The sequence below is a fragment of the Phragmites australis genome, chromosome 5 (assembly GCF_958298935.1).
Source record: "Phragmites australis chromosome 5, lpPhrAust1.1, whole genome shotgun sequence".
Taxonomy (NCBI): domain Eukaryota; kingdom Viridiplantae; phylum Streptophyta; class Magnoliopsida; order Poales; family Poaceae; genus Phragmites; species Phragmites australis.
The window spans coordinates 36,610,109-36,740,287 of NC_084925.1; the positions used below are offsets into that span (position 1 = coordinate 36,610,109).

General features: G+C 43.1%; 11 protein-coding genes and 1 pseudogene across 14 annotated transcripts; 6 read left to right on the plus strand and 6 right to left on the minus strand.

The window, feature by feature from the left end:
- The first annotated feature begins 32,983 nt into the window (after positions 1-32,983).
- LOC133918029 (subtilisin-like protease 1) lies at positions 32,984-33,952 on the plus strand. Its single transcript, XM_062361807.1, has one exon. The coding sequence runs from the start codon at positions 32,984-32,986 to the stop codon at positions 33,950-33,952; it is 969 nt and encodes a 322-aa protein (XP_062217791.1).
- Positions 33,953-37,051: 3,099 nt separating this feature from the next.
- LOC133917641 (subtilisin-like protease 4) lies at positions 37,052-39,214 on the plus strand. The gene has a single exon (XM_062361520.1). It carries the CDS (start codon positions 37,067-37,069, stop codon positions 39,212-39,214), a length of 2,148 nt encoding a protein of 715 aa, XP_062217504.1. The 5' UTR covers positions 37,052-37,066.
- Positions 39,215-50,819: 11,605 nt separating this feature from the next.
- On the plus strand, positions 50,820-53,993 carry LOC133919468 (aquaporin PIP1-1). Its single transcript, XM_062363868.1, has 4 exons — positions 50,820-51,258; positions 52,392-52,687; positions 53,082-53,222; positions 53,671-53,993. The coding sequence occupies exons 1-4, from the start codon at positions 50,922-50,924 to the stop codon at positions 53,764-53,766; spliced, it is 870 nt and encodes a 289-aa protein (XP_062219852.1). The 5' UTR covers positions 50,820-50,921; the 3' UTR covers positions 53,767-53,993.
- Positions 53,994-55,130: 1,137 nt separating this feature from the next.
- Positions 55,131-65,547, minus strand: LOC133919466 (mitogen-activated protein kinase kinase kinase YODA-like). 3 transcript variants are annotated; one of them, XM_062363866.1, is made up of 16 exons: positions 64,986-65,547; positions 64,796-64,859; positions 63,718-63,759; positions 63,480-63,521; positions 62,756-63,443; positions 61,919-62,656; positions 60,940-61,027; positions 60,774-60,836; positions 60,336-60,496; positions 60,150-60,225; positions 59,625-59,684; positions 59,394-59,501; positions 57,706-57,939; positions 57,310-57,401; positions 55,943-56,665; positions 55,131-55,498 (listed from the first exon to the last, which is right to left on the minus strand). In XM_062363866.1, the coding sequence occupies exons 5-15, from the start codon at positions 63,298-63,300 to the stop codon at positions 56,149-56,151; spliced, it is 2,682 nt and encodes an 893-aa protein (XP_062219850.1). In that variant the 5' UTR covers positions 63,301-63,443; positions 63,480-63,521; positions 63,718-63,759; positions 64,796-64,859; positions 64,986-65,547; the 3' UTR covers positions 55,131-55,498; positions 55,943-56,148. The 3 variants fall into 3 exon arrangements, with proteins under 3 accessions (XP_062219850.1, XP_062219851.1, XP_062219849.1); XM_062363867.1 differs by lacking the exon at positions 63,718-63,759 and having other exon boundaries at positions 63,505-63,521; XM_062363865.1 differs by lacking the exon at positions 64,796-64,859 and having other exon boundaries at positions 62,756-63,521; positions 64,986-65,546.
- An 8,604-nt stretch (positions 65,548-74,151) lies between these two features.
- LOC133919469 (cytochrome P450 86A2-like) lies at positions 74,152-76,511 on the minus strand. Its single transcript, XM_062363869.1, has one exon. It carries the CDS (start codon positions 76,204-76,206, stop codon positions 74,602-74,604), a length of 1,605 nt encoding a protein of 534 aa, XP_062219853.1. The 5' UTR covers positions 76,207-76,511; the 3' UTR covers positions 74,152-74,601.
- Positions 76,512-83,251: 6,740 nt separating this feature from the next.
- Positions 83,252-84,244, plus strand: LOC133917642 (NDR1/HIN1-like protein 13). The gene has a single exon (XM_062361521.1). It carries the CDS (start codon positions 83,461-83,463, stop codon positions 84,040-84,042), a length of 582 nt encoding a protein of 193 aa, XP_062217505.1. The 5' UTR covers positions 83,252-83,460; the 3' UTR covers positions 84,043-84,244.
- Positions 84,245-85,726: 1,482 nt separating this feature from the next.
- On the plus strand, positions 85,727-89,111 carry LOC133918030 (purine-uracil permease NCS1-like; annotated as a pseudogene).
- A 435-nt stretch (positions 89,112-89,546) lies between these two features.
- LOC133919470 (uncharacterized) lies at positions 89,547-93,819 on the minus strand. 2 transcript variants are annotated; one of them, XM_062363872.1, is made up of 6 exons: positions 93,692-93,819; positions 92,138-92,305; positions 91,294-91,487; positions 90,624-90,708; positions 89,972-90,040; positions 89,547-89,888 (listed from the first exon to the last, which is right to left on the minus strand). In XM_062363872.1, the coding sequence occupies exons 2-6, from the start codon at positions 92,219-92,221 to the stop codon at positions 89,796-89,798; spliced, it is 525 nt and encodes a 174-aa protein (XP_062219856.1). In that variant the 5' UTR covers positions 92,222-92,305; positions 93,692-93,819; the 3' UTR covers positions 89,547-89,795. The 2 variants fall into 2 exon arrangements, with proteins under 2 accessions (XP_062219856.1, XP_062219855.1); XM_062363871.1 differs by lacking the exon at positions 93,692-93,819 and adding an exon at positions 92,942-93,105.
- Positions 93,820-93,914: 95 nt separating this feature from the next.
- On the plus strand, positions 93,915-95,129 carry LOC133919471 (RING-H2 finger protein ATL74-like). Its single transcript, XM_062363873.1, has one exon. The coding sequence runs from the start codon at positions 94,048-94,050 to the stop codon at positions 94,516-94,518; it is 471 nt and encodes a 156-aa protein (XP_062219857.1). The 5' UTR covers positions 93,915-94,047; the 3' UTR covers positions 94,519-95,129.
- Positions 95,130-96,266: 1,137 nt separating this feature from the next.
- On the minus strand, positions 96,267-98,054 carry LOC133917643 (uncharacterized). The gene is made up of 3 exons (XM_062361522.1): positions 97,747-98,054; positions 96,773-96,933; positions 96,267-96,681 (listed from the first exon to the last, which is right to left on the minus strand). The coding sequence occupies exons 2-3, from the start codon at positions 96,876-96,878 to the stop codon at positions 96,539-96,541; spliced, it is 249 nt and encodes an 82-aa protein (XP_062217506.1). The 5' UTR covers positions 96,879-96,933; positions 97,747-98,054; the 3' UTR covers positions 96,267-96,538.
- A 2,335-nt stretch (positions 98,055-100,389) lies between these two features.
- On the minus strand, positions 100,390-101,170 carry LOC133917644 (uncharacterized). The gene has a single exon (XM_062361523.1). The coding sequence runs from the start codon at positions 101,026-101,028 to the stop codon at positions 100,624-100,626; it is 405 nt and encodes a 134-aa protein (XP_062217507.1). The 5' UTR covers positions 101,029-101,170; the 3' UTR covers positions 100,390-100,623.
- An 11,280-nt stretch (positions 101,171-112,450) lies between these two features.
- On the minus strand, positions 112,451-113,254 carry LOC133917646 (uncharacterized). The gene has a single exon (XM_062361524.1). The coding sequence runs from the start codon at positions 113,046-113,048 to the stop codon at positions 112,656-112,658; it is 393 nt and encodes a 130-aa protein (XP_062217508.1). The 5' UTR covers positions 113,049-113,254; the 3' UTR covers positions 112,451-112,655.
- Between the last annotated feature and the right edge of the window lie 16,925 nt (positions 113,255-130,179).

A 130,179-nucleotide genomic window follows, 5' to 3' on the forward strand; every position in this document is an offset into this window, starting at 1 on the left:
GTGGCACCCGCATGGAGGAAGCATGTATTGTGAATAGTGGAACCACAAACACCATCTTAAGAGAAAGATGTATTTTCAGTCTATTAGAAATAGCTCTGGAAAGGTGATGAGTGTCACTGGAAGTGATAAATGCATAGTAGGTTCTGGAAGAGCCACAGTTATATTACCTATGGGAACTACTTTGCATATTGAGGAAGCATTGTTATACCCTGAATCTACAAGAAATCTCTTAAGTTTTAAAGACATTCGCGCTAATGGTTTCCATGTAGAAACTGGTGAAGAAGATGGTAGGGAGTACCTACACATCGTGATAACGAAGTGAGATTACTAGAAAAACTTTCCTTCATGAGTAGTGGCTTGTACTACACTCGTATTAGGGCACTTGAAGTGTTCACTACCTTGAAGATCGTGTTTCGTAGTATAAAATTATTCTTCCTGTGGTATGATAGGTTAGGTCACTCTAGTCTTAGAATGATGAGAAACATAATTACTAACTCACAAGGTCATGACATAAATGTGAAGAATTTTCTAAATCATAAAGATTTTGTATTCATTGCATGTGCTACTGGAAAATTAATAATAAGACCGTCTACCTTGAAGGTACAAGATGAAATCTCTGCATTCCTGGACCGAATCCAAGGTGATATTTGTGGTCCTATTCAGCTGCTTTCTGGTCTGTTTTGGTACTTTATGGTATTAATAGACGCATCCTCAAAGTGATCGCATTTATGTCTATTATCTATCCACAACCACACCTTTGCAAAGTTGATCTCGCAGATCATACAAATCAGGAATAATTTTCTGAATCATCGCATGAAATCTATCAAAATAGACAACGCTGGTGAATTTACTTCTAAAACGTTCAATAATTATTGCACTGGTATGGGAATTAAAGTTGAACATTATGTACCGTATGTCCACACTCAGAATGGACTAGCCGAAACGCTGATAAAGAGAATAAAGTTCATTACTACACATTTGTTGCAGCACTGTAATTTGCCTGCTACATGTTGGGGACACGCAGTCTTACATGCGGCAGCTCTCACTAATTATAGACCATCCTCCTACAACATCCAGTCACCTATGCAACTAATGCAAGGGGTAATTCCGAAGATTTCCCATTTACGCAAATTTGGATGTATGATTTATGTGCCAATATTGCCACCACAATGAACAACTATGAGACCTTTGCGGAAAGTTGGAATATATGTTGGTTATGAGACTGCATCCATAATCCGATATTTAGAACCAACAACTGGAAATTTACATACGGTCCACTTCGCTGATTGCATTTTTGATGAAAATAATTTTTCATCATTAGGGGGAGGAAATATACCCTTGGATGAAAAATATCGGGAAATTATATGGCAGCCTGAAGGAATTGTGGTCCATGATCCTCGCACTAGTGAAGCAAATGGTGAAGTACAGAAAATTATCAATTTGCAGAAATTAGCAAACAATTTGCCTGATCATTTTTGTGATTTGAAGAGCGTGACTAAGTCGCATGTGCCTGCACGCAAAGCACCGGAGAGGGTGAAAGTACCAAAGAAGGTACCCCTCGTTGAAAGGACAATGATGTCGCCTAGAGGGGGGGTGAATAGGCGTTTTTACAAAAATTCAACCATTTCTACCGTTGGCCTAAACTTGCAGCGGAATATAAACTAACGAGTTTTTCACAAGAGAAAAACCTAAATATGCTAGGCTCAACTAGTGCACAATCACCCTAAATAAGTGTGGAAATTACAATCCTAAGGTGACAAAAATTACTCAATTCTAGCAAGAGATATGCAATAAAACTTAAATTGAAAAAGGCTGAAAATACTGTTCATATGCCTGGAATTACTGTTCACCCCGGAGTCTCCGGTGTAGTCCGGATACTCCGGTGTGTACAGGTCCGGAAACTCCGGTAAAGTCCGAATTCTCCGGTTTCTGTACAGAACAGAGCCCGAAACTGAATAAAATTAATGAGTGGAGAGTTCTAGCTCAAACCAAGTGATGTCGTGTGTTCCCGGAGATGATTCCAAGTAGATTCACGAAGAACCTACACTCAAATACACACAAACAAGTAGATCGAGCAATATGCACAAAGATTTGAGCAAGAACATAAAAGTAAAGAAACAAGAGAGGAGACACAAAATTTATTTCCCGAAGTTCGGATTCACCACCGTGAATCCTACGTCTCCGTTGAGGAAGCTCCAACGAGCCGGGTCTCTTTCAACCGCTTTCCTCGATCCACTCTTGATTTCTTTCCTTGCGGAGGCGAAATCAAGCCTTTCACAAACTTCCGCGGCAACCCACAACCTTGGGTGCTCGCCGGCGACACCTAGCCGGCTAGGAGGCTTCACCTCCAAGAGTAACAAACGCTTCGAGAACTTCTTGTCAAGAACTCAAGTGCTCAAGAATGGATTTAGCTCACTTGCACTCAATCTTCCAATCTCTCAACCCAACTCACTTTTCTTCTCAAATCACACACTAAAATAGAGTGGGAGAGGTTCTTTTGGCTCTAAAAATGTGTTCTTTTCGTGCCCTTCCAGCAGCCCCAAAGGATGGGGTGAGTGGGGTATAAATAGCCCACTCCAAAGAACTAGCCGTTACTGTTTTTGACAGAACTGACCGGAGTATCCGGTGAACACCGGAGTATCCGGCCCTAAATCCAAATACGACGTCAGAACGGTCACAGAATGTGTCAGAACTAGCCGTTACGCTCTTTTCTGGACTTTTACCGGAGTATCCGGCCTACACCGGAGTCTCCGGTCGACACTTAACCCAGAAAACACCCCCGGAGACTTCCCGGAGTCTCCGGCCACTCCAGGTACCGGAGTATCCGGACTTCACCGGAGTATCCGGACTTCACCGGAGTCTCCGGCCTTTCCAGGTACCGGAGTATCCGGCCTACACCGGAGTCTCCGGCCACAGCACAGCTGACCTCCGAAAAACGGCGATAACTTTTGATTTCGGAGTCCGATTTCGACGATTTTGGACTCTATGGAAAGCTTATTCAGAGGGCTACACATCCCAACTGAATTCATGACCTAAAACACATAGGATCAAATTAGGAACACTCCAAAACCCATTTTGGACACTTTCGCACTTTCCGCTCCGGACTCTTAACAACAAACTCTCACTTTGGGTTTGGTTGGGAACTCTTGAGCACTGAGACACGACAATTAGCTCACATTGCATCCCTCTTAATAGTGCGGCATACCTATACTCAAATTCAAAGATAAAACTCGTTTGAACCACTTTGAGCTTTTGAAAAACTTTCAAGTACCGCTTCTTTCTTTCAAACCTTGAGGGTTGCCAACTTCCATATATTCTTCACTCCATCTCTTCTTGATTCTTCATATGATTGATGTGAATCATCCATAGCTTCACATGGCCTCGCACGGTCCATCGGCGTAAAGCCTTCACTCGCTCTTCACCACCGCCTTGGTCCTTCGGCGCCAAGCCATTTGCTTGCCCTTCACCACGGATGGTCCATCGCAGCCGAGTCTTGCTTGCCCTTCACCGTCTTGCCATATAAAACCATTTTGTATTCGACATCTTCAAAGAATTCACTTTTTTATATATGGAGTCTACTCTTGTTCTTCACTCTTGGCATATATGATTTCAATTCAACTTATGCCTTTTTATGGATCCTAATCCCAACTCACTCTCAAGCACAAAGTACATGGGTTAGTCCATAAAACTCTATTAACAAGTCATACCTTTAGTTACTTGATCTCCACAAGTAACTTAGCCTTCAAGCTTATTGCTAATCTTATTGAGCTTCTTCTTCTTCTTATGAGCATCACTAAAAGCTCATTTATCTAGATGCATATTTCTCCTCTATGCATCACATCCGAGCATCACCTAGAGCTCATTCATCTTGATGTACTTTCAATCTTCCTATTCACCTAGAGTTCATGCATGTCTCTTCTCCATGCATCACCTATTGAACAACCTACTAACAATCTCAACAACATTGTTAGTCCATATGTATTGTCATTAATTACCAAAACCACACATAGGGGCTAGATGCACTTTCAATCTCCCCCATTTTGGTAATTGATGACAATCTCACTAGATGATTATATTTGACGAAATTTAAAGTTCTAAGTATACATAGAGTCCGAAGATGAATGTATACAAAGAACAAGTTTTGGAAATACCAAATATCATAAAGATATTTGATATTGCCAAAACTAGTTTTACTAGCATCAAACACCACAAAGGTTTTGATGTTAGTTAAAAACCAACATATGTATATAATAAACTCCCCCACAATCTATGCATGTGTGAATGAATTTTGAATATCATTGCATATATTGTCTATCTCAAATTTTGGACGGAGTTTTCTTTATACATATCAAGCAAGCATGACAAAGTATGTATGAAGATGAATATGCTCATGCAAAGCAAAACTTTCACCTCATTTCTCAAAGGCAATCATTCAAATTCTTCCCTAATTGACATCTTCCCCATATAAGCAAATTATTCTCCATATGCAAAGCCCTCTTACAAAATATAACATCTAGTCCAAATTCTCCCCCAATTGACATCAATGCCAAAATGGAATCATCGAAATGAATTTTCCCCCAATTGACATCAAATTGGTAAGAATTAAGGAAGACTTGCTAAAAGAGAAATTTTTTCCAAAAATCATTCGAAGCACATTAGCTCTATCCCACAAAAGGAATCATCGAAAGCTAGTGCAAGACCATGTATATTGTAAACTCCTCATGATATGTGTTTTTTCATAATTTGAGTTAAACCAAATACACTTATCCAATTACGAGCTATGTGAGGAGAACAAGCTACACAATAGGCCAAATGGGTTCAAAGAGATGCCAAAAGAGATTTTAAAAAGGAAATACCAATTAAAACTTCAAAAGATATCAATTAGATACCTACAAGAGATACCAATTGAAAAAGATGCCAATTAAAATTCCAAAGGATATCAATTGAATACCTATAAGAGATATCAATTGAAAATTCAAAGCATACCAATTGAAACAATTGAAAGATATACCAATTCCAATTGAAACTAATTCAATTGAAGGCAAAACTGGCATGAGTCCAAAATAAATATCCAAACACAAATGCAATGGATTATGCTCTAAATTGAACATAGCAAAATTGTTGACAATATAACGAATTTCTCGTTTACCACAAAGTGTCAACATCTCATATGCATATATGTCCAAAAGAGCAATTTAAAGCGGACTACAAACCTCAAGCAAAGGATTTTGCAAATTTCATCAATATTGCATATAGGAGCAACTCAAGCATTTGATATAAAATCTTTTGTATATTTGAAATTGAATAAATCATTAACATGATTATAGAGTTCCCACAAAAATATGCTACTTCAAATTGCTCATATTTGCAATAAAGAGGTTTTAAGCACTTGCAAGAAAAACACATTTTTACAAGATATTTTCATGAGATGATGCAATCTACACAAGATTGAATCTTTGAAATTAAATGCATAAATCAAGAACAATTACTTGGAATGATATTGAATTGCTCACTTTGATATGGTCCTTCTCTTGATTCCAATTGAAATTGAAGGAGATGATCTTCTTTGTAGATACCAATTGAAAGATAAAGACCTTCTTCATGGAAAATCCAATTGAAAGGACAAAATCATCTTCATGAATTTCAATTGAAATGAGCTTCTACTTGAAAGGACCTTCATTATGATTAATTTAAGCATCCAATGCATCTTCATTGTACCTAAAACTCATTCAAGTACAATTTGATCCCCAAACTCATTGGGTCCGAAGAAGTTAGTGAACTCATCATATAGAGCACGCTCTCTCATAGATATGTGCATATTTGTATGGAAATGATAACAATTAAAGTTCATACCAATAGATAGATACCAATTGAAAATATATACCGAATGAAGGTATATACCAATTGAAATCAAATGAAAGCTCTATGCACCTTTTAGACAATAAAAACACTTGAGAGAGGCTTACTCTAAATGTAGAATCAAAGAAAGCAAACATGCTATAGATATTAACATTTAAGTCAAACAAGCATGCTCGTCACTTTCAAGATCCGATGAAGATATAATTTGGACAAAAATAGCATATGAGACTTGAAGATACCAAATGAAAGACAAATATCAAAAAATTGTCCAAATTACATCTAAGATAAAAAGATCAACAAATGATCGCTCTCAAAGTTCAACAAGTGAACTAAGCAAGATTTGAGCATATATTTATCTCAAATATTTATCTCAAGCAAGTATATTGAAAATAATTCAAGCATTGAGATAACAAGCTTCTATGAACTCCAAGACGAAAGTTTCCTTGAAGAAACCAATATTCCTAACATAGGAGTTAAATGAAATCTTTCATAAAGAAGGAAGTCACTTGAAAGCAAGAATTGAAACAAGGATGATCAACAAGGATTACCACTTGTATTATTACCAATTGTAAGAAGACAATGGTATATGAAGATATCACAAGTCGGTAATTGCAACAAGGCATGGATCAACTTTCTTTCAAGAAGCATGAAAGAAGGATTTTAGAAATTAAACACATGCTTCAAACACAATCCTCACAAAGTCAACTATTACAAGAAAACACAAATAAAAATAATAGTTAACACAGTTCTGTTGAACTGACCCGGAGTATCCGGTGAACACCGGAGACTCCGGGTGGCACTCAGTCGCCACACAGAAAAGACTCGGAATCATTGCCGGACTCTCCGAGTTCTCCAGATACCGGAGTATCCGGTGAACACCGGAGACTCCGGTCCTTTTTATCAAAAGAATAAATATTAACCGAGGCTCTCTGGCGGAGTCTTCCTCGGAGACTCCGGCAAAAATATTTTCTCCTACCGGAGTATCCGGTGAACACCGGAGACTCCGGTCTTTTTCAACAAAAATACATGCTTAACCGAGACTCTCTGCCGGAGTCTACCTCGGAGACTCCGGACTAAAAACACCAACTACCGGAGTATCCGGTGAACACCGGAGACTGCGGACAATGAAAGCAATTGTTGATTTGATCCAAATGAGAAATGATTCAAATTAAAAATCTTGAGATTGAAAAGATCACTAGATAAATACCACGAATCTCAAGTTTCAACTTAAACCAAAAGCGGATCAATTTATGGATTCTTGCAAAAATGAGAGCTTTACATGAGCTTGACATACCACATAGATGCTAGATAAACAATAATATCAATTCTAAATGGTATTGCTCAAATGTTCACAAATTATGGGTATTTAAGATGCATAAGCATAATACTCCCCCATAATGTGATAATCCATTAATATCTCCAAAAGTGAGCCAAATAGAATTCAATAAGACGAATAAGATCAAATAAGGCTCCAAAACCACAATCAACACATGAAAGTGCAATACATTCTATATATACTAGTTATATGACTTATACATACTAATTGGTAGGAAAAGCTAGATGCACTAGAAACAAATTCATAGCACACTTAGCAAGCAATCAAGACATGAATGAATATGAAACGAATAAGCATGACAAGATTGCACTAAAGTCTACACATGCTAGGATAAACATAAGCTCTAAACAAGCATAGATACATAACCTATACATTCAAAGAGCTAGAAACTTCCACAAAAAGTGTAGAACAATAAATCTAACACAATGAACAAGAATATGAATTTAAAGCATTGTGATAGAGAGTTACCTTCATAGAGTGACATTGGGTAATAATAAATATAATTCCATGAAACTTGACTCTTTAATCAATTAGATAAATCTTCAAATAATTAGCCAAGTCTCCAATACCCTCTATTTTACCAAGAGACTAAACACAAATTTTACTTGAAGAAATATTAGTCTCAAAGCACAAAATATAGGATGAGCTCCCCATATATATGTGCATCCAAGTACTTGAATTACTTGTAATATGCACTTAGTTCATTCAAGAATCTAGAGGAGTTTACCCTATATTTTGAGTTAAGGCACAAAAGGAATTTACAAAGGAAATACTTGTGCTAAGAATGAACTTACAACCATGAGATCATGTAGATTAAGTTCATCTTTCATAGCCATCACCAAGTATCCATTACCTATATTATTAACAAGATCTTGCTCTACTAGAGAGCCGTTAAAAGCATCATATTACACAAAGTATAAATTTTGCTCAAATTTTACCTAGCCACATTCAAATGCTCACGACCATAAAAAAAAAACGTGAATCTTTGTATCTATGCTAAGCTAAGTGGCTAGATAGTTCAAGTTAGATACTTGTTACCGAGATGTCATTGAAGATAGAAATAAAGCAATAATCCACACTCTTGGTACTTCTTTCTAAATATCATGAGAAAGCCCAATTTGAACGATTCTTGAGATGAGATATTCAATATAGTTCTTCTCAAGTAAGCCAAGTCTTCAATACATCTCCAAGTACCTATTTAGCAAATTAAGTACTTTGTGGTACCCAAACCATGTTGGGTCCTTTAAGGTTAGTCATGAAAGATTTAGGCACCCAAATGGTTTTTGCATTAGCATGAGATGAACTAATCACCTTAGCAACATAAGTACCATTTTTAGCCTTCCTAAGCGATAAATCATTATCAATTGAAGAGTTAGGCTTAGGAATGTTACCAATAGGACAATTTTTACCAATATGTCCCTTGGCCCGGCAAATGTAGCAAATGCGGTGCTTATCCTTGCAAGATGCCTTCTCATCTTGCTTCTTGCTTGCTTCCTTGCCGGTGAGCCTCTTCCTTGATGACATAAGACCTTCATTCTTCATGTAGAGGCATGATGCAATTTCATGTCCCTTCTCATTGCATCCATAACACTTCCTCTTGCTTCTTCTTGTTTTCTTCTTTGGAAGTGTGGTATTGTCATCAACCTTGTTGGAACACATAGAGGCATAGTGTCCCATGCTTGAGCACTTGAAGCACTTGATATGAGCTATCTTCTTATTGGATTTTGCTTCAAGTCCATTATCTTTGTGCTTCTCACTTTTCCCTTTGCTATTAATATTACAAGCAACACTAGGAAAAATATTAGCTTTAGAGCAACAAAGATTAGTAGGCAATTCATCATTGGATATAGAATTGTCATTAAATGAATTGCTAGAACTAGCACATGTTAAATCGATATTATGCAAAGAATGTGTGCTAATGTCCACATGAGGTTTATAGGATTTTACCGTTGTGATAATTACCTCATGAGCTATTTCTAGCATGGCGTGTGAGTCCACAAGATTTTTATGAGAGCACACAAGCTCATCATGACTTTCTTGCAAAGCCACATGCTTGCTAGTAAGCTTTTCAACTTGAGCCTTTAGCTCAATATTTTCTTTCTCCAAAGATGCTACATAAGAATTAGAGTTAGTAGCACAAGCACTATCAATAGGAGAAATAGTGGATTTGTCCTTAGATAAAACATTGCAATTAGGACATGATTTTTCTAAATCCACTAGAGGCATAGCATCTAATTTATCAATCAAAGAAATATGCTTAACTTTAAGATCCCCATAAAGATTAGATAAAGAACTATAGGATTCTTGAAGTTTTTCATATTTCACATTTAAGGTCTTAAGCTCTTCTATTTTCTCAATGAGGAATTCCTCTTGCCTCTCGAGGCTTTCCTCATGGCCTTCTATTATACGCAAGAGCTTGATCATTCTAGGCATATTCTTTTTGCTCAAAAGATCAAATTCAAGCTCATCACTATCACTAGCACTAGAACTAGCATTAGCATTATTAACCTTACTTACCGCTCTCTTTTTACCTTTTGCCATAAGGCATAATGGAGAATCGGTGTAAAGGGATGAGCATCTTGAAGAGGTGGATGCTTCTCCACCTAGGCTTTGTCTCTCATAGACTTCTATTTCCTTCAAAAAGTTAATCTCACAAGTACTAGTGGAAATAGATGCATCGCTATGAGGACCAAGAATTATATCATCATGATAAATAGGAATTTTAGCAATAGATGATATACAAGGTTTAACAACATTACTAGATATGAAAATTTCATTGCAAGTGTTGTTAAAGTCCAAATGAGAGATTGGGCACTCACTTATCACACTCACCATTTCATTACCTTGCTCATTATTAAATGTTGGTGAAGTGGATGACGGAGTGACATCCTCTTGGACAAAAGAGAAAGTCATTTGGTGCTCTTCATGGTGTGATGATGAAGTAGAGCATTCCACAAATGACGTCTTTGGAAGAAGTTGTTCTTCATCACATTTGTGCTTGTCATATCTTTCTTTAAGAGTAGTCCAAATGAGATGAGCGTCCTCAAGCGGCAAGATCGATTCAATAACATCTATGCTCAAATCATCAAATAAGGCATTAGTAGCTTGAGCATTAAGATGTATGCATTTCTCTTCCTCTTCGGGTGATATGAGTTTATCATTAGGAGGAGAAATGCTCACATCTACAACTCGCTCTATTTGAGGACCCATGGCCCTAAAAATATTAAGCATGCGAGTACTCCAATCACAATAATTTGAACCATCTAAAAGGAGTGGCTCTAAGTGCACTAATCCACTAGTCGACATCTTTACTCTCTAGGCGGTAAAGCCCGAAAAGAGAGACTTGGCTCTGATACCAATTGAAAGGACAATGATGACGCCTAGAGGGGGGGTGAATAGGCGTTTTTACAAAAATTCAACCATTTCTACCGTTGGCCTAAACTTGCAGCGGAATATAAACTAACGAGTTTTTCACAAGAGAAAAACCTAAATATGCTAGGCTCAACTAGTGCACAATCACCCTAAATAAGTGTGGAAATTACAATCCTAAGGTGACAAAAATTACTCAATTCTAGCAAGAGATATGCAATAAAACTTAAATTGAAAAATGCTGAAAATACTGTTCATATGCCTGGAATTACTGTTCACCCCGGGGTCTCCGGTGTAGTCCAGATACTCCGGTGTGTACAGGTCCGGAAACTCCGGTAAAGTCCGAATTCTCCGGTTTCTGTACAGAACAGAGCCCGAAACTGAATAAAATTAATGAGTGGAGAGTTCTAGCTCAAACCAAGTGATGTCGTGTGTTCCCGGAGATGATTCCAAGTAGATTCACGAAAAAAAATTCAAGCTTTTCCATGCGAGACAGGTACCTACTTGTCGGATACGGGCTGCGGAAACCGCACGAGCTCGTTTGGTCACGATGTTCCTGATAGGAAACCTGTAATTTTACAACCGAACGTGAATCTGTCTCGATCTTTCAAAGATTCGATTCTATTTCTTAAGAGTTTTTATTACTATATATACGGGGTAGTACCTCTTATTGTAAATACAGATAAATAAAGAATAGACAATTTTTCTCCTACGCTTATGTCTCCTTTTGCAATTGTTCCAGAGAAATCACTGGACTACATCCAGTAGCAGTAGTTTCTGAACACGTTATCAGCACGAAGCTCTGCCGGAGATCAAGCTAGCGAAACGAATCTACCTACGACCGATCTGCACTGCATCGCTATCGACATCAAGCGGACAGGTCTTTGGCCAAGCCTATATGCCGTACGTGGCACGAATCATTCGCAAGAATTGAAAGGTATGATCGATTCAGTATGTATCCTCGCAACTACTGTCTTTTGCATCAAAACAGATCTGAGTCGCATGAACAGTAGCAATAACGCATGAAAAGAGTATGTAGCATGAACATCGTCGCTGTGTAGAATCGATTGTATGAACAAGTAGTGATCGTGTGCACAGTAGCGTCCAATCACAATGATCTGCATGGCGAGATCGGTGGGGCCCGTAGCCGCCGCCGCCACACCGCCGGCCGGCAAACCGGTGATGTCCCCTGCACAAAACCGGCAACATCCAATGCTCGAAGGTCACGGCCACAGATCGGAGAATAGAAAGGAAAAAAAGGAAAAGGGGTACATCGCCGGCATGAAGCCGGCGGCCTTCACGCTACGTCGTGCCCTGTCGTTCGCTCCGACCGCAACCACCATGCTCCAACGATTGATCTGCGCGGATCCAGCGCCCCCCTCGTCACCGTCAGTGCCGCCCGAAGCAGCCACTGCCGGCACCGCCCGAAGCAGCCACCACCGGCACCGCCTGAAGCAGCCATCGCCGCCACGCGCCGCGCCGTTCGCCGCCGGCTCCGCCGCTCCCGCACGAGCGCGTGCCACTGTAGCCCCGTTGAAACACCGCACTGCCAGCCATTAGAGTGTTTGGCGGCTAGTGTTTGGAAACCCTAGCCGCCCCATATATATAGAGCAAGCGGGCGGGCCAGTTGGGCCGGGCCGGCCCAAAGGATAAGCAAGCCGGCCCAATAAGGTGAAAACCAGAAGAAAAGAAAGGCGGAAAATCAGAAATTTTACATTTAGCCCCCATATTTTTTTTAATTGAGTGCAGTCTCTGTCTTTTGCATTTAGGCCTCTAGTTGTTCTAAAAATTATCTAGCAGCCCTGTTTTTGCATATTAGACCATGTGGTTTCTAAAAATTACGCAAATCTTCGAATTTTGCATATAAACCCATGGACTTTGCAGAAAATCCCGAAAATACTTGTTCCTGCATAAAAGTACTCTTAAAATTTGAATTTTGCATATGTTTTAGCCATTATGCAGTATTTATTTCTATGTTATTGTTACTGTTTAAATTGCCTATAATTCGTTTAAATTTTAGTAATATTCACATAATAGCATAGAAAATATAAGAAAAAGAATTGCAGCAATCCAATCTAGCAACTTGATGTAACTTTACTAGTAGTAATACTTGCATCATTTAAATATGTAGATGGCTGGCATCACGAACAAGGAGTTCGCTGAGCTGAGTGCTGATGACCGTAACTATTTCACTTGGGCATCGGATGTTCAGATTGTACTAGGAGCAAAAAGGCTCCGCGCTGCAATTGGCTTGGGAACAAGTAGTACAATTGTTCCCACGGAGGATGAGAATGATCATGCACTTCATTTTCTTCGCCATCACCTCTACTTTGCCCTTCTCCACTGTCATAGAAGATGCTATAAAGAATGAAGTGGAAGAGAAACCCATTGAAGCAGAAGTGGCTGGATATTTCGAAGACTCTATCTAGAATTAGAGTAATTAGCCATTCAATTAGTTGCTGAATTTAGGAGGATTGAATGAATAAATGTAAGCTCTATAAGAGAAATCTTAGCTGCAAACAATATTTTTTTCAATAGTTAATAAAGCATTTAGTCTTGTTGCTACTTCATCGTATGTGAATGAATGTTTTATTTATAGAATATGTGTGGCACCCGCATGGAGGAAGCATGTATTGTGAATAGTGGAACCACAAACACCATCTTAAGAGAAAGATGTATTTTCAGTCTATTAGAAATAGCTCTGGAAAGGTGATGAGTGTCACTGGAAGTGATAAATGCATAGTAGGTTCTGGAAGAGCCACAGTTATATTACCTATGGGAACTACTTTGCATATTGAGGAAGCATTGTTATACCCTGAATCTACAAGAAATCTCTTAAGTTTTAAAGACATTCGCGCTAATGGTTTCCATGTAGAAACTGGTGAAGAAGATGGTAGGGAGTACCTACACATCGTGATAACGAAGTGAGATTACTAGAAAAACTTTCCTTCATGAGTAGTGGCTTGTACTACACTCGTATTAGGGCACTTGAAGTGTTCACTACCTTGAAGATCGTGTTTCGTAGTACAAAATTATTCTTCCTGTGGTATGATAGGTTAGGTCACTCTAGTCTTAGAATGATGAGAAACATAATTACTAACTCACAAGGTCATGACATAAATGTGAAGAATTTTCTAAATCATAAAGATTTTGTATTCATTGCATGTGCTACTGGAAAATTAATAATAAGACCGTCTACCTTGAAGGTACAAGATGAAATCTCTGCATTCCTGGACCGAATCCAAGGTGATATTTGTGGTCCTATTCAGCTGCTTTCTGGTCTGTTTTGGTACTTTATGGTATTAATAGACGCATCCTCAAAGTGATCGCATTTATGTCTATTATCTATCCACAACCACACCTTTGCAAAGTTGATCTCGCAGATCATACAAATCAGGAATAATTTTCTGAATCATCGCATGAAATCTATCAAAATAGACAACGCTGGTGAATTTACTTCTAAAACGTTCAATAATTATTGCACTGGTATGGGAATTAAAGTTGAACATTATGTACCGTATGTCCACACTCAGAATGGACTAGCCGAAACGCTGATAAAGAGAATAAAGTTCATTACTACACATTTGTTGCAGCACTGTAATTTGCCTGCTACATGTTGGGGACACGCAGTCTTACATGCGGCAGCTCTCACTAATTATAGACCATCCTCCTACAACATCCAGTCACCTATGCAACTAATGCAAGGGGTAATTCCGAAGATTTCCCATTTACGCAAATTTGGATGTATGATTTATGTGCCAATATTGCCACCACAATGAACAACTATGAGACCTTTGCGGAAAGTTGGAATATATGTTGGTTATGAGACTGCATCCATAATCCGATATTTAGAACCAACAACTGGAAATTTACATACGGTCCACTTCGCTGATTGCATTTTTGATGAAAATAATTTTTCATCATTAGGGGGAGGAAATATACCCTTGGATGAAAAATATCGGGAAATTATATGGCAGCCTGAAGGAATTGTGGTCCATGATCCTCGCACTAGTGAAGCAAATGGTGAAGTACAGAAAATTATCAATTTGCAGAAATTAGCAAACAATTTGCCTGATCATTTTTGTGATTTGAAGAGCGTGACTAAGTCGCATGTGCCTGCACGCAAAGCACCGGAGAGGGTGAAAGTACCAAAGAAGGTACCCCTCGTTGAAAGGACAATGATGTCGCCTAGAGGGGGGGTGAATAGGCGTTTTTACAAAAATTCAACCATTTCTACCGTTGGCCTAAACTTGCAGCGGAATATAAACTAACGAGTTTTTCACAAGAGAAAAACCTAAATATGCTAGGCTCAACTAGTGCACAATCACCCTAAATAAGTGTGGAAATTACAATCCTAAGGTGACAAAAATTACTCAATTCTAGCAAGAGATATGCAATAAAACTTAAATTGAAAAAGGCTGAAAATACTGTTCATATGCCTGGAATTACTGTTCACCCCGGAGTCTCCGGTGTAGTCCGGATACTCCGGTGTGTACAGGTCCGGAAACTCCGGTAAAGTCCGAATTCTCCGGTTTCTGTACAGAACAGAGCCCGAAACTGAATAAAATTAATGAGTGGAGAGTTCTAGCTCAAACCAAGTGATGTCGTGTGTTCCCGGAGATGATTCCAAGTAGATTCACGAAGAACCTACACTCAAATACACACAAACAAGTAGATCGAGCAATATGCACAAAGATTTGAGCAAGAACATAAAAGTAAAGAAACAAGAGAGGAGACACAAAATTTATTTCCCGAAGTTCGGATTCACCACCGTGAATCCTACGTCTCCGTTGAGGAAGCTCCAACGAGCCGGGTCTCTTTCAACCGCTTTCCTCGATCCACTCTTGATTTCTTTCCTTGCGGAGGCGAAATCAAGCCTTTCACAAACTTCCGCGGCAACCCACAACCTTGGGTGCTCGCCGGCGACACCTAGCCGGCTAGGAGGCTTCACCTCCAAGAGTAACAAACGCTTCGAGAACTTCTTGTCAAGAACTCAAGTGCTCAAGAATGGATTTAGCTCACTTGCACTCAATCTTCCAATCTCTCAACCCAACTCACTTTTCTTCTCAAATCACACACTAAAATAGAGTGGGAGAGGTTCTTTTGGCTCTAAAAATGTGTTCTTTTCGTGCCCTTCCAGCAGCCCCAAAGGATGGGGTGAGTGGGGTATAAATAGCCCACTCCAAAGAACTAGCCGTTACTGTTTTTGACAGAACTGACCGGAGTATCCGGTGAACACCGGAGTATCCGGCCCTAAATCCAAATACGACGTCAGAACGGTCACAGAATGTGTCAGAACTAGCCGTTACGCTCTTTTCTGGACTTTTACCGGAGTATCCGGCCTACACCGGAGTCTCCGGTCGACACTTAACCCAGAAAACACCCCCGGAGACTTCCCGGAGTCTCCGGCCACTCCAGGTACCGGAGTATCCGGACTTCACCGGAGTATCCGGACTTCACCGGAGTCTCCGGCCTTTCCAGGTACCGGAGTATCCGGCCTACACCGGAGTCTCCGGCCACAGCACAGCTGACCTCCGAAAAACGGCGATAACTTTTGATTTCGGAGTCCGATTTCGACGATTTTGGACTCTATGGAAAGCTTATTCAGAGGGCTACACATCCCAACTGAATTCATGACCTAAAACACATAGGATCAAATTAGGAACACTCCAAAACCCATTTTGGACACTTTCGCACTTTCCGCTCCGGACTCTTAACAACAAACTCTCACTTTGGGTTTGGTTGGGAACTCTTGAGCACTGAGACACGACAATTAGCTCACATTGCATCCCTCTTAATAGTGCGGCATACCTATACTCAAATTCAAAGATAAAACTCGTTTGAACCACTTTGAGCTTTTGAAAAACTTTCAAGTACCGCTTCTTTCTTTCAAACCTTGAGGGTTGCCAACTTCCATATATTCTTCACTCCATCTCTTCTTGATTCTTCATATGATTGATGTGAATCATCCATAGCTTCACATGGCCTCGCACGGTCCATCGGCGTAAAGCCTTCACTCGCTCTTCACCACCGCCTTGGTCCTTCGGCGCCAAGCCATTTGCTTGCCCTTCACCACGGATGGTCCATCGCAGCCGAGTCTTGCTTGCCCTTCACCGTCTTGCCATATAAAACCATTTTGTATTCGACATCTTCAAAGAATTCACTTTTTTATATATGGAGTCTACTCTTGTTCTTCACTCTTGGCATATATGATTTCAATTCAACTTATGCCTTTTTATGGATCCTAATCCCAACTCACTCTCAAGCACAAAGTACATGGGTTAGTCCATAAAACTCTATTAACAAGTCATACCTTTAGTTACTTGATCTCCACAAGTAACTTAGCCTTCAAGCTTATTGCTAATCTTATTGAGCTTCTTCTTCTTCTTATGAGCATCACTAAAAGCTCATTTATCTAGATGCATATTTCTCCTCTATGCATCACATCCGAGCATCACCTAGAGCTCATTCATCTTGATGTACTTTCAATCTTCCTATTCACCTAGAGTTCATGCATGTCTCTTCTCCATGCATCACCTATTGAACAACCTACTAACAATCTCAACAACATTGTTAGTCCATATGTATTGTCATTAATTACCAAAACCACACATAGGGGCTAGATGCACTTTCAATCTCCCCCATTTTGGTAATTGATGACAATCTCACTAGATGATTATATTTGACGAAATTTAAAGTTCTAAGTATACATAGAGTCCGAAGATGAATGTATACAAAGAACAAGTTTTGGAAATACCAAATATCATAAAGATATTTGATATTGCCAAAACTAGTTTTACTAGCATCAAACACCACAAAGGTTTTGATGTTAGTTAAAAACCAACATATGTATATAATAAACTCCCCCACAATCTATGCATGTGTGAATGAATTTTGAATATCATTGCATATATTGTCTATCTCAAATTTTGGACGGAGTTTTCTTTATACATATCAAGCAAGCATGACAAAGTATGTATGAAGATGAATATGCTCATGCAAAGCAAAACTTTCACCTCATTTCTCAAAGGCAATCATTCAAATTCTTCCCTAATTGACATCTTCCCCATATAAGCAAATTATTCTCCATATGCAAAGCCCTCTTACAAAATATAACATCTAGTCCAAATTCTCCCCCAATTGACATCAATGCCAAAATGGAATCATCGAAATGAATTTTCCCCCAATTGACATCAAATTGGTAAGAATTAAGGAAGACTTGCTAAAAGAGAAATTTTTTCCAAAAATCATTCGAAGCACATTAGCTCTATCCCACAAAAGGAATCATCGAAAGCTAGTGCAAGACCATGTATATTGTAAACTCCTCATGATATGTGTTTTTTCATAATTTGAGTTAAACCAAATACACTTATCCAATTACGAGCTATGTGAGGAGAACAAGCTACACAATAGGCCAAATGGGTTCAAAGAGATGCCAAAAGAGATTTTAAAAAGGAAATACCAATTAAAACTTCAAAAGATATCAATTAGATACCTACAAGAGATACCAATTGAAAAAGATGCCAATTAAAATTCCAAAGGATATCAATTGAATACCTATAAGAGATATCAATTGAAAATTCAAAGCATACCAATTGAAACAATTGAAAGATATACCAATTCCAATTGAAACTAATTCAATTGAAGGCAAAACTGGCATGAGTCCAAAATAAATATCCAAACACAAATGCAATGGATTATGCTCTAAATTGAACATAGCAAAATTGTTGACAATATAACGAATTTCTCGTTTACCACAAAGTGTCAACATCTCATATGCATATATGTCCAAAAGAGCAATTTAAAGCGGACTACAAACCTCAAGCAAAGGATTTTGCAAATTTCATCAATATTGCATATAGGAGCAACTCAAGCATTTGATATAAAATCTTTTGTATATTTGAAATTGAATAAATCATTAACATGATTATAGAGTTCCCACAAAAATATGCTACTTCAAATTGCTCATATTTGCAATAAAGAGGTTTTAAGCACTTGCAAGAAAAACACATTTTTACAAGATATTTTCATGAGATGATGCAATCTACACAAGATTGAATCTTTGAAATTAAATGCATAAATCAAGAACAATTACTTGGAATGATATTGAATTGCTCACTTTGATATGGTCCTTCTCTTGATTCCAATTGAAATTGAAGGAGATGATCTTCTTTGTAGATACCAATTGAAAGATAAAGACCTTCTTCATGGAAAATCCAATTGAAAGGACAAAATCATCTTCATGAATTTCAATTGAAATGAGCTTCTACTTGAAAGGACCTTCATTATGATTAATTTAAGCATCCAATGCATCTTCATTGTACCTAAAACTCATTCAAGTACAATTTGATCCCCAAACTCATTGGGTCCGAAGAAGTTAGTGAACTCATCATATAGAGCACGCTCTCTCATAGATATGTGCATATTTGTATGGAAATGATAACAATTAAAGTTCATACCAATAGATAGATACCAATTGAAAATATATACCGAATGAAGGTATATACCAATTGAAATCAAATGAAAGCTCTATGCACCTTTTAGACAATAAAAACACTTGAGAGAGGCTTACTCTAAATGTAGAATCAAAGAAAGCAAACATGCTATAGATATTAACATTTAAGTCAAACAAGCATGCTCGTCACTTTCAAGATCCGATGAAGATATAATTTGGACAAAAATAGCATATGAGACTTGAAGATACCAAATGAAAGACAAATATCAAAAAATTGTCCAAATTACATCTAAGATAAAAAGATCAACAAATGATCGCTCTCAAAGTTCAACAAGTGAACTAAGCAAGATTTGAGCATATATTTATCTCAAATATTTATCTCAAGCAAGTATATTGAAAATAATTCAAGCATTGAGATAACAAGCTTCTATGAACTCCAAGACGAAAGTTTCCTTGAAGAAACCAATATTCCTAACATAGGAGTTAAATGAAATCTTTCATAAAGAAGGAAGTCACTTGAAAGCAAGAATTGAAACAAGGATGATCAACAAGGATTACCACTTGTATTATTACCAATTGTAAGAAGACAATGGTATATGAAGATATCACAAGTCGGTAATTGCAACAAGGCATGGATCAACTTTCTTTCAAGAAGCATGAAAGAAGGATTTTAGAAATTAAACACATGCTTCAAACACAATCCTCACAAAGTCAACTATTACAAGAAAACACAAATAAAAATAATAGTTAACACAGTTCTGTTGAACTGACCCGGAGTATCCGGTGAACACCGGAGACTCCGGGTGGCACTCAGTCGCCACACAGAAAAGACTCGGAATCATTGCCGGACTCTCCGAGTTCTCCAGATACCGGAGTATCCGGTGAACACCGGAGACTCCGGTCCTTTTTATCAAAAGAATAAATATTAACCGAGGCTCTCTGGCGGAGTCTTCCTCGGAGACTCCGGCAAAAATATTTTCTCCTACCGGAGTATCCGGTGAACACCGGAGACTCCGGTCTTTTTCAACAAAAATACATGCTTAACCGAGACTCTCTGCCGGAGTCTACCTCGGAGACTCCGGACTAAAAACACCAACTACCGGAGTATCCGGTGAACACCGGAGACTGCGGACAATGAAAGCAATTGTTGATTTGATCCAAATGAGAAATGATTCAAATTAAAAATCTTGAGATTGAAAAGATCACTAGATAAATACCACGAATCTCAAGTTTCAACTTAAACCAAAAGCGGATCAATTTATGGATTCTTGCAAAAATGAGAGCTTTACATGAGCTTGACATACCACATAGATGCTAGATAAACAATAATATCAATTCTAAATGGTATTGCTCAAATGTTCACAAATTATGGGTATTTAAGATGCATAAGCATAATACTCCCCCATAATGTGATAATCCATTAATATCTCCAAAAGTGAGCCAAATAGAATTCAATAAGACGAATAAGATCAAATAAGGCTCCAAAACCACAATCAACACATGAAAGTGCAATACATCCTATACATACTAGTTATATGACTTATACATACTAATTGGTAGGAAAAGCTAGATGCACTAGAAACAAATTCATAGCACACTTAGCAAGCAATCAAGACATGAATGAATATGAAACGAATAAGCATGGCAAGATTGCACTAAAGTCTACACATGCTAGGATAAACATAAGCTCTAAACAAGCATAGATACATAACCTATACATTCAAAGAGCTAGAAACTTCCACAAAAAGTGTAGAACAATAAATCTAACACAATGAACAAGAATATGAATTTAAAGCATTGTGATAGAGAGTTACCTTCATAGAGTGACATTGGGTAATAATAAATATAATTCCATGAAACTTGACTCTTTAATCAATTAGATAAATCTTCAAATAATTAGCCAAGTCTCCAATACCCTCTATTTTACCAAGAGACTAAACACAAATTTTACTTGAAGAAATATTAGTCTCAAAGCACAAAATATAGGATGAGCTCCCCATATATATGTGCATCCAAGTACTTGAATTACTTGTAATATGCACTTAGTTCATTCAAGAATCTAGAGGAGTTTACCCTATATTTTGAGTTAAGGCACAAAAGGAATTTACAAAGGAAATACTTGTGCTAAGAATGAACTTACAACCATGAGATCATGTAGATTAAGTTCATCTTTCATAGCCATCACCAAGTATCCATTACCTATATTATTAACAAGATCTTGCTCTACTAGAGAGCCGTTAAAAGCATCATATTACACAAAGTATAAATTTTGCTCAAATTTTACCTAGCCACATTCAAATGCTCACGACCATAAAAAAAAAACGTGAATCTTTGTATCTATGCTAAGCTAAGTGGCTAGATAGTTCAAGTTAGATACTTGTTACCGATATGTCATTGAAGATAGAAATAAAGCAATAATCCACACTCTTGGTACTTCTTTCTAAATATCATGAGAAAGCCCAATTTGAACGATTCTTGAGATGAGATATTCAATATAGTTCTTCTCAAGTAAGCCAAGTCTTCAATACATCTCCAAGTACCTATTTAGCAAATTAAGTACTTTGTGGTACCCAAACCATGTTGGGTCCTTTAAGGTTAGTCATGAAAGATTTAGGCACCCAAATGGTTTTTGCATTAGCATGAGATGAACTAATCACCTTAGCAACATAAGTACCATTTTTAGCCTTCCTAAGCGATAAATCATTATCAATTGAAGAGTTAGGCTTAGGAATGTTACCAATAGGACAATTTTTACCAATATGTCCCTTGGCCCGGCAAATGTAGCAAATGCGGTGCTTATCCTTGCAAGATGCCTTCTCATCTTGCTTCTTGCTTGCTTCCTTGCCGGTGAGCCTCTTCCTTGATGACATAAGACCTTCATTCTTCATGTAGAGGCATGATGCAATTTCATGTCCCTTCTCATTGCATCCATAACACTTCCTCTTGCTTCTTCTTGTTTTCTTCTTTGGAAGTGTGGTATTGTCATCAACCTTGTTGGAACACATAGAGGCATAGTGTCCCATGCTTGAGCACTTGAAGCACTTGATATGAGCTATCTTCTTATTGGATTTTGCTTCAAGTCCATTATCTTTGTGCTTCTCACTTTTCCCTTTGCTATTAATATTACAAGCAACACTAGGAAAAATATTAGCTTTAGAGCAACAAAGATTAGTAGGCAATTCATCATTGGATATAGAATTGTCATTAAATGAATTGCTAGAACTAGCACATGTTAAATCGATATTATGCAAAGAATGTGTGCTAATGTCCACATGAGGTTTATAGGATTTTACCGTTGTGATAATTACCTCATGAGCTATTTCTAGCATGGCGTGTGAGTCCACAAGATTTTTATGAGAGCACACAAGCTCATCATGACTTTCTTGCAAAGCCACATGCTTGCTAGTAAGCTTTTCAACTTGAGCCTTTAGCTCAATATTTTCTTTCTCCAAAGATGCTACATAAGAATTAGAGTTAGTAGCACAAGCACTATCAATAGGAGAAATAGTGGATTTGTCCTTAGATAAAACATTGCAATTAGGACATGATTTTTCTAAATCCACTAGAGGCATAGCATCTAATTTATCAATCAAAGAAATATGCTTAACTTTAAGATCCCCATAAAGATTAGATAAAGAACTATAGGATTCTTGAAGTTTTTCATATTTCACATTTAAGGTCTTAAGCTCTTCTATTTTCTCAATGAGGAATTCCTCTTGCCTCTCGAGGCTTTCCTCATGGCCTTCTATTATACGCAAGAGCTTGATCATTCTAGGCATATTCTTTTTGCTCAAAAGATCAAATTCAAGCTCATCACTATCACTAGCACTAGAACTAGCATTAGCATTATTAACCTTACTTACCGCTCTCTTTTTACCTTTTGCCATAAGGCATAATGGAGAATCGGTGTAAAGGGATGAGCATCTTGAAGAGGTGGATGCTTCTCCACCTAGGCTTTGTCTCTCATAGACTTCTATTTCCTTCAAAAAGTTAATCTCACAAGTACTAGTGGAAATAGATGCATCGCTATGAGGACCAAGAATTATATCATCATGATAAATAGGAATTTTAGCAATAGATGATATACAAGGTTTAACAACATTACTAGATATGAAAATTTCATTGCAAGTGTTGTTAAAGTCCAAATGAGAGATTGGGCACTCACTTATCACACTCACCATTTCATTACCTTGCTCATTATTAAATGTTGGTGAAGTGGATGACGGAGTGACATCCTCTTGGACAAAAGAGAAAGTCATTTGGTGCTCTTCATGGTGTGATGATGAAGTAGAGCATTCCACAAATGACGTCTTTGGAAGAAGTTGTTCTTCATCACATTTGTGCTTGTCATATCTTTCTTTAAGAGTAGTCCAAATGAGATGAGCGTCCTCAAGCGGCAAGATCGATTCAATAACATCTATGCTCAAATCATCAAATAAGGCATTAGTAGCTTGAGCATTAAGATGTATGCATTTCTCTTCCTCTTCGGGTGATATGAGTTTATCATTAGGAGGAGAAATGCTCACATCTACAACTCGCTCTATTTGAGGACCCATGGCCCTAAAAATATTAAGCATGCGAGTACTCCAATCACAATAATTTGAACCATCTAAAAGGAGTGGCTCTAAGTGCACTAATCCACTAGTCGACATCTTTACTCTCTAGGCGGTAAAGCCCGAAAAGAGAGACTTGGCTCTGATACCAATTGAAAGGACAATGATGACGCCTAGAGGGGGGGTGAATAGGCGTTTTTACAAAAATTCAACCATTTCTACCGTTGGCCTAAACTTGCAGCGGAATATAAACTAACGAGTTTTTCACAAGAGAAAAACCTAAATATGCTAGGCTCAACTAGTGCACAATCACCCTAAATAAGTGTGGAAATTACAATCCTAAGGTGACAAAAATTACTCAATTCTAGCAAGAGATATGCAATAAAACTTAAATTGAAAAAGGCTGAAAATACTGTTCATATGCCTGGAATTACTGTTCACCCCGGGGTCTCCGGTGTAGTCCAGATACTCCGGTGTGTACAGGTCCGGAAACTCCGGTAAAGTCCGAATTCTCCGGTTTCTGTACAGAACAGAGCCCGAAACTGAATAAAATTAATGAGTGGAGAGTTCTAGCTCAAACCAAGTGATGTCGTGTGTTCCCGGAGATGATTCCAAGTAGATTCACGAAAAAAAATTCAAGCTTTTCCATGCGAGACAGGTACCTACTTGTCGGATACGGGCTGCGGAAACCGCACGAGCTCGTTTGGTCACGATGTTCCTGATAGGAAACCTGTAATTTTACAACCGAACGTGAATCTGTCTCGATCTTTCAAAGATTCGATTCTATTTCTTAAGAGTTTTTATTACTATATATACGGGGTAGTACCTCTTATTGTAAATACAGATAAATAAAGAATAGACAATTTTTCTCCTACGCTTATGTCTCCTTTTGCAATTGTTCCAGAGAAATCACTGGACTACATCCAGTAGCAGTAGTTTCTGAACACGTTATCAGCACGAAGCTCTGCCGGAGATCAAGCTAGCGAAACGAATCTACCTACGACCGATCTGCACTGCATCGCTATCGACATCAAGCGGACAGGTCTTTGGCCAAGCCTATATGCCGTACGTGGCACGAATCATTCGCAAGAATTGAAAGGTATGATCGATTCAGTATGTATCCTCGCAACTACTGTCTTTTGCATCAAAACAGATCTGAGTCGCATGAACAGTAGCAATAACGCATGAAAAGAGTATGTAGCATGAACATCGTCGCTGTGTAGAATCGATTGTATGAACAAGTAGTGATCGTGTGCACAGTAGCGTCCAATCACAATGATCTGCATGGCGAGATCGGTGGGGCCCGTAGCCGCCGCCGCCACACCGCCGGCCGGCAAACCGGTGATGTCCCCTGCACAAAACCGGCAACATCCAATGCTCGAAGGTCACGGCCACAGATCGGAGAATAGAAAGGAAAAAAAGGAAAAGGGGTACATCGCCGGCATGAAGCCGGCGGCCTTCACGCTACGTCGTGCCCTGTCGTTCGCTCCGACCGCAACCACCATGCTCCAACGATTGATCTGCGCGGATCCAGCGCCCCCCTCGTCACCGTCAGTGCCGCCCGAAGCAGCCACTGCCGGCACCGCCCGAAGCAGCCACCACCGGCACCGCCTGAAGCAGCCATCGCCGCCACGCGCCGCGCCGTTCGCCGCCGGCTCCGCCGCTCCCGCACGAGCGCGTGCCACTGTAGCCCCGTTGAAACACCGCACTGCCAGCCATTAGAGTGTTTGGCGGCTAGTGTTTGGAAACCCTAGCCGCCCCATATATATAGAGCAAGCGGGCGGGCCAGTTGGGCCGGGCCGGCCCAAAGGATAAGCAAGCCGGCCCAATAAGGTGAAAACCAGAAGAAAAGAAAGGCGGAAAATCAGAAATTTTACATTTAGCCCCCATATTTTTTTTAATTGAGTGCAGTCTCTGTCTTTTGCATTTAGGCCTCTAGTTGTTCTAAAAATTATCTAGCAGCCCTGTTTTTGCATATTAGACCATGTGGTTTCTAAAAATTACGCAAATCTTCGAATTTTGCATATAAACCCATGGACTTTGCAGAAAATCCCGAAAATACTTGTTCCTGCATAAAAGTACTCTTAAAATTTGAATTTTGCATATGTTTTAGCCATTATGCAGTATTTATTTCTATGTTATTGTTACTGTTTAAATTGCCTATAATTCGTTTAAATTTTAGTAATATTCACATAATAGCATAGAAAATATAAGAAAAAGAATTGCAGCAATCCAATCTAGCAACTTGATGTAACTTTACTAGTAGTAATACTTGCATCATTTAAATATGTAGATGGCTGGCATCACGAACAAGGAGTTCGCTGAGCTGAGTGCTGATGACCGTAACTATTTCACTTGGGCATCGGATGTTCAGATTGTACTAGGAGCAAAAAGGCTCCGCGCTGCAATTGGCTTGGGAACAAGTAGTACAATTGTTCCCACGGAGGATGAGAATGATCATGCACTTCATTTTCTTCGCCATCACCTCTACTTTGCCCTTCTCCACTGTCATAGAAGATGCTATAAAGAATGAAGTGGAAGAGAAACCCATTGAAGCAGAAGTGGCTGGATATTTCGAAGACTCTATCTAGAATTAGAGTAATTAGCCATTCAATTAGTTGCTGAATTTAGGAGGATTGAATGAATAAATGTAAGCTCTATAAGAGAAATCTTAGCTGCAAACAATATTTTTTTCAATAGTTAATAAAGCATTTAGTCTTGTTGCTACTTCATCGTATGTGAATGAATGTTTTATTTATAGAATATGTGTGGCACCCGCATGGAGGAAGCATGTATTGTGAATAGTGGAACCACAAACACCATCTTAAGAGAAAGATGTATTTTCAGTCTATTAGAAATAGCTCTGGAAAGGTGATGAGTGTCACTGGAAGTGATAAATGCATAGTAGGTTCTGGAAGAGCCACAGTTATATTACCTATGGGAACTACTTTGCATATTGAGGAAGCATTGTTATACCCTGAATCTACAAGAAATCTCTTAAGTTTTAAAGACATTCGCGCTAATGGTTTCCATGTAGAAACTGGTGAAGAAGATGGTAGGGAGTACCTACACATCGTGATAACGAAGTGAGATTACTAGAAAAACTTTCCTTCATGAGTAGTGGCTTGTACTACACTCGTATTAGGGCACTTGAAGTGTTCACTACCTTGAAGATCGTGTTTCGTAGTACAAAATTATTCTTCCTGTGGTATGATAGGTTAGGTCACTCTAGTCTTAGAATGATGAGAAACATAATTACTAACTCACAAGGTCATGACATAAATGTGAAGAATTTTCTAAATCATAAAGATTTTGTATTCATTGCATGTGCTACTGGAAAATTAATAATAAGACCGTCTACCTTGAAGGTACAAGATGAAATCTCTGCATTCCTGGACCGAATCCAAGGTGATATTTGTGGTCCTATTCAGCTGCTTTCTGGTCTGTTTTGGTACTTTATGGTATTAATAGACGCATCCTCAAAGTGATCGCATTTATGTCTATTATCTATCCACAACCACACCTTTGCAAAGTTGATCTCGCAGATCATACAAATCAGGAATAATTTTCTGAATCATCGCATGAAATCTATCAAAATAGACAACGCTGGTGAATTTACTTCTAAAACGTTCAATAATTATTGCACTGGTATGGGAATTAAAGTTGAACATTATGTACCGTATGTCCACACTCAGAATGGACTAGCCGAAACGCTGATAAAGAGAATAAAGTTCATTACTACACATTTGTTGCAGCACTGTAATTTGCCTGCTACATGTTGGGGACACGCAGTCTTACATGCGGCAGCTCTCACTAATTATAGACCATCCTCCTACAACATCCAGTCACCTATGCAACTAATGCAAGGGGTAATTCCGAAGATTTCCCATTTACGCAAATTTGGATGTATGATTTATGTGCCAATATTGCCACCACAATGAACAACTATGAGACCTTTGCGGAAAGTTGGAATATATGTTGGTTATGAGACTGCATCCATAATCCGATATTTAGAACCAACAACTGGAAATTTACATACGGTCCACTTCGCTGATTGCATTTTTGATGAAAATAATTTTTCATCATTAGGGGGAGGAAATATACCCTTGGATGAAAAATATCGGGAAATTATATGGCAGCCTGAAGGAATTGTGGTCCATGATCCTCGCACTAGTGAAGCAAATGGTGAAGTACAGAAAATTATCAATTTGCAGAAATTAGCAAACAATTTGCCTGATCATTTTTGTGATTTGAAGAGCGTGACTAAGTCGCATGTGCCTGCACGCAAAGCACCGGAGAGGGTGAAAGTACCAAAGAAGGTACCCCTCGTTGAAAGGACAATGATGTCGCCTAGAGGGGGGGTGAATAGGCGTTTTTACAAAAATTCAACCATTTCTACCGTTGGCCTAAACTTGCAGCGGAATATAAACTAACGAGTTTTTCACAAGAGAAAAACCTAAATATGCTAGGCTCAACTAGTGCACAATCACCCTAAATAAGTGTGGAAATTACAATCCTAAGGTGACAAAAATTACTCAATTCTAGCAAGAGATATGCAATAAAACTTAAATTGAAAAAGGCTGAAAATACTGTTCATATGCCTGGAATTACTGTTCACCCCGGAGTCTCCGGTGTAGTCCGGATACTCCGGTGTGTACAGGTCCGGAAACTCCGGTAAAGTCCGAATTCTCCGGTTTCTGTACAGAACAGAGCCCGAAACTGAATAAAATTAATGAGTGGAGAGTTCTAGCTCAAACCAAGTGATGTCGTGTGTTCCCGGAGATGATTCCAAGTAGATTCACGAAGAACCTACACTCAAATACACACAAACAAGTAGATCGAGCAATATGCACAAAGATTTGAGCAAGAACATAAAAGTAAATAAACAAGAGAGGAGACACAAAATTTGTTTCCCGAAGTTCGGATTCACCACCGTGAATCCTACGTCTCCGTTGAGGAAGCTCCAACGAGCCGGGTCTCTTTCAACAGCTTTCCTCGATCCACTCTTGATTTCTTTCCTTGCGGAGGCGAAATCAAGCCTTTCACAAACTTCCAAGGCAACCCACAACCTTGGGTGCTCGCCGGCGACACCTAGCCGGCTAGGAGGCTTCACCTCCAAGAGTAACAAACGCTTCGAGAACTTCTTGTCAAGAACTCAAGTGCTCAAGAATGGATTTAGCTCACTTGCACTCAATCTTCCAATCTCTCAACCCAACTCACTTTTCTTCTCAAATCACACACTAAAATAGAGTGGGAGAGGTTCTTTTGGCTCTAAAAATGTGTTCTTTTCGTGCCCTTCCAGCAGCCCCAAAGGATGGGGTGAGTGGGGTATAAATAGCCCACTCCAAAGAACTAGCCGTTACTGTTTTTGACAGAACTGACCGGAGTATCCGGTGAACACCGGAGTATCCAGCCCTAAATCCAAATACGACGTCAGAACGGTCACAGAATGTGTCAGAACTAGCCGTTACGCTCTTTTCTGGACTTTTACCGGAGTATCCGGCCTACACCGGAGTCTCCGGTCGACACTTAACCCAGAAAACACCCCCGGAGACTTCCCGGAGTCTCCGGCCACTCCAGGTACCGGAGTATCCGGACTTCACCGGAGTCTCCGGCCTTTCCAGGTACCGGAGTATCCGGCCTACACCGGAGTCTCCGGCCACAGCACAGCTGACCTCCGAAAAACGGCGATAACTTTTGATTCCGGAGTCCGATTTCGACGATTTTGGACTCTATGGAAAGCTTATTCAGAGGGCTACACATCCCAACTGAATTCATGACCTAAAACACATAGGATCAAATTAGGAACACTCCAAAACCCATTTTGGACACTTCCGCACTTTCCGCTCCGGACTCTTAACAACAAACTCTCACTTTGGGTTTGGTTGGGAACTCTTGAGCACTGAGACACGACAATTAGCTCACATTGCATCCCTCTTAATAGTGCGGCATACCTATACTCAAATTCAAAGATAAAACTCGTTTGAACCACTTTGAGCTTTTGAAAAACTTTCAAGTACCGCTTCTTTCTTTCAAACCTTGAGGGTTGCCAACTTCCATATATTCTTCACTCCATCTCTTCTTGATTCTTCATATGATTGATGTGAATCATCCATAGCTTCACATGGCCTCGCACGGTCCATCGGCGTAAAGCCTTCACTCGCTCTTCACCACCGCCTTGGTCCTTCGGCGCCAAGCCATTTGCTTGCCCTTCACCACGGATGGTCCATCGCAGCCGAGTCTTGCTTGCCCTTCACCGTCTTGCCATATAAAACCATTTTGTATTCGACATCTTCAAAGAATTCACTTTTTCATATATGGAGTCTACTCTTGTTCTTCACTCTTGGCATATATGATTTCAATTCAACTTATGCCTTTTTATGGATCCTAATCCCAACTCACTCTCAAGCACAAAGTACATGGGTTAGTCCATAAAACTCTATTAACAAGTCATACCTTTAGTTACTTGATCTCCACAAGTAACTTAGCCTTCAAGCTTATTGCTAATCTTATTGAGCTTCTTCTTCTTCTTATGAGCATCACTAAAAGCTCATTTATCTAGATGCATATTTCTCCTCTATGCATCACATCCGAGCATCACCTAGAGCTCATTCATCTTGATGTACTTTCAATCTTCCTATTCACCTAGAATTCATGCATGTCTCTTCTCCATGCATCACCTATTGAACAACCTACTAACAATCTCAACAACATTGTTAGTCCATATGTATTGTCATTAATTACCAAAACCACACATAGGGGCTAGATGCACTTTCACTCGTCTTGTCCTAGGAGCTCCGAAAAATAATAAAAGGACAAGAAATTCGGTTTCTCAAGTTCCAAATAGCCGGAGACGTCCAACGCTGGTAAACTAAAGGACCTTACTCCAATAGTAAGAAATTATGAAGAGCAAGATGAAGAAGCACCTGAAAGTGCAGCCTAATAAACTATATGAATTCAAGGGAATCTTGGAATAGAGCAACTACATTAGTCGACACATACTTCGCAAATAAAATTGCCGCAGTCATAGATCATGACCCTGAACCTGCATCGCTCGTTGAATGTAGAATGAGGTCATATTGGGAAGACTGGCAGAGGGCAATAGCAGCTGAACTGTTATCCCTTAACAAAAGAGAGGTTTTCGGGCCAGTATGCTGCACACCTCCCCACATTAAACCAGTCGGATATAAGTGTGTTTTTGTTCATAAGAGGAATGAAAGGAATGAAATTGTGAGGTACAAAGCACGACTAGTGGCACAAGATTTCACTCAATGACCAGACGTTAATTTTGAAGAAACCTATTCCCCGGTGATGGATGGCATTACCTTTAGATATTTAATCTCAATGGCAATCAACATAAGTTGAAAATGAAATTGATGGATGTTGTGACCACATACCTTTACGGGAGCCTAGATTCGGTCATTTATATGAAGGTACCTGAAGGAATATCATTGCCAAATCAGGATAGAGGAAATAGACACCTTTATAGCGTACAATTGAAGAAGTCACTGTATGGGTTAAAACAGTCAGGTGGAATATGGTACAATTATTTGAGTGAATTTTTTGAAAAACAAGGCTACACAAATAGCACGGATTGTCCCTGTGTATTCATAAGAAGGTCCCAGAATGGATTTTGCATACTATCAGTATATGTAGATGATCTGAATATCATTGGTACAAAGGAAGATATAGAAGAAGCAAGTTATTACTTAAAATCTGAATTTGAAATGAAAGATTTGGGTAGAACCAAATTTTGCTTAGACCTACAGCTAGAGCATGTGGCAGATGGAATCCTTATACATTAGTCAAACTACACTCAGAAGGTGTTAGAGCGGTTTGGTTTTGAAACATCATTTTTTGCTAAAACCCCTATGGTCGAAAGGTCATTGCAACCATATCAAGATTCCTATAGACCTAGAGAAGTGGGGGAGGAAGTATTAGGACCGAAATTCTCATACTTTAGTGTAATAAGTGCACTGATGTATCTGGCTAATTGCACTAGGTCAGACATAGCATTTGCAGTAAATCTACTTGCACGATACAGTGCAGAGCCCACTAAAAAGCATTGGAAGGGTTTGAAGGATATTCTGCACTACTTGCAAGATAGCAAAGATCTAGACCTATTCTACAGAAAGAATCAGAATATAAGTTTGGTTGGATACGCAGATGCTGGGTACCTGTCAGATCCGCATACAGCAAAATCACATACTAGCTATGTTTTCTTATGTGGTGGAACTGCAATATCCTGAAAATCATCGAAGCAAAGTCTTATATCTACTTCGACGAAACACTCGGAAATAATAGCTTTATACGAAGCCGCACGGGAATACGCATGGCTTAGAAGAGTGATCAATCATATCCAGCAATTATGTGGTTTGAATACTACTAACACCCCTACCATTATCTATGAAGATAATGCTGCATGTGTTGCACAAGTGCAATCAGGATATGTGAAAAGCAACTTAATGAAGCATATCAACCCCAAGTTCTTTTATGCTCATGAATTGCATAAAATGAATGAAATAAAGGTAATGCGTATCAAGTCATGTGAAAATCTTGCAGATTTATTCACTAAATCTCTCCCTGCATCTAGTTTTGAAAGATGTGTTCGTGGCATTAGGATGATGAGGTTTACAGAGTTGCACATTTCAAAGGGAGATTTTTCACATAATACTGGTATTAAGAATTAAATCTTAGTCAAGAAGATTAAGTACCCAAAGTTAATCATGAAGATTATATGAAGAATTTTGAGTGGATTGTACTCTTTTTTTCTTAAATGAGTTTTCTTGAAGTTTCCCATATTAAGGTTTTTAATGAGACAATTCGTGTAACCATATCGCGGTCTATGTACTCTTTCTCCTAATTTTTCCTATTGGATTTTTGGGGAGTTTTAATGAGACATGCATTTCGCGAGAAGTGCACAAGGATGAGTGTTAGGAAACCTGGAGTTTCACAACCGAATGTGGATCCGTCTCGATCTCTTGAAAGATTCGATCTCTTATAAGTTTTTAGCACTATGTATACGGGGCAACACCCGTCATTATAAATACAGATGAATAAAGAATATATAGTTTTTCTACTACGCTTATGTCTCCTTTTGCAATTATTCCAAAGAAATCACTAGACTACACCCGATAGCAGCGGTTTCTCAACTGTCCAAAAAATGGTCTAGTCCCGTGGTAACTGCCAACCACGCAGAGCGTTGAAGCAGAGTTTCAGCTAGGTTTCCACTTTCAAGTACAACAGATGAACTGAAGCTGCCTGCCCAACTTCTTGAACTGAACAAACCTACGAGCTCAACTGCTTAGCCATCTTAATTTAGCCCCAATAGTGGCGTGTGTATGTTTGCTCCCTCTGCACACATGCATCTCCATTCCAGCGGCCTTGTGAATTGCATTGTCTCAATCTCAAATGGATCCAACAAAAGTTGCTCTCCTGTTCATGTTCTCTTCTGTGATGCTTGCAGCCTCTGCAATGCGCGAGGCCGACAAGCTCAAAAGATACCATGCCACCGTGCGAGAGCCAGGCGGCATGGAAGCCGCCGGAGAACCAGTTGCCGATACTGCGGGTGAGAAGACGGACATGATCATAACGTCCGGCGAACAGAAGCTGCCACAATTGCAGGGAGTGCGGTACCACGCATTGTGGAACATGAGCAACATGGGTGATGGGTTCATCATCGGGGTCCTCGACGACGGCATCGACGCGGGGCACCCGTCGTTCGGTGACGAGGAGATGCCGCCACCTCCCGCCAAGTCGCGGAGCCGGTGCAAGTACCCCGGCGTGGCGGCGTGCACCAACAAGCTCATTGGCGCAAGGGCGTTCACGCGGCACCAACCTCCCGGCTTGGCGCTGGCGGGCACGCACGGGACGCACGCATCGAGCGTCGCGGCCGGCGCGTTCGTGCACCGTGCAGACGGCGGAGAGCCTGGTGACGTGGTGTCAGGCGCCGCGCCACGCGCGCACCTCATGTTCTACCAGGTGTGCATGGCACAGGGATGCTTGAGGGGCCCGATCATGCACGCCGTCGAGACGGCGCTGGCCGACGGGGTCGACATACTCTCCTTGTCGCTCTGGGACGACGAAGGCCGAGGGTTTGACAAGGACCCGGTCGTCACGGCCATGTTCTCGGCTGTCATGAAGGGTGTATTCGTCTGCGCCACGGCTGGCAACAAGGGCCCGGCGCCGGGGTCAGTCACGAACGACGCCCCCTGGATACTCACAGTCGGTGCAAGCTCACAGAGCTCTCCTCGCTCGACCACCGTCGCGGCGTTCTCCTCGCGAGGCCCGAGCCGAAACAACGGTGGCGTGCTGAAGCCAGACATCGTGGGTCCAGGGGTGGACATCCTCGGGGCGGTGCCACGGTCGACGCACGGATGAAGCTTCGCAACCCTCTCCAGCACGTCCATGTCGGCGCCACACCTCAGCGGGGTCGCGGCTCTGGTAAAGAGCGTGCACCCGACTTGGTCTCCCGCGGCCATCAAGTCAGCGATAATGACGACAGACGACAAGTCGATCACGGACAAGACCGGCACGCCGGTGAGATACTTCGCCATGGGCGCCGGGCTCGTCAACCCGGCCTGGTCTACCACATCTCGCTTGAAGAGTGCATCCCTTACCTGGAAAAACTGTTAGAACTAAGGTAAATCAGGGTTTCTACCGGAAATGTTTTGGGAGTTAAATATTGCTTGTGTGGCATGCTGGCTTAGTGTGGAGATATTTGTCTTAATTCGGTTAAGGATCGAGTTAGTATGAAATCTTACTTAGTCTTCACAGTATAGTCACTCAATCCTGTATGTGGCAGGACTTAATCTAAACCCTACTAGCTAGTTTATTAGTCGTCCGGAGGAAGGAGTGCAACGGAAAATCATAGTGCAGGTGCAAGTAGGTGCAGAATTATTGACCCGGTTGGAGGCCCAGGTACAGGTCAGAAACCCATGGTTAGTTTTCATAGGCGACTAGTGAGATGGTACTATGGCGGGTAATGATTTTATTGAGTCATACTGTCACGACGGTGGTATGTTACTAAACTCAGCTTATGGGTAAAGTGTATCACTCTACAGAGATAAAACTATTTAAATAGATATGTCCACGTTCATAAATGAACTATTGTTTTGTCTCTACAACTAGCAGAGGTTGTGTGTGTTTCCTTAGAGTGTGAGTGGGCAGAGTGTACCCGTTTTTAGAAGGTCCGACAATATGTCATGGTTTGCTATGAACAGAATATCCGACAACATTAAAACTTGGGCCCTGATGACCTTACACCACGACCGAACTCTACTTCATTTAACAATGATGATATATGTTTTCACAAAACCTGCCTTATAAAAATAAACCATTACATGTGTAAACTTGGTATTTCCGTAAAAATTAAATTTATAGTCTTAAACTTGTCAATACCGTATGTATGTATTCGTACCCCTTGATGTAGGGCCATACTGCTGGGATGGTGTCGTGACTTTGATGGCTTGAAGATAAATTAAATAAGAAAAGAGTTGTATCTCTTATTTATTAATTCTATTTGATATGGACTCTTTGATTAAATCTAGATCGTTAGATATTTATAACAATGAGTGGTCTAAATATTTTTTGTTTTTCAGATTAATATGGTAATTTTATGGACTTGAAAGCAAATGTGGTGGCTTCTTTTTCTCTTCAAATATTACGATAATAGGTAGACATATTTGATATAAACTTTTTGTTTAATCTAGACCGTTAGATGTTCATAATAGTGAGGGGTCTAGATCATTTTTTTTCTTCCAATTAACATGATAATTTTGTAACATAGAGAGCAAACATGATGACTCATTTTTCTCCTTAAATAATAAGATAATAGATAGGGCTGCTAGCCTTAAAAGGCTAGAATTTTTCTAGAATTGTTCTTTGTGATTCCTCAATAAATAATTCAATTCTCAGTAAAATCGAGAGAGAAAATCCCATGTTCAGAAAAGGGCTGCATAAAGAAAGTTGGAATAATTCACAGGTTACATAACATGAAAACATAATTGGAATCGTCCTCATATTTTTCAGCTGTTGAATGGGGATTCTACCAAGGCCCATGGGTAATGCTGGTTATCAGCGGCGAACATCCCGTAAGTTTTTCCATGCCCGGCCACGCCTCCTCTTAGACACCGTGTCCTGCCACCTCCTCTTACCTTCTTCGTCGTATCAAATACCAATGGCTCATTGTTGTAGGGTTCGCTAAATTCTTATGAACCCTAACTCAACTGGATGGTGATCCAAAGATAAGGCATTAGACTGATTTTCTAAAAACTTAAGTTAGCGGACTTACAACAAATCCAATAAAATGTGACACCCAATTAGGTCTAAACATGCTCTACTTACCCGCACGCTGGGCAAACTACACACTTGTACCAACAATGCGCCCAAAGGTACGTGGGTGTCACACTCTTCGGCCCAGATTGGACTCCACGCTCTTTCTATTTTTCAATCATGTGTCTTGATCACATTAATTCTACCAAGCAAGCAACTCAACATGCCTAGATAGGTTTGAGCCTTTGTTTGCGGACCATACTATTTCAAAATTCATATATACATGCTAGTTATTCCTAGCATGTGAAGTTGAATATGATGGATCGATCATCAATTCATCATCCTACTTACATACAAAAGTGAACGCTATGTTGCCTGTAGGTGACCACTGCATTTGATTGTTGGCATACCAAAATGCTCCACGCGATTGGTGGTGACGCATTGAAAGCTTCATTACTGTAGGTAGGAATCAAGAAATGGAGTTAGGTATCAAGAAAAGGAGATCATTGGGGATCATCGCTATGGAGCTATTTGCCAAGATGGGTGGAAATATAATGATAGACCCTCTTATGTTTGATATTATGATTCATTCATGTAATTGCTTGCCCCCCTATGAACTCAGCTTGATGATGAACTTAAGGACCCGGCTATGTGCACGGAAAGGTGTAAAGGCTGGAATGTACTTTCTTTTATCTAAAAAAAAAAGTCAACATTGAAGGGAAGAACTGAATTTATACTGGTGTTTGCACACAAATGTTTAGCAATGTGAGGTGCAGAATCCTCCTCCATTTCCTGGACATGTGGAGCTCAAATGAAGCACAATGGAGCTCGTGGCCGCAAACAAGCAACCGTTGAATCTTGCGTACCGTTGCTATATTAAGCTTGTTCATCCTGAAGGCACAAGGTTTCCAAACATTCCCCCAAGGCACAACGACATTCTTAGATAATGAGCGATCTCCTCGTATGTAGCTAGCCATCGTCGCTTCACCTTGGTTTGGTTGTTCTTCAATGGATCATCGTCCGAAGCGCTTAGCGGCGCTTCTCCTCCGCATCGCCGTCGTCTTCCTCCCCTCGCTCCTGGTGACCACCGCCGTCGCGCACAATGACTACGGCGTGCACAAGAACTACCTCGTCATCGTGCGCACGCCGTACGAGTACGACAGGAACTTGTACAAGGACGTGTCGAGCTGGCACGCGTCGCTGCTGTCGTCCGTGTGCGACATGGCTGAGGAGGAGCTCTCCAAGGACCCGTCCGCCATGGCGCGCCTCCTCTACTCCTATCGCAACGTCGTGAATGGCTTTGCGGCGCGCGTCACCGAGGAGGAGGTGTATGAGATGACCAAGAAGGACTGGTTCGTCAAGGCCATACCGGAGAAGACATACAAGCTGATGACCACGCACACGCCGCAGATGCTCGGGCTAACCGGCAAAGCGTTCCACGGAGGCATGTGGAACAGGAGCAACATGGGAGAGGGAATTATAATTGGCGTCCTCGACGATGGCATCTGCCCCGGGCACCCGTCGTTCGACGCGACGGGCATGCCGCCGCCGCCCGCCAAGTGGAAGGGCCGGTGCGACTTCAACAGTTCGGTGTGCAACAACAAGCTCATCGGCGCGCGGTCGTTCTACGAGTCGGCGAAGTGGAAGTGGAGAGGTATCGACGACCCGGTGCTGCCCGTCAACGAAGGCTCGCATGGGACGCACACGTCGAGCACGGCGGCTGGGGCGTTCGTGCCCGGGGCGAACGTCATGGGCAACGGGCTCGGCACGGCCGCCGGCATGGCCCCCCGTGCGCACATCGCGCTCTACCAGGTTTGCTTCCGGGAGAATTGCGACCGCGACGACATACTCGCAGCGCTGGACGACGCCGTCGAAGAAGGCGTCGACGTGCTCTCGCTCTCGCTCGGTGACGACGAGGCCGGAGACTTCGCATACGATCCCATCGCGGTCGGAGGGTACACCGCCATCATGAAAGGGGTCTTTGTCAGCGCGGCCGGTGGGAACATGGGCCCGGACCCAGCAACAGTGGCCAACGAGGCGCCGTGGCTGCTCACCGTGGCGGCAGGCACAACTGACCGGAGGTTCGTGGCCACCGTGAAGCTTGGCAATGGGGTCGAGCTCGACGGCGAGTCGCTCTTCCAGCCGAAGAACTTCCTGAGCGTGCAGCGGCCGCTGGTAAGGGACATCGGCGACGGTACGTGCTCCGACGAGAGAATCCTAACGCCGCAGTACGTCGGCGGAAAAATAGTCGTTTGCGACGGCGGTGGCAATTTGACCGCCCTCCAGAAGGGGGAAAAGCTACGCAACGGTGGCGCTGCTGTCATGATCATCGTCACCCTCAAGGTATTTGGCTCGGTGATCCAACCCAAGGCGCACGCCCTCCCAACGTTGCAGGTGGTTTACACGACGGGACAGAAGATCAAGGCATACATGAACTCCACGGACAACCCGACGGCCGAGCTGATCTTGAAAGGCACGGTGCTCGGCAACCGCAAGTCGCCGGTCGTGGCGGCGTTCTCGTCACGGGGGCCGAGCAAGCAAAACCAGGGGATTCTCAAGCCCGACATCACGGGCCCTGGAGTGAACATCATCGCCGGCGTCCCCAAGCCGGCGGGGCTCATGACGCCTCCCAATCCACTGGCGGCCAAGTTCGACATCATGTCCGGCACGTCCATGGCCACGCCGCACCTCAGCGGGATCGCCGCGGTAATCAAGAAAGCGCACCCGACGTGGTCGCCGGCAGCGATCAAGTCGGCCCTGATGACAACGGCCGACACATTGGACCACCGCAGGATGCCGATAGCCGACCAGAGCGGGTACCCCACCAACCTGCTCGCGCTGGGTGCCGGCTTCGTCAACCCGATGAAGGCCCTGAGCCCGGGGCTCGTGTACAACTTGACGGCAGTGGACTACATCCCCTACCTGTGCGGGCTCGGGTACAGCGACCATGAGATCAACTCGATCATCCACCCGTTGGCGCCGGTGTCGTGCAAGCAGCTGACCGTCGTCGAGCAGAAGGACCTAAACTACCCGTCCATCACAGCGTTCCTGGACCGGGAGCCCTACTCCGTGAACGTCAGCCGCGCCGTGACGAATGTCGGGCGCGGCAGGGCCGTTTACGTCGCGAAGGTTGAGGTGCCGAGGACGCTGTCGGTGACGGTGACGCCGGACACGCTCAGGTTCAAGAAGGTGAACCAGGTGAAGGCGTTCACGGTCACCATCAGGAGCGTGGGCGGGCGGATGAAGGCGGGGATCGCTGAGGGGCAGCTCAAGTGGGTCTCGCCCAAGAACGTCGTGCGCAGCCCGATCCTCGTGTCGGCCAAGAAGTTCGTCCAGGATAACTCAACTACTGCTCATCTGAGTCATTAGTAGCTATTACTTGCCAGAAATGATCAGCAGATTAGAGGACATCGACTCGCAAAGCTTGTTGTTAATCGCCTTTGGAAATGATCAGTAGTTTGGTGTTGCTGTAGTCTCCTCTCTCCTTCATTTTTAGTACTATGTCTTTGGCCAAAATGTACATCGCGGGATGGCCAAAATGTTTCCATACATCTTAGCGAGAAACAAGTGGAGCTTGCTTCTCATCTAAACTAATGCTGTCTTACATGTGGGCCTTCCTGTTAGTTGATGTTCAAAAGTTAAAAAAAAAAACTACTCCCCTCCCTTGGGCTCTATCTGGTATGTTCCTCTGGCCCAACAATCCCCCGACCCATCTCCTTTCCCTCTCTTCTGGCCTCTTCCCCCTCTCTCCCCCACCGGCCCATCTCTCCCTCCGACCCAGTTCCCTCTCCCTCTCCCATGGCCCAGCCTAGCCATGCCTCCGTCTTCCTCCTCACGCGCGCACAACATTACTCGTCGCCTCGTCCCTTTCCTCGGAACGGGACATGGCGACCGTGCCTGACCCCTACCTCCCACGCACTCCCTCCGAGACTACAACACCGTGTTGCATCCTGGTCGCTGATGAACCACGCCGCGCGCACACGCAAAGCACTCACACGCCTGTCCCCTACCGTGAGCCCCTCCCGAGCTCGCCGTCCCCCACCTCCACACCGGCCGCCTCCGCCTATAAAAGGGCACCCGCTTGAGCCTTGCCACCCAAGCCCGCCGACATCACAAGCAAGGTAATCGTCCCCTCGCCCTCCTTCACTCCCATCACTCCCATCGCCCTCTCTCTCTCTCTCTCTCTCTCTCTCTCTCTCTCTCTCTCTCTCTCTCTCTCTCTCTCTCTCTCTCTCCTCGTCGAGCACCGAGCCTCCTCTCTCCCTCAATATCACCCTCCTGCTCAAATCTAACACCGTCAAGCTACCCAAAGCATCCCTGCCACCACATCCACCCTCTCATGTACCTCTCTCCCCTCCTCTGGCCTTCACTGAGCTCCCCGCGCGATCTCCCTAAGCCGCGCCAATGGCGGCACACCACCAAACCTCCCCGCCCCCTCTTCCACCCTGCCACCTTGCAAAGCGGGTTCTAATTCCCCAGCCTTGACCTTCCTCCATGTTCCCTTGTCGTCGAAAATGGCAACTGGATGGTCATTCCAGCGAGCCTCTGGCGAATCTTCTGTTGCGGGTTGCATCTCGGCAGGCGGCGCCACTCGATGCCGTTCGGCGGTCAACGTTGTCTCCTCCACCGTCCCCCTCTCTCTGTGTGTAAACCCGACAGGTGGACTAGCTGCTGATGTCGTCTAGCGCGTCGCACCCCTCTAGGCAAACTGGTCCGCCTCAGCCCAAAGGCTAGCCCATCAGCATAGTCATAGCCCAACTCTGGCCCATTCGCACAATGTCAGCCCACCTCCATAAAACCAGCCCAAATAAACAGTATCAACCCAATAGCTCAATACCAAGTCCAACAAAAAAATACAGAAAAAGAAATTTTTCCTTTTTCTTTTTCTAGATTTAATTTTTAGAAGCCCGTTTCTCCTCTTTTGCAACTCCAAATTCGACGATTCTTTTGCCAATATGCATCTAAATTCAATCCCTATCCATTTCCATAAATTTCATAATTTTTAGATTTTATTGTATTTTGTTTTTATTTATTTTATTTTTGTGTGCCTCGCTTTAGAGATCGGAGTGTTTGAGGAGGAGCCGGAAACGCAGGACTTCGAGCAGGACCCCCTTGACGATTTCAATGGAGGCAAGTCCCGATCTGTTTTTCCTTGTTGATCATATTGGACCAAGATTTTATCACCACAACCCATAGCAACCCTTTCCCACCAAATAATTGCATAAATTATTACTTATCGACATAATTTAAATTGTTGATCTAGTTATGTCCTAATTTAGATTAGCTAGCCTAATTGCTTTTGACCTGAATATAACCTTGGTAACCCTAGAATTAACTTCTCGGCAATATTAATTATGCTAAGATGAACCTCTTGCTATTAGCATGCTTAGGACTATGTAATACACTGTTATTTCATGATCTACCATAATTAGTTTTGCGAGCTGTGTGTAAAAGGTTGTACTTTGTTGATATGTGGGTTATCAGGATGGGAAGACTAATCGAATAACTGATAACTAAAGAGAACCTATTAGAATTAGGGCAAATTAGGGTTCCCACTAGGAATGCCTTGGGTGGTTAAGTGATGTCTGTGTGGTAGGCTTAATGCGAAGATGTTTGTCTTAGCTCGATTAAGGACCGAGTTGATATGACATCTTACCTAGTCTTCACAGTACAACCACTCGACCTTATATATGGCAGGGTTTATTCTAAACGCCACTAGCTAGTCTACTAGTCGTTTGGAGGCAGGAGTGCAACGGGAGGCAAGGAGCAGGTGCAAGTAGATGCAGGCTTATCGGCTTAGTTTTAGGTCAGGAACTCCTGGTTATCTCCTGTAGGCGACTAGTTGGATGATGCTAAGGTGGGTAATGGTTTTGTTGAGTCGTACTGTCATGATGGTGGTATGTTGCCAAGCTCAGCTTATGGGTAAAGTGTACGACTCTCGAGAGGTGAAACTATTTGAATAGTCGTGTCCACGGTCATGGACGAACTACGGTTCATTCACAACAACTAGCATGGTTTGCGTGCGTTTCCCTTGGAGTATGAGTGGACAAGGTGTGCCCATTTTTTTAAAAAAATAGGTTCGATAGTATGTCGTGGATTGCCGTGGATGGAGTGTCTGGTGATATTAAAACTTGGACCCTAGTGACCTTCCACCACGGCCGAACCCTACCTTCTTTTAATAATGATAATATGTTTTTCATAAGCTACCTTATGAAAGTAAACCCTTGCATATGAAAACTTGGTAGTTCCACAAATAAAACTTATAGCTGTACCCTCATCAATACTGTATGCATGTATTTATACCCCTTGATGTAAGGTAAGGGTTGAGACTTGCTGAGTATGTTTGTACTCACCTTTGTTTATGATTTTAGAGGAAGATCCGGACTTCACCAACACTGACAGTGAGGCTGACAAATATGTCTTTGTCGCATCCGCACCTGAGTTGCTTATGGAGTAGTATGTCCCCATGCTGATCCTGTTGTGCCCTCAGGTGATTTGGACTATATTACTCGCGAGCCTTTGCAGAGCTTTTATGTATTATTTGCTTGGTGAATTTATTTTACCACTCCCTTTATTGTATGACTGTGATATCACTTATTATAAGATTCGTACTTACCAGCAGCTGATCCAGAGACTAGTATAATAAAATTTTAAGCACCGGGGATGACCAGGGGCTTTTCAAACCGTCCTCATATCAGAAGGAATTTTACTGGTATTCGGAAGTAATACAATCTGGGAAGGTTACACTTGAGTTTCTGAGAATGTGCTACGACTCCTTTGACTGACTATATAAGGAGGGGGAAGGGGTATGCAAAGGGAATCCGATCCCAAGGCCTGGATCCAGAGCAAAAAAGATTAAAAGCTAGAGATCTCAAATCAAAGATCTCAAGCCAGATCGAATTTCCACCAAGGAGCCGAATAAGCAATAAAGAGCGAGCCTAATCACATAAAAGCACATACAACCCATTAAGATCCACAATAGTCATACCATGACGAGATTCATTTAACAATGACTTCAAAACTTAGAACACGAGAGAACTCACTTAGAGCTTTAGAATTAGATCTAGATACATCCCAATTGTAATTGTCTTTTTTGAGATTAATAAGTGTGAAACGAGATGTTGGGCTATTATCCTAAGGGAGGCCTAGACCTTTATAAAATCCCTTATCTCTTTCTTTGATACGCACAATTGACGATAAAGTACCCCTACTTTATACAAGTATTTACGTAATTGACTTTACCAATCGTCGGCAGGTAGTGTTGATCATGGGGATACAACAATACATGTCTTCATCAACTAGGCGTATCAAATTTCTAGCAATGGGCTACTCTGACGATGTGTTCTACAATGACTTCAGACCCAACATCTATATGAAGCTTGATGAGTTGGTGAAGATCCTCGATCTCTAATGATGGTTTTTCGATTGACAAGCCTTAGGGTTTGCTGATCAAGATGATTACTCGCGTCATCATGTGGCTTGTTAGTCCAAAAACTAGACCATGACTATGGCCTCAACCTCTAGTAGCTCTTGCTACCAAGTAGTCGATAATATAGAGTAGGAGATTTTGGAGGACGAACCTTGTTTCTCAAAATTTGATGCATCCACAGACGGAGAAGACGTTGGCAGGGCCGGTGCAGCAGATTAAATACCCAAAAGATCTCACTAATTCAACAGTGATACCTTTTGGGTGAGTCCGCCTAGTGCCAAAACTACGAAGACCGTCCGTTCAGCGAGTGAGATCAAATTCTCGCTCACTAAACGGGCGAAAACTTCCTCTCTTCGGTTATTAATGCACTGAGAGCCGAGTTCCACAAATTCTCATCCTTTGAACGGACGACGATAGCCTATATATATAATTTTTTAAATGGACGTGTATTCTTTAAAATATTAAAAAATATATAAAAAATCCCCGTTCATGCCATGGGCGGCTCGACATATCATCAAGGCTGATGTGCCGTGCCATGGGCTGCCACTCAAGCTCGTGGGCCAGCATGGTACAACCTACCAGTAGGATCGTGCCCGTGGGTTGTGCCTGACAGGCTATGCTGTTTTCGTGCACGTGTCGGGCTGATCCACAGGCCCAGTTGGTCATCGATCTGGGCGTCCGCTGCAGCTACTAACTCACCTGTCACCTCTGCCTGGACTCCATTTACTAATCCTCCTGTGAATGCAGTGAACCGAGAATAGCAGATCGATGATCCAGAATCAACGGTCTGAATGATCCATGATTGACGACAGCATCATGGTCGTGCTTGAGTAGCTCCGTTCTGCAAGGTGAGGCTTCCTCAAATAGTTAAGTTTTGCTATGATATTAGATTGTTGCGCAGTTTTTATTTGATCCAGCTATTTCTATTGGTTTTGGTATCTGAATCAATTGTTTTTTCTCAGAAGCGCAGTTCTCAAATGAAAAAAAAAAGAGTTTTCTCTAAAGTTAGTGTGCTGCGGTTATTTAAAGTTTGAATGTCCCTTTCTTATAATTTGCAGGAGCACGCTCATGCAGGTACTAGCCTTTCAGAACCCTGAGTTTCTGTGTTTCACGTAGTCTTTCAGAAAATAAATCTGAATTCTTAGTCCTTTCATTTGGTGCAAAACTTCATATGTGTGGGCTCCATCTATCTATGCCATGCTATGCCTTTGAGTGGATTTTGTACTTTAAGTTGAAGAATTTGATTTTTACATATTTTGAAACGAAACATGATAATACGATGCAGGTGATGTAGGTCCAATGGCGGAAGTGCAGCAGGTGGCCATGGAACCACTAGTGTTGCCAGATGCCACAAGCAATAGAACTGGGACAGGGAAAGCATGTGGAGGTAGAGCAGTGTGAGGTAGTTTCTTTTTTGCCACTGTTTTTTAAAAAACAATTGTAACGACGTGAAACATTTTTTTGAAAACTGAGCACCGTTTCTCATGTGCACTCAACTAGAGAAAATGGATAAGCTGATTATATATTCTTTCCTGGTTGTATACATATCAGGTGTTATTTCTGTATATATGGAGTCCATTTGCAGCTTATTCCAAAAATAAAATGCACGAAGCTGCTATAATCGTGTAGTTTATCACCGCCTGTATATGGACCATGCAAATTTCATCTTACACTGAAAATGCAAATTCCCCTGATTTACTCATATTTTTACTTTGTCATATAATGTTACTTTAATTCGTTTCTTCTTGGATTCTTTGGATTGGGTGATTGGTTGCAGCCTGGTTATTTGTTAGACTTATTTGCTTTAGTTAGTTATGCTTTTTGATAATTTGTATGGTTTTATCACTATCATGCAAATTAGTTAATTGTCCTGCAATTTAAGATTGTTTGCTATTTATTAATGACCTTTATTTTTTACTTGCTTTATAATCCCACAGATTGTCAATTTCTGCTACTTTGCTTGGCCATACTCCTGTGCTTTTGGTTTTGCAATTTTTTTTTTGTTTATCCATCATGCATGTATTGATGTCCACTAGCTCAGGGTTAATTTTGTTCCATCATCCAACATTACAGCTATCAAATTCAATGTTGTTTCGTCGCTCACTTAAAAGAACAAGTGCCCGTAGAAGAGCGGGAGCTGCTACTACTACTACCAGCACTAAGAAATGTATGCGTTCTAGAATGCACACAAGCAAGATTTTAAGTTTTGGCTATGTATAACTTTATGAAAATTCATGGAAGACATATGCATAGACATGGATAAATATATTCGCCAGTTGCTTTTTGTAATTTTAAGTGGACTTTTTTCGCATCTTGCAATATTATCTCTAGAAGCAATCCCAACTTTATCTTGAAAACCTTTTTTTATTCACATACGGTATAGAGGGATGCCCGGGACAGTAGGGTAGCCTAGCAGTTGTCGCGGACGCAAGCGGCAAGGCAGTTGGGACCCAGCCAGCCACAGGCAGTGGAGGAACATCTCATTGGAAAGCTTGGGTCTCGTGCGATGATGACACCAGCTTAGTATGACGGGGGCGGTGGACACAGATCCGGTGGCGGGAGTGCTAGTGAAGATGGAGGAGGCCGGTGGGTCAGGGAAGTGTATTGCGTATGTGCAAGGAAGAAGAAAGAGAGACGCAGGGAAGAGATGAGCCAAAGGTGGGAGACAATCGGTGGGACATTGGATTTTCATCCAAGTTTAAGGACGACCAACTATAAAAAAAAAAGAAAAAAATAGTCATCTATTGAGGGTTAATCTCTAACAATGTATCCGAGGTATGTCGGACGATGGGTGCGTGATCAACGTTTTTGGTGATTGTTCGTGGGTGTATGTGTACGTATCGAAGGAACTTAAGAACACCAGAGTTTATCCAAGCTCAGAGCTCATTTGGGATAATAGCTTTACGTCCTTAGTATTTTTTTAATGAGTTGGATGAACTTTTCCGGAGTGTCCTCCCCTTTATATAGCAGGAGGCAAACCATGTCAAATACGGTGACTGCTCTATAACCGATGAAAACAGCTACTCCTAAATCATCATTATAGGGCTGGGCACACCCAACCCACCCTAGTCGTCCTGCACGCCCTGTCTGGAGGCTGTAGAGAAATCGTTGAGCGGTCGCATTCTATCATCATCAGTCATCAAATACATTAGCTTAATTTTCTAATTTCTGGACGGCTCTTCCAGATTCCGCCTAAAACTAGCCGTATCTGAAGTCCTGAACTTGGCGAAACCGGTGCCGAACTGCCAGCCACAGCTGCATGTTAACATTCAGAAATCATGGAAGATGCAGCACTAGTCGATCATATTCATATGCATGAGGGAGACAGGAGACGATTGACGGCAGGGCGACAACAGGGACGACGTCCTCTTGCTCAAGGGGGGAGCAAATCATTCAGCATCACCGAGATACATAATCGCAAAGCTCGGGGCAAATCATGCAACAACAATGATAGTATTAGTCGCTAAAATTTTGGCTGGCAAATGGACCCTAGCATCTCGATTTTGGAAATCTTGTGGCCAAGCATCGTTTGAAAAAGAACAAAAAGAATTGAAAGGTATATGGAGTTGTCTTCGCCGGCATGGTTTATAGTGTTGGATGAGGGCAAGTATATGCCGCAATCTGCACCCTGTTTTTTTAACCCTATTTGCACCTCGCAGATAAGCTCATCACACGAGCTTTTCTGCTTTTATCACATGAGCCAGGCAGTGGTTGTTGGGCTCACTAAACAAATCCTGCCGATAACTTCTAAAACTTAATGAGACTGGATTTATTAGTTCCTTCCTCCTCTTTGCAGCCAATCATTGGAACCCAATCGGTTGGCCATATCCAAACGCCATGGTTGGACCAAAGAAAAAGAAATGGTAGTAGTAGTAGAGGCAGCTAAAGAGGGAGACCCCACACGGCTGCAGGTTGACGACGACAACGGTGCAGTAGTTGTTGGCGCCGTCCAGGGTCTCAGCCGGCACATGCGCGACGGCCGGTGGTACGTGTGTGGCGCGTACGCCGTGGCCGGTGGTGCGTGACGCGACCTGCACTGTCGCGCTGCACGGCGCGCGCCGCCGCGTGCTCACGTTTTGGCGGGCGCCGTTGCAACGTGAGAAACGCAGTGGAAGTGCTCATGCATCAGCTTTCCTCCCTCCTACGGCCTTGTCTCCTCTCCTTGCTTCTGCAGTTCTGCTCCTCCTGCGAACGGTCAGAGCTCAGAAGCTGCTCCCTGCCGATTATGTGTGTACGCGAGTTCGATTTTTGGTGCATGTATTTAGTGCACGGTTTCATGGTCATGTCTCATTTCTTTTGTCGCCTGGCCTTGACAGATAGACGGACACATACTTGCATGTTGGAGATTGGAGAATGATCTGATTTCTAGCTGGAAGGATCGTGATAGCTGGAGCCTAGGGACCAAATCTGACGTAGGATGATCACCGAATCTCATCTGAACACCTTGCGATTCATGTTAGCTGCACTCTGCACATGTTGTGTACACCATCAGAGTGTGTGCCATTTGAATTTTTAAAGCCGTTAGTACATGATATTTCTAATTCATGTTGTAAATTTCAGAAACACAACTGCCAATCCTGGAATTATGGTTTTTCGCCGCGCCCAACGTTTCCATCTGCAGGAGCGGGACGTTGCCATCAATCATGCGCTGCTTCGATGTAAAGATTCCGTCCCTAGCTGTAGCATGGGGTCTCTGAATAGCTGGAAAATCTGCACGATTCCAGCCCAGGCCTGTTGATTGAAACGCAATCACTCTGTGCCCATCTCCCAGCCTTTTCCCTGAATTTTTTTAAAAGAGTAGCAAGTACCCCTACTCACAGTAGAATTCAGACTTTCAGTACAGGTTTCAGCACGATTCGTGGGTCCTCTCACCGGCGTCACCAGCCGGATGGGTTTGGTCCATCAGGACTTTTTGACTCTCGAAAGGGGAAACATCATGCAGCTTATGGATATGGGCACTGTCATTTGATCCACTGAACATAATACTTTCAGTTCAGTGGCCTGAATTCTTTTTGACATAATGGCCTGAAATTCTTTCCTCAGTACGGTGATGGCCATTTGGGTGAATTGCACTGCAGTTTTTGCACCGGCCATGCTTCTGGAAAAGTTTACTGAATGTTGAAGCCACGAGGTTAGGTTCATGCTACATCATCCTTCCAAAGCAATGCCGCAAAATTCCTGTGCCGGCCGTAAGCAGTTTTTTTTTTTTGTATAGAGAGAGTTTTACTTCATCTTGATAATAAAAATATTTTGACATCTAAATTCAAGGATGTATGCATCTGATATTTATTACAAAGTTTAATTGGACAAGCGGTCAAACGCGGTCCAGAAGGTGATTAAAAGTTGACAGCAAAAAATAGTAAGAGTAAAATTAAGAACAAATTCTATTGCTAAACTTCTATCCATACTTGATGAATATCTTTATTGTTATAGTCTCCAAAAGCAAAGCATAAAATCGGATCCAATATATTCCTTTGAAGATCACTGCATATAAAGAGACAATTTTTGCTTTATCAAACATCATATCATCCCGACCTAGTCGAATTATCCAACAAAGAGCACTAACTCCAAGCAGAATTTGCCTTTTGAGCTCCAAACCAATCCCGTTTTAGCCATGTATTAAAAATATTAAAAACACTAGTTGGGAGTCTTAAGCCAAAAGCCACTAGAACAGCCGCTAAATAAACATAGCAAAATGACATTCAAAGATTATGTGTTGAATTATTTCCTGGTTACTACATAAACAACATTTTTCACTACCTTTCTACTCCCTCCGACCATAAATGCTTGATATTTTAAACAATATCCGGTCAAATTTTTGAAACTTTGACCATAACTTTTAAAATGTTTAGTTTGGAAATATAGATATCATATATACAGATTTATCTTGAAAAATACTTTATAATTCCATAAATTTCTTGAATTCTATACATAAATTCTAAAAGAAAATAGTGATAAAAAATACGCATCATAGACCGTGTCATACCTAAAACTCCATTTATTTTTATTGGAGAGAGTTTTTTTTTCACTGCCTTATCTTTGGTTGACACCTCTATGCAGATGCCAAAGGAAAATCTTAACTTTAAAGGGAGTTCAAGTTTCCACGTAGCAGGATACCAGTAGTACTGTTATCTTTCTTTACTTTAGTTTGTCACTGTTCAGTGAGAGTAATTAAGTCGATCATATGCAGCATGATACTGCAACAGTAGCCAGATAGGGAGAGAAGTGATAACAAGAGGTACAGGACAGCATCGCTGGAAGGGGAACTAAACAATTTAGCTGCTGATGAGCGGCTGTGCGTTGTGCATCCACACACAAGTTTTCAATTCCCTTCTTTGTCCACGTCGCTGTCCTGCATGGCCGTGGCTTTGGATCAGTGCGATCTGCCTTTGGCTTCGGATCCTGAACAAAGGCAAGAGGCGTAGAGAATCCTTCGAAGTGAGGAAAAGGCTCGGGGAGCCTAGCAAGGATGAGTGCAACGAAAGAATATGGCAGGCAAATATATCTCTCCCGCAGAAGAAAAGAAACATAGCAAGGAAAAATCGATGAAATACACGACCAGTGCACCCCTCCAGTTTGTTATGAACCATTTCTTCTTTATACAGTACCACTTTTGCACCATCACCGTGGGTGGACTGAAAACTTTCTAGCTCCATCCTTTCTGTTACATTTTGTGATTTTCAAAGTTTCTCCTGAACATCTTTCTCGCTAAAACAAAAAATATACTAAAACTGGATAAGCCTGGAAATAATAGAAGAGAAAACGGCATCTGGCCAACCACCGGACCACCCCACTGCCAGTGGGTCCCACCCCCCATTCCCATGCTCATCACCTTCTCTTTCTTTCCAGAACCACCTCCTTAGTAGGATGCTAATGGATATATTTTAAATATATATAAACTAGCATACTTACGATTTCTTGTTCCATTTCATACTTACTACCTAGCTGCCACTCGCCTAGACGCCCACACCTCAGTCTCAGGATCCACATCTGCCTCTACCTTCGTCCGCCTAGAGCCCCGAATCCTGCTGCCACACCCCAACGTGCGCCCCATCCGTCTCCATCCGCCCATATCCAACTGCCACACCCCGATTCCTCAACACCTGTCTGTCCCCCGACCGTCCAAATCCACCATCTACACGACCACACGACCGCTAGCTTCACTCGACTACAACCCTCAATGTTGTTGTGATGGCAACCTCTACATTGGCAGGCATACGAACCTGCCTGCAGGTATGTGATGACTGTGGATGACAGGCGCGGGTGCTTGTTCTTATCCATGACAGTTAATGGGTATACAAGTTTAAAAATTAGCTCATAGGTATGTGATGCCTGCGGATGGTGAGCGCGAGTGCTCATCCTTACCTATGACGGTTAATGGGTACAAACACGGATATAAATTTAAAAATTAACTCACGGATACAAATTTATATAGTTTATACCGCAGATATTATCTCGTTGCAATCCCTACTCCTTTAAAAAACCAAAGAAAAAAAAAACAGTGTCTTCCTCACTTACTCACTCCTCAATAGCTGTCTAGCTCCCTCCCTCTCCCTGCCTTTATAATTCCCCGACCCCATTCACCTCACAGACACACCACTGCTTCAAGAAACCACCGAGTCCAAGCGAGAGGCAAGAGGGGCGAGAATGGAAGGGAAGGAGGAGGATGTGCGCCTGGGAGCGAACAAGTTCTCGGAGAGGCAGCCCATCGGGACGGCGGCGCAGGGCGCTGGGGACGACAAGGACTACAAGGAGCCCCCGCCGGCGCCGCTGTTCGAGCCCGGGGAGCTCAAGTCCTGGTCCTTCTACCGCGCAGGGATCGCCGAGTTCGTCGCCACCTTCCTCTTCCTCTACATTACCATCCTCACCGTCATGGGCGTCTCCAAGTCCACCTCCAAGTGCGCCACCGTCGGCATCCAGGGCATCGCCTGGTCCTTCGGAGGCATGATCTTCGCGCTCGTCTACTGCACCGCCGGCATCTCCGGTAAGTTCACCTTCTTGCTGGCTTTTTTCTAACCTACTTATGATCTTAATATTTTGTTCAAGATTTTGTTTTGATTTGTCTTGCTAGGGTGTCCTCTCACCCTCTTTTGCTATAGCCAATTTCTAGTGCGCAATACATGATTACAACCTGTTCTTTTACTTTGCTTATCTCAGTAGTTCTCCATATGGCACTAGCACTGGATTCATGAAGACTTTATTTAGCTACTTTGGTATGTTCTACAGTAGCCAGCAATCCTAAAGAAAAAAGGGATAATCTTGTTATGTCGGTATTAGTAGATGAAAATCTGTTAAATTTCTTATTTCTTTTGATATAGTAGCTTAAATTTCCGTACCTAGCTCTTCCAGAGTTTTCTTTGTTTCCAGCATGTAGCACTTTACAGTTTTCTGCCATCGGCATAGAGATTAGGAAGCCCCTGTTTTTCCTTTTTGAAAAAAAAAACAGATCTTAAGTATCCTCCCTTTTGCTTTGTACCAGTGTGTACCTTTCTTGCACCTATAGAGATTTGTCCTTCTGTAATAGATATTTTTTACTATTTCATTGGCATACTGTACTACTTTAGCATGTGCTGCTTGTTATTATGCAAAGGCATGACCAACAGGTAGAGGTAGTTCATCTTTGATATAACACTTAGGCCCATAGTTTCATCAGTAATGCTTCAAAGTTCAAACCGCAAAAGGGTAGACAAGGAGCATCATTTTAATTAGTTGAGCATCATTTACTCGAGGTAAACAGACGGAGCGCATTGAAAGAGTGTACTGCAGACAATCTATGTAAGCTGCTAGAGTTGTACATAGAAAAAATATTTTAATAAATCTTGCAACGGCAATACTAACCTTTAGTGGTACTGAAGAATTCATAGGGGCAGTTAAAACATGTTTTATTGTGAACTTGTACAGTGTCTCAATATTAAAAAAAAACTGTCCTTAATTTTTGTGGTTCAGTTTTGGATATTGCTTCTGAATCTCAGGTACTAATATCTGGTTCATTTCAGAATATCAAATTGTGAAAGAATGCATGCTCTTCAGCGAGCATGACCACAATATAACTAGTACAACAAGACAACAATTAAGGGCAATGGCACCACTAATCTCTGTTACCTGCTACTGCAACAGGAGGGCACATCAACCCAGCAGTGACTTTCGGTCTGTTCTTGGCCAGGAAGCTGTCCCTGACTAGGGCCATCTTCTACATAGTGATGCAATGTCTGGGGGCCATCTGTGGAGCTGGAGTGGTGAAGGGCTTCCAGCAGGGGCTTTACATGGGCAATGGAGGTGGTGCCAACGTAGTTGCCAGTGGTTACACCAAGGGTGACGGCCTTGGTGCTGAGATTGTTGGCACCTTCATCCTGGTCTACACCGTCTTCTCGGCAACTGATGCCAAGAGGAACGCCAGGGACTCCCATGTTCCTGTAAGTACTCCTTTGCCTTTATTTCCCTACTTTGTTCAATATGTTGAGTTCCACATTTGTTAGCTTAGCTTACACGCATGAAATTTTATCACCATTTGTAACTAACACCCTAAGATGATGGTTGTGATCTGTGTTCTGAATTAGTGAGTTTTTGATGTGTGCCCTTATCTTCCTCATGCATGATGCATGTACATTGGTCTTTGACATTGAGAGGCCAAATGTAATGAACTGATGCGCTCACAAGTCATAAGTAGTAGTATGTATTTATTACTGGAATTTAGCTGGCTTCTTCTTCTGTTGTGTTTCTTCAAATTGGCATTATATGCATACTCCTCAAATACATTATTTCCCTGCTTGTACTAATACTTCGTGAAATCTTTTATGGTGAAAACAGATCCTTGCCCCACTGCCAATTGGGTTTGCGGTGTTCCTGGTCCACCTTGCCACCATCCCCATTACTGGCACTGGCATCAACCCAGCAAGGAGCCTTGGCGCTGCCATCATTTACAACAGGGAGCACGCCTGGAATGACCATGTGAGTGAAACCCCACTTTAGTCATCCCTTACCCACTTTCCATTTTCAGCAGTTCGGTACCACTAGCGATGAAATATCTCCATCCGAATACCAGACATGTAACCACTGTCTTTCGATTGTGCGAGCATAGCGGCATGTTCTGGGAATTCTGATCTGATTAGGTACTGTATTTTAACCTCGTTGCCGGGAAATATTTGTGTAACCAAACTACAAGTAATCATTCACTCACCAAACTTAAATGATGCAGACACATTGATAAGCATGCTCTATATATAATTATGTAATTCTGTGTAGTCTTATCTCAAAAGGCTTGTCTCAATCTGTGTTGCTGGCATGTATTAATCTAGGCTATGGGATATGATAGCATTCATGTCCTTTGTTAATGCATGTTTAGACTACCGATGCCAAAGAGTTAGTATAACCGCTCCTGTTTCTATCATTGTTGCAGTGGATCTTCTGGGTCGGTCCCTTCATTGGTGCTGCCCTGGCTGCCATCTACCACCAGGTGGTCATCAGGGCCATCCCGTTCAAGAGCAGGTCTTAAGGTACCGCTGCCCTGCAGAGACATGCCAGTCTGAAGAACGAGCATCTTCATATGATGTCTTGTTTGCCCGCGCCTACTATATATCTGTTGATCCTTCGTCTCTCTTCAAGACTGCTGCACCGTTTTGTTCAGTTATGTGAACCCAGAACTTGTGTATTTCAGTACCGAACTGTGCATGCCTTTTTTTTATGAAGATTTAAGTTATGATCACTCGTTGCTTTAGTTTCCATCCAGCTGCTCTTTTTGTGTGTTGGAATCTTGACAAGAAAGGGCAAATATCATGTGAAAATGCGAATCTTGTGAAAATTCCAAAGTTTCAGTTTCAACAGAATTCACATTTTCATCGCGTGTACCACCTGAGAACAGCAACTGGTAGGATCCTACATGAACGTAAACCAACATGAAAGAGGTCCCGAAATCGAATTCTGAACAATGCTACGAGAACGAGCCCTAATCGGACACATATGAATAGTCGTTAATGAACACAAACTTGCAATAGGACCGCAGAAACCTCCACATTTGACACCAAAAGAGCACGATGATATTACATGTTCCATAACTAGAGACGATTATGCAGTTGCCGGTTTTTTATCATACAACAATTCCGTAAATCCCTCTGCAAAACACCTTGATTATCCCACATAGCATGGCACAATAATCTATTTTAGCTTCGGGTAAATTACAGACTTTACAACATCTGAATTCAATGGTTAGTTTGGATTAATCAGTAGCGCCTCCGAGCTTTCACAAAAGACTAAACTGCACATATCACCGTTTGTGGACCGAAGAAGCTGCAGTGCTCCATTTTGAACCTGTAGAAGTGGTGGACCTGGTTGTGGTGGTGGCCTCCTAACAGCGCTATAATTGGAGTCAGGACGAAGACGATGGACGACAGGTGTAAAAGACGATGGTGGACGGGGGACCCGGGACCTAATGCATGCTGCGTACTCTACGCCATGGCACATGGGTTGCCTCGCAAGGCGCCAAGGCTCTTTTGAAGAAGGGAAGCGCGCAAATGTGTCGAACTGATTGTAGGGTGTAGGCGCCTTGACCACTTTCACATTTTCACTCGACAATTGGATGGTAGACATGATCCATCTCTCCTATCAAGGAAACAAAAAGAAGAAGACATGATCTATCTCAGATGCAGTGATCATGACGCATACACTGGCTAATTTACCAGCCATGCTTACGCCCATTTGGAAATAGAAATTTCACAAGAAGCAATTTAGCGCCAGCAGGATTTGATAAAAATTCCTATGTTTCAATCGGGGCCTTAGCCAGCAGATAGTACAGAATGTTGAAGAGGATGCCATGCTGGCTTGCCTTGTAAAATCAAGAGTTGGAGGCGCATTGGAGATGGCTACACCAGGGAATGGCCAACATTTGGACCAGTTAATTTATCGAACAATTAGACTCTTTGTATACCTTCCAGAGTAATGGATACATTTAATGAATTGGCCCAGTATTACAAAATCAGTAGCAACACTCTCCGGTGAGCAGCAGCATGCAAGATGGGAAGAGAATGGCTCACTTGCTTTCTCCTCTGCAAAATCTGAACTTCTAGTTTGAGCTCCCTTCTGCACAATGGCCTCCAGCCCCATAAAAGAACGAAGAAAAAAAGTTGTAGCTACAAGAGTAAGAGTATACAGGTTCAGAGCTGCTGTTTTGGTCCTTCAATATCTGGATGATCTAGTATACAACATCCCCTTCCCGATAGGACATGTCTCATCTGTCAATCAAGAATCCAATGCAACAAATTTCAGTGTGCCCAAAATGTAGAAGATTGAATGGTGATATTGGGGCTAGTAAAAAACAATCAATATGTAATCTAGACCTCAGATTGTTCATGTCACGTATGAGGTCATGTTTCGGAATTTTATCAAATCTAATTCATAAAATAACCAAGGCATACAGTTTGACAACTAAATGAAGTACCAAACAATGATGTTATCCATCCACATTTTACGCAACAAAGAACTTGTTCTGTAAACAAACTAGGCAAAACTATTGCAGTCATGTAATAGGTCCTTCACTATAACCTGTGTAGAACCAGTGAAAGTGTAAAATAGTTGATGCTGTAAAGAAGCTACATGATTAAGTGTAATTTTTCTGTTCTTTTTCAAAAGACAGATATAATGCAATAATTCCCATAAAATTCTGGCAAGGGACATACCTTTGTTGAACTAATGGGATTGACATTAGAGAATCTTTATCCATTGCCAACTGTTAACATCTGAAACAATTAATGGACATCTCTTGTACTATGATACAATTCAAGGTTTTGAGCAAATAGATGGACAAACCAGATTATAACCACTAGCTATCTCATCATTCATCAAGGCCCGATTCAAAACTTATCCAGCAATTTTTGCTTGAGAATCAATGACCATGATTGCGCCCAAGGTGTGGAGGACCAGAAGTCAAGTCCAGTGAAGGTTTTAGTTTCACATGATCCCCAAAGTTCTGCTGAGAGGAATGTTCAGAAGGCAGTGGCCTATCATGCAAATCCCATACATTCACATGCCCCGTCTTTCCAAACTGTGAGCTCAGAATGTCAGCTTCAGGGACTACCCTCTCCTGAAGACCTGCCGAGAGTTGATGCACTCGAACAAAACGTCCATGGACTGGGTCAGCAGACCGGCTAGGCAAGTGATCATCAAGGCCTCTTGATGCAATTGGGAAGCCTTCATTTCTGTAAGCTGGTTGCCTCACATGGTTTAAAGGAATGGCTCCATTGCCACCAGTCAGAGGAGTGGAAGCACCCGAAGTAGTTTTGGGGCTAGAAATTGGAGACGGTGACATTCTACCATTTTGATGTTGTGGAGATCTTGATCTCAGAAGAGGACTTCCACATGGAGATACAGGACAAGATATATTACTCCTTATATGGATATCACTGCATAAAACTAATAATTAGAGGGCAGATATTTTCATGGAGATACAAGAAAATTCACTGGATTACATATTTTGTGACAGGAGCACAGGGCTGAGTTATGGTTGAAAATAAATTACAGCAAACTGCAGTAATATAGGCTACAGAAAAGATGAAAATGTAATAAGTACTCTATATGACAGCTCTGTACAGGCAGCTACTTTCTTGTTTAATTTCACACAGAATGACAAAAGTCCCAGGATTTTAGGTGCAGTGGGACAAGAAATAAGATTTGCAGAATCTAAGAAACAAGATTTGCAGAATCTATGTATGGAAGGCAATTGCCAATAAAAAGGGTAGAACAGAATATAGACATATAATTATTCGGTAGAATTCACAATACTATGGTCCAACTGCTATTTCCTATTTTGAAATGTTAATGATTCTACAAAAATTGTTAGCTAACTTCATTCCTCCATCCTAGAATTTCGGAAACAAGGATTATGCTACGAAAAGATTTGGTTGCATGCAAATTAAAATGAAATATTTTCCAGCCGAGACTAGATATTGGTTACTGGCTTACTGATCCCTGAGAATTGCTTGGTATGGACACATCAAAACAATTAACTGTGCCTTAGCAGGTGAATTTAACAAAAAAATGGAGTCACCTGTGTGTCAAAGAAAATTTGGCAGCTCTTCTCTGGTAAATTGATTGCCCTTCCAAACCAAGCGAGGCCATATTTCTGGCATGCGCAACCACCTGCAATGTCAGGAGAGCCAAACAGAATGTAATGCAATCACATGAACAGAAAAAATTAAAATAAGAAGATGTCCATCCATTGATATGCCCTTCATTTTCTCTGGACAGTGTGCTAGTTGGCCTTCTAGATAAATGTTATCATGAACCAGCACAGCTAGTATATGAAAGGGGAAAATAAGGGAAGAACACAAATCAAATGTATATTCTCATTAAATTTGCAGAACTGAAGTCATATATCTGCAGGCTGAAGAAACATGCCAATTATTTAGCTGAAGGAAAACATTGTTTCAGCAACAGTAAATACCTTAGATGGTTTGCAAGATAAAGCCGTCAACTGTTCCAGTGGATCAGAGGCAACTGATCTTTCAAGTGGTGATGCATTTCGTATGAATGGATGCTGCAAAAGATCCACTGCTGTTGGACGGCTTGATGGATCACGTTGCAGGCACTGTCTTATGAAGTCTTTGCCCTCTTCTGAGAGGTGATCTGGTATTGGTGGAAGCTCCTTACCGTTTCCTATCTTAAACATTGCGGCAATCTAGGCGAAAAACAAAAAGGAAAGAGGCATGTTAACATCCAGGTTACAATCGATAAAAAATTAGTCTAAATACTAGGCTGTATAAAAGATTAAAAAGAACAATAAGGAAAAGGCATGTTTAGCGCAATGAAAACATAAAGAAATATGCCATCAATATAGGAAAGAAAAGCTGCAGAGAGCATAAAATAATTGTACATAATGTGAAGAACAAAATAACATCTTACAAAACACTAAAGTAACATGGAATCGACACTAAACTGCTCTGCCTAGTCCAATATAGTAATGCTACAGCAACACTAAAAAAATATTGCTGCAGTGACAACAAATTCAAAATGAAACTAGCCCTCTCCCCAATCTTTAAATCGATCTAGTAATCATTTCATGCACTTCCTAAATTCAGATGCAGCATAAGATAGCCTAGTGAAGAATGCAGTTTATAGTAGTTTTTCGTTTTTTGCAACTACAAGGATAACACACGAGTACACACACCATCACACATGCACACCACACTCAAACACTCACGAGTGCACCCCCTACCACATGCCCACAAATAAACCGCTGATAGCACTCGCGTGTGTGTAAATCGTGGTGTGAAGTCGTTTCCTAATGCCTCCACCACCCCACCAAGAGGTGGTTCCCGTTTATTTGACTATTCCTGATCCAAGAACTGTAAAAGCATCAAGGCAGTAAGACAAAACAACTTGCCATGCTGAATTAATAGTTAAAACTCTGGAGTGGCCGCAGCTTAAACCAAAAAAAGCAGGACCTTTGCGATTTCGATATCTTGGTTCACTAAATCGTCTATTCATGCAAATAGGAAGAAAAAAACAGATGAACCAGCCAGTTTTTGAGAAAAGCAGTGAAAGCGTGCACAGGGATACAGCTGCTTTTTTTTCTAAGGTACATGCAGGAGCCATTCATTCATTTGCTGGTGACTTGGTGTTGCAGTGATACACATACCCACAGGTTTCACTCAAACGTCATACTAATGCTTCCATTGGTGCCAATACCTAGATATACTAAGTAAAAAAAGAAGATTGCTGTGACAAAATCTAATGGCAGCATAGGATAACTACTTCTTCAGTAGCTTTCTGGTTTTGAGATCTGTTCTTTTTTAGATAATGGAAAAACTGTTCCGGCCGATGCATATAGCCTTGTCCCTTATTACATCATTTCAGCTCAATTGAGATCAGTTATATAAGAATCATTCAGTATTCTGACACTTTGTTCTGACATTATTGTGGTCTACCAACGGAGGCAGTTCTATTTTTATTTTTGATCTGTTGTTTGTTTCATAATTGCAGCAATTAATTCTCCAGACACTCCCTTGTCACTTAAAGTAATGCCTAATGAGTAAAATGTTGGTACATAAAAACCCGGCCCAGTTGCTTGTCCTGGCAAAGGAAAATTACACCATGGAGACATAAATTATAGCTTCAGAGTCTAACACTAACCCCTTCATATTGGCTCCATGGTGGTTTTGAGGTAGCCATCTCTAGGACTGTGCATCCTAAACTCCATATATCAACCGCAAGGTTACATCCATTAGAATTTTTTATAACCTGCAAATTCATCACAGGAGATAAGCAAAGAAGGCTGTCTTATAATACTGGAGGGAGGATACACATAAACTCAACCAAAACAATTAAAGAAGTAACAGAACAATGCAAGATTCGGAGCAATACCTCAGGAGCCATCCAGTATGGGCTACCCTTAAATGAGAAAGGGCACTGTTGTCCATTGATCTAAGAAGTAAAATAGCAAAACACATGTTTAGACGAGTTCATGACTCATGAATTCTTAAAATAAAAAAAAAATATATATATATATAAGAATCGCCTTAAACCCCATTCTCAAAACCTAGATGAAACTTAATAGAAATAGTTAACCAAATAGCCAATAAAGGTATAATAAAAGCCTCTGATAAGTTGGCGCTATATATAAGGCACCAAAATTACTACCCAGTGATTAGAATGGCTGACCATGCAATCCAAGCCAGCAGATATGTTAACAGGGATAGCAAGAGCCAAAATAAAGTGGTTACCACTTACCTAAGAGGTTGGTCTAGTGCAACTGTGCAAGTGGTTGTTAGTACAAGTCCAGATGCAAAGGAAGGTATGCCATCTCCATTCTCCTCTTACGAAGATAATAATGCTATTATTTGAAATTTGAATTTCTTTCTACAAGTGGAGAAAAAACACAAAACTTACATGTTTTGCCATTCCGAAGTCGGCAAGCTTTACACGGCCATTAGGGTCTACCAATATGTTTGGACCTTTGATGTCCCTGCAAATTTAGGAAGAGCATAACCAAAAGCAAAGGTAAAAATAAATTGCAAACCCTAGCAGCATAACATAATAAACTAAAAAAAGGCAACTAAGTAAATATAATATTACCTGTGTACTGTATCCTTTGCATGCAAATAAGCTAAGCCCAAAAGTATTTGCTTAGTATAACTTCGAATTGCTTGTTCACCAAACTGCCCGTACTCTTGGAGAAGCTTATGGATAGATCCACCAGAAACATACTCCAGGTATATGTAAAGCTTATCATCCACCTGTTTCGCATATTATAAATAATAAATAATATGGAGCTGAGTTTAAAAGGATCATGAGAGACGCAGAGAAAAGTAACTATATGAAATTCTGAAGGTTTCATGAGTTTTTCCCCCTTTGGTGTGTGCGTGTGTTACACTTCCCTATCGGAAGAGAGCAAGGGAATATAAACTGTTCATCTAAGGATGCAATCACCATAAAGTGCAAGCAATTATAACAATTGTATGAACACTAGTAGCTTATTAGCAATAGATCATAACTTAAGGCAGCACTTTATACCGTTTCAGATCCATAATATCGCACAATGTTTGGATGTTGCAGTCGGCTCAATAGTAATATTTCCTGAGAAATGAAAAAACAATATAAAAGAGAAAATACAACATAGAAGAATCATGATGAACATGCAGAAGTTTCGATATTGTGTGAACATGTAGAAAACGCATACCTGGCCCAGCTGCTTTGCACTTTCTTTTGATTTAGGATCATCTGAGAAAAGGGTAACCTCCTTCATTGCACACATTTTACCTTTATCGCTGAAATAGATGACAGAAGCAAAATAAAATGAAAAAACATGAAGAAACAAATAAGAATCAAGTGAAGTAGAACATTCAGTGCACACTATTTGAGACAGACTATAACTAGAGTTACTGTGAGATCTGACATATAGTATTGTCACAGGACCACTTTAATGGTAAGAGTAACGAGGATACAACCTCAGTCTATGAATAACTGTCACTTTTAACTACTTTATTTGTTTACAAAAACTTCACGCTTCCCAAAGCATACCTCCTTCGTCCCACACATGGTGGGCCCAAGATCTTTTGGATTAGTTGTTAAAGGCATTTTGATCATTTGGTATTAAAAAGTGAGACTACCTAGATTGTTGTGCTTTGGTCAAAATTGGCAAATATTCTTAACATGAGTGGTTCATTACTACCGTTACAATATATGCTCTATTTTAGCCCAAACTTCCTGTAGCACAAATAGAATATATCCTGGATTTTTAAGGTGAAGTATTTATGTCAGTGGCTTCTACCAAATATACCAATGTATTAATCATGATATTACTTGAGGTTTGTGAAATCGGGAATAGATTGCGAGAGAGAAGTTATTAGGAGAGAATAAAGTATATGGAGGAGATAATATAAGAATTAATTTAGGGCAGATAGTAACTTGCTGAAACATCATTATTTAGGTCATGGTGGCGGAATTTAAAACACTTCCGTGAGAAACAGATAACAGAAAATTGAACATTCAAAACTCAAAATAACATAAAATGTGGCTTACTGGCTTCCTACAAAGACTGAAGCTTTGGTAAACAGCCTAAGTTTATTTGTACAAAAACTGTATTATGCCTTCAATCGACATACAAATTGAAATGAACATGAACCATTTCCATGCATGGAAAAGGGCAAAAGGCATACCTGTTAAATCCAACATATACATGGCCAAATGTCCCACGGCCAATCAGCTTTCCCTTCTTCCACCGTGATCCAGGACTGGGTGGATTCTCTGTTCCACCAGGACTACGGGATATAGGACTAGCTGGGGTAGAGTTGTTTGGCAAAAAGGTGGAACTGTTAGAGATGCTTAATGGTGGAAGTGGCAATCTGTGGGTTTGTTTCTTCTTCCCCTCAGCATGTCGACTTGTTGGAGATTCAGGCACCACCCCACCAGCCCTAGGATGCAACGGAGAGACACTTCCACTATGCACCCTAGAACTTGGACCAGGACTTGTCATTCTTGGGCTGGGAATTGGTGAATACTCTGGACTGCCTCGGCTAGGTTGCCAAAAGAGCTGGGCTAGCATATCGCCTCCCACTGAATTATGCCCAGACGTTTGACCGGAACCTGGACTGGAGCACTGACCAGACCCAAGGAAAGTTACATCTGTATGAGGCTTCACTGCCCAAAAGGCTGACGTTGGAATCTGATCAGGACATATAATTCTTGGGCTTCGAGAAGGACTTGACCTCAAACTATTGGGAGCACTCTCCAGAGTAACCTGTCGCGAGCTTTGCAAATTGGTTTGGCAACTATCAGCAGCAGTACTTCTTGGAGATGTGGACAGAATGTGGTTACTGAGAGGAGCATTGTTTCGCTTTGCCACTTCCTTGGTGCTCTTTCTGGTGATAGCGCTAGAACACTCTTTATGCACAACACTTCAAAAGAAGAGTATTCAAAATTCATAAGGATGCATTCGAGTGGTTACAAAAAACTAAACAAAAAGATTAAGTTACTCATGGCGCTAAAGAGTATACCTTGAACTACTCGATGTAGCAACTTTAGCTGCGTTTTCAGCATCATTTCCCACAGGGCTCTGAAGTTGAGAATCTCCAGGATCATCACTATCAATAGAACAGTTGCTGGAGACAGAAGCGGTAGCTAATTCAGCAACGGGTTCAGTAGTTTCAGGTCTTTTTTTAAGCCAATTTGGGGTAGGGAGTGGTAGTAGTTGCCCTTTGCTACGCTTTTCCAAAATGGGTTTTGAGTCGGTAATATCTGAAGTAGTACGTGTCACCCTAGCACGTGATCTAGGAAGAGGGAGTGGTTGTGCATGTGGTCTATCTGCTGCAAAGCTCTGACACCGAGAAACCTCTTTTGAAGGGGATGTAGAGCGGGAATGGGCAGTAGACCAGCAACCTTTCTCAGCAGCTGTGTCTTTACCACGTCTATGACTCCCCCGTGATTTTCTGCTCCCCTTTTGCTCATTTGAACTTATGAGCCGCTGAAATGTGTCAATGAGGTTTTCTTTGGCAGTCTTTTTCACTTCTTTGGATGAAGATTTTCCCCACCATGGTGGCATAATGGATATAGAATAAGTTGTAGGGGATTTATTGACCAGCTATCATATTATGCCAATTAGCTAGAGACGATGAGCATGAGGAATAGGGTACTTCAACAAAAACCCTCCAGTGAACCAACAATGAACCCTCCGCACAGTGAACACTGAAATGTCGAGATTTTCAATTAGTGCTTGCTCACATGATTGAAAATTTCTTCTTAATACCGTCTCAATCTCAAAGCCTGAAACCATATCCATACAGCAAGTCACATAAATAACAACAATGGAGCACTAAAACAAAACTTCATAACAATTTCTTAAGGTAACTCTAGGAGAATGTTGAATGTTCAATAAAGTGAAGCATACTTTTGTAAAAAAAAAATACAATAGTTGAAAAAAATATGGTCGAAATATAATAATAGCATTGTTTCAACTCACATGATTGAAAATTTCTTCTTAATACCGTCTCAATCTCAAAGCCTGAAACCATATCCATACAGCAGTCACATAAATAACAACAATGGAGTACTAAAACAAAACTTCATAACAATTTCTTAAGGTAACTCTAGGAGAATGTTGAATGTTCAATAAAGTGAAGCATACTTTTGTAAAAAAAAATACAATAGTTGAAAAATATATGGTCGAAATATAATAATAGCATTGTTTCAACATTTGACTTAAGACATCTTAAAGCCAAAAGGATTGAATCCCACACTGAGCTTTTGCTTGATCTTGTAATGTAATTTCTACTCTACTCTATATCTATCCTAATTAAAAAGCATGAGCTCAAGTGGATCAATGGCATCCTCACCATTCATCCATCAAATTGGTAGGCACAATTCAAACTTGGACCCCCACCACCCAAATATGCCTGTCATCTAACAGTGCCCCCCAGGCTGAATATGATGATTTTTTTCTAGTGTGCATACGTCTGATAAGTCAGTAAATAACTGCAGCGTACCCAGTTACTCTAAAAGTGAAATCTCAAGGACATGAAAAATACCTTTTTCCTCAGTAATTAAACTCCATGTAGTAGCATATAATATATTGTAAGTTGCTAAATTTTCATCACTGCTTACATGCAAAAGGGTCAAAATAATGGGGACAATGAAGTACTATGTGCAAGGTCATCATGTAAGACCAAAATTCATCCACATTACTAGCAGCCAGAAGGGCATAGTGTCTAATGAAAATCATGTATGAAAAACACCAGAGCATATGCTACGCAGATTTCCATCAGAGCCCTCACACAGCAATCATTAGATCAATATGATATGTATCGGTGGCATAAAATATGCACAATCCGTTCTGTACTAAAACTACCGAACTAACTTGCTCTGGATTATACTGAGTATACTGATACAACTCAGTTGACTCCCATTCCCATACCAATAGGAATTTATGCAGGAACGGACTAAATGTGGGGCAGCTAAGTCGAAACCCAAAAAAATTGTAAAATAAACTGCAGCCGCACTTTTGGGTACCAAATCTATCTTGCGCGCTGAAGAATACGAACCTGATCGAACAACGGATGGGTGGACTAGATTAGCACACCAGACAGCATCCAAATCCGCAAGTAGCTGAGTGTAGAGAAAGTAAGATTCCGAATCGATTGCTCACAGTCAAAGCAGGGAAAATGTCCCCCGGAATAAGACGAACTCTAGGAACAATCCACCCAAGCAACTAAAGAAGCTAGGGTTACTTACCAGCAAAACGAAGAAATCAATCGAAGCCCGGGTGGATCTCCGCTCCACGCCAGTCCAGTACCAGTAGAGCGGACAGCAGAGGAGGAGGAGGAGGTGGTGGTGGGCGCCACCTCCCGAAGGTAGAAGACGCTGGTGGAAGGAGACCTGGTCTGCCGCAACCGGTCGCCGGCGACAAGGCACAACAAATCGCGAGGAAGCAAAAACACACCAAATTTGGGAGCGGCAAGGGACGGATTCGGGCAGAAATCGGGCGGGCCGGAAGGCCAAGCAAGCGGAGGGAGAAGGAATCTGGGAAGGGGTCGGGGAAGGACGCGCGAGAGAGGAGAATGCAGGATGCGCGAACGGGGGAAAGGGGAAGGAAAGGAGACGACGATGACGGGAGGGAGGAGGGGAGGGGGAGCAGTTTTTGTTCGCCCTGTCTGCTGCGATGCGAGCGCAAGTAGGATGGGAGTGTGCGTGCGCCACGCTGCGCTGGGACGGGACGGGACGGGAGGGAGGGGACGGTTGGTGGTGGTGGCGGCGGCGGTGGCGAGAATCTCGTGCGGTGCGGGATCCCTGTGGGCTGTCCGGCTGTGGTGGGCCCGGGGTGCTCTTTGTGCCAACCGCCAAGGTTCAACTATGGCGTGGCATTAGTTTATATACCTATTAGCTCGATATAACATTGGCTCTACGGCCATTTTCGGTCGAACTTCTATGTAGCTCATGTTGTGCCTGCTGCCCTACCCAGCATTCTCAACTCACACTGTGTTCATCCTATGTTGTTCCCTCAATAGTCATGTTAGACAGAAATAATTAGTATTTGGTTCGGTAAGTTAAGAGATGGTAGGTATTATCTATGTATAGTGTAGTGATGAGAAATTTTAGTATAATCAAACTAAAATAGTTATAAAAAATTAGGATACATGCGGTCAAACCATTATATGTCAAAGTATTAAAAGATTTATTGTCAGGTTCATCATCAAAATATATGTGTATCGATATTTTAGTAAATGTTAATAGTATGTATTTGGAAAAGGTAGTGGCCAAAATTGCAGAATCATTCCACGTCTTAAATTAAAGTGAATTGAACCGGTGATATTGGTATATTTTAATAATCCATTAATTATATGTGTTTTTTACTATATGGAATATTTATAATGCTTCACTATTCGTAGTAGTTACATGGTTATCAGGTCACCAAATTAATGAGTTCCATTATGCAAAAGCAGTTTAGATATTGCTAATCATTAGCAGGAGGACAAATCATAATAAGTCTTTAGTTTTCCCATCACAACCACAGCCGTCCGCTACTGTTTTACTGCTACCCTGTTCAAGACTACTGACAGCCGTCCGTCTTGCGGCGAGGACTCCATCCAGCTGTCATTCCCAATGGTAAAGCTTCTGTGAGAGGCTTCCCGATGCCTCCTACGCCATCGCGAAAAATTAAAAAAAAAACGGTTCCTTCCCTGCTCTCGCGAAAAAAGAAGGGTGGTTCCTTCCCTGCTCCCCCACGCTGCCACTTGTCGAGAAAAAGGAAGGGTGCTTTCTTCCCCACTCACCCACGCTGCCGCCTGCAGACCCTCGACGTCTCTGGCTTCGCTGCAGCCTCGCCAGCCCGTTTCGGCACCGACACCACCTCGCTGGGCTGCCACGCGCTCCTCCGCATCCCTGTCCCGCTGATGGTGGACGAGACCGGTGCTCACGCCGTCATCGAGGAAGGAGCCCTACCAGAGTGCCGCCGAACTGAGGGACGCCATAGAGAGATGAAGATCTTTGGTATGTTTCCTGTTAATTTGTCCATGGTTAGGATCGGAATGTTAGATTTTTATGGAAAATTGATTGGGTCCGATTTTGATTTCGCTAAGCGGTAAACTCCATAGCGGAGAAGCTATCGTTACATGTCTGCCGTGACATGCTTAGCTGTAATGATTTTAGTGGATGGAGCTTAGGGAGTATCTGATTAGTTTGTGAGGGTTAGGGTTGAGATTATTCAATCCTCCAACTGATGAAAAGAACCCTAGGCATTTCCCCTTGAATGAAAAACCGGGAAAGACGGCCCAATGTATTTAATGTTAGGGACCTTGCATCCAGTGTTCAGTACGTTATAGACCAAATTGTCCTTGGATGTTTTCTTGCTAAAATTCAAGATGGATATGGCCACGGACATTCGTTGCTGCACCGTAGCCCTTCTAATAAAAAAACATATATGATTATTTTGGATATTATTTGCAACATTTCGGCTTGCCTTCCCCATTGTATGTAGCATCACATCTTTCATGGTCAATAGGATTTTACTAGACGAGCAATCACATGATTTTGAGATAATATCAGCAGAGGTGGATAAACAACTTAGAAAGTTAAATTCTAGCTAAAGGAATATATGTCATCTTCACTCAATAACCAATAAAATTGGTTGTACGTTTTTTGTCAATGAATACGGTGGCACAGAAAAAACATTTTTGTAGAACACATTGTTTAACAATATAAGGTCCTAAGAGAAAATTTCTCTAGATGTTGCCTCCTCTGGAATAGTAGCGTTATTACTGTCAGGTGGATGCACATCTCATTCTCAGTTCAAAATACCCCTGAACATAAAAGAACACTCAGTTTGTGTTATTAAGAAAAATACCCATTTAACTTAGCTTATACAAGAAACATATTTAGTCATATGGTATGAAGCACCTGTAAATCATAGACATTGCTTTGAAGCCATTGATTGCACCATGAGAGGCATCTTATCAACAAATGATTCATCTCTTGCTGTCAAACAGTTTAAGGGCATGACAGTTGTACTTGGAGGAGACTTTAGGCAGATGCTTCCAATTCTACACAACGCAAAGAAGTATCAAATCTTAGCCATATCAATCACACGTTCTAGTTTGTGGCATTAATGTATTGTGATGAATCTCACATAAAATATGAGGTTCTAATCCCCTTCTTTATCATATTCCCAGCGAGAGCACCTTCAACACTTTGCAGATTGGTTACTCCATATTGGAAACAGAACAATACCCGGATTCTCTCATGCTGACCAACATGATGTTTCATGGATTGACATTCCAAAATACCTGCTATTACCTCTTGAATCAAGGAATCTTACAGGGTTGATATCCTTTGTCTACGACTATTCAATAGTGACTAATCTAGCTACTTATGTTTGTGAGCAAGCAATTTTGGCACCAACAAATGAAATAGCTGCTACTATAAACTCTCAGATGATCTCGCAACTACCAACAGAGGAAATGTCATATTATAGCTTTGACACAATTGATGACAATACAAGTAATCATGCCACACTCAACGCTCTTTACCCAATAGAGTTTCTCAATACAATACAAATGAGTGCTTTACCAGACCATCACCTAAGGCTAAAGTTAGAGTTCCAATAATGCTTCTACACAATCTCAACCCATTGAAAGGCCTTTGCAATGGAATAAGACTTATATTTACCTAGCTAACTCGTCGGGTTATCGAAGGGGAGATAATCACAGAAAAAGCTAAAGGTTGTAAGGCATATATACCAAGAATAATCACTACATCCACTAATAACAAGTGACCTTTTAAAATAAAACGGCGACAATTTCCTGTTAAAGTTTGATACGTAGTGACCATAAATAAAGCCAAGGGCAAGAGTTGGTGTCTACTTGCTCAGACCAATCTTTTCACATGGGCAGCTATACATCGCTTTCTCACAGGTCACCTCATCAGATGGTCTCCATATTTTTGATTGAAAGTAACCCCATTGAACGTGCAAATAGCACTCACAATGTTATCTACATAGAAATATTTGCTAATCTAGCTTGATAGTAAGTTTTCTCATCCTATAAAAGTTTATTAATACATATTTCTATTATACTTCTTGCTATTTTATTGTTCTTTGTTTAACTTTAATAGTACGATGTTGGAGCATTCCATACCAAGAACTAGCTAGACATGTCAAAGAGTTCATACAAGCATGCAGATTATATTAAGAATGTTAGACAGCTTTTTAACCCACATGTTGTTCATTTGCCTCATCTCTGCACATCCCCATCATTTTTCTAAGTATTGTTCAACTCTAATTATAGCATTCTATAATTTTGGTATTTTCCCCTACTTTAATGGAGTTTTACCATTTGTTGCATACTATTGCAGCCTGCACATTAGCTATATGCCTTTTGTCCCTTTTTCATACAAGATATTGCAAGATAATGATTAAATCAGATTTGAATTGTGTTGCATATGAATTTTAATGCAGTTTTTGTTATTGAGAAGTTATTTCCTTTAAACTATATATACTCAATGCAAAAAACAATTGTTATATAAAAAAAAATTTCAGGGCTATTTTACTCCATGCATGAAGTATCTATCATGCACATTTTCTTATCGTATAAGAATTATGATCACGTTTGGCTGGATTACCGATGCAAAAATAATGGTCTTCATGATGCTTTAACACAAATACTCCGTAGCCTATAAGGTTAATAGACTATTATTAAATTTTCTTTCTTTCCTTGGCTTTGTGAACTCATTGGATTTGAGCCTTAATTTTTAGAGACAATCACCATTACAATGGGGCCAACCTGGTTGGCTAATTTTTTCCACGTGTGTGCCCAGTAGTTATCTCCCATCACTCTATCCATGCCATCTCCATCGCTATTGACACCGTAGCACTGTTTCTCTATACCATAGCTGTATTTTTCTTTTATGATTCCACTTGCATATTTGTATCTACCTACCAGTAACTTCACCATTGACAGATGTTCTTCCTGTTCAACAAGACTAGAACACAGGAAGAAATGGCAGGGACTTTTTTTTTTCTTCCTTTTGCATACTTTTGACTGGTTTTACGCTTTTGTTGTTGTTGTTTGATGAACCTAGCAGTATTCTACGGGTTTGTCATTTCATTCAATTTGTGCTTAGAATATATGCATATTTTTCATTTTATATCTAGAACCATTTACCGATTCACACACATCCAAATGAATATGTATGATAGGCTAATATACATTATTGACCTAATGCAACACTTTGATCCTCGGCCCATCACCCACAGCAACGCGCGGGGTTGCTGCTAGTTTTACGTATGCAAATCTTGCATTCACTATACTACTGTAGCACCACATCATTTTTAGATGCAACTTCGTTATGCCATGCGAGCCACAACAATATGATATATTTGGAATTTACTGGGTGCAAGTGCAACAATACTCCGGAGACATTGAATAGCAATGGATATATTTTCCTTATACTCATCTAATCATACATATTTGACCCTTTGACCAAAATCCATCAAACTTTTAAAACTCTAACAGTCAATAGCTTTCAAAATATTTAATTTAGAAACATAAAAATCATACGTATAGATTTATCTTGAAAAATATTTTTTTAATATTATATTTTTATTATATATTATAACTATATTCTAATAGAAAATAATGATCAAAGTTACACGTCGAAGACCAAAAATCAAAAATATCATGTATTTTTCACCGGAGGGAGTACGTCCTAAGACCATCTCCAGCAGAGTCTGTATCCAGTGCTACAATACCCTGAAAAACACTATAGCACTCAAATTTTCTCTCCAGTAGAGTCTATATCCAGTGCTACAGTGTTAAGGAGAGAGAATCTGATCCTCTAAATTTGCTGAATTACTGTAGCAGCCACAACACTGGTTCACAGAGGTTGACTGTGGGTCCGAAGGGAGGAGAAGAGTAGTAGAAGGTAGGAAATAGGGTAGCTGTTTGAGATAGAAAAAATAAAGAGTATTGTAGTAGTGTTAGAGGATACTGTAATAGTGTTATAGGGGATGAATTTTTAAGTATATATTGGAGATGACCTAAGCACTCTGGAAGCACACCTTGAAGAGCCAGAAGCAGCGTCGAAGACAAGACAATACTTAGTACTGAATACACTTAGATCCCGTGGAATCAAGGTTCTCAATTGCTTTACCAAGTTCTGTAACACAGCTAAATAGCTACCTATAGCTGTGCTATATTTGCTTTACCAAGGTTCTCAATTGCTTTACCAAGTTCTGTAACATAACTAAATAGCTACCTATAGCTGCGCTATAGTTGCGCAATTGTCGAAGCAACATGCCATTCTCCCGTTGTATGAGCTATAAGTGCTAGTTTTAAATAGGTGTTCTATTTCACATAGCGCCGCTATTCTACATATGCACACATATGTCAGAGAAAACAAGTTAATTTTGAAGTCGAATTTTGCTAGAAGGCTTAAAAACATTTATTATAAGCTTGAACTATGAAAAAACCTAGCAAGATGATCATATGCCGCTCTTTTTTAATACTCCAACACTTATATTTCTTATTAATCAAGCAATTTTGTTACGGATATTATGACTTATAAGCTTACTATATTATATTTAGTACCTTCTTATGTAATGTCTCAATTATTTTTTCAAACATGAATTATATTATGCATGTATTTTAATATTTTGTATTTGTTGGTATTAAAACGCGACGAATGGTAGCACCCGCGATAGCTAGCAATAGCTTCTATAGCTTTTTATGGGACCATGCCACGAAGCCACGAAAATCGCAATTTAAAAGCTTGCGTGGAATACAATATAAGTTTTTTCTAAGAATTTTCATGAAGAGCTTTGTTATGAACTTATTTTCTTCTATTTCTTTTTACACTTTGGCATGCGGATGGTTTCATGAACCCACTACCTCCACCACGTTATTGCCTGCAGTTCAACATTTTGAGGCAAATTTGTGCTTGCAGAAAAAAATTCAAAACAAATTGAAACTCCTGAATACAATTAAGTACTACAAGACCCACTAGGTGCAATCAAACCAACCACAATTAACCACGGTTCTATAAGCATTTGCTAAAAGAGTTAGTTTAACGTCAACATATGAAGTGTACATATTAAGTGTACGCATGCATGATTTAGATCTAGCTATAAAGTTGTAAATCTCGTCGAGAGCTATAATTTTCGTATAAAGTTTGTCTCCGTCTGACATCGTTTGAAAAAGTTATAAATTTCTAAAATTGATCATCACTATCGGTTTGTATTATGATCCGGCAAAGATACTATCACTATCAGTCCATAATACGACTCGGTCTAATAATCCAATCAAATATTTTTTTAACTAGCTTTTATGGTTCATAACTTGTGATGATTATTTAGGCATCAAAATGACTTTTCATGTACCGTTCAATAAAACAACCATATTTTTTATACAAAGTTCGATTTCAACGTTTAGCCTCTACTTTCAAAGCTAACGAGAAGGCGCGTATGAAAAAAATACCCATGTTTACACCAGTCCCTTTCTTGACTAAAAAAAGGCTTGAAAGATCATTGGCATGATCTGTGAAGTTTTTAGTCGAAAATTGACCTCTTTCATTTTAATTCAAAATTTTTTGAGACATAATGCTACATCTGAAAGTCTATGCTGCGTAAACGTTTCATCAATCTGAGTTACCAAACTCGCGATAAAAATCATTCAAATTGTAGTTTTCAACTTTGTAGCCCTGATGTGGCTTTTTCAATCATGTGTAGTAGTGTTACACTAAATTCGGTGGTTTACTTTGCAGTCCGATGTATGGTTTTTCTAACTTTTTTTCTCTAAATCTTTGGATGATTAATTAGGCATTTATATAGCTTCAAATAAAAAAGTTATCAACTATAAAGTTGTAAGATCTCATCGACAGTTACAATTTTTATATAAAATTTGTCTTCATCCGATTTCGTATGAAAAAATTATGAAAATTTTAAGATAGACTACATTCTATTATCATTAACGGGTAATATCACTTCATTATTACTACCGGTTTTTGTCGGATAAACTATTACTGCTGATTTTTTAAGAACCGACAGTATATTTTATATAAAAATGACCCTTTCTATATCAGGACCAGTAGTGTTTCTAAACATACTTTATCACTACTAATTATTTCTGAAATAGTAGTAAAAGAGGGGCAAGAACGACCCTTTCTATATATGGTCACCAAGTTGTTGCCTCTGCTGCTATCGAGGTCCTGATGTAGGAGACGAGGAGGCATATGACAGGGCAAAACTAGCAATAGCAACATATTGCCAATTAGCGCCTTAACTCGCAAGCTGCGGCATTTTCTTTTCTTTGAAAACTAGTTGCAGCTAGCAAATCAAGTTTGACAACTTGGCCACGCCCTCGGGTTTCCTGCACCCGCGGGCGTTGCACAAGAAAATTACTTCTGGTGGTAGTAGAAGTATATATTGAACTACTTCCCGGTGAAGCTCGATCCGATCCTTATATTGATCTCTTCAGTCACATCTCTGCACCAAAGTGGAGTACTTCTCACAGGATATGCATGCATGGAGGACTGAGACTCTGACCGAAACCCTGACAGAACCAGACGCTCCAGACCTTCTTTCTGCTATATATATATATATATATATATATATATATATATATATATATATATATATATATACACTATTTCACGAATCCGTCGGTGTGTAGAGATGTGCCTTTGGTGTAACCGTGTAGTGACTCAAACTTTTGTCAAGTAGTCTTCGGGGGGAGAAAAAGGAACTTTTGTCAAGGAGATCGGAGACGGTCTGACGATGAGCATTGTTTTGTCTAAGAGTTCCAGTTTCCTCAAGCCGCATATCTTCACTGCCACGCAGGATCGATAGATGTGAAGTAGATCGTATGGTTGCATCAACCAAAACCAACCGTGGAACCACATGACCAGGGAGCAAGTAAGCAACCACATCTGAACCAACTGTCTCAAGCTGCAATTTCATCCTCTCAAATCCAGGATCTGGACGTGGCCGTCGCTGTCGCGTATCACATAATCCTTATCATTAAATGGTATATATTCGAATGGAAGCGCCATATCGTTGTCGTCAGAAGAAGAGTGCATAACGAACCTGCAACTGCAGGCCAGAGCTAGCGCGGCCAGCGGCATCGCCATCAGCTTTATTTATGCGCCTGCGTTTCTCGGTAGCTCTGCAACTGCATATGCAGGCTAGTTCTTCACCAGAACGAACGGCGCCAGCAAATGTCATCAATTCGATCGAGACACCGATGCAGGCACGGCCGACCGAAATGGATCGGTGCATGCGCAAGTGAGCTTAGGATTTATGTTGCTTCACAATGGAAAGCAACAGGATGCGTAAGTACCTGTCATCGACCACTGATGGAAGAAGAAAACAGCTCAAGAAAATGACGGCCGCATAGAAGCGAACAAGCTTAGGTACAACGACGTTTACTTACATGTTTCTTGGAACAAATTAAACAACTCTCTAGCTAGGAACAGAATAGAATATATTAGACTTGAAAAACGAAAGAAAGTTTCAAAGAATATAGTAGAACAGTTGGCCGGTCACCAACACGAACTGCCTCGAACAAATCTGTAGAGGTCTCCACCGTGGATACATCACAAATTATTACTCACACTCTCTGTTTGGCTTCTCTGTGTTTTTTCCCACCCCTTGTGCTGAGATCCAAGTCCAGCTAGATCTTGCCATTTTGCAAAATTTCCCGATCTCCCTTATCAGAATGGCAAATCCGGAAAGAAGCGACTTGATTGTTCTCACCAGCCCATTTAATTTACTTACTGTCTTGTACCCATATCTACACATGCAATGTCCAGCGTGTCCTCGGCGGCAGCACGAATCTTGGTGCACGGAAGGTCTCCGGATCTTCTACGCGCAGGGCGCCGTGGCCAGCCTTGCAACGTCCAAGCCACGGAACTCGTCGATGACCGGAGCGAGGTCGCGCGGGCGCACCTCCATCCGGAGCCCGTGCTTCATGAAGAGCGTGAGCGACATCTTCTGCTCGACACGGTGGCCCGGCGCGACGGACAGCCGGTGGCGGAGGAGCACGCTGCCGGCGATGTTCTTCATCTGCAGGTAGGCCAGGTCCTTGCCGAGGCAGATCCTCGGCCCGGCGTTGAACGCCACGAACCTGTACGAGTCGTGCGGCTCGAACCTTGTGCCGTCGGCGGACAGCCACCGCTCCGGCCGGAACTCAAGGCAGTCCTCCCCCCACACCGTCTTCATGCGCCCCGCCGAGTATATGGAGTACGTCACCGACGACCCTGCCGGGACGAACGTGCCGTCCGGGAGGTGGTCGTCGGAGACGACGTGCTTGGAGTCCTCGGGGACGGAGGGGTACAGGCGCAGGGTCTCTGAGAGCGCCGCCTTGAGGTAGACCAGGCGATCGAGCTCCTCGAAGGTGAAGGGCGCTGCCAGCCACAATGCCGGGTCGTGGGTGCCGCGGGACACGGCGAGCACGGCGCAGAGCTCGCGCACGATCTTGCGCTCCACGGCGGGGTGGGTGGACACGAGCCAGAAGAACCAGGAGAGCGCAACGGAGGAGGTGTCGCGGCCGGCGAGGATGAAGTTGAGCGCCACGTGCTGCAGCGACTCGTCCGAGTAGGAGCCCTTGCGCATGAACCGGGAGAGCAGGTCGTCGTGCGTGGCCACCGTGTCGCACTTGCCGTTGCCCGCGAGCTCGAGCTTGCGCGCCTTGATGACGGCGGCGAGGTACTGGTCAACGTGCGCGACGCTGCGGGCCAGCGTGGTCTCCATACCGAGGCCCAGCCACTTCTTGCACCGCCACAGGCACTCCGGGAAGATGAAGCGGTTCAACGTCGCCTCCGTGGCGCGGTCGAACGCCGAGGCGAACGCATTCTCCGGCAGGCCCGGCGCGAGCGTCTCGGGGTCCTTGCCGAACGCCAGGCCGCAGATGTTGTCGAAGGTGAGGCGGAGCAGGAGGTCCTGGAGGTCGACGTGCGCCATGCCGGCGGCCGCCCCGTCCAGGATGGGCAGCAGCCTGAGGTGGATGGAGCGCGACACCCAACGGGACATGGCCGTCCGGAGTGTGCGCGTGGTGAACTCGAGCGCGGCCGTCTTGCGCTGCGCGACCCACATGTCGCCGTCGGAGTTGAAGATGCCGTCGCCGAGCAGGTCCCGGAAGACAGCGTGCCAGAATGGGCCCTTGGGGTAGTTGTCGAAGCGGGCCTTGAGGACGTGCTCCAGGTTGCGCGGGTCGCACGTGACGGTGACCAGCCCGCCGCGGCGCGCCACCCCGGGCACCGCGAAGATGCAGGTCTGGTACGTGCCGCCCGCGCGGCGCAGGTTGGCCGCGATCCACTCGTGCATGTCCTCGGCGTGCTGCACCAGCCCCGGCAGGCTGCCGAGCAGCGGCCACACCCGCGGCCCGCTCAGCCCCCGCGACAGCCGCCAGAACCACGCCATGTACGCGGCCACCGCCGCCACCACCACCGCCCACGTCCCCGCCTCCATTGCCGGCCAGCGATCGACCGACTTGTCTGGCTAGCTAGCTAGCTAGTTTACAGACCACCAGCTAGAATGGATCCGATCACTGGCTTGGGTAGCTAGTGCAATGGAGTAGTAAGTGACTCCACATGGAGCAAGCAATGCAAGGGGAGGAGATGGCAGAGTGCAGCAGAGGAAGACCGACACTTTATAGAACTGGTCGGGGCACAGTTGAGATCGATGGATGGCAATTAAATGTTCGCCAGTACGTCGTCGGTCTTACTACTACCAGTACTATACTCCCTAGCTAGCAAGCTCCCGTAGCCAGCGTGCAGCGACGTAGTCACCACAACGTGTGTGTACATCACATTTATACGCCACTGGATCGTCCCGTACGGTTATGACGATGTGATCAACCGGCAGCTGGACAAAGACCCTGGCCGATCGATGTGGATCGCGCCGCGTGATGTGGGCGGTCGTTCGTTCGTTCGTTCGACCGGGACGATCGAACAAGAAACGGCACGGGCGGTCGACCATAAATTGCCGCCGGGGGTCGTTGGGTGGCCGCGGCGCGCGCACCAGGTTGCCAAAACCAATTGGCGCGCGCGCACGGGCCAATCAGCCGCGACGACGCGCACCTAACCGTGCGAAGGCCATTGAATGCACGGCCGGGGAGGCATTGAATTGAAGCCGAGGGGAGGGTGGTGGTGGAGACTGGAGAGCGGAGTGGAGTGGAGACCGACCCATCCGTATGGAGGAGAAAGCTAGACAGCAGCCAGTAGAGAGCGATGCAGATGTGGTAATACTGCTGCTGCGGTGCACGACGGCTCCAGCTTCGGCTGGCAATGCCGATGCGTGGAGGGAGATGAGGTAGCAGAACCATGTGGCGTGTCACGTGTGCGCGCGCGATCCAGACGGGCTGGACGAGACCTGGAGCTAGCATAAATAGAGGGCCGTGAAGTTCTGTTCTGGCGTACTCAATGCCAGAGCGTTGGTAGACATCCGAGTTGATTTTTTATTTTTTTCATTTTTTTTAAGATGAATCGTGAGCTAAATCATATATTGAATTAAAGTTGAGCCAAATACTAGAGTAGCCCACCTAGACGACCCTTAAGTCCGCCACTGCGCGTGAAGTTGTGACCCGGCGCATCTTTTGCAGCCTCTGCTACGCAGGGAGTATCAGAGAAGGATTTGTTGTCTCAAGTCAAAAGAAACGGCTGTCTTTAGCGTGTACGTGTGTCTTTTAGCTTGTTTGACAGCAAGTTATGCTATAAGCCTATAACTACCGATATGTGTGGTGAGGCTAACTCCTTTTGGGGGTTTAAACACAACTGCGATCGCATGAACCTAATTCTCTGCTGAGAAAGACGGCTACGTGCGACTGAACTAGCTAGGGACGAATCAAGCTTTCCTTCCATGTACAAGCGAGACCGTCCGGCCGCGATCGGATAGAACAAGAAAAAAGAGACTCCAAAAGTTCTGGTGGGCGCATAGACGAGGACGTGCGTGATAGCTCGCTTGGGCCTTGATTCGTAGGATCGAGCGGTTGTTCGGTGCGATCGATCGGCTTACTGTCAGACCTAATTTCAAAATCAAACCAAATATAAGCTATAGGTATGTTAGGTTAAATTATATAATATTATTAACTCAAATGCACTTTCGTTCAAAAAAACCAGCGATGTAGCGGAATTTAACGTAATCTTCAATCTTTCGAACTACTCCACAGGCAATCGACGAAGAACAGCCTAGAATGTAACATCCTCTATGAAGTTCTCAAAATCTTTCTCCAACTGAGCAATATTGTTTGGGTATAGCAAGTATGAATACATAAAATACTCAGTAAGTATGAAAAAGTATGATATGAGGGTTTAAGATAATGAATGATTGACTCTATTTTATTGCAACTAAGCTATTCTAACTTAAGACTTAATAAAATATATTAGTCATATTTATTATGTGGGACGATAAGACTTTAAAAGATATAACTCATCGGATTTAATCTGACTATCAAACTCACCGGTTATTACATTTCCAGATACCAACTCATCGGGTCACCACCACCAAAATTTCCACTAATTATGAAGAAGTCTAAACCTCTCTTAACTGTGAGTATGTTTGATTAATCAGTTTTATTTCTTTGCAGAGATATACAACTTTATTCATAATTCGTGATTCACATGTTACTTCACACTTCTGGAGTGTAGAGCCAGAATCTCGCTACAAGGGCTTTACAGAGCGCCTCCTACTATGTATACATCCACTAAAATTTCATCGCTAACATAGATTATATCCACTGCAGATGTCTCCTCTTAGTACCACTCAACAACCAATTGGTATGTACAGAGCCAGGCGGATAACTAGTTATTCAGCCAGGTTGTACCCATATTAGCCTCATAGTTGTACTGTTGAGTAAAGTTACATGCTTCGCAAACCGGTCCTTAAGATCTAAAGCAAGTATTTGCACATAAACCAATACGCACACAACAGTCATACCAACCAAATCAACCTGCCTAGATCCCTATGATCCATGTTGCTACAAATGATTGTCCAATCCGATTCATGTTGCATAGACAATTAATCAGGTTATTAAATAATACACTCATATCCATAACAACGAAGCTAAGAAAGTCTACCCTTGACACCCCGACTTCAACACAAATGACAAGGATAATCTGGAAAGTACTGGTAAACCCTAAACACAGATGACAATTAATCGATAAATTTTAATTATAAAACCCTAATTACTGTGCAACGCTGACGTGGCTCGGTTTACTGACTGGACTGGCTATATTGTACAAATACGCAGACGTGGCACGCTTGCATGGCGGCACTGACTGGATTGGATCTATTTAAATGCAAACCGCACAAAAACGATTGGACGATCGAGATCGTCTACACAGGAAAGGGTATGTGAGCTCTAATCCTAACCGATACATCAAGATCTGATGGTGGGGAACGAGTTTTCCTTGGCTCCGGCTAGAACAACGGCAACGACAGCACCACACAACTCGGTTGCCGATGATGAGTGGCAGAAGGTGATGAGCAGAGGTAGGTGAACCCGTTTGACGGTTCAAACGACGTCGGGTCAGACCGGAGAGGCTCGGCGACGAAGGGGCTTCAACAGTGAGCTTCGGCGGCCTCTAGAACTACGTGCGGTGCTGGAAACTCAACAGCGAACGGTAGCTGACGACGAGGTGTGAATGGCGAACACGGGCATGAACTCGGATGGCGTCGGGGATGCACGAATCGACATAGCGACAGTGAGGGAGCTCAGTGAAGGTTCGGCAACGGCGCGGGAGCTCTCGGGTGAGGGGTAATCGACGAGAATTAGGGCTTTGAGCGCAGTGGAGCAAAGAGGGGCTCGGGGAAGGGTCGGCTTGGGATTTATAGTCACGGGTGAGCGGTTGCGGAGATGGGGGAGCACGCACGCTGAAACGTGGGACGTTATGTGGTTTCAGTGGAGCAGTTGGGGCGAGGGTGGGAGGTTGGAGATGATGGGTGGGACCTGTGCGTTAGAGGAAGGGAGGCGGGGATCGTGAGGACGTCGGTGCGGAAAGAAAGGGCGTCACACTTAACGTTTTTTGGCTAGTGTTGGGTGTCGCTGATGATGCTACGACAGGAGTTTTTTTATTTTTTTATTTTCTAACTTAAAATATTAAATAAATAGATTTCTGGTAGAAAGATTTGTAAAAATAGAGGCCTACCGTCTTCTCATAAGGCGGCTAGGCTCTTACTGTCCTTGAGAGAGCAGCAAGTAGTCCAGTTCTACCAGCATGGTAGCATGGGCCCTTACCGCCTCTTCAGACGGGGGTTAGCCTAGAGGATGAAAAGTAGTTGTCGAAATTACTGTTCATGACTATCATTTCATCTTCCATATACTCTATTCAAAATAGCAGTCTTTTGTTACTCTAAAAATTATATAACTTTTTGTATGTATTTCATAATGCATGTGCAACCTATTTTAATTGGATTCATCCAAAAATCCTGCATAGAATTTAAACTAAAATTCTCCAAAGACGACTATTTTTATAAATTCTAATAATTGTTAGGTTCTCAAATAAATTTTCAAAAATCTGAAAAAATTCATTAATATTCTTCTTATATGATGGAATAATTTCTAAAATTATTTCCAGCCATAGTTTATATGGTGAGAAAAATATCACATGAAATTTGTAAAATTATTTCCATCCTATAAATAAAAAATATTTTCCATCCTATACATAAAAAATATTTACAATGGATATATTTCCAACGGCTAAATTTTGTATATGTTTGAATTTTTTAAATTCAAATTGAATTAAAAGATGAATATCACATGAAATGATAAAATACATATAAATAGAGTATTATAAAGGAACTTACTTTTTTACCATATAAAGTATGGCTGGAAATAATTTTAAAAATTATTCCATCATATAAAAAGAATATTACTGAATTTTTCAGATTTTTAAAAATTTATTTGAGACCCTAACAATTGTTAGAATTTATAAAAGTAGTCTTTTTTTGAGAATTTTAGTTTAAATTCTACATGGTGGTTTTGGATGAATCTAATTAAAATGGGTTGTACATAGATTATGAAACATATACAAAAAGTTATATAATTTTTAGAGTAACAGAAGACTACTATTTTGAATAGAGCATATGAGAGACGAAATGAGAGTTATTAACAGTAATTTTGACGACTACTGTTAATGCAGCGGGCTAACCGCTAGAGGGTGGGAAGGCCCGCGTTGTTATGGTGGCAGAACTGAACTGCTTGCCGTCTAAAACTTTTTAGATAATGGTAGATGTTTATTTTTATAATTTTTTAAAGAAATTTATTTATTTAATATTTTAAGTTAGAAAATATAAAAATAAAAAACTCGCTACGACGGCACCGAGGAAAGATTAGACGTTGCATCACGTACATTAGACGTTGTTGGGCCGATCGTCTTAAGCTGCTTGAACCAGGAAATTTTTCATTTTTATCTACTAAAAGCATGCGATGGATGGACCCAAGCTACGAGGCTAGGCGGAAAAGGTTAGTTTTCGTTCATCTTCCATCGTGGTGTTGAAAAGTTTTTGCCTCCGAGGTTACAGTAGAAACTCTGCACAAGTTACAAAATTATGTAACACGAACATTCAAAACAAAATTTACGTAACATGATCCATACCAAACAGAAAGTGTCGATGTTGCCCACTAAAAGTTACTCTTCTTTCATCTATATCTTGATCTATACTCTATATAATTCATCAGTTATGACAGCCCGTCACTAATGGGTGATCCGGGTTAAGACTCGATCAAGACCCGCCACTAATGAGAGGTCATTAGGAATGACGAGAGAACAACCCGTCACTAAAGATAATAATAACGGGTCATCTCAAAACCCATCATTAGTGATGGAGTCATTAGTGACGGGTGATCTTAAAGCTCGTCACTAATGATATAGTCATTAGTGATGGATGAAGAGAACACACTTATTAGTGACGGGTTACTTAAATACCTATCACTAATGAGTCAGTCATTAGTGGTAGGTAGAGACGACATGCTCATTAGTGACGGGTGATAAAGACACCCATCACAACTAATGGCTGACTCATTAGTGATGAGCCTTTAGGTGACCCTTCACTAATGATTTGTCGGATCCTAAGTCATTGCTAGTCGAGTAAAAAATTTATAACTTTTTATACTAATTTAGATTGGGAAAAATTTATATAAAAAAATGTAGCACTCGACGAGCTCTATAACTTTGTAGTTGATTATTTTTTATTTAAAGTCATATAGATGTACAAATAAATATATAAAGACTATCCAAGGAACCACACATAGAGCTACAAATTAAAGTACTAGATGTAGTGTAAAACTAGTAGGAATCATTGAAAAAGACACGTATATGGTCACAAAGTTGAAAATTACAAATTCAAAGATTTTTATCATGAGTTTGGTAACTCGGATTGATGAAATGTCTACGTAGCACTAACTTTCAGATGTAGCATTATGTCTCCAAAAATTTTCAGACAAATCGGATAAGGTTAATTTTTGATGAAAAACTTCAGAGGTCCTATCAAGGGTCTTTTAAGCCCTTTTTAGTGTCAAGAAAGGTACAAGTCTAAGGGCATGCTTTTTTTTGGATACGCCACCTCGTTAGCTTTAAAAGTAGAGATCAAACGTCAAAATTGAGCTCCGTATGAAAAAATTATGACTATTTTATTGAACACTGCAGGAGTTGAATACAAATTTTTTCATACAGGGTCGGATGGAGACAACTTTATATAAATATTGTAGAACTCGACGAGATCTATAACTTTATAATTGACAAAATTTTATTTAACATCATTTAGCAAAATTACAACCTCTATAAAATTGAGTAAAATTAGTCATCAACGACGGGTGATAGGTATGACATATTACTAATGATCTTTGGCAAAAAAGTTTAAAATAATAAAATATTCAGTTTCTATCCTAACTACGTGATAGCAAAGATGGTAAGTGGCTACATGCGCAATGAGTAGGATGCGGGTTCGATTTCCATGAAACGCAAACTTGAAAATAATGTAAAAAAGTGTGGCTTGTCAGGTATATGAAATAAGCTTGCGTTTGGGTGGTTCGGGTGATTTTTTTTTGATTTTTTTTATAAAAAATATGAAAAATATTTATTGGTCATTAGTAACGGATCAAGATTACAACCCGTCATTAATATTCAGTCAATAATAGCAAGTCGTGGTTATCACCCGTCACTAATAACTTTTTTTTTCATGTAGTGTCAATTTCTATTTTTTTCAAATTGCTATATACTAAATACGTGTGAAACAACTATACAGTTGCTAGTTTTGTCAAAGTGAAGACATCCTTCTTCATTGTCATTCGACATTTCCGGTTCTTCTACAGCCCCTATCTTTCCATAAAAAAGTTAAAGTTCCATATGCAAGCACACTCTTAGTCTAAATTCTAAACTATGCATCCATTTGTTTCTGGGCTGTCAATATGCGTTCCCTTCCTTCGCATTGATTCCGGAGTAGGAGTGAGCCAGAAGGATTCCAAAACCAAAGCTCCATCCAAAGCGCCCCAGCTCGAAACCATCGAAGCGCAGACCACTCCAGCCACAACCTGTCACGATTCGTGTAGAACCTCCTCTCGCCACTCAACGAACCATGCTAGTGTTGCTGTATATAGAGAGGGCTAGAGGCACTGCAACGTTGGTGGATTTGTTCGCGACAAGCTAAGCCCAAGAGCCGCGCTCTCTCTAAGGACGTAGTGGTGCTAGTGCGGTGGCCCAAGCTCCTCGATCGGGTGTTGGAGGGATGGCGGAGCCGAGGCGCACGCGGCCGTCGACGTTCCAGTGCGCCGCGGCCACACTGCTGGCTCTGGTCGTCGTAGTGGTCATCGTCGTCCTCCTGTGGCTCTTCCTCCACCCGTCGAAGCTCCACCTCTCCGTCGACCACGCCGCCACGGCGGGGTTCAACTTCACGACCGCCGGCGCGCTCACGGGCGCCTTCGACCTCACCCTGCGCGCCTACAACTGGGACGAGCGCGCCGCGGTGTTGTACCGCTCGCTCGACGTCGGGGTGTGGTACAACGGCACGTACCTCGCGGGCGCCCAGGCGCCGGGGTTCATCCAGCCGCCGGAGAACGAGACGAGGATCGACGTGGCCGCGCAGGCCGCTGCGACGGAGGTGCTGCCGCGGGACGTGGAGGCGGGCATGAAGAGGGAGCGGACGGAAGGGAAGCTGACGGTGGACGTGCACGTCTGGGCCAAGGTGCGGTTCCGGTACGGCGTGGTGAGGACGCGGCGGTACACCGTGCGCGCGAGCTGCCCGGCGGTGGTCGTCGACTTCGCGTCGCCGACCTCGTTCGACCGGGTCTACTGCCACATTCATATCTGATGAGTACTCGATAATACTGCGCGCGTGTGGACAACACTTTCACAAGCATGGGGTGGTGTTTCTTTCTCGTTTGCTTCAAGGATTCGTTTGGGTTTGGATTGATTCTTCTTTTGTGTGCTATTTCTTTCATCGCTTATGCCTATGTTAATCTTTGATGTAAACTGATTTCCATGGATTGTATAAATATTTTTTGACTGGTCTCTGGTCCGGTGGTCCCTACAGGCCTCACCGGGGATGCTTGCCCCTTTTTTAAAATAAATAAATAAATAAATAAATATTTTTTGACTACTTTAATTGTACAGGTAAGCATGATATTCGTCCATTTCACCCATTTATACATAGTAGAGTGTCAAATGCCAGTGCTTGATTGATTATCGGAAGAGAGGCTTAATTCTCTAATCTCTGCACATCATAGTACTAGAACTACTGCAATATCTTTTTTTTTTTACCAAGAAATGTTAGGACAACTCACTACTTGCGTGTAGTGTAACGAGTTTTTTTTATACATTTTCTAACTTAAAAATTAAATAAATAGCTCCCGGATGAAAAAACTTATAGTAATAGACGCCTACCGCCCTCTCAAAAGACTGCGGCACTTTCAGAAGATGGTAAGGATATCACGATGGTAAACACAGGCCTTACCGTCCTCTTAAAGAGCGGTTAGCCCTTGCAGCCAACTGAGAGCGGTTAGTACTGTTCCCGCGGTGAACAGTACTCAGCGCTCAATTTTCTCTTCCCATCTTCTCTGTTCAAAATAATATTCTTCTGTTGCTCAAAAATCTTAAATCTTTTTACATATTCTATAATCCATGTGCAACCCATTTTAATTGGACTCACTTAAAAATCATGTGTATAATTTAAACTAAAATTCTCTAAAAATAGATACTTTTATAACTTCTAGAAATTGTTAGAGCATCAAATAAATTTCCAAAAATCTAAAAAAAATTACTAATATTCTTCTTATATGATGGACTAACGTAGATAGTACCTTAGATGAGATCGGGTCAGAAACAAAAACTAGCCTATCACATGGCCCGAAGTGCCTAACATGTAGAAGAAGGCTTTGGGATCATCATGTCAAAAGTGATAGTTTTCGTATGGAATCATCAACCAGTCATCCTCATGGCAAAGCATGTCCAACACGCATCTAAGATCATCTCTAATTGTTTTTCTTCAGGGGTAGAATTCTTTCACGATGGGATTTTCGTTCTCTTTAGCGTTCCAACGATTTCCCTTCACGGTTCCCGTCACGAATGGATTCTTAAGGTCATTCCCTTCATGACTGGATTCTCTCTCATTTCCCTTCACGATTCCCCTCGAATGGAAGCTATTGGAGATAAGAGAAAATAAAGAGAATGGGAACGAGGAAGGAAATCGGGAATGGAACAAAATAAATGGAATATGGTTGGAGATGGTCTAATGACTCTTAAAAATACTCGAGATGATTGGACTGCCCTCTGATTCCCATCGAACGGCTAAGATCGCACTCTTACAGCTAAGATCCGACGGCACCCGAGCCCTCACGAGATCCTGCTTCGCTGTCGAAAGTAGTGGGCCTGGATGCACAGTCACACACAGCGCAATCAACCAAGCAACAAGATCATGTATCCTCTCCTCCCTCCTGCAATGGCTACAAAGCTCCAAGAACCTTTCCATCCTCTCCTTCCCCTCTCCTCCCGCGGCCATGGCCATGTCCAAGGCCTTCACTGCGCACCATGCGAATTGTTTGCACCACCACCGCCTCGTGGCGGCAAGCTCCTATGCGACGCCATGGCTACCTATTCTCCCGTGGTCGCGCGGGCCAAGCTTCACAGTTGCCTCGTGCCCACGGCTACTACCAACGAGCCCCAAGGCATCGTTGAGTGAGTCCGACCTGTCGCCTACGCAACCGTCGGAGCGCACAATGATGGACTGGGACCTTGCTAGCCTCTAGGTCACGCTCGTTGTGGGCGTGCCGTCCTACCACCTCGCGGGCAGCCTCGTTGACCTCGGCATGTCCGCACTCCATGGCGTGTCCATCGTGGCCTTCACAAACCTCATCATCCTCGTCGCCCTCGTCCTGCCATTCCTGGTGCTCACGCGCGCCGCTTTCAACATGCGCGACGCGCACATCCCGGCCGTCATCCGCGCGTTGGTCGGCTGTGGGTGGCTCGGCATCGAGCCCTAGATCAGAGGTCGCGTCATATTCCTGCTCCTGCCGTCCCAGCTCAAATTGTACCAGCTGCTGCTCACTCGAGTTCGCGTGCTTCCTCGCCTTTTGGGTGGCGCAACTCGGCGTCATCATGCACAACATAGAGGGCATCCGCAAGATCGAGAAGTTCTCGACATTGATGCTCATCGTGCTCGCCTCCACGCTGCTGGCCTGGGCCTACACGTCGGCCGGTGGCTTCGGGTGCATCCTCTCGCTGCCGCCGAGGCTGACGCGCGTGTTAGACTTTTTGCCCGTTTACACGAGCATCTCTTTGACTTTCCTCTTTTATATCTTCCCATGCATGCATGAATGCATGCACAGCGTGTTCACACTCTTCTTGCCCATTTACACGAGCATCTCTTTGACTTCTCTCTTTTACATCTTCCCATACATGTATGAATGCATGCACGGTGTGTTCACACTCTTTTGCGTTTATCATGTGATAGCTTGAGTGCTATATATTTGTAAGTTGCAACTCTGAATATTCAATCAACAAAAGATCGTGTGATTCATTCTATTATCATGGTATCAGATAGGTTCGATTTTGCGACCTTGCTTCCGCCCCTCTAAACATTTGCCGGCGCCATTCGTTCGCTGGTCCTCTTCCCCGTCTCGTTGCTCTCCTGCATGAGACGTTCACTTTCCACTCCGTCGTGCTCTCTTTGCACGCTTTCTAGCCCCTTGCCTTGTATTTCTTCCACTTATTGCTATGGTTCTGACCAAGGTTGATCACGTGAAGCTGCGCGCGCCGAGGCTGCGCGCACCAAAGCTGCGTGTTTGGAGGAGCAACGTCGCCTCGACGCTGAGGTCGCGGTCGCCCGTACCCTCGCGCTCGCCAACTCCACGGCGGTCCTGCACGCACAGGCCGTCGCCATGCAAAACTTCTGTGCAATGGTCCCCATCGTCCTCGACACCAGCTCCACCAACTATAGCCGCTGGCGCGGCCTCTTCCTCAACACCCTCGGTAAGTATGCTCTTGCTGACCACGTCCTTTCTAACGATGTTCTGGACAACGAGGAGTGACACCGCATGGACTGTAGCGTGAACTCGTGGATCTACGCCACGGTTTTTCACACATGCCAAGCTCTCCGGTTATGGTGCTCCCATGGATGACCCGACTCACTACCACAGTCTGGTAGGTGCTCTGCAATATTTGACCTTTACTCATCCAGATATCGTTTATGCCGAAAAGCAGGTTTGCTTATTCATGCATGACCCTCGTGAGCCTCATCTTAATTTGGTGAAACGCATTTTGAGATACGTTTAGGGGACTCTTGATTATGGCATTACTCTTTACCACACCTCCACCACTATTTTGACTATCTACACCGATGCTGATTGGGCTGGTTGTCTTGACACTCGGAAGTCCACCTCTGGCTATGTGGTCTTCTCAGAGACAATATTATCTCTTGGTTGTCCAAACGACAAAATACAGTATCCCGGTCCAACGTTGAGGCTGAGTACCGCGCTGTCTCCAATGGTGTTACGGAGGCTTGTTGGCTGCGTCAGTTGCTCATGGAGCTCCACAGTACATTTCAGCGTGCCACTATTGTTTATTGTGACAACGTCAGCACGGTCTATCTCTCCAGCAACCTGGTCCAGCATCAGCGTATCAAGCATATGGAGATTGACCTGCACTCTGTTCGCGAACTCGTCGGCCTCGATGACGTCCGTGTTATGCATGTCCTGACATCCTTTCAGTACATTGACATCTTCACCAAATGGCTGCCCACTTCGGTCTTCCAAGAGTTTCGCTCTAGTCTCAACGTTCGGTAAGCTCCCGTCTCAACTTTGGGAGAATGTTAGACTTCATGCCCGTTCACATGAGTATCTCTTTAACTTCCCTCTTTTATATCTTCCTATGCATGCATGAATGCATGGACGGCATGTTCACACTATTACTGCCCGTTCACACGAGCATCCCTATGATTTTTCTCTTTTACATCTTATGTATGAATGTATGTACGGTGCGTTCACACTCTTTTACGTTTATCTTGTGATAGCTTAAATACTATATATTTATAAGATGTAACCCTAAATATTTAATCAACAACAGATCATATGATTCATTCCACTGTCAACGCGCCGAGTTCTGGAAGGTCTTCTTCCCGTCGCTCACCGCGAACATCAGCTTCTGGGCGACGGTGTTCATTAACTTACCGGACTTCGCGCGGTACGCACGGAACCAGGCGGACCAAGTTCTCGGCCAGACGGGCTGCCGGTGTTCATGGGCATGTTCACCTTCGCCGGGCTCTCCGTCACCTCCGCCACCGAGGCCATCTTCGGCCACGTCATCTCTGACCGGATCGAGCTCCTCGGGCGCATCGGTGGACCGACAACGACATTTCTTGCCATCTTTGGCATCGGCCTCGCGACCATCACGACCAACATTGCCACCAACGTCGTCGCGCCGGCGAACGCGCTCGTCAACATGAGCCCGCGAAGGTTCATGTTCGCCAAGGGGGCGCTCGTCACCGCGTTGCTCGGCATCGCATTCCAGCCTTGGCGGCTGCTCAGCTCCAGCGAGAGCTTCGCCTACACATGGCTGCTCGGCTACTCGGCGCTCATGGGCCCCATCGGAGGGGTCGTCCTCGCCGACCACTACATTGTCCGGCGCACCGCTCTGGACGTCGACGCGCTGCACTCGGAGGACAGGGGCAGCCCTTACTATTTCCAGGGTGGTTTCAACGTCGCCGCGATGGTGGCAATGGCGGCCGGAGTTGCGCCTATCGTGCCGGGATTTCCGCACAAGATTGGAGTTCTCCCGAGTGTCCCCAAGGCATTTGTCACGGCGTACAACAATGCCTGGTTCGTCAGCTTTTTCGGCGCCGTATACTGTCTGCTCTGCCGCCGGAGCGGGGCACAACCGTACAAGTGAAACACCAGTACGATTTATACCAGGCTGGACATGTAAAAAAAGCAGCACAGTTTTAAAGTGTGATCGGCGCGCAAAAAAGAAAAAGCTAGTGCCGACATTTTGCAACTACAGATGAAAATGATGACACCAAAAAATAAGTGCCAAATTCTTGTTCTGTTCAAGTTAGTCGTAAGATCTGTCAAACTTGCATCATTAAGCACATGTAAATAAGTCTCCGGTTTTGAAATTGTTACAGAATGCCCTTATATTCTGACGAAAAATAGCTTTCTACTAGCTTTCACTTAAAATAATGCAGTTGTTGATTGCAAATCAGGCATCAATTTGGTTTGAAAATTGCACTTCCCACTCCTCCAGAATACCACAAAGGCAGATTCACTTGAGAGCAATGGCTAGGTTGAATGCAGCATCTCTACATATGGAAATGTTCACTCTCAATTGTGTTTAAGATTTCTCAATTGCCATGCCACAACGTTGGTATGTGAAACAGGGGTCAGAAAGAGTCAGAAATTATACAGAGAATTCTTATTGATTGGGGATTAGCTGACATTTGTGCCGCATAATGCTAGCTGTTTGGAGCAACTGATGGATGAACATTATCATCATGATATAATACTCGCCGAACAGCTTGGATTTCAGTCGGACAGCTATGATAAACCAACCAAGGCTTCAAGCAACAGAACATTATCAACGAGTCCTAGTTTTAATCATCTTCCCCCTAGATGCCTTCTTCTCCATCTTCTCCCTTTTCTTTCGAGTCTTCTCATCCTCAACTTCACCCTGCAAACAACCGATATGATGCCAGTCTGTTATATCTCGGAATGAATATAGTGCGCTGAAATCGATGATCAGTCTATTTTTACCTCTGAACCACCACTGAAAAATGTTCCTCTTAACAGACTGAAAATCTTGTATCCAGCAAAAGATGGAATCTGCAAAGTATACAAAATATCAAGCAAAATAGTAAGTTGAAAATGATTTGAATGTTCTATTGGTGGTGTCTACAGCTCCAAAATGATGAGTGTTCCAGATTATCTACCATTCAGCACATGCTTTCACAACTTGATTTAGTCATGTTTGCAAGAAATTCGAAGTCTAAGGGAATTCTTTTGTGACATGAAAGTATAAGGGAAATGACTCAATATATGAACATAACTACGTGAAATAACTGGTGGTCAGTAATGGTCATATGCATTGGTTTTTCACCCCAGTTGTGGTCCTACTTTGCTTGCTACAAAGTTGACAGAGAAATATTAAGCAAACAGGTAAAAGCACAAGTTAGAAGCACAGGTCAGATGGTACACATAAGCAGTGTTCCTAGTTTGATAGCTTCGTTAGTCTAAAATGACTATCAAATTAAGCACCAAATCTTCACCCAGAAAAAAAAAAGTATGCTGTGTAACATGCAGCCATGGGGCCCAACAGGTGTTCACCAATGGCCCATGGAACTGTAGTGATCAAAAGTAATTGAACGGGAGTACAATTTGAAGTAGCATGTGGTTCGTGATATCTTACCACTAAATATGTCCACCAAAATTTTTCAGAAATGATGGTCGTCAGCTGAACAAAGAGAGTGATGTAGATCACATCATGTAAATACCTGTAGGACAAGAAGCATAGGAAAACAATAACATAAAGTTCTATAGATGCAAGTCAATATGCTCCACAAAAAGACATTCTTGACTTTCGACTCTATTTCCATAATTTCATGTTGCAGCCCTATGGTTTGAGTTACTAGTGAAATTTTAGCTTTAAAGACTGTAAACTACTCCCTCTGATCCCAAACATGTCCATTAGGGCATCAACACGGTCTACAATATGGCATTTTGACTAATAATATCTATAAAAAACATATTATTTCAAACAGAAAGAGTTATATATTATGAAAGTATTTTTCATGATGAATCTAGTAACAACAACCTTATGTTGTCAATCTATATTATTTTTTAGCTATTGACGCTCAAAGCTAAAAAAATTGACTTAGGACAAACCTAAATGGATTTATATTTGGGGTCAGAGGTAGTGAGTAAGCTGAAAGCCAGGGGCTTTATAGTCATTTGCAGTTTGTACAGATGCATGACTGAGAGTTGAAAGATACATATGCATTCCCATTTCAATGAAAAATATTCGTGATCAAGAATAGTGGCCAAATCTAACATTTACTCTGCCTCGTGCAGTTACTTACTCGCAAATACCACCAGTGTTCAAGTCGAAGCCACCATCCAGTAGATCTCCTTTATCAGAGTAAACTGGTTGTGCCATACTAGCGAGTTGCTTGTATGGAAGAAAATATGCAGCGGATGTTACCATAAGGCCAATCCAATGCTTCCAGGTGAAGGATGAATGCATTATAGCCATCCTCACTACTATATAAATAACCTGTGCAACAACGAAGTATGTATGAGCTAGTCCCTAACTCAAAATAGCTAGAACAAATAATTCGCCGGTGCATACTTCCAGGTAAAGGCAAAGCAACAGAGGATAACAGCTACAAAATACTGCAAGTATTTATATATATAACCGTGTTGAATCACAAATAAAGGATAAATACCAAACTAACAAACAACAAACCACAATAAAAAAAAATGAGGAAATTAACTCAATTATTATTGAAGGGTATCAAAATAGGGAATGGTATCGATAAGTGATTCCATAAAACTAAACTAACTCAGAACTAAATTAAGCTAAATCTGCACGGAGCTCTATCCTCCCGCAGGCACATTTATCTCCATCACAACATACTGACATCCAATATTCAGTTCTAGGAGAGTGTTATTGCTTTTCATTTTTTTTTTAAAAAAAAAGATAAACCAGCGAATGAACACAATCATACATCAGAGAAGATGAGTTCCTAGATTTTCCCCAGATTTCACCAAAAATACCATCACAAGCTCACATACCGTACAAGCTGTCAGAAACAACAAATTAAACGGAAGCCATCTATGAGTGACCTAGCTCCTCACAAATTCAACAGATATCGCAACGGATGAGATGTGAGGAAGGGAAAGTTGAAGGTGGGTGCTGCTCACGTTGGATGTGAGGATGAGACGCAAGAGGAAGTCCATGTGCTTCTTGTTCACGTCCTTCATCTTCTTCGCTCCTTGCTTCGCCATGGCCAAGCTGCGTGAGGTTCTTCTCTCCCCCTTGTCTGGGTCTCCGGGATTCCTCTCCCTCTTAGGTGGTACTTGGTCCAAACACTGTAAACGCAAACACAAACATTTTCAGAATACAATGCAATTGGAAATGGGATGAGTAAAAACTAAATTTGTTTACTTCTTGCAGGTAAGGGTAAACCAATACAATACAAAGTTTGGTTCAAAATAGTAATACAAGTGTGGAATTTTTATCCAAAACAAAAGTTGCAGAAATCTCCTGACTCCAGTTCAAGTGGCAACCAAGGTGGGTCTGTAGAAGGCTAATACAGTTGCGCGGGTAGAAGAGAAAAGTACTAACTACGATCACTGACTGGAAATACGAAAGCGCATGAACAGATCGGTGAACTCTTGAGTGTTCAAATTTTCAGATTCAAACACTCCCCTTCGGCAAATCTACAATTCAGCTTAAGCTTCGCAAGATCTGAATCGACAACCGTAAATTCACCTAGAACTCACCTAAGAAATCTAGGTTCAGTCACGATTCGGCGGCCTGCAAAATTATGGACTCAGACAAGGCAAAGCTAGGGCGTGACCGGTGAGGACAGGGGGGGGGGGGGGTTCAAGGAGTGGGATAGGACTGGAAGGCGCGCGCTTCGTCGTGAACTCGTCAGACGGGAGGGAGGAGGGAAACCAAGAGGGAGGCGTCGCGGGAGGGGTGATCGTGAGTGAGTTCGTTACCTTGCGCAGCGTTGCGAGGGAGGAGACCAGACCAGCACCGGGAAGAAGATGAGGGCCACGGGCGCCTGCGAAGCGAAGCCGGTTGCTCTTGGTGAGCAGCTGAGTATGTACGAGGTTACGAACTCCTCGTTTCATCTAACTGATTTTGGGCCGAACCGAGCCGGGCCGGGATGTCAGGCCCATATGACTGGCGAGTTCCAGGTTCGCGTCGGCGGCTCAGAGAGCGGCGGGCAGAGCGCGGACAGCGCCGCTTCCAGGTTCACGTCGGCGCCGGCGGCGACGACGTAGGCGATGGCCGCGCACACGCGGCCCACGTACTCTGGGTGGCTCGACGCCGCCGCCTCCTGCTCCGGCGATCCCCCCTCCTCGTCATCGTCATCGGAGACGGCGGAGGTAGAAAGGCACCTCCCAAACGGGAACCGCAAGAGCGCGCCCGCGGCAATGCCAGGGGCGTGGGGAGAAGCGAGCCCGAGAGGGAGCGGGATCTCGCCCTCTCGCCAACAGTAGAGGTAGCGCGCCTCTGGGAAGCGGGCCCACGCTAGCGCCGAGGTGGTGTCGGGCAACGGAGCTGGTGTTCAAATGCGGTGGGGAGAGATGAGGTGGGCGAGAGGGGTGTGGAAGTAGAGGCGGAAGTGGAAGGTGAGGGCGATGGAGCCGGCGATGAGGGTGAGGAGGAGGAGGAGCACCGGGCACGGGCACAGCATCACCGTTGCCGCGGAGGGCTCTTAGGGAGGAGATCCATATCGTTACCTTGGGGGCGACGGAGGCGTCAGGGGCGCTGGAGGGGAGGCAGCCGACGGTCGACGACCTCGCCGGAGGAGCCGTCGGTCGGGAGAGCGGCCACCAGGCCCACCACCCTAATCGCCTCTCTCCCGAGTCTGTCTCGCGTGCGTGGGTGGAGTCAGACCGAATACCTGAAGGCTCGGGCACGGGAACGGTCAGTGGCAAGTGCGGATAAATAACTTCAAATTTCAGTGGCAGTCTATTTTCTTAACCCGCAGTCCACCTACACGGCTGCCCTGCATCCGTACAATTCCACAACGACCAGAGCGCGCCCCCAACGAACTGACAGAACGAGCGAGCGAGCGAAGGAAAGAGCGAGAAAGATGGCGCAGGTGTGGGCGGTGTCCCTGGCCGTGGCGTCGCTCGCCATCGGCATGCTCGGGGTGCTTGGAGTCTGGATCTGCTACCTCTTCGACGCCGTGGCGCGGGGCTGCGCGCCCCCGACCCCGCCGCCGACGCCCCAGACGGCGTCGGAGGAGGCGGCCGACGACGACGCTGACGATTTCAAGAACGGGCTCTCGGAGGCGGAGCTGAGGCGGCTCGGTGGGGTCGTCGTTGCAGAGTCAGGGGACGGCGAGGAGCAGGAGAAGGAGGCGCTCTGCCCTATATGCCTCGACGCCATGGAGCCCGGCCGCGCCGTGCGCGTCCTCCCCGGCTGCAACAGCGCCTTCCACCAGGACTGCGTCGACCGGTGGCTTGCCATCTCGCCGCGCTGCCCTGTCTGCAACGTTTGGGCCGCGCCTCCATCTCCCGCTGCCTCGCCGCCGGCGCCCAAGACCGGTTGGGATTCTTGAGGTGGGGCCGTGGGGGCGACGCGTCTTCTCTAGCACCTGGCGGGTCAGTTCTTGGTTCTTCACGAGTTCTTAGTTCGGTTCTGATCATTGATCAAGAAGCGTTCTTGATGAACTCTCGTCGGTTTCATACTTCCGGGGAGCGATTCTTGATGAAATCTTGGCGGCTACGTGATACTGTGAAGTATTCTTGGACGGGATTGCATGTACATTGGCTCAATCCTGTTCTTGCTCGAAATCAATAGGTTTTGCAGGTTTTGGCCTTGTTCTTGTAACATAGCATCAGCTTTCAACGGATTTGGTCTTGCTGATGAATGAGCTGGATAAAGATGATGTCAAAGCATCATTTTCGTTGTGGGGTTGCATATTGTGTCTTTGATCTGTAATTGGCAGATGGAATGCATGTAGCTGTGCATTTCTGCACCTTTGATGTGGTTAATAATCAGAGGTGGCTTTTGAATATTCTGCATCCTGATGTGGTGTATGTAGCACTGGGTTAATGGCTCTTTGAGATCGTCAGTTTTATACTTCTATTGCTGCTTCAGTTACATTGTCATTAAGTTTCTGATCATATGTTTTTAAAGATTAAAGCTGGTTCCCAACGTCCCTTTAACAAAGCCTATTCTGTCCTATCAAGATATCAAAAGGATGTCTGGTTCCATTTTAATTCTTGCTCGAAATCTGCAGGGCTTTTGCAGGTTTTATTCTTTTTTTGCAACAGATCATCATATTTCGCTGGATTTAGTCTTTCTGATGAACTAGCTGAGAAAAAGATGATGTCAAAAGTATGGATTTCGTTTTGGGATAGCGTATTCTGTCTGTGATCTGTCATTGGCAAATGGAATGCCTGTAACTGCAAATCTCTGCACCTCTTTGTTAGGTGAAATTTCTGTACCTTGATGTGGTTCAGAATCAGATGTGGCTTTTAGAGATTCTGTCTGATGTATTAATATGTAGTGATGCTTGGTTGAGATAATCAGATCGTCAATTTTATACTTCTGCTTGAGCTGCATGGCTATTAAGTTTCTGATTAGTGTTTTTTAAAAGTTTAAAGCTTGGTTCCTATTATGCAATAAGCTAATAATTTCAGAGTAATATGGTAACTATACTACCATAGTTTGATGCTTAAATTTTATCAGAATCAGTTGAGTTGCTGATCTTTTATCTGGCTCCATTGTTCTTATTGCTCGGTGTGTTCCCTTACTCTACCCTGTCAAGCGATACTTTCAGTCTAGTCAGACATTTTGCTTGCACAGTGCAGCTAGCTGGCTGTACGAATCTACAAAGACTTCCAACTATAGCTCGATAAACGAATTACCTACTGACACTGCTCCAAATCAAGTGTGGCTCACTCGTACACTGTTATGTAGCAATTTTGGTGACCAAGTAGCTGCTGACATGTCTGATGAATTTGCAAACTTTTGCATGGAGAATGCTGTTCGTTCAGAACAATTGGTGCTGGCCTATTTGAATTAGAATTTCTGACGTAGATGTCCAAGTATAAAGAATCCAAGTAAAATCAAGTTCTCCAAATATTCTGGTAGAAGAAAACACCAGATATGGCCAGTAGATAGCATTTAGACAATCCCAGTGCAAAATGAGGTCCTCATTTTACATGACAGAGCGAAACTCGGTTTGGTAGAAGCTGAATAAGAAAACCAGTCTTCATTTCACAAGATACTGGTATAAATATAAATAACAAAAGAACTAACAAAGTTGCACCGGATTTTGATGTTTCCGAACATCGCGCATCTTGGCAATCACAATATTTCTTAGTATTGAGATGTTCACATAACAGAAGACTTATACAAATATTTATAAAGAAGTGATATGGATCATCGATAACTATCCACACTCAATAGTACAGTTATCTACATCCCCAAATAAATTTTCATACAAAATTGGTAGAGAAGTCCATCACACAGTGTTGTTCTTTATAAAATCGAACTGTGTCAGATATTTTGGACGTTATGAATTCAGGAGTGAGCTGAATAGTTGAGCAAAGTCCAAGATGAGACTTAGATTAACTGTTCCCTGTCATGTCAAGCAGCTCATCAAGGCCTTTTAATCTCTGCATTCCTTCACTAATCAAAAATCTAATCTTTTGTTTATCATCACAATGGCGATATTTCTCAATCTCGGCCCTTGCAGTCTGCCTCAACTCATCTGGACAAACCATATCCATGAATAATTAGTTGCACCTTAAAAGATAGCAACACACAACAATGTAAAAGAGCAAGGGTTAGCGAAGACTAACCTCGAGCATGTTCAGGGACACGGCGAGTAATGCGCAATGCCTGTCTATAAAGCTTCAAGACACGTGTACGCAAGATGAAAGCCCGTAAATCCATGAAACGAGCCATTAAGAAGCACCTTAATGCCACGTAATGATCATGCCAATTGAAACCTCCCAGAGATCTGGAAATTCAACAAAACGAGGTGTAAAACCATCAAATGCTTGAAATTTGTAGTATATTTGACATTTGTATGACGTACAATTATATCATATAAACTATGAAAAGATTTAAAAGGTCTCTGGTGAAAATTTAACAACTATAGCCAGGTATGTTACTACTAGTGCATCAATATGACTAAGGACCACCATGTACTCAGCAAGATCTCTCACTCTTCTATCTTCTCACGATAACAAACCAAGTGCTTATGTTATTTCGGGAACGAAAATTTATGAATGATCTCTCGCTAAAGCATGTGCAGTTGGCGAACCTGACAGGATTTTTACTAAGGATAATGCATTTTCCATTTCCCAACAGAACAATCAGCATAAGTGGCCGAAGCTAAGCTCATAGATTTCGGTGCTCAATGGCCTGTCCCAGAGCTGGCATTTTCTAATACACTATCAGCAATGCTCGATGCAATTAGATATACATGTGATTATGGCTTCTGCGACATATCATACGGCCCCAAAAAAAGGTATGATTCGGCTACTCAGATCAGTAAACGCAACACACAAAACACATATGCGGATACTCGTCTGATGCATTTTCAACGAACACCCAGCGCTCGCACCTGCGGATTCAGGGGCGGATTCAAAACGGGGCACGGTGCTCAACTGAACCCCCTAATTTTTTTTGGAAAAATATAAACGGCACCCGCACCTTGGGTACCAAGTCCCACGGTACCAAATTTCCAGTTCAAAATCCCCGATTCAGCTACTGAGCTACATCCAAATCAACAGGAATTCGACAACAAGAGGAAGCTGCAGTAACTAACCAACATGCCGCTGTGCCGCCGCTGTGACCGTGTGCTCGCCCTACCTCCGCCGCCGCCCTACGCCCGCGCGCCGCCCTGCCGCGAGATGCCGTCTGCCGTCACGGAGACGTTGGGATGCCGCCTATCCTGGTTGCTCTCCTCGCCTGCTCGAGCTGCTGACGGCCGCCGCCAGATTTGGAACTCGTTCGCCAGGCAAGGCAGCAGCATGGAGGTGGGAAATGGCAAAGCAGGCTAGTGTAGCGACTGGGCTGGTCCTAAGGAGATGCCACCCGCTGGGTCGGGCTATTCTTTGGGCTGGCTTGAAGATCTTATGTTGCACACCAAGGAGGGGGAGACACATGGAACTTTTTATTTTTATATTTTAAATCAAAAATTATAAATTTATGGGCCCGTTTTGAAAAATGGTAAATCTGGCTCATTTGAGCACCTTGGAAGAAGACAAAATCCAAAAAATCAGCTCAAACAGTTAGTTTTTTGTTTCTCATTGTACAAATTATATTTCTGCTTGAAATTTTTTGGAGAGTTTGATGATAGCATCTTATACATCACATAATTTTTCAAAAAATTTCATGAGTATTTCAATATTGTTTTGAATTTTGAGAGCGTTGAAACATAATGTTATTTTTATTTTTAAACATGCCGCTCGTTGGAATAGCGACAGGTAGCCCATTGTCCGAGTGACATGTGTTTAGATTTGCAATTTTCAAAACGGAAACATATATTTATAATTTTTTATTTAAAAATAAAAATTGAGACACGTGCATAGCTAGTGGGCCCGTTTCAAACATGGAAATTATCACCGGATTTTTTTTTTTCAGGAAATCGAACTGCTTTCTTGTGTTCCAAACAGATCTTAATTTTCGAACCTTTTGAGGGATGTGCCGTCCATACACAGCAAAATTTCAATATAGTCAGATTGTAGTATTAAATTACATTGAGTAACTGTGCAACAGCGCGGTTACCTAGGCTAATTCGTTGAAAAAGCAATATTGTACGTAATACCACTAGATTTCTCGTTGCGATTCGCTACTGACACTGTAATGCTTGTTCACCTACTAGCAGATGCGAACTTGTACGCCTACGACGTAGGATCGTTGCAGCAACCCTATAGGCAGCGTTCTCAATGTCAACGCGAGTAACCCGTACGCTCTCCGTTTGCAAATTCCGAAATGTTCCTAGATTTAGGAGTGCAGTGCCGTCCCCGGTCATCGCCTTCGCTCTCGAGGAAGCAGCAAATATTTCGATCCCCTACACGCGTGTCTGCAGAAACCGGCGCATTCTACTCCACTTCCCTCCATCCTGGGATGCCCAAGCACAAGGAAGATCTGCCACTGCTCGCACTAAGAACTTCGGTGCTCAGAGTGAGATCAACGCTGCATTGTCAGTTGTCAAGCGAGTCCACGGATCACGAGCGTGAAACGGAAGCGAACGAGCAAGAGCGGCTGCTGCAGAGTCAATAGCATAAAATGCTGCCAAATCGTTGCTCTGAACTTGCTGAGCAGCAGAACGGTGGCTCATGGTCATGGAATGATGGAGGTCTGGCCTAATGGGACTGTCATGGGTTGAAAACAGGCGGGTTGGATGCTCAGATTTGATCATTATTGAAGATTGTCAAAAGTTTGCAACGAATTCATGTTCCCTGAACTCAGGGGCGGAGCCAGGCCAGAAGATCACCGGGTCTTGTCTATTAGAGGACGGGATCATTAAGAACTATTAACAACTATATACAGTGATTTTCCATTCCATTGATTTTTTCAAAATCGTTGGGTCGGCCAACCCCAGTGACAAGACGTAGCTCCGCCCCTGCCTGAACTTAAATTCGTATGGCCAAATATGCACGCTGCCAAGGCTAGTCGAGACCGTATTAGCTTACGAGAGTGGAAATCATAGGTGGGTTTTCTAAGGGATGAGATGATAAGTGGAGTGCTACATATTATTTCCACACAAGAAAATACTCGTATTAAACTTGTAAACTCACGAGACAACAAAATGTTTGCTAGTTTCAGCTTTACTTTTTGAGTTCTCCCCCCCCCCCATCGAGCTGCTGTATATACACTACTTGAAACTGCACAAAAGCACAACACCCAAAGCAATTACACATGCTAATGCGTTTCGTTGTAAAATTCTAAAATAGAATAGGTTCTGTATGCGCTCGCCTTATTTTGATTCCAGACCCAAAATAATGCGGCAACAGCAACCACGACATGGGAGCAAGTTATAGCCAACCAGAGGGATCGCAGAAACAACAGGAGGCGATCGTCTCTTTCATACGACAGCCATCTGGCCATGTGCGATGGAATCTGTGGCACCGGTCCTCGTCTGCTCGGCTCGTAACTACTCTTCTTTCAACGATTTGATTATGTTCCATGCTCAACCAAAAGGCAAAATTAAAGGACAGAAAAGAAACAAGGTAACAACTGTAAAAAAGTACATACACACATTGGATTCACAATTTACCATTCACTCACGGGCTCACAGCAGCTGCAGTGGCACACAGCACCGTAAAATTTTACTGCCAGGAAAAAAAAGTACTGTAGAAATCCAGGCAGCTACTCGCTGAATTACCCCCCCCCCCCTCCCCGCATCGCCATTCACCATTCGTCAGAAAGTTAGGTGCCAGAATTTGAGATCGCTGAATTGCAGTTGCAGTGTAACCCAAAGACGTCCCTTTCCTCCATTTTTTTCATCTCAAGAAACTCACAGGGTAAAATGCACAAACTCACGGAGGCATTGGACCCTCGATCACCAGGGTGCAGAACAAAACAGCGCTGTACACATACATCTAGCACTTAGCAAGGTAGTGATCAAAACCCAACCTTGATTAGTCTTGCGATTAACCAACCATTAACGACGCCGTCTACTGGTTAATGGTCTCCATTAGTAAACCTCCTCGGGGATGCTCTGCAGGCCGGGCTCCCACTCGCCGTTCCCCTGCATCCGCCGAGCCGCCTCAGCCGCCCGCCGCATGCTGCGCCGCCGCAGCGACTGCAGCCTCTGCTCCGCTCCCGGCCCCCCCGCGCCCCCCGCAGCGCGCTGCCTGTGCCGCTCGCCGGCGGCAGCGGCAGCCGCAGCGCCCGCGGCGCCGTCGCCGAGCGCTGCGACCATCTGCTTCAGCTCGCGCTTGCTAACGACGATCTTGACGCGCACCGCGCCGCCGCCGACTTCCTCCCGGGACAGGACGCGACCGCCGTGGTGGAGCTGCTCGAGGGCAGCCGCCGCCGCCTTGGAGCTCCGGTGGCCTCCCGCGGCAGCCTCCCTGGGGAAGAAGCACCTGGATGCCATCACGATGGCCGTGGCGCGCGCGCGCGCGAGCGAGCTAACTACTCTCTACAGCCTCCTCGACGTCCCTTGCAAGTTACAGCACAAAGGCTAAAGCGAAGGCAAAGTGAATGAATGTGTGAGCTGCCGAGCAATGTGACACTAGTACTAACATGCTTATATACTAGTAGCTGGCGAACTCAGGCGATGCTGCCTACCTTTTGATCGCAGCCACAACTGTCTCCAAATACGCGCCACATTAGGTTTATGACATGTGGGCCAACGTACGGGAAGTTTTACCCTTTCTAATTATATTTTGCCAGTGTTGTAATATATGCCCATATCACGGGACTATTACGAGGGCATAATACATATTACACATTCATATAAAAAGGTCCCTCCTCCTAATATATAGAGTGCAGGGGTTCTCAAGTTGTATACATAATCATCAATAAAATGTAGTAATAATATATTGCATCTTATGTCTTATGTGTGTCGTTACTTCATATTCTAGTTTTATTAGTATGTGGTAACATGATTAGTACAACAACTAGTTGTAATAAAATTGGAGTAGCTTTTTTAAGACTCTAAAACAATCATGAGACAGGGACTAATTGAGATGGGCGCTTCACGTGGCTGTCCCTCTCCCGCAGTGAGGAGGAATAACTGGAGAGGCCCTTGCAAGTAACGTATCACCACAATTCACAGCCCGATGACTCGTGGAGTCTACGTACATTCGATTGAGATGGCGTATTTGACGTAGACATCGATCGGTTTCTAATTAACTTGCTAGCTTATACACCTCTCCTCCATGTTACTCTTACTAGTATTTCGGTATTTCCTGCCACATTGAAGGCTAGATATTCATTAGTCATGTACATGTATGCATCTTCTGTTGTGTGATCAATTCGATCACATATATAGACGCTCCAGCTCAAGTACACTGGCGGTACAAACCAATGATGCTGGCGGTCTGAAATGCTGGGGGCCGGATTTGTGCGGAATTCATTTACCAGTGTCATTTTCAGGGCTGCTGTGATCTTCGAATCGAATAATTGCATATAGACTCGATGATGAATCGAGCATTCACATGATGACCTAGTTGCGCTGATACAATAGTCGAACGGAAAGCCGGATTTCCCCCGCAACAATGCAGGCAAACACGGGTCCAAGCCTGAAAGCCGGAGCCCCTCTAGCCTCCTCCAATTCGGTCGAGCCGAACGACGCCTCTGCAGTCTCATTTCCTGCACGCCAAGTGGCTGTTCGTTAACATGATGAGTAGACGAGTCGTGTAGCAGCGAGCCATGCATATGCGGCATGATCGATCCATACAAGTTAACCCATGCGGCCGGTGTGTGGAAGTATGAAACGAAGTCTTCTGCTGCCTCGACGTGTCTAGTTAGGTTTCTTCTGCTTATGATTAACCAACTAACTTGTCGACGGGAGCGGTCTTTGGCTTCTCCAGGGGGGCATCGGCCGATCTGGTTCTGTGGCAGTGTACAATGCATGGCTGCCACCTGCCATGTTTGGAGGAAGAGGTAACATGGAGGTGCGATGGATTGGCAACTCGTAGCAACCGCTTCTTTGGGTGCAATGCAAACCATTGCACAAAGCCAGCCATAAACAATGCGTTGGAGCCCGTGTGGATATCATATTCTTGCATTGTGCCTAGCTTTCTTCACATGGACAAAGCTAGATCTTGCGCTATACAGCGTGTCGCCATCGCAATGGCCCGCATTCCAGCCGCAGTGTTTAGCAGGCTAAAGATGCGTAAATTGGGAGCCTAATACACGAGCCATCGCTAGATCAGTTACATCTTCAATTCTTAATTCGCTAGCTGCTGCAGGCAAGTTGAGGCTGCTTCAAGGAAGGCCCTGCAGTTTATGCACCGTGGGAATCGTAGCTAAATCAGTATAGTACTACGACGAGCTAGCGAGCTGCTCTTGTTTGCTTGCGGCTGGAATACATGCAGGTAAGTACGTGAGGTGCGCAAACTATGGACAAAACGCATGTGAATGGCGCCCCTTTTTAGGCCAACATTATATGATTATATGAAGCGTTCTATATTGCAGGCCTCTGCATCCCACATTTGCGTTAACAACTGTTTGATATGCATCAGATGGATCCACCGGCTAGTGAGCCTCCTATCGACCGCGACTCTTCACGGTTCAGAGCGTTGATCGATCTGTCGGTCTGACTGGTACTTCAGTTACGCTCATTTTGATCTGTGGGGAGCTCCTATCAAGGGCTCATGTCGACGTTTTTGCATTGTTTCTTGATTAATTTCTGTGAAGCAGATCCATGAGAATACTGCAAAATTATTTTGCTACGATGAATGTAACGATGGTTAAATTAGCAGCTGAAACTCCAGGTTGACCAACTGATACTCTTATTTAGCAAGTAACCTTGGAGTGAATGTGATCGACCTTGGTATGCACAACAGAGGCGTACATAGCTAGCTAGCTCGCGACAGTTCTTAGATATTCGTACCACGAATTGTTTTTGAAGGTAACATGCACTCAAAGGTCAGTGGGGCCCAGGGCTAAATAAATAAGATAAGGGAAAGCCAAACAATAAAAAAAGGAGGAAATAATGTGACGCAATGATGATGCTAGCGTGACGTGCCGATGCTACCAAGACTCAAAAATTGGGGCCCCAACTGCAGTCCCAATCGGCATTCAGCAAAGGAAATTATTTCGGATAAGCAGGACGCGTAATAGCGTCCATCCAGTACAGCACAACTTGTGCTAACGGACGTGGCAGTGATCTGACCTGATCAGGAGGGGCCCCGACCACCGTGCACGGGCGAACGGACCGTTCTTTGATCCAATCCCAGCCGCCGGATCGGGCCGCGGCGGTCGAGATCAGCCCAGCGACACGGCCCGCCCCATGCGGGCCCCGCTTCACGGGCGCAGGATCGCGACCGCCCATGCTGCAACGCACGGCCCGGACGCGTGCTTGGGCTCCCTACGGCCACGAGACGTGTGCGCTAACCAGCTGTCCTCCCCCCCACGAGGCGGCCGTTGCGTGTCGCGCAGTGCCCCCGCGCCCCTGAGAGGGAGAGCTCTCTCTCCATCGGCGGAGGCGCGCACGGTCGTTTTCAGGTAGGTCACATGCGCTGCCTGGCTTAGCTGGCGAGAATTGTCCCCGCGCCGGCGCGGGCTGTTGCAGCTGTGCGTTTGTACGTGCGCGCGTCACCAACACGGCTGCCGTTTCGTCAATTTGCGCTTGCGCGGCCGCTCCCAGCGTAACGCGACCTTTTGGGCTCGATGGCCCGGGGCGGTTCGCCGTTCGCCTACGCAGCGAGGAACGGCGTCGCCGAGCCATTGTGCGCGTTGGTCACGCGCCCGAGCCCGTGGATCCGGGCTGAATTTTCGCTGGTTTATCCGGCGCTCCTGCGTCTCTTCATCAGCGCGGCGCCGGTCGCCGGGCACCCTGCGGGTGCGTGGTATAGCTGATAACCGAATGCCGCGCCCCGGCGGTGGTCCGATTGTGATAGCTGCGCCTGCTTAGCTGGTGGACTAGCGGCGGTCAGATAGGTGAGTTACGTTGATCGCTTGCTGGTTTTCGTTACGGTTGGTTACGCATAGGAAATAGTAGGACTACAAGATTCAACTTGGAGTTTCAGAGTGTTGGTCTGTACGTGATTGTGAATTTTGACTGGTGAATGGGTCAATCCGTCAACGGATTGGATGGAATACGTGTGATACTATACATCTTTCGCCATAACTACTATAAGATCAACAGCTCGAAGCGCCGATGCCAGTAATACCATTGTGGTACGTACGTAAGCCTTCGATGCCAGTAATACCGTTGTGGTACGTACGTAAGCCTTTCCATTTCAGCGTAATTTCATATGTAAGGCCATGTGGCAGCATGGGCGCAGCTAGCTCTGCTTCGTGGCACGAAGAAACATATGAACTGATGAACGTGCACCAATCGAGTATTAGTTGCAAGTAAATTGATGGCTTTTCCCTACATTGAACTGATGAACGTGCACCCGGCAGGACCAGGCTGTGCTTCAAAAAACTTGCAGTGTATGAAATCATAGTGACGAGAATAATGCCGATCGACCATGCATCTTTCTGCTCTCTGTACCAGCCTCTACCTCTGGGAGTCCGTCCTTCGTTTCTCTTGTTCCACGGCCCTTGTGTGCACATGCCCAGCTCACCGTTTGGATTCTACAGTGATTGATGTGAAAATATCTCACTTAGCATCGGCCGGGCCGTCAGTTTTACCGTCAAGGTGCTCCATTCTCTCTGGGTGCGATGGGTTACTTGTATGGGTTCTTTTTCTCTCTCATAGACTCTATATGCACTAAATATGTCTAAATGGGTCATTCGTGTCGGCTCGGCACGGGTCTGACTCAGTACGGCCCGGCTATAGCACAGTCCAAACCGCTCATCTACAATAACGGGTCATGCCGTGCCGGCCCGTGTGCCTTCCCCTCGGTACACGGCACGGTCCGTCGGTGATCGTGCCGTGTCGGGTCGGTCCGGGCACGATTTCGGCCTGACGGGCCGAAATAGATAAAAAAAATAAAAAAATATAAAAATATATATAGAAAATAGATAAAAATATAAAAAATATTTAAAAAATAGCTAAAAATTAAAAAAAAAATAAAAAAAATAGAAAATACGTGCCGGGCCGGATCGTGCCGAGCCGTGCCGGCCCGGGCTGGGCCGTGCCCGGGACGGCCCGACTCGGCCGGGCCGTGCCGTGCCGGCCCGTCGTGCCGCACGCTCAGCCCAGGCACTGCCCGTGGCCTCGTGCCGTGCCGGCCCGGTCCGTCGGTGGTCGGGCTGTGCCGTGCCTGGGCCGTGCCTACAGTGTCGTGCCTCGGGCCGGCCCAGTAGGCACGGCCCATTTGGACGTCTTTAATATGCACACAGAGAGAAAATAGATTTAGATGAATTATATTTATAAAAAGAAGAGTATTTGATAGGTTATATATGTATATACATGCTGAGTTGTTACTTGCATAGGAACAATTTGACCTGGTGGATATAATCTCAAAGAGAAACGTGATTAGTTGCTCGCATATATTATTTCAGTCCGATCTGGCAGATACAAATGTACGCTCGCAGATTGACTCAACGGATGCAGACTACTGCATCTGCTCATGCTGATGGACCCACTTATCAGTGTCACAAAATTATTTTCATTCGAATAAATAATCACAATCTCAACTCTTGCACCTGCTCATACGGTCTCAGATTCGATCAATCAAACATAAACTCAACTTAGCTTGTTCACGCAGATACAGCCAATCAAACACTTTTTTTTTCAACAAATATGACTTCACTCAGCATGCTTCCCCTCAGCCTATATATACGGTCCATGCGGGCAACAAATCACATTCTGATTGGTTGGCCGAATGTAAGGTCGCATGAGTGGATACAAAAATTTAGATTGTGATTGGTTGCTTGTATAGAAATGATTTTAGGACACTAACAAGTGGCTCGGTCAACGGATGCATAGTCTACATTCACCGTCCAAAGCTGTGAATATACATTTACATCCATCGAGATATACTGAAACATTACATACGAATAACTGAATATACATCTTATTTAAATTATACGCATCCGCTAAACCAGTAGTGCGGCAACTAATCACACATAAAGTGAATGGAGCGAATACAAGCAATAGCTCTCGTTCGATGGACCCTGCACTGAAGTTCATGAGAGGTTGGCAAATGACACATACCACAGGCCACGTGTCGAATATCTAACTATAGGGTATATACACATAAATAGTATACCATATACGGATAAGCTATATCATGTTTTAATAACTTCATATATTACGGAACTGGACTATAGACTCCTATAGGACACTCTCTTTTCCAGAGAAGGACAACTCATCTGCAACTCGATGCAAGCATTAGGGCCACAGGAGATACCCGGTGACTTCCTCATTAGTCTAGTTTAGATCTCATGTACTCCTTGTAATAGATATAGACACATTGCTTGTACTCGAGTGAATACAGATACATCATCGACCACACAATACATAAGGTATTAGTATAATTGGGGACCCAAACTTGTATACATCGCGTGTACCTCGTCTCCTGTTCAATTCCTGAATCATGAAGACAACCTCGTTATTTTTACGGACATATTGTCAAAGAAAAACCCTCGACAGTTAGCACGCCAGGTAGGGGTCTTCTACTTTTCAGGATCAACTATGTCTCGAGTGCACATTCGCACCGGATTCTCAGACGTTGGCTTCTACGACCGCTTCGAGTCGCTAGCGATCACTTTTGAATCGCCCCCGGCCAGATCAGAGATCACATTCGAAACTATGATTTTCCGTTGGGACGGTCAGGGTGGACTGATCCACACCGGTATTCTCAAGTCCAATCCATTGGACGCATACCACGAGGTGGGACACCTTGAATGGGATCCCAAGGAGCCCAATGTTCTGCAATTCATGAACACCGACAACAACGTGAGTGGTGACGACGGCTCCATCGACGGCAAGAGAAGCCGAACAGATTGATTCGTGTTTATGGTTGGAGGAATCGGGGTTCTACCTGCCGATCCGATGGTGGTAGGTCCAAACGTTGTGGTGGATAAAGGCACAAAAATCCTCGAGGATCCAACGGAAGCAGCTGCCAACACTGGCAATGTTGGAGATATACCACCGGGACATTTATAGGCAGAGCTCTATACGCTCCTAATATCATCGATCATCAACGAACTGCAGGAGGACCGACGCCTCCTGGTCTTCAATGATGGCTTCCAGTGGGTACATCTCCACTAGCATCGTTCCTGAGAGCGAAGGACGAACTCCCTCATGGCAGTCATCACGAGGCTTCACTAGCTCGATCACAGCCAAGCCTCGGCAGTGGCATTTTTAGCACTCTAGATGCTAATGTCCAGGGAGCTCATCCAATCCATAGTTCCCTTCCGAAGTTGGATCCGACAAATCCTTTACCCCTATGGTTAATCAGTTTAGGACCCTACTCAATACGTCTCAGATTCAAGTTGCTCGAGCAAACAATCCTAGTGTCTCTAGGTCCCCCAGTTGGTAAGGTGCTGGTTCGAGGAGCAACGAACGTAGATGCTCTCGAGTAGAAGGGTCGCAAGTAGGCATCTCGGGAGGTCGACCCTGAGTACAGCCCTGCAGGTCAAATTGCAACTGCCTTGTCCATGAGCGTAGGAATCAGGGGGGGCCTAAGGAATCTCATCCCTCATAACAGACGAGACTTGCAGAATGTTATCAACAACAACCGTGAGGAGCGTTATGAGGATGATCGACGCTACGACGATTGCAGATATCCAGGACAGAACGGTCGATGTGACTCCCTGTTCGAAGGGACAAGCATGATAGTCCTTCTCCTCCACATCCTGAGGAATTCTATGGAGGTTGTGAAGCCTTCGTACCAGAGATTTGCTCGATACAGTGGCCCGAAAAGTTCAATACGGACCCGATCTAGAAGTACGACAGGAAAATCAACACCAACGAGTGGTTACAGATCTATACCACAGTTATCAGAGCAGCAGGGGGAAATAACAAGGTAATGGCCAATTACCTGCTAACCGCGCTTGATGGATCGATGAGGTCCTGATTGTTGAACCTGCCTCCCAACTCGATCCGATCATGGGCCGAGTTGAAGGCTCAGTTTATAGCCAACTTTCAAGATACTTTCAAGCGCCCAAGAACAAAGAATGATATCCATAAATTGAACCAAGGAAAAGGACGACTCCCTCCGAGACTTCATCTGACAATTTAGTGATAGGCAAAACAAAATTCTAGATATTTTCGATGAATCGGTCATCATCGCCTTCAAGAGAGGCGTTAAGAACATAAATCTATTCAGGAAGCATGCTACCCGAAAGATCCAAACAGTCAAGGAGCTCTTTGAGTTGGCTGACAAATCTGCAAAGAAAGCCGGAGCTCAACCACATGTCAAAAACCCTCAACCTAGCAAGGACAACCCCGAGTCCTCAAAGAACGAGAGGAAGAAGGGCAATCCTGGTGACAAGCGCAAGGGTCAAGACATGTTTGTAGCCGCGGTCAATAGGAGCAAGTCGCGCAACACCAAGGATAGTAAAGGCCTGAGTCGAGGTGGCAAGAAGTGGTGCCCCGTTCATCGGATCAATTAGAATGACTTTGACGAATGCTACGTTGTCGGAGGATGAACTCCTGTCGCAGGGATCCCGAGAGACCCCTTTTTAAAGATTCGGCGGGGGGGATGATCCTGAACGAGCTTGTCTGGGAAATAGATGGGAGCGGAAATAAATGCAGCGGCCGGTGGGAGATGATCGTCCTAGTGCAAGAAAGATGGGTGCACCGGGTTTTAGACAGGTTCGGGCCGCACGAAGGCGTAACACCCTACTCCTGTGTGAGTGCTATATCTTTTCTTGAAGGGAATTCTTCAAGGATGTATCTGATTACAGGGGTAAGCTGTCTACAGAGAGCTTGAGACTCTCGTGTTCTAGCTTGGCTCGAGCTGGTTCGAGCGGGTGCGTTGTCGGGCTTTTTTTCTGTGAACGTCTCCGTCCCTCCTTCACGTATTCTTCATCCTTTCCTTTTATAGGCACGCCGACCTCGACTTATCCTGAATGGGAAAGAGGGGGCGCACGTGCCAACGTGCCACGGAGAAAGGCGTCATCATTCCGCTTCGGCGAAGTGACAGGGGCGGTGGAAAATGGCGGCGTGTATCCGACCACCCGCCACTGTGGAGGTCCCCCGACGCCATTAAGAGGGCCCACCGGGCAGCCGCAGAGGTGCCCGGTGCGCCCACCCTGTCTTGTCCTTCTGCCGGGGCAGGGTGACAGGCGGAGCGCTTCGATTCTGGCAACGTTATCCCGAGGCACCCGGGTGAAACGGGACGGGACCAGTGCATTAAATGGACCCACGCTCCCCGGTCAGAGCATGGCAGGGTCTGACACTGGGGCGTTGGCAGCTGAGAATGTCAGGATGTCAGGCCGCGCGTGCCTATTAAATGCGGCATTCGCGTCTTTGACCGGCTGACACCCCGGCGAGGGGACCCTTTGGGTCGTCGAACGATCTTGCGCGAACCTTCGGGGAACTGAGTCCTCGGGGGCTGTCACGTGCAGCCCCGAGCACCCTCTCCCAAGCACTCCGGTGAGACCTTCGGGGAACCGAGTCCTCGGGGGCTGCCACGTGCAGCCCCGAGCACTCTCTCCCGAGCACTAGGGGAAACCTTCGGGGAACCGAGTCCTCGGGGGCTGCCACGTGCAGCCCCGAGCACTCTCTCCCGAGCACTGGGGGGAAATCTTCGGGGAACCGAGTCCTCGGGGGCTGCCACGTGCAGCCCCGAGCACTCTCTCCCGAGCACTAGGGGGAAATCTTCGGGGAACCGAGTCCTCGGGGGCTGCCACGTGCAGCCCCGAGCACTCTCTCCTGAGCACTTCCTTCCCGGTACTTGGACTTCGCGGATCATCGGGGGAACTGGGGTGCTCGGGAACCAGAGGCGGCGGTCCCGAGCACCTTCTCCCGGAACTTAGCTTCTTTTTATCTCGCAGGGCGAACCTCGCAGGATGGTGACGCGTGGCGGATGGTCGGCTCGGTCTCGGGACTTAGGGACCCCTGGTTCCTAGTACACCGACATACGTCCTCAAAACACAACGTAAGAAACCATCATAGGAGACAAGTCATTAGTTATGGTTGCTCAGTACGCATCACTAATGCACTATTAGTGACAGATTAAATGATAACCCGTCACTAATGTGTGGCCCGAGTTGAGACTCGGCTAAGACCCGTAATTAATGAGGGGTCATTAGTGAATGGTGCGAGAATAACCCATCACTAAAGATAGTAGTGACGGGTCATCTGAAAACTCGTCACTAATTATAGAGTCAGTAGTGACGGGTAGAGAGAGCACGCTCATTAGTTACGGGTGACCTCAAAACCCGTCATTAATGATGGAGTCATTAGTGACGAGTAGAGAGAGCACACTCAGTAGTGACGGGTGACCTCAAAGCTCGTCACTAATGATGGAGTCATTAGTGACATGTAGAGAGAGCATACTCATTAGTGACAGGTTACCTAAAGACATATCACTAATGAGTCAGTCGTTAGTGATGAGTAGAGAGAGCATGCTTATTAACGACAGGTGATAAAAGACACCCGTCACTAATGGCTGACTCATTAGTGGTGGGCCTTTAGGTGACCCGTCTATGTGATGCATCGATCGGCGTGAAAGGCGGAGTGGTGATATCGTGCAAATCTCTACATGCCCGTCCAACTTCCGCAAGGCATTAAATGTCTCTATACCCATTGGTTCAAATTTTGAAAGTTTTTTTTTAACTCTACTCGAAATCGAGTGTCGACTAATCGAGCTTTTAGTCCTTTCTTGATCTTCGAGTGTGGTCAACAGTAGGACGCTTGATCCAATTATGTTTTCACTCGATACTCGGAATAGGATCTATTCTTACTCGATTCTGTCGACGGCAAGCCCAAACCACCTTACTCAACGAGGCTTGGACTTGGCGGTTGGGAAATTGCATAAACCCTTCCTTCCAAGCAGAGTTAGAGGACTATTATCGAATATCTAACTATAGGGTATATACATATAAAAAGTATACCATATAGGGATAAGGTATGTTGTGTGCATATTTAACAACTTCAGATATTACAGAATCGGATCTGTGGTACCTTATACTCCCGGAGATCTAGTATGTGTATAATAGTAAGGTCTCGATTGGTTACCTAACTCGAGAACAATTAGTATCCCGACCAAATTTATCTGATCTTTCTTGATGGACAAGATGAAGGTTTTTATTGACTATGACGAGATAGGAGTTGATACAATACCCCTATATATAATGCGAGGACTCAGACCATCGAGAGAGACTCTCTTTTTCCAAAGGAGTACAACTCATTTGTAACTCGACGCAAACACTAGGGCCACAAGAGATAGTCGGTGACTTCCTCATTAGTCTAGTTTAGATCTCATATATTTCTTGTAATAGATCTAAATACCTTACTTGTACTTGAGTGAATACAGATATATCATCGATCATACAGGACGTAAGGTATTACTTCAATTAAGAGACCAAACCTATATACATCGCTCGTGCCTCGTCTTCTGTTTGATAGATTCCTAAATTACAAAGATAACCTATTATTCTTAAGAACATATAATCAGAAAAAATTCCTAAGCACCACGCTAGGTGGGCCATGGCGGTGTACTATTGCTCCCCTGGGACATAAACCATAAATGTAATCCTCTTGTGTGTAGACCTTGTCGTACTACTTAAGAGGAATCCTATGGCCGGGCTGGCTGGCTCCCATTTGGCCATTTCCCTGCGGCGACGCTCCATCAGTTAGATCACTGACACACGCAGAGTTGATCACATGGAGCAGGACACCAACCTGACGGCAAAGAAAGAGACTTGATACGCTGCTTTGGTTCCTTTCCCCGCCCATTGTCTTATTGACTGATTGAATCCAGATATGTGCATCGATCTTGGAAACAGAGGGATTTTTTTGGATCGATCGATCCAAATGCCAGATTAAAATATGTGACATTTCAAAGTTGGGATGCAACCATTGGGCGCTCACTTTGGCCCAACGAAATCGGTCGGTAGCAACCCAAGAAGAACCCGGAAATTAGGAGAAAAAAAGCTATGCATGAAATAGTGGAATACTACGCGTACGCATAACAAGGCTATCTAGCTAAAGCATTCCTCCGGGATGCTCTGCAGCGCCGGCGACCACCGCTCCCGGCGCCTTCCGATAGCCACCTCGGCAGCCACCGCGGCCGCCTGCTTCTTCGCGTGCTGCCGCTTGAGCACGCTCACGAGCTGCTCCAGCGCCGGCGGCAGCGCGAAGGAGCCGCCCCCGGCGACGGCCGCGGCCACCTGCTTCAGCTGCTGCTTGCTGAGCACGATCTTTACGCGCATCGCGCCCTCGATGGCGCCGGCGCCGGTGGCGTCGGCGATGCTCTCCCCAGTGGACTGCTCCACTGCCGTGGCCGTCTTGGTGTCCAGCTGCATCCGCGGGCACCTCGTCAGCTTCCTGCCGTCCCTCCTGCTCGGCACCGGCGCGGCAGCCTCCAACTCCATCGGTGGATCTGATCTGATGCTTCTCTTACAACTCGCTCTTGCTCAGCTAACCTGCTCCTGTCTTTTCTTCTGTCGATCCAGTTGTTGCAACGCCAGTAGCTAGAGATCGAAAGACTATATAACACCGGTGCGTGTCTCAGGCTAGGGTTTTTATATACAGAGGTTTACGAGTGAGACAGCTCAGAGTCGACCACCGGTGCGTGACTTTGTAAAAATTGGAAAGGGACGCAGCAGGTCGAATCTTTTTTTCTTCCCACGGGATTAGTTAGTTCGGTTGTTTAAATATTGTCGATACAGATGTAATGGTATGTCAAACCCTACATGCATGGAGGGCCCCACGCATCACATGCCATTGGAGAATTTCTGAGGACTAGCACTAGTGCGTCCCTGCAGGTTCGATCGTGTATCATTTTGCATGCGAGCGAAAAAAGGATCTCATGCTAACAGACAAGGGAGGCACACCGGAGTTCATGCTTTTTTTTAAAAGAAGGTTGCTACTTGATGTATATGCACATATCTGAACGTGCATATATAGATGTTACGGTATGATATGTATAGTAGCATGCTATTGCTATGCGTGTCTTGCACGCACGACACGTACGAGTGGGTAATTAATATTGCTGTATGGGTCTGTCTGGTTGTCTGCTGGGAAAGAGCAGAGACGATCGATGGACAGACAGAGAAGCCATGCAGCAGGTTGTTAATCCTGGCTGGCTGGCAGCATGCCCGCCTCTGCAGGAGACGTCGTCGCTTGTGTGTGCGCGCGCGCACGGGGCATACATCCAGCACAGGTTGGTGTTAGTAAATGCAACTACTTCTACTTGGTTTCATTTCTGCTGGGGCCTGGGGCATTTTGAAGACCAGCGAGCCACCGACGTACGAGATGGTACGTGCGTACGGATAGTACTGGTCGCGAATTAACGTGGTAAACTGGTAAGGAAGTCACTCACGTGGAACGAATAAAATACATCCATCCATGTAGTCCGAGTACGGTGTAAAATGCTACGTCTACGCGGGAACAATACTGCCAAGGTGACCGTGCATTTAGGTGGCTAGATTTATTTCAATATCTTCTTCAAATTAAATCACTTCCACTATAAATAGTTTAGGTTGGTTTGGTTCTTGAATGGAATTTCGTGGTGACTACTGTTATTTTGCATTTACCTCTAACCAGTGCTTGGCACGTCCCATTAATTCGTCCCTGACTCCTAAATTTATCAGGATTGCTGACTTCCCCATATCCACGACGAATTGCTAATCTGCTATTGCATTCCTGCATCATCGTAGAGAACAATCGCAAGTAGTAGTAGTAGTAGTAGTACGCAATGCAAGAGCAGAACGGGGTAGAGCAGCGCTCGCAGAGGTGTGACGCTACTGCGAACGCTGCTTCTGGCATACGCGGTGCTAGCGATGGAGCATGCCAACTCTGCAACGCTCTCAGCGGTGTGCTGGAAGACTGTCGCAGGGCCACGCCAACAGCCGCCGCTACCTCCCTTGATTTAAGGGCATTTAGCTGAATGTCTAAAAATTTAGGCAAATAATTAACCATATATATATATATATATATATATATATATATATATATATATGTATTTGACATATGTATATGTATGTAATCAATTTGCTGTGTATGATCAGTTCACTTGCTTAAATTTGCTCAGTTTTATCCTATAAATTTCTTAAGCGAGTATACAGTTTTACCAACTCAGACTTTTTTATTAAAGATATGTATATAGATAAAAGATTTAGAAAGATGAAAAATCTTGAGAGTTTTTATTCATGCTTGTTAAAAGAGGTAAGAGTATCATGTATCGTTTTGTTACAAACTTTTAAGTTGGTGTTAGTTTTTTCTTGATAACTGTTAGTGTTGAAAGAGTACTTTCAGCAATGAATTATAAAAAAAATAAGCTAAGAAATAGAATAGGAAACTAATTATTAAATAGTTGTCTGGTTACATTTATTGTGGGTCAGTTTTTCAGTCAAGTCATGAACGAGTTCGTAATATTACGCATCTAATCCATGAATGAGTGTATAGTTAAATCATACTTGTTATTGTATAATTTGTATAAGTATTTAAGTTTGTCTCTAATATAAATAATTTATATTATATTATAGAGTTTAATATTATAATTTTTTTCCTTTTCTATTGAATACTTTAGGTTATCGTAGAAGTTTGAATGTCTAACTCAGAAATCGCAGGCCCGCTACTGCTTTCTCATCACCGTATTCAGCACCTTCCCAAAGGCCAGTGGCTGCCACCATTCTATTGCCCGCGTCACCTTGACCACGACAATTCAAATGTCTTGGTGCAATGCAGATGGCGGTGATAGCGGCGTTGAACAGTTTAACAACGTCAAATGGACTTTGCATATATATCTTGCCAATCTATGCCTTCATCGCGGACTCCATCAACGGCGCGAGCAGGGCCGTGCTGTTCAGGTGGCTCATGGTGGCAATTGATGCTGGTATTTTTCTCAGATTAGTATCCTCTAATTTTACTAAAGTAATAGTATCATAATATTAGCTCTACTAAATCGTTAGATTTGGAACGAGCGTAACAGATTGTCTGTCACAATAGATTTACAAACAGTAAAATTGCTACAGTATTTTTGCTACGATAAATTATTACCGTAAATAATGACAGGATATTATTTATGTAAACTCAGATTACTATACACGTGGTGACTTTAATTCCACCTTCCTCGGCCTCCTAGTGTCGCCAACCTCGTAATTGGGGCTGGCGGGCTGGTGGCTCACCTCCCTCTTGCTCCTACGCGCTCGCTGCCGTCGACGTGTAGCCTTCCGCCTTTCTGCCACAGATGCCTTGCCTTTCTCCTGCTCGCTGCCGTCACGCCGTGCAGAAATAATGATACGCCACTGTAGATCAGTGTTGCAACCGCGCGCAGGAGCCACTCGACGCCATTAGTTAACATGGGCATGCACGCATTTGATGTTTACCTGGAAGAACGAGAGCAAAACAAACGATGAAGAGCGAAAATCGAAATCAATTCGTTTATGGGTTTACCTTCGCTTCTAGCCACTATCACAGAATAGACCATAGGTGTTGTTCTATTTTTTGACGGTTGTTTAAGAATAGACACTGAAAAATTATCAATGCTGATTTTTATCTTTACATGCTTAAATCAAGATTGAGCCGTAAGAACCGACATTGATATTGATAACATGAATCAACACTAAAAGTGGGTATCAATACCAGTTTTAGTCACGAATCGTCACTGATAGTTGATGACAACTGATTTTTTTTGAAATTCATAAACTTTTCATACTATGTCGAATAGGGATAAATTTTATATAAAAATTATAGCACTCAGCACGACCTACAAATTTATAGTTGATAATATTTTTGAGTTACAAACAATTTAGCACACGTAACTTATCAGGCACGAGTCCTTTTATCATGATTCACTTATGGGAATATACCTAGCACTCATAGACTATATAAAAATCGATGAAACTAGTAACACAATATTAAAATGATAATATGTGTATTTTTAACCACTAATACATGATTAACATATTATTTATTTTTATTTATATATATATATATATATATATATATATATATATATATATATATATATATATATATATATATTCAGAAACAGGACCCACACTCATCCATTTTGTAGAGAAAATGAACGAGCGCCTCGGGGGAGCGTCGGGGATCGAACCCGGGTCACCCCCGGGAGCTGCCTCCAGGGATCAGTCGGTCCGACAGCCCCCTTAACATATATTATATATGAAATGTATTAATTGAAGTTCTTATCTGACTTTTACGCGGGCACCATTTTCAAATTATATGACATATGAAATGATAGAAAAATAAAAGTTAGATAAATGTTAATGTCTAATAGTACTAAGTACATGCTAAACTGATAAGACATGCATGCTAAAGTTTGTTCACGTTGAAATGGGGAAAAATGTCGGTTTGCATATATAGTTAGATTTTGAAAAATTCATATAATATTCAGATGAGAAAAATATTTATATAAAAATTATAGCTCTCGGTGATATCTATAACTATATAGTTGATAACTTTTTCATTTGAAGTGATTTAGATACCAAAATAATCATAACAAAGTTTTCAACGGGAAGGATAAAAATAGAAAATTTCGTATCTTCATCGATAAGGAGAGATAGGTGAGATGATAAGGAAGTTACCCGTGAATGAGGTGCGGGTTTGAATTCAATGGAACACACATGCACGAAAAACGAGCAAATTAAAACTTACGACAACGTGCCTCGGGAGCTGATCAGTTGCAAAAAAAAAATCTATTTTTATAACTAGCTATCAGTGACGGTTCCAACCAAAAAATAACACTGATAATATTTTCAGTACTGATTAAAAACCGTTATTAATGGCTATTATGAAGACATATTATGTGGTAGTGAGCAAATCCAATCCAGTGAAGTTACTGAGAAGTGGTCAAATCAAATTATGCTCTTTCTCGATTGGACGCCATTGCCAGATGTAGACGCTTCTTTTTTCTTGCTGTTCGGATTTATTCGTTTTGTTAGGCCCATCACAACACGGTTAATCACTAGATCCAGTCCATCAAATTATTGATCATCTAAACGTTATTTTGATATATTGTTTCTCAGAACTAAACTGAATTAACCTGCAAAAGAAGAAATCAGATTATAGTATTTGCATGAACAACAAAGTAGCTCTGCATGACCCGCTTATGCCTCTGGGCTTTCCAGCGGCTTGATCAGTTGGTCTCCAGGCATGCGGTTTGCACACGAGGCTAGTAGCCTAGTTTGCTTCTTCCTATGCCTTCTTCAACACGACAATTTTCCGTGCTTGTCTGAAGCCGTGGCCTCAAGCTATGTAAAAGTAAATCTATTTTCTATTTTTTTTTTAAATTTTCATAACAAATTCGGTCATACATAACTCATTGTCCGCCTACTATCACGATTGCGAGGTTGACTTCGCCTTGTTGCATCATGTTGCAAGCTGTATCATACTTTATCCTTCCACAGCTTCTTTGATGCCATTAGTCGCCGCTGTAAGTCACAACTTCACCATTTATATCCACCTACTATCACGATTGCAATGTTTTGACTTCGCCATGATTGCATTATGTTGCAGGCTGCATGTACTTTGCCCATCCACAGTTTGGTCGATGCCTCTTGTCACCACAGTAAGTCACGGCTTCTCCATTGTTGCGTAGACTATATTTTGTTCCGTGTATCTGTCTAATGCTATAGCCTCGAGCTATGTAGAAGTAAATCTTTTGTCTTATTTTTTATTTTTTCCCTATAGGTTGTGCCTTGCTATTTTTACTTATCCCTGTATTTGATATAGACTCTTCTTCTTCATTTTTAAAATATTTTTATATTGATTTTAGTTATTTATTATTATTTAGTTAACATGGACTCTTTATTTTGGTATTTTTCTTACCAATTAGTATGTCAATCAAATTACTAATTTATTTATTTCGAATTTTAGCTATTTCTTAATTGTATTTGACATTGACTCTTTAATTTAATCTTGACCATCAAAAGATTATAATAACAATCAATGGTTTATTTTTTTCCATATAGCGCTAAAATTTCTAGATCTTAAAAACGTACGTGGAGTCTCCTTTTGACTTTACTAAGATAATAGATTGGCCAGTTAATTAGTTAAGTTTGAGGCGATTACACAATATAATGAGAGGATTAATTTGAAAGCAGGAAGACACAAAACTGTTGAAGTTGTACTTCCCCGTCCATTTCAGTGTCATTTCTCAGATTTAAAGCCATCTCCAACAGAATCCGTAAAATTTCATCCTCTAAAATACTATTACAACATCCCCTATCACTATTACAGCACCCCTCATTCCAGAAACTCTATATTTCATCCTCTATCTTCTCTTTCCTATATTAAAAGATTTTACGGCCAACATAACCGCCGTCGCAGCATCCCGTTTCACGGGTTATCGTTGGAATTGGTATTGGTTGGTATGGTCTAACATTATTGGTACGAAATAATTGAATTTGTCATGGTATACATATAAATTTGATCGGCAATTTTTGGGTGTTTACAATTTTAGGCCCGCAAATAAGCAGTGCGATGACATTGTTTGCAACATCTTCAATTGTGGTGTCTTGGACTAGAAGTCAGCTTGCAAAGGAAGGAAGAAGCAAGCTTGCGGCCGAAGCCTCTAAAGTAGTGGCTTGTAGGGGAAGGCTAAGCAGTGGCTTCCTTCAGAAGGATAGGCCAGTCACTATATATATATATAGGAGGAAGAGGATCTCTCATTTGCAAGCCACGAAATAGATTCTCGTTCAGCCTGGAAGCAGTACATGAGAGACCTGTGTTTCTCCAATGATTCTTCCGATGAGGAAGACGATTTGGTCTTAGCGACTCTTAGCGCATGGCATGCGGACGTGGAAGCTTCTCGCCGAGGAGCGTGGGGCGGGTCCGTCCCCGGCCACCGCCGCATCCACAAGAATCGGATGGAGGGCCACAATCGGTTGTGCAACGACTACTTTACGAACCCCTCGGTGTACCCCGACTACATTTTTCATCACAGGTAACATTGTACATTGGGGTTTCCGTTTGTAAGTGGTACGTACCTATGGTGTGTGAGATAGTAATGGTCAGTTGTCGTGCAGGTTCAGGATGAAACGTGACCTTTACTGCAAGATTGTGAAGAAGGTTGAGGAGCATGACCTGTGGTTCCAGCAAAGGAGGAACGCTGCAGGAGAGCTGGGCTGTCATCCTTGCAAAAAGTAACTGCGGCATTCCGTATGTTAGCATACGATGCTTCTGCAGATTCTCTCGACGAGTGCCTCCGGCTAGGGAAGAGCACCATCATTGAGAGCATGAGGCAGTTCGTGCGTGCTGTTGTCGAGGTGTTCGGCGATGAGTACCTTCGTGCTCCAAACAAGGAGGACACTGCGCGCTTGCTGGATATGAACCTGCGTCGAGGGTTCCCAGGATGCTTGGAAGCATTGATTGCATGCATTGGAGGTGAAAGAACTGTCCCACAACGTGGTCTGATTCTTTCAGGGGCCATGTCAATGCACCGACTATTATTTTAGAGGCCGTGGCGTCGCAGGACCTGTTGCAGAGGAGATTGTTAAGTACCTAAAAGCCTCAGCAAATCATTTCTAGCATACAAGCACCGGTTTTTATTTCCCATGCCCCCCTGCCACTACCATTCAAACCCAATTGCAAAGGCAAGCAGAATGAATGCAAGGCCAAATCGATCCACGCTCAGAGGTGTACCACGGCAATGGAGCGACTCTTCGTCGCCGGCCACTGAGACTTAGCACTAGCGAGTACGCGCGTCGATCTGTCAAAGTGCGTACCCAGACTACCCAGTACGCGCATCGATCTACCACGGGGGGACGACAGGGCATCGCGACGGCTACAACCTCAACCTACACCGCGCAGCCACGCCGAGGCAACCAGAGGGGACCAGGCGGCGACGAACTCGCACCTACACCTCACTACCCGGGGGGGGGGGGGGGGAGAAGGGGATCTACGGGATGCTTACCACCACCTTGGGAGGACCTCAATGCCGCTGAGCAGACGAACAGAGGCGACGATTCCAGCGCGGCCACTGGATCTGGGTCGCTCGCCTCCTCCGCTGCACGAGCAGATGCCGACTCTCTCGGGTTCTCCGCAGCTCGTCGCTTCTGCCGACTCCGAAGCCTCCAGCCTCGCCGCCGCACGGGCTCGCCAGCGCCACTTCCGCCGCTCCACGGGAACAGCGCCTCCTCTCCACTCCGCTCACGCATAGGAATGCGGAAGAAGCATCGCGCCGTAACTTTGCCGACGTCCCTCGCCTCCCCGCATCCCTGTTCAGTGCAATACCGACTCCGTTGGAGTCGTTTGCAGCCGCCTCGACCCCCGCATTTTGGCCTCTACAGTACTTTGCGGCCGTTTTACAGCCAGCAGCAAAAACACGGAGAAATTTTAAACACGTACCGCACTGACTTCATGCCCACACGGCGATCACTATTCAGGACTCGCTACTCTCTCGTGGATGCTGGTGCTGGGCATGCATGAGTGGCCCATCAGAGAAGCACCGGCCGGTGGCCGGCGGAAGCAAATTTGATAGTACCCGCTAGCAAAAGATTAGTGAGACCTTTTCCTGTACGTGATATCTCAGTTACGCCGATTCCTCCTTATACTATATAGGACACATGCGGATACATAAAAGGATATACTCTAAAACGTAATTCTATAAAATTTGCTTCTGTAGCCGGCTGGGGCTAGAGCTGGATAAGCTGGATAACGCGTTCGCTTCATTCGCTCGAGGCTTCGATGAATCTTATTTTTAACATCACTTTTGTTTAGGCGTGGAGAAAGATTTTTTTAAAAGCCATAATATTATGCCGGATAATATGTAGTACTACTCTACTCCTCGTAAATGAGATTGATTCTCTTAAAATACGAGTAACAAGAATGCACCGGAATGAGATGTTGACGGCTAAGCTAGCTAATTTCGGATGCATCGTCGGCGCAATCACGCATCTTTCCACGGAGATGTAGTTTTTTAGGAATGGCTAGTTTAACATTGACACGTAGCATTCATTGGGTTCGAGATAAGGAGAAAATGGACACAAGATTTCTCCCAGAGAAGTATATTAGCGAGTCCAGATGTTTGCAACTCCATATTTAAAAATAGATCTATAGTTATAGCTCTACTAAATTAGTGGAGTTGCAGCTGAGCGGAGAGCAGCGGGTGTAGGATGACTGAGTGGAGGGTGGAGGGGTGAAGGGTGCGAGCAGTGGCTGGGTGACGGGGTTAGGGTAGGGGGTGACGACTGGGGCAGGCGAACGACGGGTATTACTCTAATCGTAATGATAGGTAATTTCTCCTAGCTCAATAAATGTATTTTTTTTAATCAATTTTTTATCTGCTTTATAAATTTATATTATAAGAAGATTAACTCTACGAATGAAACTGCTCTAATAAAATATGAAACTAATATATTTGGCAGAGTTGGCCCATATCCAACATAAGTCCCGGATCTAGAATTTTGCTAAACACCCTGACTCCCTCTTAATTTAGAGCGTGGAAAATAGAGTGTACTCCGTACTCCACTTGTAGAAAAAGAAGAAGAAGAAGAAGAACGTGTGCCGTATGCCATTCGCTGCTTCTGCGACGGTGTTAGTGTTCATATTGAAACGGCCCAGTTGCAGTAGATGAAGCGCAGTAGATGAAGCCCACTAGTAGGTTCGGTTGTCGAGTTCTTTTTTATATTTCCTAATTTAAAATATTAAATAAATAGACTTCTGATACAAATATTTGTAAAAATAAATATCTACTGTCCTTTCATAAGATGGCTAGTCTCTTACCATCCCTGAGAAGGTGACAAGCAGTCCAGCTGTGCCATAATGGCAGCATGGGCCCTTACCGCTAGCCCTTCCCGCCTCTTGAACAGTAGTCTTGAAATTACTGTTTATAACTCTCATTTTATCTTTCATATGCTCTATTTTATTTAAACTAGTAATCTTTGGTTGCTCTAAAAATCTTATAATTTTTTTTATGTGTTTCATAATCCATGTGCAACCCATTTTAATTAGATTCATCCAAAAATACTATGTAGAATTTAAACTAAAATTATCTAAAAATACTACTTTTATAAATTCTAACCATTGTCATGGTCTCAAATAAAGTTTCAAAATCTGAAAAAAATCACTAATATTCTTCTTATATAATAGACTAATTTCTAAAATTATTTCCAGCCATAGTTTAAATGGTGAAAAAGTAAGTTCCTTTATAATACTCTATTTATATGTATTTTTATCATTTCATGTGATATTCATCTTTTACTTCAATTTGAATTCAAACAAAATTCAAATATATACAAAATTTAGCCATTAGAAATATATCCATTGTACATATTTTTTATGTATAGGATGGAAATATTTTTTATTTATAGGATGGAAATAATTTTACAAAGTTTCATGTGATATTTTTTTCACCATATAAACAATGGATGGAAATAATTTTAGAAATTAGTCCAGCATATAAAAAGAATATTAGTGATTTTTTTCAGATTTTTGAAAATTTATTCAAGACCGTAACAATTGTTAGAATTTATAAAAGTAGTTTCTTTAGAATTTTAGTTTAACTTCTACGTAGTCTTTTTGATGAATCCAATTAAAATAGATTGCACATAAATTATGAAACACATACAGAAAGTTATATAATTTTTAGAGTAACAAAAGACTATTATTTTGAATAGAGCATGTGGGAGACAAAATGAGAGTTATCAACAGTAAATTCTACGACTATTGTTCATCCGACGGGGTAACCACCCTCTGAAGAGGCGTTAAGGGCCCTTGTAAAGGGCGGTAAGGGCCCACCATGCTGTTTGCCACCCTCTCAGAGGCGGTAAGAGTCTAGCCGTTTTATGAGAGAACGGTAGGTGTCTATTTTTACAAATATTTTCAACAGGAGCCTATTTAATTAATATTTTAAGTTAGAAAATATAAAAATAAAAAAACTCTCAGTTGTCTTTTATGCTCCGCTGAGGCCGAGATACGTTAATCCGATCCACTCAAAATGGGAGTTTTTTATATTTAAATTTTTTTTATCATTAATATTTAAATTAATAGACCCTTCATGAAAATATTTATATAAATAGATGTTTACTGTCCTCTGAAAGGTTTGTAGCCCTTTTAAAGAGCGGTAAGAATGTCACGGTGACAACACCACCCCTTATCGCCCTCTGAGAGAGCGGGTAGGATCCACCCCTGTGCCTGACGGTCATACCGCCCCTTACTGTCCTCTCAGAGAGTGGGTAGGGTCCACCCTGCGCCTGGCAATTGTACCGTCCCTTGCCGCCCTCTCAGGGAGCGGTTAGCTGTTGCATTTGCCCTCTTAGGGGGCGATTAGCCCCTCGCTCCTGCCCCCCACTACCCTCACAGTATAAAAAGGTTGAAAATCAGTCAAAATAGCCATTTAAATCTAGAAAAAATGAAAGAGAGGTGGGGAAGGGGGGAGGGAGGCAGCGCGACGAAGCCTTACTGTTTTTGATCTATGGATTTTGGATCTCGATTTCTAATCATTTTTTAGACTTATGTTTTTATTAGTAATTAAAGTACCACTATATCTAGGGTTTAACGATATAATATTAGTTATATTATATGAGACAAGGGGTTTAGAAAGTTAGGATATGCTATCTTTTGTAATATATTGTAAAGATCAATTTTAACATGGTAGGATAACCATAAGATATATAGTAGTATTTAGAGTACGATGGTTTCGATTATCTAGATTTTACAGAATAATAATGGAAGTAATAATTATAGATAATTAGAAACTTTATTAAATAGACGAATGGTTAATTAGTTTAAATTGGTTAGCTTGCTTAGGAGTAATATTGATTGTAGTGAACTAAATGTATTGTTAGGTGATCATCGATGTCGGTAATCAGGAACATAGTTTTCGGTATAAACATTAGACATATTTTGGATGTTTTTAGGGATGTCAGATAAATTATATTTTCATATATATTATGGTGAAGGTTAAATTGATTATGGTCCTAGTGATATAGATTTCTCTGGATTTCAACATATCATCAAGGGACTAAATAGAATCAATGAGAGGACCATAGTGGGCGTGTGCAAGTAGCTGATGCGCAATTTTCAACTGGATCCCCAGCAACATGAGCTTAAGCAGAGAGTTGTGCTAAGCCGTGCTACTCAGGGGTACTTTAGAGAGCTTATCCCAATTAATGCGACATCTACTTAGAGGCAGTACGTAGATATATCATGTGAACGTTGTATCCCTCTTGTGCTGTTAGCTGAGGTGTATCAGAAGGATCCACTAGAGATAAACGTTACAAAAGCAGCAGTAGGAACAAGTCAGGCAGTTGTCGATGAAGCAGACCCAGCAACTGTGGGGGACGAGCAAGACGTCGGGGATGTGCGGGAGATACAACCGAGGGGTGTAGCCGATGAGAGGAGCACATACCTAGCATAATTGAAGAGATAGAGAGGGAGGATCAAGAGCTGGAGGAAGCCACTGCTGATGAGGATTCATCCGACGAGGAGGGAAATGCTCCTGTTCCTACAGGGTGGAGGAATCAAGAATTTTTAAAGCTAGTGGTGAGTGAGGGTCATCAGACACCTTGCAAATATCATAAGAATGACGTGTCCCAGGGAGCTATGTACCCTAGTAAGGAGGTTATTGTTGATGCAGTAAAATTCTAGTCGCTATATCTTCGAAGGCAGTCCAAGATTGTGAAGTCGAGCAAAAGGGAGTACGAAGTCAAGTGTTTGGTGCCTGATTGTCCGTGACGGGTGCGCGCATTCAGGGGAAAGTGGGTTGACTATTGGAAGTGCTCAATAGTTATGGAGCACAATATCACATTGAGGAAATAAAGTTCTCCCACCGAAACATGTCATCTGCTTTCTATGGACACCTACAATGATTCATATAGCACTTAATGCATCATTGTAGGTTGTGCGTGAAGGGAAAGATGATCCCTTCAAGGTGAATAACCTAATTCAAGCTATGGCCAAATTGCATACAAGACACTTCTATTTTGCGTTAACTGCACCACTCCAACATGTAGTCACCGAGGGCCTTAGAGTCCTCTTGCATGAGCAGCGTCAAACGTATCTCAGGGTGTTTGAACTGGCCAACCATCCTTCTGCGCTAGGTTTCTCTAGGAGGCAAAGAACAATAGTGATGTTACCTGATCGGTATGTATCCCACATTCAGCTTCGTCATTTTCTACTTGGTCATACTACTAATCTTTTTTCCATTGATTCGAATGCTCCTCTTTTATGTTAGGCGTTCTCGAAAGACGCATAGTTGATCAACAAAGAAATCACAAACTTCTTGGTGATGTATATGTTCTTCGGCGGGGGTGTGATGGCCGATTCACGTAGAAGACAACGATGTTCAGCGAACATAAGGAGTACAGGGGTGCCCTCTACTACTCACCCACAAATTGACGAGGACGATGAGGATGATGATTTTATACCCCCAATGCATCGACGTTCAGCAGCAATACAGGAGAGGGTTCAAGGAACACTGCAAGAGGACGTTCACGCATCACATCGAGATGCCGTACAACCGACAAGGAAATAGGACGTGCTACTACCGTGATCCTGAAAATGATGATGGATTTACTAGTACCCATCCTTTCAACTTCGCATCACCACCTCAAAGACGACAACCATCTTACCCTGATAGCATTGACTGGCACAGCTGACATTCTTCTGCTAATTTGCGTTGCCACTTTCCTCCATCATCTTGAGATGATTTAGGTATTCAACATCTATCCACTAAGAACTATGCAAATGCCAGCCACGGCCATTTCTTTTGTTTACATTTCCATTTCATTAGTTTAGTTCTCTAGATATATGGTTATTGTCTTATATTAACGTACCATATTATGAACTATTTGTGAACTTTATATCTAATCAATATGATGGTACGTTTATTATATTAACGTACCATGCAAGCACAGTTCTATCATATACATAAAAAACATTACTTGGAAAGCTACTTATACACGAACTAACCACACGATAGAGCTTCAAGTATGAAATGACAACACCTCTATCATGAGTCTGGCTTTAGAACGAAGTAACCACACGGCATAGTTTTAATCATAAATTAAATGACAACACCTCTATCATAACACAAGGAATCTTTGTCTAGCATTAATACCATAACTTTTCTATCTTTCACAGGGAATTCTATGCTCCAGCCCTCAGCCAAGCCCATACACTCAGTCAGTCAGTCCATGCACCAGCCCCAGTCACCATAAATAATCCAACCATTATCAATGAATAGACCACTACTTCCTCAGCTCTCTCAATTGCAATGTTTTGCTGAGTTCCACTAAGCCCACCTAAGAAACTTTGGAGGATTTTCATCACTCAGGGGTCGAACTGTCGATGTGCTTCTGTAGCGACTTTTGTTGGCTTCGTGAGTCCTAGGATATCTCATACACTAATAGCCTACGTTTCTTTATGTGTGCCAGATACCAATACGACAAGCCTGGACACGGACCGTATGAGTACCCACAAGTATAGTGACATAGATCACTCATGTGGTACTTTCCATACGATTTCATTCACTATTTACCAATCTCACATCTTGTTTCATTTGTCCAGTCTCCTCCATCTATCTATGACTTCATAGAATGACTCAATATAGAGCAAAATGAAGACCAGAAGAGGTGGGTCGACATGAGCATGCGGTTGAGGAGTGAAGCGTACGAAGGCCGGGAGTACGAGCAACAACAGTAGGAACTACAACTAAAGTGGCAGAAGGAGGAGCGCATGAGGAAGGCAGCAGAGGAGCACGCCGTGGCTCAAGCACGTGAAGCAGAGAGGGCAAGGAAACAAGAGAGGGCCCGTCGTGCTAAAGCGGGTGGTCCCAATGCTCTGAGAAAGTGTAAATATCCTAGGTGTACTCAGTAGAGTATCTAATGTAATCCAATATATTTTCACTCACTAAGACATGTTAAGATTAGCAATGACATGCTATTAGGTTAGTCTGTAGGCGTACCGTACATGCCAACATTTTTTATCGTCATATCTTTACGGTTAAGGTCCATTCGTGCAGTAACAACAAACCTCATGTCCCATGTAGTGTTTGTCAGTGTATGTCACCTCCATGCCGGGTATTATGCTAATAGTGATTCACAACTATAATTGTTCAAAAATTTAGATTTTTTACCCTCCCAATATTACGTCACTAAAAAGTTACTCATATAATTTTATATTAAATAAATAAACAAATATCGACAAATTTACATCGATATAAAATTTCTAAAAGTAACTACTCTGTGATGCTGTTTTGACCACTTTTTGCACACCAAACATTTTCATAGAATGAATATACAGTATTTTTCAAATTAACGTATACAGAAGTTAAATTAAAAAAAAAAAATCAAAATTTCAAGCGGTGGGGCTAACCGCCCTGGGGAGGGTGGCAAGGGCTAATTGCCCTCTCAGAGAGTGGTAAGCGGCACTGCACGACGGCACTCGGGGTGGGCCCTACCTGCATTCTGAGAGAGCGGTAAGGGGTGGTGCTGCTACTGTGACATCTTTACCGCTTTCTAAAAGGGCTGCAGCCTTTTCAGAGAACGGTAGTCGTCTATTTATTCAAATATTACCATCAAAAATTTATTTATTTAAATATTTAAAAAAATAATAAAAAAAACTCCTCAAAATGGCACTAGAAGACCGAGTTTGTGGCCATCTACATAAGCCCAGCTATTCTCACGGCAAAAATTGCCCATCCTCTTCTGTCCAGACTTCTGAATCAGCATAACACATGTCACCAGAGAAAATCAAACATCATTTCTCTGAGATGAAAAGCAGAGAATTTTTGCTCTTTATTGATGGAAAAGAGAGTTTTTACTCTCGCAATCATGCTGATCAAGCTAGCAGTTTATCATGTTAGAACATATATTTGTGTAGTTCCAAATAAATATTAAAATCCTAACCATGTGGAGGTGATTGTGTATTTTTTAGTCTCAATTTGCTAGTGAAGATGGCGGAGACCAATTTAAAAGAAATCTCGCCTTCCACCACTTAGCATGTATAGATGAGATGACTATGAGAACACATGCATGTGCGCCTTGTCTTGTCAGGCTGTGGCGGGGGTGGAAGGCGCGTGGCACATGAGGGAATGGTCCGTCAAAATTGGATACAGTTGCTTGTGCAGGTGCGGATTCATTTTGCAGTTTTATTCTTTTTGCTGCATGGACAAACAGATAAGTATATAAAAATCATATCAGTTAAGAGTCTGATCGTGGTGCGTAACAGAGTCCGATTGTTGCGCGCTTCAATGGCACAATCCTCCCTATATATATTTGCCAGTTGTCATCATAAAAATATACATAATTAGGGTTTTTCTAATTTTTCTTTTCTGTCATGTCGCACGTAGTCTACTCCATCCCGTTGCGTATGTGTGCACCGACGAATTGGAAAGTAGGTCTTCGGAACCCGTTGCTCTCTGGATCATACAATGGGAGAGGACGAATAAGGTTTTTGAGAAGCACTCGGCACAACAACTCACGATATGTTTCCTCTACATCATTGTGAAAGTGCATCTAGATCCTCTAAGTGGGTTTTGGCTTATTGATGATAAAACGATTAAGGATCTAATATGTTTATCTAAGTCATGAACATGTTTAAGTCTTAGTTGAGAAGACATATGACGTTTGATGCCCGTCGAAAAGAAAGGAGAAGCAACTAAGAGTACTCAATAGGATTTAAATTCTTTTATTTTTGAAATTGAGTCTAGGATATCCGTTCTATTAAGAGGGTTGCATTTGATTGCTTGATTAGTGTCTCAATGCTCAAGATATCCTTTAGAACCAACAAGTTGAGAGACACACTCACCCACAGACACCGGGTTAGTTCTGCAAAGTTCACTGAGTCCGAATACTCCGGTGTTCACCGGATACTCCGGTACTCAGCATTTAGTCCGGAGTCTCCAAGGTAGACTCCGTCAGAGGGTGCTCGGTTCCGATTTATTTTTTAGTTGAAAAAGACCGGAGTCTCCAGTGTTCACCGGATACTCTGGTAGTTGGTGAATTTTGAGGCCGGAGTCTCTGAGGGAGACTCCGCCAGAGAGTCCCGATTAAGCATTTATTTTTATTGAAAAAGACCGGAGTCTCCGGTGTTCACCGGATACTCCAGTAGGAGAAAAAGTTTTAACCAGAGTTTCCGAGGGATACTCCGGCAAGGGTGTCTCAGTTAGCATTTATTCTTTTTTGATAAAAAGATCAGAGTCTCCGGTGTTCAGCGGATACTCCGGTACCTGGAGAGGCCGGAGGGTCCGGCTAGTCTCCGGACTTAGTCTTCTCGATAGCCCTGTCAGGACCGGAGACTCCGGTAACTTAACAGAATTGTAACGGCAAGTATTGACACGTTCTGTGACCGTTCTGACAACGTTTTTGGATTTGGGGCCGGATACTCCGATGTTCACCGGATACTCCGGTCAGGTCTGACAGAACAGTAACAGCTAGTTTTTGAGAGAGGGCAATAAATACTCCCACACCTCATGGCATTTAAGGCTTGCTGTTGCTGGTGAACTCTAGACTTCTTGAGCACTTTAAGAGCATTCAAAGTCCCTCCAACCATCTCTAGTGCAAAGTTTGTAAAATTTAGTGAGTTTGGGTT

What these genes read in the sequence shown, in the direction of transcription:
- LOC133917642 (XM_062361521.1), top strand. Translation starts at nt 83,461, where the DNA reads ATGGCGGAGCCGAGGCGCACGCGGCCGTCGACGTTCCAGTGCGCCGCG.
- LOC133919468 (XM_062363868.1), top strand. Translation starts at nt 50,922, where the DNA reads ATGGAAGGGAAGGAGGAGGATGTGCGCCTGGGAGCGAACAAGTTCTCG. An exon ending in CCAGGGACTCCCATGTTCCT is followed by an intron (nt 52,688 to 53,081) that starts GTAAGTACTCCT and finishes TGGTGAAAACAG; the next exon opens with ATCCTTGCCCCACTGCCAAT. An exon ending in AGCACGCCTGGAATGACCAT is followed by an intron (nt 53,223 to 53,670) that starts GTGAGTGAAACC and finishes TCATTGTTGCAG; the next exon opens with TGGATCTTCTGGGTCGGTCC.
- LOC133919470 (XM_062363871.1), bottom strand. Translation starts at nt 93,076, where the DNA reads ATGAAACGAGGAGTTCGTAACCTCGTACATACTCAGCTGCTCACCAAG. An exon ending in TTTGGTGGACATATTTAGTG is followed by an intron (nt 90,041 to 90,623) that starts GTAAGATATCAC and finishes TATACTTTGCAG; the next exon opens with ATTCCATCTTTTGCTGGATA. An exon ending in TTTTCAGTGGTGGTTCAGAG is followed by an intron (nt 89,889 to 89,971) that starts GTAAAAATAGAC and finishes GGTTGTTTGCAG; the next exon opens with GGTGAAGTTGAGGATGAGAA.
- LOC133917643 (XM_062361522.1), bottom strand. Translation starts at nt 96,878, where the DNA reads ATGGCTCGTTTCATGGATTTACGGGCTTTCATCTTGCGTACACGTGTC. An exon ending in TGTCCCTGAACATGCTCGAG is followed by an intron (nt 96,682 to 96,772) that starts GTTAGTCTTCGC and finishes TGGTTTGTCCAG; the next exon opens with ATGAGTTGAGGCAGACTGCA.
- LOC133918029 (XM_062361807.1), top strand. Translation starts at nt 32,984, where the DNA reads ATGGATCCAACAAAAGTTGCTCTCCTGTTCATGTTCTCTTCTGTGATG.
- LOC133919469 (XM_062363869.1), bottom strand. Translation starts at nt 76,206, where the DNA reads ATGGAGGCGGGGACGTGGGCGGTGGTGGTGGCGGCGGTGGCCGCGTAC.
- LOC133919471 (XM_062363873.1), top strand. Translation starts at nt 94,048, where the DNA reads ATGGCGCAGGTGTGGGCGGTGTCCCTGGCCGTGGCGTCGCTCGCCATC.
- LOC133917644 (XM_062361523.1), bottom strand. Translation starts at nt 101,028, where the DNA reads ATGGCATCCAGGTGCTTCTTCCCCAGGGAGGCTGCCGCGGGAGGCCAC.
- LOC133917646 (XM_062361524.1), bottom strand. Translation starts at nt 113,048, where the DNA reads ATGGAGTTGGAGGCTGCCGCGCCGGTGCCGAGCAGGAGGGACGGCAGG.
- LOC133919466 (XM_062363867.1), bottom strand. Translation starts at nt 63,300, where the DNA reads ATGCCACCATGGTGGGGAAAATCTTCATCCAAAGAAGTGAAAAAGACT. An exon ending in GTATATGTTGGATTTAACAG is followed by an intron (nt 61,028 to 61,918) that starts GTATGCCTTTTG and finishes CATCTATTTCAG; the next exon opens with CGATAAAGGTAAAATGTGTG. An exon ending in ACTTCGGAATGGCAAAACAT is followed by an intron (nt 59,685 to 60,149) that starts GTAAGTTTTGTG and finishes TTTACTTCTTAG; the next exon opens with ATCAATGGACAACAGTGCCC.
- LOC133917641 (XM_062361520.1), top strand. Translation starts at nt 37,067, where the DNA reads ATGGCTGAGGAGGAGCTCTCCAAGGACCCGTCCGCCATGGCGCGCCTC.